We start from the raw sequence: 131346 nt of genomic DNA on the forward strand, positions 1-131346 counted from the left end.
AATTTGCATGGCAAAGAGGGACATTGCAATTAATTGCAATTCATCTGATCACTCTTCATAACATTCTGGAGTATATGCAAATTGACATCATACAAACTGAGGCAGCAGACTTTGTGAAAATTAATATTTGTGAAATTCTCAAAACTTTTGGCCACAACTGTACATTAAATTTACTTCATTAGTCCTGTTCCTCTAAGAATGTGAAATAGAACCTCAGACACCACTTCCCAACCCCCACTACACCACCCAAACCCCAACCCTGTCTTGAACCCTTTCACACAATCAAATCAATATCAAATCAAACTTTATTTGTCACATGCTCCAAATACAGCAAGGGTAGACTTTAACGTGAAAGGCTTACTTACAAGCCCTTAACCAACAGTGCAGTTCAAGAAGAGTTAAGAAAATATTTACCAAGTAGACTAAAATAAAAAGTAATAATAAAAAGTAACACAATAAGAATAACGAGGCTATATACAGGGGGCACCGGTAATTTGTACATATAGGTGGGGGTGAAGTGACTATGCATAGATAATTAACAGCGAGTAGCAGCAGTGTACAAAAGGGAGGGTTAAATGTAAATTGTCGGGTGGGGATTTTATTCATTGTTCAGCAGTATTATGGCTTGGGGGTAGAAGCTGTTGAGGAACCTTTTGGTCCTAGACTTGGCGCTCCGGTACCGCTTGCCGTGCGGTAGCAGAGAAAACAGTCTATAACTTGGGTGACTGGAATCTCTGACAATTCTATGGGCTTTCCTCTGACACGCCTATTGTATAGGTCCTGGATGGCAGGGAGCTTGGCCCCAGTGATGTACTGGGCCGTTCACACTACCCTCTGTATCGCCTTACGGTCAGATGCCATACCAGGCTGTGATGCAACCGGTCAGGATGCTCTCGATGGTGCAGCTGTAGAACCTTTTGAGGATCTGGGGACCCATGCCAAATCTTTTCAGTCTCCTGAGGGGGAAAAGGTTTTGTCGTGCCCTCTTCACAACTGTCTTGGTATGTTTGGACCATGAGAGTTCGTTGGTGATGTGGACACCAAGGAACTTGAAACTCTTGACCCACTCCACTACAGCCCCGTCAATGTTAATGGGGGCCTCTTTGGCCCGCCTTTTACTGTAGTCCACGATCAGCTCCTTTGTCTTGCTCACATTGAGGGAGAGGTTGTTGTCCTGGCACCACACGGCCAGTTCTCTGACCTCCTCCCTATAGGTCGTCTCATCGTCAATCTCTTCCTATCTACGTCATACAGTTCACAAAATATCAAAACACATGCTCTACCGTTTCCTCCACTAAACGCTCATCACACAGACCTGTTTCATGTCTCCCTATCATCCACCACTTTGCATTCAAACCTGTGTGTCCAAATTGTAGTCTACTCCACACAACTTCTTCTCTCCTACATCCCATACTCCCCACTTCTTCCTTTACTGACCGGTGCACGTATTAAAATTGCCTCCCCTTACTACTAGCATCCCACTCCCTTTGCCAAAGATCAAGCCCTTTTCTCCGGATCAAGGACTTGACTTCCATATGGCCCAGCGGTATCTGAATATCTACCCCCTCTCTCCTCACAGCATTCTTAGCCACCACATCGGCCTTCTTATTACCCTCTACACCCATATGGGCGGGAATCCTGTAAAATCTTAACACCACTCCCATCCTCTCCAATCCCATTAACAACGCCATCATCTCCACAAACAAGTGTCCCCTATCCAACCTGCCCATCTTCACACTACTTAACACTGCAGCTCAATCATAGCAGATCACCACTCTGAGTGGTTTCACCTCCTCCACCCAGCTCAAACCTATCATCATGGCCATCAACTCGGCCGCATACACTGACACAATCAGTTAACTGCTTACATACTCAAACATTGAAATCTGGGATATACACCCCTGCCACTACCCTACCACTGACTGGATCCTTTGAACCATCTGCATATATTCTTAAAAATGAATAAATAGATTATATATCTCTCCACACACCGTCTCAGGTCCACAACCCATTCTCTCAAATCAAATTTTATCGGTCACACACATGGTTAGCAGATGTTAATGTGAGTGTACCGAAATGCTTGTGCTTCTAGTTTTGACCGTGCAGTAATATCTAACAAGTAATCTAACAATTTCACAACAACTACCTTATACACACAAGTGTAAAGGAATGAATATGTACATATAAATATATGGATGAGCGATGGCCGTGCGGCATAGGCAAGATGCAGTAGATGGTATAGAATACCGTTTATACATATGAGATGAGTAATGTAGGGTATGTAAACATTATATTAAAATGGCTAGAGATTTGAGTCAGTATGTTGGCAGCAGCCACTCAATGTTAGAGATGGCTGTTTAACAGTCTGATGGCCTTGAGATAGAAGCTGTCTCTCGGTCCCAGCTTTGATGCACCTGTACTGACCTCGCCTTCTGGATGATAGAGGGGTGAACAGGCAGTGGCTCGGGTGGTTGTTGTCCTTGATGATCTTTTTGGCCTTCCTGTGACATCGGGTGCTGTAGGTGTCCTGGAGGGCAGGTAGTTTGCCCCCGGTGATGCGTTGTGCAGACCTCACTACCCTCTGGAGAGCCTTATGGTTATGGGCGCAGCAGTTGCCATACCAGGCGGTGATACAGCCCGACAGCTCTCGATTGGGCATCTGTAAAAGTTTGTGAGTGTTTTCGGTGACAAGCCAAATTTCTTCAGCCTCCTGCCCTCAATCATGTCCACATCTACACTTGGTTTCAGAAACAGCCGGCCCTATCTCTCTCTCTCCCAGTCCATATTCTACTACCTTCTGCCTGATTGTCCACCCGTACGCCTTCTGCTTACCCCCTCTTCACCGTGACTGCAGGATGTCCTTCTGAACTCCCTTTCAACCTCACCCAGTACACAAGTTTGTCCCGCCTTATCCTCAGTGACAGTTCCCCACTATCCACCTGCAATGCCTCAACAGGCATTGTCTTGAAGGCACCCACAAACAGGGGCCGCCATCTTTATGCACCTCCCATATTAGACTGGTTTGGATTTCTATGGGTGCAATTTTCACCCCATTCTGGACCTTTGAGGGTTTATGACATAGCCCATCTAGTAATTTAATAGGATCTCTATGGAGGACATGTATTTCGGTCACTTGACTATCTTGTCAATACAATAGACAATATTTGATGTGAGTCTTAAAATGATGCAGAGAAAATAAAATAAATAAGCAGTGAACAACTACGTTACCCAGAGAGACCCTTGGTTTTAGTGTGACATCATAGGGTTTGTTTTCATCTGCAGTCAGCTGATGGACCATCTGTACATTGCCAAGTAAAGAGGGTGATGACATCTTCTTCGTGCTCTAAATTATTCAACTATTGTTGAAGTGTAAACAATATTTGAAATGCATCAACTGAGGTCAACTTGTCAAACCAGGTCTGATTGGGACGTGAATGAATGAAACTCTCAAGAGCTAACGTTAATGATTAACTAGCCAGTGAGGAAGCGATCTAGCTAATGTTAGCTACCGGTAACGTTAGTTGACAGAACTTGATGTTGTAGCTATAAAGGACTAAACTCAATCGTGTAATCCAAGGATATGATTTGGCATCAGTGAAATAACCATGGAAACGCCTGAGTTACCTCTTGAGGTAAGACTAATAGGCTAGTAGCCTACTTCATTGCTAAAATTGCTATTTTATAACTCAGTTAATGTCAGTCCTTCTTTGGACACTGTGACAACAACCCTCCAGACGAGCTTCAATACCATACAACTCTCCTTCCGTGGCCTCCAACTGCTCTTAAATACAAGTAAAACTAAATACATGCTCTTCAACCGATCGCTGCCCGCACCTGCCCGCCCGACTAGCATCACTACTCTGGACGGTTCTGACTTGATATGTGGTGAACTACAAATACCTGGGTGTCTGGTTAGACTGTAAACTCTCCTTCCAGACTCACATTAAGTATCTCCAATCCAAAATTAAATCTAGAATCGGCTTCCTCTTCACTCATGCTGCCAAACATACCCTCATAAAACTGACTATCCTATCGATCCTTGACTTCGGTGATGTCATTTACAAAATACCCTCCAACACTCTACTCAGCAAACTGGATGCAGTCTATCACAGTGCCATCCGTTTTGTCACCAAAGCCCCATATACTACCCACCACTGCGACCTGTATGCTCTCGTTGGCTGGCCCTCGCTTCATATTCGTCGCCAAACCCACTGGATCCAGGTCATCTATAAGTCTATGCTAGGTAAAGCCCTGCCTTATCTCAGCTCACTGGTCACCATAGCAGCACCCACCCGTAGCATGCGCTCCAGCAGGTATATCTCACTGGTCACCCCCAAAGCCAACTCTTACTTTGGCCGCCTTTCCTTCCAGTTCTCTGCTGCCAATGACTGAAATGAATAGCAAAAATCACTGAAGCTGGAGTCTTATATCTCCCTCACTAACTTTAAGTATCAGCTGTCAGAGCAGCTTACCGATCACTGCACCTGTACATAGCTCATCTGTAAATAGCCTACCCAACTACCCCATCCCCATATTGTCATTTATTTTTTTGCGCCTTTGCACCCCAGTATCTCTACTTGCACATTCATCTTCTGCACATCTATCACTCCAGTGGTTAATTGCTAAATTGTAATCATTTTGCCACTATGGCCTATTTATTGCCTTACCTCCCTAATCTTACTACAATCTTACTAGATTTTCTATTGTGTTATTGACTGTACGTTTGTTTATCCCATGTGTAACTCTGTTGTTTGTGTCGCACTGCTTTGCTTTATCTTGGCCAGGTCGCAGTTGTAAATGAGAACTTGTTCTCAAACTGGCTTACCTGGTGAAATAAAGGTGAAATAAAAATAAAAAGTCAGTGTCAATGATGTGGTTGTCAATGCTTTGGTTGTCTTGACAACTCTATGTGTTATATGTTGATAAAACATGTTTAACTTTCCATACATGTTTGCCCATGGAAGAAGTGGTCAGAAAGTGACTTTTTGACCTGAATGCCTAAACATTCAGTAGGTAAAGTAGCCCTTAAACATGACTCTGTTCCATTACATTACACGAGTCGTTGGACAAAGGCATATTCTGTATGGGGGAGTTTCGTTAAGAACCCTACGCTCGGGTTGAACATTATAATGTATAGCTTGTGGTATGGTTTTGAAAGCATATGAACCTTATCTTTCACATCAGTGAGAAATAATAATAAAAAACTAAAATGTTTAATTAATACACACCTTTTTATAAGTTTAGGTTTAGGATTCACCACACTGCCATATTTCCATGTTACAGCATTTGTTTAGGGAAAACAGAGTTACCTGTGCTAAAATAGTTAGCTACCTGTTTCGCTGAACACCCGTGTATTAACAGAAGATGGAGGCCACAAACATGTTGTCCATGAAAAATACTGTTGGCTGCAACTGTTAAAACTGGTTATAACAGCCACTCCAATACCTTGACTTTGTTGTCCTTAAGCCATTTTGCCACAACTTTGGAAGCATGCTTGGGGTCATTGTCTATTTGGAAGACCCATTTGCAACCAAGCTTTAACTTCCTGACTGATGTCTTGAGATGTTGCTTCAATATATCCATATAATTTTCCATCTTCATGAAGTGCACCAGTCCCTCCTGCAGCAAAGCACCCCCACAACATGATGCTGTCACCCCCGTGCTTCACGGTTGGGATGGTGTTCTTCAGCTTGCAAGCGTCCCCCTTTTTCCTCCAAACATAACGATGGTCATTATGGCCAAACATTTCTATTTTTGTTTCAGCAGACCAGAGGACATTTCTCCAAAAGTACGATCTTTGTCCCCATGTGCAGTTGCAAACCGTAGTCTGGCTTTTTTATGGTGGTTTTGGAGCAGTGGCTTCTTCCTTGCTGAGCGGCCTTTCAGGTTATGTCGATATAGGACTCATTTTACTGTGGATATAGATACTTTTGTACCTGTTTCCTCCAGCATCTTCACAAGGTCCTTTGCAGAACTTACCCTGTTCTGTAAGTTTGCAATTTGTTACTCAGACACGGAGTAGGAGGGGAGGAACGAGCCGGCTGGGAGAAAAGGGGACAGTGCGATTCATAGGATGCGTAAAGGGAGGACAGTACGAAAAAAAAATGTATGAAATGTATGCATTCACTACTGTAAGTCACTCTGGATAAGAGCGTCTGCTATATGACTAAAATGTAAAATGAGAGTAGGGTCGAAGAGGTAGAATCAGGAGACCGGAGGGGGAAGGATTTAGCAGAAGGGAGAGATGATAGAATAGAAGAGGATAGAGTACTGGGAGAGAGAGCGAAGATTGTGACGGTGCATGACAATCTGGGTAGGGGCTGACATGCTAGGGTTGGAGGAGAGGGCGACAGAAAAGGAAACAAAGTAGTGATCAGAGACCTGGAGGGGCAAGAGGACTGTAGATTAGTAGGCAAAGAGCCTGTAGTAAAGTTTAGGACAAGCGTATTGCCTGCCTTGTGAGAGGGAGGGGACTTGGAAAAGGTGAGGTAAGGAGGGGAAAGAAAGATTTGGAAAGAAATCAATTGAAGGCAGACGTCGGTAGGTTGAAGTTGCCATGTACGAACAGCAGTGAGCCATGTGAGAGAGGGTGAAAAGAGAATCTCTACTTAGGAGAAATGAGTAGCCCTGTACCACCACAGCGATGACCAACTGCTCTCGGACTATGAGAGAAAAACATAAATGAAGAGAGAGCAGCTGGAGTAGCAGAGTGCTCTGGGGTGATCCAAAAAGTAAAGGAACTGAAGGGCAGCATAGGCTGAGATGAACTCTGTGTTCTTGACTGCAGATCGTCAGTTCCAAATGCTGCCAGAGATCAGGAATTCCACATGGGTTGTGCGTACAGGGTTCACTAAATGAGAAATGTTGTAGCCAAGGGGTGGGGAGCGTCTGTAAAGCGAACAGGTATAGAAAACACAGTTACGAAAGCTACAAAAGAGCAAAATGAGATCATCTGAAAATAACTTGGTAAGATACTCAAGTGAGAGAGTGGTGTGGAGCCTTCCTCAAACAACTTGGCAGAACCGTCTATTTCAGTGACGGCCTTAGTTTTGCGACGAGGCTGCTGATAAAAAAGGGGAGACTGAAGTACTAATTATTAATTGCCTTGCAAAGGTGAAGAGCATGTCTCCCGGTACTAATTGCTGATTGCGAAGGAGAGGAGCAACCACTCCCCCTCTAACAGTCACTAATTACCAAAACAACAACAGTCACAAATTGCCCTGCCCCTTTATCCTGGTTGATGTGTCAACAATCATCTACAGGTCATGAGCAGTCAGCAGTGCACACACCAAATCGGCTACCAGGAAGACAGGCAGCCCTTAAAGGTTCAATATGCAGAAATCGCTTCTCTATTTCCTGGTTTCAAAAATTCTAATTGTTCGCCTAATTTCAGCTCATGTGACAAAACAAGCAATGCATAGTGTAGAGAATCATTGTACAATCTAAACTACTATGAAATATATTTTCAATAAGCAAAAATATTGGATTTTCAGCTGTTTGAAGCTGGTGTACAAAACCGAAAGTAAAAGATGCAAATACTAAATGTAAGAATGGGAAGCATGGAAAGAGCGCACATTGAACAGATCTACCGCTTCTTAGACTTGCTTTCAATGAGAATGACAGATCTATTACTCACATTTCTATGTGAATTTGGTTGGGTTGCCCAAAAAGTTACATATTGCAGCTATAAAATAGATGGCCCTAGCTAGCAAAAAGACAGTACTAGACAACAGCAGATAAAGACAAAAGATATCAGCAGTCCTCTACTGTCTCAACCGATGGCGGGCACAAAACAAAAACCTCACATGATGTGAAATAGGGTCTAAGCTACAACATATGTTTACACGTTTTAGATATTTGCTAAAAAAATCAATATTTTACTAAACATTTGTTTCCAGAAATTATAATATATAGTTTGACAATCCTGTTTGTAAGCTTTTAAATGATATCAATCTCAACTGTTTATCTTTTATAGTGATGAAGACATGGATGTCTCATGGTATGGTATGCGAAATGGGTCAACTTTGAGCACTTTTATCTCTTGAATGTTTTGCACTTCTGCAATGGGTAAATATGTATGGAAGGTTTCATTCAAATAAAAAGGGGTGCTGTCAAAAAGTGATTAAATTCAAATGGATTTATCCTATGATTAAACTGTTGTAAAATACCTGATTGTCCTACCCTGATTAACTTCCTGTCCAGATCAGCACATACATTCTGAGTTTCCTCAAAGCTTCGGACAGAAAGGAAGCCTCTCTGGTCTGCAGGAGCTGGTATGATGCCAGCCAAGACATCCAATTTCAGCTACTACTCTATTCCACAATTCCCCTTAGTGAGATTAACTTCATCAATCTCACAAGTAGGCTAAACCTAACTCTGACTCCACTTTCCAGAGGAATCTCACCTTCAAGTTCCTCTATCTCCTCCCTGGATCTGATCGGGGGCCTCAGTAGGCGTTCCAGCTGCAGCCTGGCCATCAGCCACCTGGATGGCTCCAGTATGTCCCGGGCTGTGCTGCAGGAGATCGGGCTTCACCTGGGCCCTCGGCTGGAGAGCCTAGCCCTGTCTGGGAGCAGCGTGACCGAGTCTTCCCTCCTGGCCCTGCTGCCCCAGCTGACAGCCCTGCGCAGGCTGGACCTCAGTGGCCTAGACAGCCTCTTCATGTCTGGAGCCTTCCTGTCAAGAGAGGAACACCGCCAGCTGGTCAGACCCTGGAGGTTGGACACGATGATTATTTTTCAATTTTTGTAAAAAATTTTTTTACACATGCCAGTTTTTAAATTAGTTTGTCCTTTTCCTTGGTTCAGGTAGCTTTAGCAGGTCTTAAGGAACTGGATCTCTCTGACCTGCGCTACCTATCAGACCTCTTCTTTAACCGGCTAACAGGCTGCACTCCCAGATTACGCCGTATCGCCCTGGCTGGATGCCACATCACCTTTGAGTTTAACCCGTCTGTGGCTGCCCTGTGGAGCCTGACTCCTCTGCCCTACTCTCCCTACGGAGCCTCCACAGGCTGCTGCAGGAGCAGGCCTCCACAGTGCACTGGCTGGACCTGAGCAGAACCAGCATCACACAAGAGTCGCTGCGCTCTGTGGCCCAGGTGGAGGGCCTGTCTCTGGAAGAGCTGCGTCTGCGGGGCTGTAAAGAGCTGACGCACTACTCTGTGGAGGTGCTCTGTAAGCACCAGCCTGGCCTTCAGATCCTGGACCTCAGCGCCTGCACAGAGCTCACCAGCCGGGCTGTACAAGCTGTGGCCCTGGGCCTGAAGGGCCTCTGGCTCCTCTCTCTGTCCCGGGACTAGAAGGTGACGGATAAAGGCTGACTTGATGGTGCTGCCGGAGCTGAGGACCCTGGATCTCTCCGAGTGCGTACGTCAGTTGGGCCGAGATAGTGAAAGGGCTCTCTGCCCCGGAGCCCAGGGCACGGCTGGAGACCCTCAGCCTCAAGAGCTGCAGCTATATCAGGGTCAGTGTGTGTGCTGTTCTATCTCTTTCAGGATTTCTCGTTTATAGAATGAAATGTTTATCAGGACATTATTCCTCATGCTCCTTTGTCTCCCCTCTCTCTCAGGACCTGGCTGTGTTCTCTCTGGCTCAGCTGCTGGGCTCCAGTTTGAGGGAGCTGGACCTCACCTTCTGCGTCTACCTCATAGACCTGAGTGTGGGTGCTATCGCCACCTACCTTCCTGGGCTTGTGGTTCTGCGACTGGGCTGGTGGAAGGAGATCACAGACTGGGGGCTGCTGGGCATGGTGGAGCCCACCAAGGAGAGTGAGCCTAACAAAGAAATGGTGAGAGAGGGCTGGGTTGGGAAAAGTGTAGAAGTCTTGGGAATAGGATATAAGACTACCCGGTCTTTTCTGTGCTTATATTCAGGTTACCATTCAGGTTACCACCAATGTAGCTTAGTACGACCATGCTCCCCTGACCGTTATCTGACCTTCAACCTCTCATCTTGACTCCTTGCAGGAGTCCAAGGGGTCCAGCTTCACCCGTACCTTTGGGAACATGGGTTTCTTCCGGCCTCCCAGCGTGCCCTACCAAGAGAAGCCTCGGATGGTGACGGACGAGGACCTAGGGGTGTTCAGGGAACAGGAGGGGGCCTCACTGCTGGCCCTCAGGAGCCTCCAGGACCTCGACTTGTCTGCCTGCTCCAAACTCACTGACAGCAGCATCACACAGGTGGGATTCCCATGAGAATATATATAAATACAGGCTATGGTTAAGGCTAGGAGTTTTTCCTGATGAGGCGGGATTAACTATTGGCCCTAGTTTTAGGTTATTATCAATGCCAATAGTTTTTCCTGGTCAGGTTAGGAAAAACTCCATAAAGTGATTGAGTGGTTGATGTCCTGTGTCCATTGAATGGGGAACCCTAGTTAACCGGGCCTTTGTTGTTGTGAGCAGGTGCTGCGTTATCCAGACCTCCAGCGCCTCTCTCTCTCCATGCTGCCTGAGATCAGTGATGACAGCCTGGCGTCAGTGGCCTACCACTGCCACAGCCTCACCAGCCTGGAACTCAGCCACTGCCCCCACATTAGTGACCAGGGTATCGCCCGTGCCGCCCCTTATCTCGCCAGGCTGCAGCACCTCTACCTGTCCTGCTGCAATGCACTCACAGATAGGTGAGACACACACACCAACATACACACAGACAGAATGTGAAACTATGCCAATATTAAGAAACAGTGAAGCATTGTTAAAGTTGAGTAACTAGAACTAGACTGTGATAAATAAATAATGTTATCTGTATATCAGTGTGTGACAGCAGTAAACTTATGCTCCCACAGGTCTCTATCCATGCTCGTCCAACACTGTAAGAGACTGCGGACACTGGACATCTCCATGTGTAAACACATCTCGCTAACAACGGTTGAGCTCCTTCAATCACAGCTTCCATTCATAGAGAACGTCCACTGCCGCTTTGTGGCTGGAGCTGACCTGACCCTCCTACTCTGATTTCTTCTCTCTCCAGCTGCTTGAATCACATTTCAGTAATTGCATTACGCACCTACCTACTCCTATTATCCAGAGTTTATTTGTAATAGATTCCGTAGTTTATCTTAGTTTCAAACCCATGTGAACCCTAAAACTGGCAGGTTCCAGCAGTTAGACACTTAGTAGGACTCATAGAGCCAATTTCTTAGACTCAAATTGTCAAGTGCTGGATTAAAAATCCTTCTCATTGGAGAATCTCCCATGTAAGTGCATTTTAGGCCAGGATTCATTCTGATAGAGCTTTGTTGGCTATGTGCAATTTCCAGGTAATTCACGGTTGAGCCGACATATGGAGCATTTACCGTGAATGCGATCTCGCGAATGCGGGAAGATTGCCTTCAAAAGGTGCTTAGCAGACAAAGCACGATCAGATTACATTCTGGCCTTAGTCTGCTCCAGCCCCTCCAACCTAATGTGTATATGTGTGAGAGAGGTTGGGGGGGGGGGAAAGCAGAAGACAAATTTCCATCCTGTATGGACTAATAAAGTATTTTATCTAGTCTAGGACCAGAATTAATCTGTGTCTGAGAACCCTGGCCCTTAATCATCACGTTTTTAGTTGAGCAGGCTTAAGTAATTTTGTATTCAACTTAATTTAACACTGCCACTGAAGGAAGCAAAATAGTTAAAATAGTTCTTTGTGTAAAAGTATATATGTATTTATTGAATATTTAATTCCATCAATAAATGTACATTTATCTCGTTTATCTGTTGCTTGGAATCATCAATGAGTTGGAGTTTGTTTATTCTACAATTCCACCAGACCATGAACCAAGCTAGACAAAGACAATCTGTATAAATCATATTTATTCATGTCAACCCTAATCTTAGTAAAGCATAAATTAGGGGTTACCATGGAGATTATTGTGTGTTTAACATGAACACACATGCAATGAACAGCAAAATCACCCCAAATTTCAGAGAAGCCCAGATCACTGGCTACAAAAATCCATTATTATGAGTTTACCTTTTCACCTGTCTCACTGGCCATTGAGATTTTGAATATGAAAAGTTGAAGGTCCACCATACTGATAGGACATTTGTTTACTGTTTTACAATATATTACAGTAAAATTTGATGAGGTCAGATTTATTTATCAGAATCATTCATATTGTCATGAAAATAAAGCCCAAGTACCCTACAACAATATCAATGTTGAACTAATATCCATTTAATATGGACTGAAATTCATAATGGACCTGTAAGAGCCTTTGCCCTCAGCTCCAGAGCAAAAAAGGTTACCAGGCAAAATGTATTAATAGCAGAGATAAATATATGGTGCTTGAAGCTAAATCATTTGTCAGTGATACAAAATACTTATCTGTACCTTAGCTACATTATCGGTATCTTAAGCTACCTTATCTGTAGCTTGAATAGTACCTACAATAAAGAGCATATGGAAGGTGATTGTATCATTGATCAAGCTCTCAACACCAATAAAAGCACAAAAGCCCATTGCCTAAGACAGAGCCGTTTGAATGTTAGCCATCAAACCTTATGGCAACCTTAAATAAAACGTACAGAAGATCAATCATGATCATCAGCCCATGTGAGTATCTCTGAGGTATTCTCATCAAAGGGCTCATGAGCAAATGGAACTAATTAAAATGCTATCTGCACATACAGTGCCTTCGGAAAGTGTTCAGACCCCTTGACTTTTTTCACATTTTGTTACGTTACAGCCTTATTCTAAAATTGAATAAATCATTTTTTTCATCAATCTACACACAATACCACATAATGACAAATAAAAAACATTTAAAATTGAAATATTACATTTACATAAGTATTCAGACCCTTTACTCAGTACTTTGTTGAAGCACCTTTGGCAATGATTACAGAATCAAGTCTTCTTGGGTAGGACACTACAAGCTTGGCACACCTGTATTTGGGGAGGTTCTACCATTCTTCTCTGCAGATTCTCTCAAGCTCTGTAAGGTTGGATGGGGAGTGTTGCTGCACAGCTATTTTCAGGTCTCCAGAGATGTTAGATCGGGTTCTAGCTGGGCCACTCAAGGACATTCAGAGACTTGTCCCGAAGCCACTCCTCCGTTGTCTTGGCTGTATGCTTAGGGTCGTTGTCCCCAGTCTGAGGTCTGGAGCAGGTCTTCATCAAGGATCTCTCTGTACTTTGCTCCGTTCATCTTTGCCTCGATCCTGACTAGTCTCCCAGTCCCTGCCGCTGAAAAACATCCCCACAGCATGATGCTGCCACCACCATGCTTCACCGTAGGGATGGTGCCAGGTTTCCTCCAGATGTGACGCTTGGCATTCAGGCCAAAGAGTTCAACCTTGGTTTCATCAGACCAGATAATCTTGTTTCTCATGGTCTGAGTGTCTTTAGGTGCCTTTTGGCAAACACCCAGCAGGCTGTCATATTCCTTTTACTGAGGAGTGGCTTCCGTCTGGCCACTCTACCATAAAGGCCTGACTGGTGGAGTGCTGCAGAGATGGTTGTCCTTCTGGAAGGTTCTCCCATCTCCACAGAGTGACCATCGGGTTCTTGGTCACCTCCCTTACCAAGGCCCTTCTGCCCCGATTGCTCAGTTTGGCCGGGCGGCCAGCTCTAAGAAGAGTCTTGGTGGTTCCAAACTTCCATTTAAGAATGATGGAGGCCACTGTGTACTTGGGCACCTTCAATGCTACATAATTTTTTTGGGTACCCTTCCCCAGATCAGTGTCTCGACACAATCCTGTCTTGGAGCTTTACCGCTAATTCCTTCGACCTCATGGTTTGGTTTTTGCTCTGACATGCACTGTCAACTGTGGGACCTTATATAGACAGGTGTGTGCCTTTCCAAATCATGTCCAATCAATTGAATTTATCACAGGTGTACTCCAATCAAGTTGTAGAAACATCAAGGATGATCAATGGAAACAGAATGCACCGGAGCTCAATTTCGAGTCTCATAGCAAAGGGTCTGAATACTTATGCATATAAGGTATTTCTGTTTTTTATTTTTAATACATTTGCCAAAATGTCTAAAAACCTGTTTTCGTATTGTCATTATGGGGTATTGTGTGTAGATTGATGCGAAGAAAAAAAACATTTAATTCATTTTAGAATAAGTCTGTAACAACAAATTGCGGAAAAAGTCACTGGGTCTGAATACTTTCCGAAGGCACTGTACATATAAAGGATATCTCATATTTTATAAATAGGGATTCTACCAGGCTTGGAGCCTGATTATCTCGGTTATCTCTATTTTCTTGTTTCTGTCTTCAAATTATTAAAGTACCACTTTAGAACAGGAAGTAAGGATTCTGTTAGCTAGCAGATTGTAACAGGCTAATGTGATGCTCCATTAGCCATTACAGAATAAGTACTGTTTGGCATAGCACAGAGAATTTTCGAACCAACCTTAACTCGGCGATACTATCCACGCCATTTTCCCCCTTGTGGGCCAGTCCCCTAGCAATTCGAGTTCCAGCTAATGAGATTGACCCCTTCACCATTTGAGTGACCACTAGCAAGAATCATACACAGCAGAGTGAGAGCAATGACGTGGTACACATATCTGCACTTGATGTATTATGCAATTTTCGGGGACCACTTTTGGCTCATGGGTGCTACTGTCAGAACTACTGTCTAAAAAGTATACAAAAGTACCAGAGAATCCCTTTAAGGTTGGTGCTACGCCAAACTATCCTGTAAAGACTAATAAAGCCCGTTACAATCTGCTAGACAGGATTCTGTTGGTGTAGGTGGTCAAGTTGTTAAGTACCATGTCAACTAGGTGCTCAAGGGTCCATGTGCCCTTGAGCAAGGCACTTAACTGTAATTACTCCTGTAAGTCGCTCTGGATAAGAGCGTCTGCTAAATTACTGAAATGTAAAAATGTTAAATGTAAACGTCAAAACAAGTGATTCTGTCTCAGAGGCATATATATATATACAAATATATATATATATGTATTGTTTTGTTCTGTTTCAATCCTTTGGTTCAGTACGTTCAGAAGAGCTGTCATGCCGCCTGTTTCACAAAGGTATCAGTTTATGGAAAACCCCCAAAAAGTTGAAAAACTAGAAAAACTTAAAACACAGATATGACCAAAACGAACCATGAACTCTGCCCAAACACAATACACAGAGGACTGGAGCCATGGAGAGGTGAAGACCGAAGTAAGAATGGGAGAAACACTGAAGACAAGTAATGCTAAAGTATCATGCATTCAACTATAGAAAACATAACTCCCTTCAGAAGCTTCTCATTTTGTGGGTAATTTCTTGAAAACCGTTTATATAGTTTCAAAATGTCCAAATTATATATATATTTTTTTATCCTAATTGAATATTGTGTGTGTGTATATATATATATATATATGTATATGTATATATATATATATATATATATATATATATATATTGATCACATTGTGTATGATCATATATTTTGATACACCGAATGTTAATATTGTCAACCTATGTTATATATTTTTTACCTCCTGTTTCAGGATGTGATGTCACTGAGAACTGCCCCTATATATAGGACCTTCCACCCCCACCTGGGATATGGATGCCTGATGAAGACCTAAGGGTTGAAACGTTGTTATAAATAAATATCACCTGGGAGCAGCAGTGTGCAGCGTTTTCATTTCTGTTTTTCATTTCTACAGTTACAATACACTTGTGTGCCCAGACCACACCCCAAAAGATGACCACTCTAATAGTAGCTAAGGAATCATCTTCAGCCTCTCGTCTTCCACATTACTCCGCCCATATAAGAAGACACATTTGCCTCTGCTTTAGATCATCTTTATGTCCATCCAGGCCTCCATGTTGCCACTGTTCCTCCTGTGTATCTAGCTATGTCCACATGCTTGGTCGTTATTGGGGTACATTCAGTGACATGAAACATTCTGAACATTGCAGATAGAAATAGAATGAATAGAACTGACATGTGCCCCTATTCCATAGGACAGATGATCATGTATGTTCTATTTCATGCATTTCTATCCGAAAATTCTGTAACGTTACATCCTCCCGAACAGGCCCCAGGTCTCCTCCTCTACCATGCCTTGACCTCTCTCCAGGCCTACTGCTCAGCCTGGCTTAAGTCGTAGCAGAAGTTGAAGTTGCTGGGGGGTTTGGGCACTGGGGGGGCGCAGTCTGGGATGGGAACGTTCTCCAGGTCCAGGAGGCGGAGCTTGATCTCCATGGAAAGCAGGATATCCAGCTCACTCCTCATGCATTCACTACTCATGTCCCGCCCCAGGAGCACGCTCAGTCCATCTGTCCACAGGCAGAACTGAAGGAGGGAGACAGAGAGATCATCTTGTTATTTGACCATCTTTGTTATACTTTGTTTACTTTGGCAATGTACTGTACATGCTTTAAATTTCCACAACAATTAAGTTATTGAATTGAGAGAGAAAGAGAAACAGAGAGAGAGAGAGAGAGAGAGAGAGAAAGAGAGATGTGTGATTTAACTCTGGGAAAAGAGTGGGAGAAGGATCTATGTGGACAATACAGACACTAGCTCCTGTGACATGACTACTTACGTCTGTTCTGGATGAGGCGATAAAGTTGAGGCTGTACTCCTCCACGTCATAAGTGATGCTGAAAGCCAGGTCCAACCCTTCCTGCAGGAGGACACAGCACAGCATAGTTTATGGAGGGCCAGGTACATAGTGTGAAAGAGGAAATTAGCTGTAGGGCCAAAGGAGTGTTCAGGGGACGTTGTCAGTAGGGGCAGTGGTAGCCAATGCTGATGGGGGGGGAATCTAGCGGGCAGTGAGCCGGCAACTGGAGGGTTGCTGGCATCAATATCTCAGGTTCCACCTTCTGCTGATGTTCAATTGAGCAAGGAATTTAACCCCCTCTGCTCCAGCCTCTCCAACCATGTGTATGTAGGTGTATATACCGGGGGAGGGGGTTGGATAAAAGCAGAAGACACATATCCATTCCTTATTTCTTATCGTACAAACCTTGGTCTGTTTGCCCTTATTCTCCTTCATGTGAGGGCAGTCTTTCCCTGTCAGCAGTGCTTTGATATCTGCAACAGGAACTGAGAGAGGAAAATCAGAAGAGCATGTTTAGCGGCACACTTCAGCTTTGAACACAGAGCCAATGACAAGAGAGTGATGTCAAAGGAGTGTCAAGGCTACAATGGAAGGTTACAGAGTCACTCATAGTGTTGCTGTTGTTAATAACTCACTCTTCTCCTGGAGACTCTCGATGGGGGGTGTTTCTGTGTCCTCCTCCACATCGCCAAAGTGCAGGACTTTGTGATTGGGTGACAAACGACAGTACCACAACTTATCTGAAATGACCAATAATAACAAATCATCAGCATGATTAAAGAAAGGGCATCTGTCTCTTCTCGCTTCATCTACCATCCTTCATTCGTCTCCCTATTTTTCACTGGGGGTTGGGCTCTCCTGGTAGCTTCCCCTTTTACTTTTCTCTCTCTTTCTAATGTAAATGCCTGTCCACCCCTCACAGAGGTGCGCGGAGTCTCACCCTGTCTGCGTCGACTGCTGATCTTGCGGAAGAGTGTTCCCTGACACAGGCGGTTCAGTCTCTGCTGGCGAATCAGCTCCAACAGCTCAGGCTTCAGACGCTCCTTCAGCTCTCTGCAGGAGCAGAGACAAAGAAAGAGTCACACACACTGCAAGTAGGGGAGAGCCAGGATGAAAGTACTATGGGTCTAAAGTAATGCACTCATTTTCTCAGATAAGACAGAAGCTAGAATGACGTAGTGAAGTCAGTATGTTCCTAATACATAGGACGAGCTCCCTGCAAAAAAAACAGCCAAGTCCTACAATGTCTCGCCGAGCTATGGCTAAGCATGAATAGTCAATGAAAATGGTGAGAAACATCTCCTACTACATTCCCATTCAAGTGAGACAAGAAAATGATGGTTAATATAGCTATGATGTCATCCATTTTAGTCTGATTAATATTGTAAGGCAAAATATTGTGGTTGCACAACATTGTGATATTGATGCATGGTTAATTAATTACTCAAATCGACACAAACATGAAATTATGGCTGGTAGTACATTTGTTGAACATAACGAGCATTACAAACCAGAAACATGGAGATAAGACAGATATTGTGCGTTTCTCACAAACTCTTACTTCCGTCCCAAGGCTGTGTTACTCCTGCCCCGCCGGCAGGTACAAAAGTAACATTGCGGTAGTTCTGTTCTCTGTCTATTTAATTTCAACTCATTTACCCTAGAAATTAAATTACAGTTGCTAATGGCAGAGGAGATATATACGTGTTTGTCATAAAATATGGTCTCTCTAGCTCTATCGATCTCTGAGTATTTAGGAAGAAAACTAAAAGTGTTACTTTTGTCCCAGTTCTCCCATACCCATAACACACTCAACATCATTCTATTCAATTCAATGAGCTTTACTTGACCTGATACTGATAAGTGAGTATCTTGCATTGCTAAAGCAAGGACAGAGTATAGCAACACCCCTGATTTCATAGGGGTCGAAAGCATTCTGGACCAGAGAAGAATGGTGGTCATTCATTCACACTTGCATACTGGTCAGATGAAGCAAATGCTAAGCTACAGAACTATTTTGCTAGCACAAACTGGAATATGTTCCGGGATTCTTCCGATGGCATTGAGGACTATACCACATCAGTCACAGGCTTCATCAACAAGTGCATCGATGACGTCGTCCGAACAGTGACCGTAGGTACATACCCCAACCAGAAACCATGGATTACAGGCAACATCCACACTGAGCTAAAGGGTAGAGCTGCCGCTTTCAAGGAGCGGGACCCGGACGCTTATAAGAAATCTCGCTATGCCCTCCAACGAACCATCAAACAAGCAAAGCTTCAATACAGGACTAAGATCGAATCGTACTACACCGGCTTCAACGCTCGTCTGATGTGGCAGGGCTTGCAAACTATTACAGACTACAAAGGGAAGCACAGCCATGAGCTGCCCAGTGACACAAGACTTCTATGCCCGCTTCGAGGCAAGTAACACTGAAACATGCATGAGAGCATCAGCTGTTCCGGACAACTGTGTGATCACGCTCCCCGTAGCCGATGTGAGTAAGCCCTTTAAACAGGTCAACATTCACAAGGCCGCAGGGCCAGACGGATTACCAGGACGTGTACTCCGAGCATGCGCGGACCAACTGGCAAGTGTCTTCACTGACATTTTCAACCTGTCCCTGACTGAGTCTGTAATACCAACATGTTTCAAGCAGACCACCATAGTCCCTGTGCCCAAGAACACTAAGGTAACCTGCCTAAATAACTACTGACCCGTAACACTCACGTCTGTAACCATGAAGTGCTTAAAAAGGCTGGTCATGGCTCACATCAACACCATTATCCCAGAAACTCTAGACCCACTCCAATTTGCATTCCGCCCCAACAGATCCACAAATGATGCAATCTTTATTGCACTCAACACTGCCCTTTCCCACCTGGACAACAGGAACACCTATGTGAGAATGCTATTCATTGACTACAGCTCAGCGTTCAACACCATAGTGCTCTCAAAGCTCATCACTAAGCTAAGGGCCCTGAGACTAAACACCTCCCTCTGCAACTGGATCCTGGATTCCTGACGGGCCGCCCCCAGGTGGTAAGGGTAGGCAACAACACATCTGCCACGCTGATCCTCAACCAGGTGGCCCCTGAGGGGTGCATGCTCAGTCCCCTCCTGTGCTCCCTGTTCACTCATGACTGCATGGCCAGGCACGACTACAACACCATTAAGTTTGCCAATGACACAACAGTGGTAGGCCTGATCACCGACAACGATGAGACAGCTTATAGCAGAGGTGCACAATTGGCGGACCTTGGTCCGGGTCCGGACCGAGTGAAGGTTCTATCTGGACCTTGACACATTTCTTATAAATAATTGTTAAATGAAATACTGATGAAGCAACCCTTTTTTTCAATGTTAACATACTGCGCTGGAAAAGCGCAGCTGGGAAGGTCCCAGACAGCGCCCCATACTACTGTGTGTTGTCCAATCACGTGTGTTATTTAAATCACGTCACGAAACTCAGCCAATCAAAGTGAATGTTTACAATGCATGTTAGGAGACTGATGTTGTCAGAGAGGGAGACAGCGAGAGAAGCGGAAGCGAGGGGAGAAATTATAGAATGGCTTGCACAAAAGTCAGGAAAGTCGATACAGAAAATGTAGCTTTCAAAGAGAAGTGGACAGACAAATATGCATTTATCCTTCCCGCAGCGAGTGTCAAATCACTCTGCCTGATATGTTCAGAGACCGTGTTCAGAGATCGTGTTCAGAGATCGTGTTCAGAGACCGTGTTCAGAGACCGTGTTCAGAGACGTGTTCAGAGACGTGTCAAAGTGAAGCGCCACTACGAGACAAAGCACAGATCTTTTGAGCAAATATATCCACATCAGTCTGAGGTGAGGGCACGCAAAATAAATGAACTCAAAGCCCAGTATGATCGGTCCACCAGAATCCTCTCCCATCCATTCACTGCCCAACAACGTGCAAACGAATGTTCACAAAACATTGCTTGGATTTTGGGTCAACACCAAAAGCCATTTACTGACGGGGGAGTGGTGATGGAGTGCATGAATGTTGTTGCTGAAACTTGATGGTAAACAAAAAGACGAGCTGTGTGAAAAGATCAAGCAAATCCCAATGCCACGTACAACAACAGCAAGAAAGAGTGAAATACTAACAGAGGATGTATTAACACAGCTTGGTGAAGCTATTCGGAGTGCACCCTGCAGAGCATTAGCTGTTGATGAATCTACTGATGTGAGTGATAATGCCCAGCTTCTGGTGTATGTTAGATTTTACCACACAGAGAAGAAGGAATTCTGTGAAGACTTGTTAGGTGTAACACCACTCGAGACACATACAAGAGGAAAGGACATACAGTGGGGGGAAAAAGTATTTGATCCCCTGCTGATTTTGTACATTTGCCCACTTACAAAGAAATGATCAGTCTATAATTTTAATAGTAGATTTATTTGAACAGTGAGATAATAACAACACAAAAATCCAGAAAAACGCATGTCAAAAATGTTATAAAATGATTTGCATTTTAATGAGGGAAATAAGTATTTGACCCCTCTGCAAAACATGACTTAGTACTTGGTGTCAAAACCCTTGTTGGCAATCACAAAGGTCAGACGTTTCTTGTAGTTGGCCACCAGGTTTGCACACATCTCAGGAGGGATTTTGTCCCACTCCTCTTTGCAGATCTCCTCCAAGTAATTAAGGTTTCGAGGCTGATGTTTGGGAACTCGAACCTTCAGCTTCCTCCACAGATTTTCTATGGGATTAAGGTCTGGAGACTGGCTAGGCCACTCCAGGACCTTAATGTGCTTCTTCTTGAGCCAGTCCTTTGTTGCCTTGGCCGTGTGTTTGGGGTCATTGTCATGCTGGAATACCCATCCACGACCCATTTTCAATGCCCTGGCTGAGGGAAGGAGGTTCTCACCCAAGATGTGACGGTACATGGCCCCGTCCATCGTCCCTTTGATGCTGTGAAGTTGTCCTGTCCCCTTAGCAGAAAAACACCCCCAAAGTATAATGTTTCCACCTCCATGTTTGACTGTGGAGATGGTGTTCTTGGGGTCATAGGCAGCATTCCTCCTCCTCCAAACACGGCGAGTTGAGTTGATGTCAAAGAGCTCCATTTTGGTCTCATCTGACCACAACACTTTCATCAGTTGTCCTCTGAGTCATTCAGATATTCATTGGCAAACTTCAGACGGACATGTATATGTATTCTTGAGCAGGGGGACCTTGCGGGCGCTGCAGGATTTCAGTCCTTTACGGCGTAGTGTGTTACCAATTGTTTTCTTGGTGACTATGGTCCCAGCTGCCTTGAGATCATTGATAAGATCCTCCCGTGTAGTTCTGGGCTGATTCCTCACCGTTCTCATGATCATTGCAACTCCATGAGGTGAGATCTTGCATGGAGCCCCAGGCCGAGGGATATTGACAGTTCTTTTGTGTTTCTTCCATTTGCGAATAATCGCACCAACTGTTGTCACCTTCTCACCAAGCTGCTTGGCGATGGTCTTGTAGCCCATTCCAGCCTTGTGTAGGTCTACAATCCTGTCCCTGACATCCTTGGAGAGCTCTTTGGTCTTTGCTATGGTGGAGAGTTTGGAATCTGATTGATTGCTTCTGTGGACAGGTGTCTTTTTTACAGGTAACAAGCTACGGTTAGGAGCACTCCTTTTAAGAGTGTGCTCCTAATCTCAGCTCGTTACCTGTATAAAAGACACCTGGGAGCCAGAAATATTTCTGATTGAGAGGGGGTCAAATACTTATTTCCCTCATTAAAATGCAAATCAATTTATAACATTTCTGACATGCGGTTTTCTGGATATTTTTGTTGTTATTCTGTCTCTCACTGTTCAAATAAACCTACCATTAAAATTATAGACTGATTCTTTCTTTGTCAGTGGGCAAACGTACAAAATCAGCAGGGGATCAAATACTTTTCCCCCCCACTGTATACATGGCCATAAAGGAGATGCTGAGAAAGAGGGGGTTAGATCTAAAACAAGTGGTCTCTACCACATCAGATGGGGCCCCTGCCATGACAGGAAGAGGAGCTGTGGTACAGCTGAAAGAGGACAACCCTGATCTCACAGCTTACCACTGCATTCATCAGTCTGTCCTGTGCACCAATCTATCAGAAGAGTATGCTGAAGTGATGAATACAATGATGAAACTCATCAACTTCCTCAGGGCATCCTCATCTCATCAACATCGCCTGCTGAGAGAATTCCTGAATGAAGTTGTGGCAAATGCAAATGACCTACTGCTGCACGACAATGTAAGATGGCTCAGTAAAGGCAGGGTGTTGGAACGCTTTTGGTCCATTCGAAAATAAATAACAGCTTTCCTAGTACAGCTCAAGAGAAGGCAACATAGTTTTCACTATTTTTGCAAGACGAGAGCAAAATGGATATTGTTGCTTTTTTGGTAGACTTCACATCACACCTTAATGAGCTCAACGTGAAACTACAGGGCAAGAACAATTCTGTTTGTGATTTGATGACATCTGTCTGTGTAAGGGCTGTCTTCAGGAATGGACCAAAATGCAGCGGAGTTAGTATTCATCTTTCAATTTAATTAGAAAGAACACTATAACAAACAAAACAAGGAAACTGACAGCCAACAGTCCTGTCAGGTGCAAACACACTAAACAAGAAACAATTACCCACAAAACCCAAAGGAAAAACATGCTCCTTATGTGTGACTCCCAATCAACCACAACCCTCTACAGCTGTGCTTGATTGGAAGTCACACGGCCAAAATCAATGAAACAATAAAAAACACACACTCCCTTCTGCCACGTCCTGACCCAGCTACACCCTCTACTGGTCAGGACGTGGCAGTCTGGTCCTTCCAGGGGAAACTGGAAGTGTCCAAGGAAGATCTTCAAGGAGACTGTGCACACTTCCCAAAAGTGCAGGAACAGATTCAAGGTGAGAGAGATGTTTCTCATCATGTTGAATTCATAGATAAGCTGATTGGAAACTTCAGAAATTGCTTTGACAGCTTCAGCCTTGGACAGCAGCTGCTTCTTCTAATTGAGAATCAATTCCTCATCATAGATGTCAGGGGATTTTTATGCTGGATCTCTACAGATGGAACTTATTGATCTGCAAGCAAATGTTGCACTAAGAGAGCACTTTCAACTAACTGATCATGACCCTTTCTGGCTGCAGGCTGTGTCTGAGACTGTTTTCCCTGGTCTAACCAACTAACTGATCATGACCCTTTCTGGCTGCAGGCTGTGTCTGAGACTGTTTTCCCTGGTCTAACCAACTAACTGATCATGACCCTTTCTGGCTGCAGACTGTGTCTGAGACTGTTTTCCCTGGTCTAACCAACTAACTGATCATGACCCTTTCTGGCTGCAGGCTGTGTCTGAGACTGTTTTCCCTGGTCTAACCAACTAACTGATCATGACCCTTTCTGGCTGCAGACTGTGTCTGAGACTGTTTTCCCTGGTCTAACCAACTAACTGATCATGACCCTTTCTGGCTGCAGACTGTGTCTGAGACTGTTTTCCCTGGTCTAACCAACTAACTGATCATGACCCTTTCTGGCTGCAGACTGTCTGAGACTGTTTTCCCTGGTCTAACCAACTAACTGATCATGACCCTTTCTGGCTGCAGGCTGTGTCTGAGACTGTTTTCCCTGGTCTAACCAACTAACTGATCATGACCCTTTCTGGCTGCAGGCTGTGTCTGAGACTGTTTTCCCTGGTCTAACCAACTAACTGATCATGACCCTTTCTGGCTGCAGACTGTGTCTGAGACTGTTTTCCCTGGTCTAACCAACTAACTGATCATGACCCTTTCTGGCTGCAGACTGTGTCTGAGACTGTTTTCCCTGGTCTAACCAACTAACTGATCATGACCCTTTCTGGCTGCAGACTGTGTCTGAGACTGTTTTCCCTGGTCTAACCAACTAACTGATCATGACCCTTTCTGGCTGCAGACTGTGTCTGAGACTGTTTTCCCTGGTCTAACCAACTAACTGATCATGACCCTTTCTGGCTGCAGACTGTGTCTGAGACTGTTTTCCCTGGTCTAACCAACTAACTGATCATGACCCTTTCTGGCTGCAGGCTGTGTCTGAGACTGTTTTCCCTGGTCTAACCAACTAACTGATCATGACCCTTTCTGGCTGCAGACTGTGTCTGAGACTGTTTTCCCTGGTCTAACCAAAGTATCACTACACCTTGACCATGTGTGGCTCCACATACAGTTGTGAGTCTTCTTTCTCTACTATGAACATCATTCAAAATAATTACCATTCTAGACTCACCAATGAGCACCTACATATGTGCATGAGAATGGCACTGACTCCATTCCAGCCAAGGTTCAAATTACTGGCAGGGAAAGCAAAAGCCCATTTCTCTCACTAAAGAAGGGATATGGAGAAGTGAAGTGGGAGAGAGTAGGAAAGATGAATATTAAACCTGTGGTTTCTTATTTGTTCAAAAATCAAAGCACTTTCTTCAGAAACAGGCACTTTTTTTTTTTTTTTTTGTGAAGATGCCATCTTGTTTTACTTGAAATGAGAACATTTGTGATAGGTTTACTTTTATTTATGATTAGGCTGCATATTTATTTTACCTCATGTTTAATGTGTCTGCATTGAAAATGTGGAATAAATATTGTTGAAATGTTATTGAAATGTAGTACTTTGTTTATTAGCTATACATATACAAGAACTACATTTGCCCCCAAATCATAGCGCACGTTAGACATTTTAATGGTTTGGACCTTTGGGGGGAGAAAATGTTAGTCACTGGGCCTCTTTGAATTCTAATTGTGCACCCCTGGCCTTTATGGTGGAAGTCAGAGAGCTGGTTGTGTGGTGCCAGGACAACAACCTCTCCCTCAATGTGATTAAGACTAAGGAGATGATTGTGGACTACAGGAAAAGGAGGACCGAGCACGCCCCCATTCTCATCGACGGGGCTGTAGTGGAGCAGGTTGAGAGTTCCTTGGTGTCCACATCACCAACAAACTATCATGGTCCAAACACACTAAGACAGTCGTGAAGAGGGCACAACAAAGCCTATTGCCCCTCTGGAGACTGAAAAGATTTGGCATGGGTCCTCAGATCCTCAAAAGGTTCTATAGCTGCATCATCGAGAGCATCCTGGCTGGTTGCATCACTGCCTGGTATGGCAACTGCTCGGCCTCTGACCGCAAGGCACTACAGAGGGTAGTACGTACGGCACAGTACATCACTGGGGCCAAGCTTCCTGCCATCCAGGACCTCTATACCAAGCGGTGAAAGGAAGGCCCTAAAAATTGTCAAAGACAACCCTAGTCATAGAATGTTCTCTCTGCTACCACACGGCAAGCAGTACCGGAGCGCCAAGTCTAGGTCCGAAAGGCTTCTTAACAGCTTCTACCTCCTAGCCATAAGACTCCTGAACATCTAATCATTGCCCCCCCCCCTTTACGCTGCTGCTACTCTCTGTTTATTATCTATGCATAGTCACTTTAATAACTCTACCTACATGTACATATTACCTCATTTATCTCAACTAACCGGTGCCCCCGCACATTGACTCTGTACCGGTACCCCCTGTATATAGCCTCGCTATTGTTATTTTATTGCTGCTGTTTAATTATTTGATACTTTTTTACTTATCTATTTTTTACTTATCACTTATTTTTCTTTAAACTTCCTAAAGCATTGTTGGTTAAGGGCTTGTAATTATGGTTTTCACTGTAAGGTCTACACCTGTTGTATTCGACGCATGTGACAAATACAACTTGATTTGATTTGATTTTGATACACGCTGAAGTATACACACATACACACCCTACGGGAGCTGATCGCTGCCTTCTAGAGGCCTTTGGGGGAAGTACAGGCTGAAAAGGGGTTGTGTGTGTGTCATAGAGAAAGTGAGAGAGAGCGAGATAGAGAGAAAAAAATTCTGCTCAAACAGTTAAAGGACTCACAATACTGGCGGGGCGAGGGTCTCCTCTTGGTGCAGCCGCTCTGTCTGGCGTAGTTTGAGGATCTCACTGTAGTTCAGAGCATTCACCTTGTTCTTAAACAGCTCCAGAGACGTGGGCTTACTGGACAGAGTCCTAGTGATCTGCTCACGCACAACCTGCATTACCTATAGATGTACAGAGACAGTCAACATTGATTATTTAAATGGAAAACATACCAGCTATGTTATAGCTGTAGAAATGGTTTCTCTGGTGGGTTACACTATTCAAAAGTATGCAGTACTGTATATCATAGTTTATGTATTGTTCAATATTTTTCAGTAGCTAGCAATTTGAGTGAATGTGGGTACGAGTTGAGAGAGAGCTGGACACAGTGATGCTTATACAAGGCTTTACACACCTTTTTAGATAAAACTATGCTAAATCAATTCACGTCACCAAATAATTGATTAAAACACAGTGTTTTGCAGCGAAGGTCAACAGTAACCTTAACAGCACTCTGTATGGTAGCACCATGGGGTAGCTGGAGGACAGCTAGTTTCCGTCCTCCTCTGCGTACATTGACTTCAATACAAAATCTAGGAGGCTCATGGTTCTCACCCCCTTCCATAGACTTACACAGTAATTATGACAGCTTCTGGAGGACTGACATGTTGTCCAACCAATCAAATGATCAGAGAATGAATCTAGTACTGAAAGCATAAGCTACAGCTAGCTAGCCTAGTTTTGAACAAATACTTCTATTCAAAAAAGAAAGAGAAGCGAGAGAGAGAGAGAGCTAGCTATATTTCGTTGTATTATATTTTTTCACTTTCACTTACTTATCTAGTGAATGCAGCTAGCCAGTTTAGCCTATTCAAACACCCAGCTCAAACAGAGAGGAATGCTATGTTACCTAGCTGGCTATGGTTATCCAACATTGGAACTTTTCCAAGTCAAGGTAAGCTTTTGATTGTATTAATGTATTGCCACCGGGGCCTCCCGGTGTAACTGCTAAACTGCTTGCCGACCGTACACTGTACTGCATGATTGTAGCGAGTTTACTAAGGCATTAGTTCTAGTAGCTGTGTTGACTATGACATTAGCTCATTTTGTGACACCGATGTAGGTTGTGTGTAGCGGTTAGCGGTTGTGATATGAAGGTTTGGCTTGGAAAGTTTTTTTTAGCCTGGTCACAGACAGCTGATTGTGTTGTACACTGAAGTCCACAAGTGAATGGAAAAGGTGAGAGGAGGAGAGCACGTAGGTGCGAGAAGGAATATACAATGAGCAAAGTGTACATGCTGTTTGTATGTGGCTGCTATGAAAGTGAACTGTGTTTGCGTGTGATCATGATTCCCCGATTCTGTTGAAAAACAGTTTCTTAAACGGAACGAAAACAGGGATAAACATACCTGAATTTGTCCAATAGAAACTGGAGTTTACCACTGTTGGACTAATGCTTACACTCTAGGGCCTAGATCAACTAGATGCAGGCAAGAGTGTGCAATGCAGTATTGAATGTGTCACTGTCTGTCACCTATGTTGTGACAGACGTTCATTCATAGGCTAGGTTGTAGCAACATCATGATGGGTATAGGGAACATGTTGAGTATCATGTAGTAGCCTAAACCTATCAATGTCACATTGATCTGGGTGAATGGAATATGAATGACAGTCATCCAATATGCTTTAATAGAAATAAGGCCATGCTCAAAAAAAAAATTATCGTCCTCCATCATCTTAAATGGTACCGACTGCCGCTGGTGTGTGTCTGTATGTGAGAGAGGAAAATCTATGTTTCTCTCTACCATTGCGGCCACAGTTTAAAAATTCATTGCAGAAATCTATGAGAACACACCAAACCCACCACAATTAAATTCAATCTCCCTCTTTCCTCCCCTCATCTGTCTCTCTCCCTTTATCTTCATCTCTCTTCCTCTCAGCGTGTCCCTACTTGGAATGTGTCTCAACACTGCTCTTGACCCCAAGCAGCCGTCGCCATGGGAATGTCATTTTTCTGTGCGTCATGGTAACCTGCCCTCTCAAAAGCTCCACAGCACCACAGTATGGAGCCCTTTTATGAAATAATGTGTACAGATATGTGGAGGGCACAATAACCATGACCCATGAAGGATGACAGGCTCTAAATTACAGAGTATCCATAGAGACCCCAGTATCTATGGAGTAAGAAGCAAGGAGCAAACAGTGTTTAGCAATGGGGCACTCATCATCTATCTGCTGTGCATACAGTACTCATGAGGCACATAGTTGTATTTGTCAGCAGCAAGTCTATTAGACCAATTCATCCCAATGCCTGTCGTGCTGATGTTAAATCCAAAATAATCAAGCCTCAATAACGGAAATTAAAGGAAATAGAATGCAACACCTATAACAAAATACATATTACTAAAAACAATATAACTTTACATCCAGTGACCGTTAAACAAATATCCTGTATTAAACACAGAATTGGACAAGGCTACACTACAACACAACTACTGTACATGACATACACAGCACTTTATGGTATAGTAATCACACAATTCTAAAACAAAAGCCCAAAATTGTACTAATATGTAATAGCCATGTAATATAATATGTATTATAAACTGGGTGGTTCAAGCCCTGAATGCTGATTGACTGACAGCTGTGGTATATGAGACCATATACCACGGGTATGACAAAACATTTATTTTTACTGCTCTAATTACTTGGAAACCAGTTTATAATAGCAATAAGGCACCTCGGGGGTTCTAAGGGCTGTGTCCAGGCACTCCACATTGCGTCGTGGATATGAACAGTCCTTAGCCGTGGTATATTGGCCATATATCACACCTCCTCAGGCCTTATTACTTAATTAATCCATGTAGGCACAAAAATATCTTTATAACAGCACATCCAAGGACAATGGCACTAAAACTGTAACCAAAATTCAGACAGTAATTTTATATTCTGATAAATACTTGAACAAAACAAAGCTATAATTGACACTTTGCTTAAATGCCCCCAAGCTTCACCCTGTGTAGTAACATTATTCACATTCTGTGTACAGACGACCTACAAATGATAAATGAACAAAAATACAGTATCTCACCTCCATAGTGTGTCCTTCAAGTACAACCCAGAGGCCAACAATGTTAGTTCCACAGTCAAGAGAGAGAGAGAAAGGGAGATATGAGAGGAGAGAAATGGAGGAGAGGACAGCCGAGGGGGGAATAAGAGAGAGTAGCACCTTTATGGCATCATAGTCCAGAGCTAAGGTTATTTTGTAAACACATAGTCACAAACACTCCCGTCCGCTGCCTCTCTCCCCTGCCGTCACTCCTCTGGTTTAGCCAATAGAAAGAGAACCCCAGTACAGGAGACTGTTACCTCAGCCATAGTGAGGAGCAGCTGTCTCTGTTCCCTTACAACACAGCAGTGTGTGTGTGTGTGTGTGTGTGTGTGTGTGTGTGTGTGTGGTGGAGGGGTTGTCACACATACACACAGCGCTAGTTGGAGGCCCCCAGCTGGCAGCAGCGTGTTGCCTGGAGCGATTAACGGCTGAAATCGACAGCACAGTTAGGGGTTTATTGGAGGGAAGGGGGAGAGAGAGAAAGAGATGGAGAGACAGGGTTTGTGATTGAATGAGAAGAGAAACAGCGAGACTGCAACAGAGCGGTAGAGGATGAGAAGAGAGTCTGAGGGACATGGTAGTAAAAGCCAAATATAGACTCTCAGTATGGCTTGTTGACAGTCTAACTGAGGTGTTGAATTTGCTCCTGTGAGACAAGCATGGACGGGACAGATACCAGTCACTCTTCAAGCAGTAAACAACACATTCGCTCAGCACCAGTAGTCTGCATTCATTCCCTTAATATTTCTCATCAGACCTAACAAGTATCTGACTAAAGGGTGAACTAATCTAAAGCGGAGAGAAGAATAACACAAGCAACATAGGAAGATGCCTTAGTTTTGTATCCCCCCTCTCTCTGTCTCTCTTTCTAACATGGCTGACCACTGTCCATCTCTCCATTGTTGGCGTCCAGAGGTTTTTCTCTTGTGTAATTACTGCTGATGGAACCAAGCGATTGTGTGGGGCCTTTCTCCCTTGCTCTGATTCTGCTATGGAGCGGGATTCTCTTTGTGCTTCTAATGCCCCATTGTCCCTGCCCCACGGGACTGTGGGGGGGAGTTGTGGGCACAAGCTGTGCAACACAATGACACAAGGTTAGGGACTTATGACCAAAATATAGTACCCAACATCCAATTTGGACCAAAGTTCTTTGTACGAATGAGTAAGACATGAGCAATCCCCCAAAATTGTCAAATGCCACCCATGTACCCCCCACACCAAGTAGTATGAAGCTGTGGCTTGGAGTATTGCTTCTCCATACTACAGTGGCAAGAAAAAGTATGTGAACCCTTTGGAATTACCTGGATTTCTGCATAAACGGGTCATAGAATTTGATCTGATCTGATCTTCATCTAAGTCACAACAATAGACAAACACAGTGTGCTTAAACTAATAGCACACAAACTATTGTATTTTTCTTGTTTATATTAAATACATACTTTAAACATTCACAGTGTAGGTTGGAAAAGCATGTAAACCCCTAGGCTAATGACTTCTCCAAAAGCTAATTGAAGTCAGGAGTCAGCTAACCTGGAGTCCAGTCAATGAGACGAGATTGGAGATGTTGGTTAGAGCTGCCCTGCCCTATAAAAAACGCTCACAAAATTTGAGTTTGCTACTCACAAGAAGTATTGCCTGATGTGAACCATGCCTCAAACAAAGGAGATCTCAGAAGACCTAAGATTAAGAATTCTTGACTTGCAAAAGCTGGAAAGGGTTACAAAAGTATCTTTAAAAGCGTTGATGTTGATCAGTCCACAGTAAGACAAATTGTCTATAAATGGAGAAAGTTCAGCACTGTTACTACTCTCCCTAGGAGTGACCGTCCTACAAAGATGACTGCAAGGGGGGTGATGATGTGGCAGGTGGCAGCATGGTAGGCACAGTTTGTCCCATGAATTAATCACAAAAAATAGCTGCTAACTACGAAACAAACATTCTGGACAATATAGTGAATCTGGAACTATTTATTGATCAGCATTTTGATATGCTCGAAAAAGAAACGGATACATCGAAGCGAACAAGAGAAGATCTTTCCTCGAGTTCTGCGAGCGAAACGGGAGGAAAGCCGCCTTCAAAAATTCCAAACTTAACATCGCTCATGCATGAAGTAATATTATCTATTATTGTTACTATTTCTTTTTTTTCCTGACTGTTTTCCATGTTATTGGTTAATTCTCTTAGGCATCCTCATAGATAATTATGTTATCATTGGATTGCCCATATTTTGCTCTGGCCAACACCAATTGGCGGCCAAGGATTTGCCTTAGGACGCAAAGGTGTGTCATGAGTCAGGGAGACGGTCTGATGGTCTTAGTGACAACAGACCTAGATATGCGGGGAGGTTTTAGTGGGTGGAATATTAGGATAATTGGAGGTTTACAATGTTGCGGCTACAGTATGCTTAACAGTGCAAATTATTATGGTACAGCTATAGACACTTAATCATCATGGTGCTTTATAATGGTAAGTTTACAAACATTGGTTGTGGTAAGTATAATTGAAACTTGGGTATCATTATGGTGGGAAAATAAGTGGGAAAATAAGTATAGCAAGATATAATTGTAATGGTTTAGCAGATCATAAAAAAATAATCTCAATTTTTACATGGTTAAAAGATAAATAATATAATATATATTGTTTACAGGAAACTCATTCTACAAATATAGATGAGGTTGGGTGGGAAAAGTACTGGGAGGGAGAAATATATTTTGGCCATGGTCAAAGAAACAAAAGGGGTGATTATACTAATTAATACACATTTTGAGCCGATTGTGCAAACAGTGCAAACAGATCCGCAAGGAAGATGGATTATTTTAAATATGCTATTGGACCAAAAACAGATCTGGCTAATTAATCTATATGGGCCAAATAATGATGATCCACACTTTTTCGAAAATATATATAATAATATATTGAGCTCACAAGCAACGAAATAATCTATTATTATGGTGGGTGATTATAATATGGTTTTAAGAACCTCAATGGATCGTAAAATAAATCATTCTACAAACTATCACCCTCAAGCACTTAAGGAGATTAGAAAGATCATGGATACATTAGAACTAGTGGATATATGGAGGTTGAAAAACCCTGACCTAGTGAGATATACATAACGGAGGTTTAATCAAGCTAGCCGTCTTGACTCCTTCCTAGTCTTATTCTTGCTGGCATCAAAAGTTTAAAAAAAGAATAGGAGACCGAATGCGATAGGACCACCATCTAATTGGCCTCCATATAACTCTTACAGAATATCCATGTGGACGGGGATATTGGAGATTTAATCAAAGCCTATTGGATGATAATTTGTTCTTAACTAAGACAAAATAATTAATAATTGACTTATTTTTGTACAACATAGGTACAGCAGATCCCCTTATTGTATGGGACACTTTCAAATGTGCTTTTAGAGGCCATTCAATACAATACTTATCATTAAAACAAAAGCAGTCTAGCTCAAAAGAGATTAAACTAATAAAGGAAATAGAGGAAGTAACAGTGCAGGTAGATGGTAATGGAAACTGTACTATAGAGGCACAAAATAGGTTAGAGGAAAAACAAAAATAAATGGAGGTACTTATTCAATAACGATCAAATGTAATGTATTACTAAAATAAAGCGAATTGGATGGAAAATGGGGAAAAATGCACCAATTTCTTTCTTGAATCTTCAACACAGAAATTCTACCAAAAATAATTTACAGAAACTAGTTACAAATGATGGACTTATCCATGATTCACGAAATTACATTTTGAAAGAGGAAGCCAAATATTTGAAGCATATGTTTTCTTTTCAGTCTCCTCCATTTCCACTGAATGATGTTAACTGTAAGGATTTCCTTCCTGTAATAATAATAATAATAATAATAATAATAATGTAAAATTAACAAATTTACAGAAAGACCGGTGTGAAGGCCAACTTACAGAAGAGGAACTTTTTGAGGCAATAAAATATTTTCAGTCTGGAAAAACACCAGGGCTTAACGGTATATCAATAGAGGTATATCAGACCATTACTAGCATTTTTTAATTACTCAACAATTTCCAAGATGGCGTAGCAGTCGGATGTCTGTTTTGTTTGTCTTGACCCGTCCCGTGTATATATCGTTTTCTTCGTATATATATTTAATATATTTAATCTCAATTTCCATCTATGGACGGAACATATTCTCCAGCAAACCCACCTCACCCAATGTGGTATGGATCTGCTATTTTTTATACTTTAGAACTGGAACTCCCATCAGAAGTTAGCAAGCTAACTAGCTACTAGCTAGTAGTCAGTTAGCCACTGCTAGCGGTCATCACCATTAATTTCTGCCAGTCTGCACAGAGCATATCGGACTGCTTTTTCTCTACCACATCTCCGGATTCCTACCGCAAGCTCTGAATCTTTACACTGGATCATCGCAGCTAGCTAGCTGCTATACGAGTGGCTACTCCTGGCTAACATCTCTGTCCTGAAGCAAGCACCAGTTAGCCAGGAGCTAGCCTCGAGCTAGGCCCATCAAGCTGAAGAGATCCATCAGACAATTCCTGGGCTTCAATACCTCTTTTGCCAATTGGCCTGGACCCTTTGCTGCCGACATGAAGCCCCGCCGATCCATCACGACTATTGTAAAGTGGTTGTTCCACTGGATATCATAAGGTGAATGCACCAATTTGTAAGTCGCTCTGGATAAGAGCGTCTGCTAAATGACTTAAATGTAAATGTAATGGGCACCCTCTTAGATATCATCCTGACCAACTTGCCCTCTAAATACACCTCTGCTGTCTTCAAACAGGATCTCAGCGATCACTGCCTCATTGCCTACGTCCGTTATGGGTCCGCGGTCAAACGACCACCCCTCATCACTGTCAAACGCTCCCTAAAACACTTCAGCGAGCAGGCCTTTCTATTCGACCTGCCCGCGTATCCTGGAAGGATATGACCTCATCCCGTCAGTAGAGGATGCCTGGTTGCTCTTCAAAAGTGCTTTCCTTACCATCTTAAATAAGCATGCCACATTCAAAAAATGTAGAACTAAGAACAGATATAGCCCTTGGTTCACCCCAGACCTGACTGCCCTTGACCAGCACAAAAACATCCTGTGGTGTTCTGTATTAGCATTGAATATCCCCCACGATATGCAACTTCTCAGGGAAGTCAGGAACCAATATACTCAGTCAGTTAGGAAAGCTAAGGATAGCTTTTTCAAACATAAATTTGCTTCCTGAAGCACTAATCCCAAAAGGTTTTGGGACAATGTAAGGTCCATGGAGAATACGAGCACCTCCTCCCAGCTGTCCACTGCACTGAGGATAGGAACTGTCACCACCGATAAATCTACGATAATCGATCATTTCAATAAGCATTTTTCTACGGCTGGCCATGCTTTCCACCTGGCTACCCCTACCCCGGCCAACATCTTAGCCCCCCCTGCAGCAACTTTTCAACGCCATACAACACTCCTTCCGTGGCCTCCAACTGCTTTTAAATGCTAGTAAAACTAAGTGCATGCTCTTGAACCAATTGCTGCCCGCACCCTCCCGTCCGACTAGCATCACTACTCTGGACGGTTTTGACTTAGAATATGTGGACAACTACAAATACCTAGGTGTCTGGTTAGACTGTAAACTCTCCTTCCAGACTCACATTAAGCATCTCCAATCCAAAATTACATCTAGAATTGGCTTCCTATTTCGCAACAAAGCCTCCTTCACTCATGCTGTCAAACATACCCTCGTAAAACGGACCATCCTACCGATCCTCGACTTCGGCGATGTCATTTACAAAATAGCCCCCAACACTCTACTCAGCAAACTGGGTGTAGTCTATCACAGTGCCATCATTTTTGTCACCAAAGCCCCATATAACACCCATCACTGCGACCTGTATGCTCTCGTTGGCTGGCCCTTACAACATATTCGTCGCCAAACCCACTGGCTCCAGGTCATCTATAAGTCTTTGCTAGGTAAAGCCCCGCCTTATCTCAGCTCACTGGTCACCATAGCAACACCCACCCGTAGCAAGCGCTCCAGAAGGTATATTTCACTGGTCATCCCCAAAGTCAACTCCTACTTTGGCCGCCTTTCCTTCCAGTCCTTTGCGGCCAATGACTGGAATGAATTGCAAAAATCACTGAAGCTGGAGTCTTATTTCTCCCTCTCTAACTTTAAGCATCAGTTGTCAGAGCAGCTTATCGATCACTGTACCTGTACACAGCCAATCTGTAAATAGCACACCCATCTACCTCATCCCCATATTATTACTTACCCTCTTGCTCTTTTGCACCCCAGTATCTCTACTTGCTCATCATCATCTGCACATCTATCACTCCAGTGTTAATGCTAAATTGTAATTTTTTCGCCTCTATGGCCTATTTATTTCTGTACAGCACTTTGTGACATCAGCTGATGTAAGAAGGGCTTTATAAATACATTTGATTGAAATTTGATTGATTATTGCCTACCTCCCTACACTTCTACATTTGCACACACTGTACATAGATTTTTCTATTTATTTCTCTATCATGTAATTGACTGTACGTTTGTTTATGTGTAACTCTGTGTTGTTGTTTTTTGTCGTACTGCTTTGCTTTATCTTGGCCAGGTCGCAGTTGTAAATGAGAACTTGTTCTCAACTGGCCTGGTTTAAATAAAGGTAAAACAAAAAAAAGGTCTGATTTCATTACTACTAAAACAGGACCCAGGTGGTAAGTATAAAGATCCAGTCCATTTAAAAAAACTGGAGGCCTCTAACACTTCAATGTTGTAATGCGAAAGTCCTGGCGAAATGCATAGCATATAGAATAAAAAAGATAATACCAGATATTGTTCATCCTGATCAGACAGGTTTTTTAACTGGATGATATATTGGAGATATTATACGACAATTACTTGAAGCAATTTAACATTATGAAAGATTGAAGATACCAGGTCTGGTCTTCATAGCAAATTTTGAAAAGGCGTTTGATAAAGTATGACTGGAATTATATATAAATGCCTGGAATACTTTAATTTTGGAGAATCTCTTATACAATGGGTTATAGTTATGTACAGCAACCCCAGATGTAAAATAGTAAACAATGGTTACTGCTCAGAAAGTATTGAGCTTTTAAGAGGAGTAAAACAAGGCTGTCCGTTGTCTCCATATCTATTTATTATGGCCATTGAAATGCTAGCTATTAAAATTAGATCCAACAAGAACATCAAGGGGTTAGATATCCAGGGGATAAAAACAAATGTGTCAATGTATGCTGATGACTCTAGTTTTTTCTTATGTCTGCAATCTGAATCCCTGCACAGTCTCATTGAAGATCTTGATCACTTTTCTAGCCTCTCTGGATTAAAACCTAATTATGACAAGTGTACCATATTACGTATTGGATCGTTAAAAAATACAGTGTTAACACTACCTTGTAGTTTACCAATAAAATGGGAAAAAAATATAAAGTTTTATTTGGAATGCTAAAGCAGACAAAATTAAACGTGCCTATTTATATAATGAATATGAGTTTTGGGGGCTAAAATTATTAAATATTAAAGCTTTAAACCTCTTACTAAAAGTTTCACTCATACATACGTTATACGTAAACCCAAAATGGTTCTCCAGTAGATTATTAAGAAAAGCTCATCCTTCGTTAAAAAATTGCTTTTTTGCCTTCATACAGATTACTACTTCTAATTTCCGATGAATTGAAAATGAAATTTTGTTTAAAGTATCACCCTTTCTTAAACAAGCCATACAAAGCTGGTTACAATTCCAGTTTTATCATCCAGAAAAGATAATACTTCAACAAATGTTATGGTTGAACTCAAAGATATTGATTAATAAAAAAGCATACTTTATGCATTTTTTTTTTATTGTGTTATATTTATTCATGATATTATGAATAGAAATGGAGGCGTTATGTCACATATGCAGTTATCAAAAATATATGGGAATATCTGCTCAATCCAAATTTACAACCAACTGATTGCAGCACTACCACAAAAATGCATGAGGCATGTGGAAAAGGGAGAAGGTAGGGAACTTGTTTGTCTGCCATATATTAAAGATACAAATTGGCTGAAATGAACTGGCATAAATAGAAAAATATACCAGTTTCATCTGAGGACAAAGATGTTGACAGCTGCACCAATCAGGATGCAAAATAAATGCGAGATTTTCGATGTACCAATTTCATGGCACATGGTTTATGAACCGATACAAAAAACTACACCTGACTCAACACTTATATACAGTAGTGGCCAAAAATTTTGAGAATGACACAAATATTAATTTCCACAAAGTTTGCTGCTTTAGTGTATTTAGATATTTTTGTCAGATGTTACTATGGAATACTGAAGTATAATTACAAGCATTTCATAAGTGTCAAAGGCTTTTCTTGACAATTACATGAAGTTGATGCAAAGAGTCAATATTTGCAGTGTTGACCCTTCTTTTTCAAGACCTCTGCAATCTGCCCTGGCCTGCTGTCAAATGAACTTCTGGGCCACATCCTGACTGATGACAGCCCATTCTTGCATAATCAATGCTTGGAGTTGGTCAGAATTTGTGGGTTTTGTTTGTCCACCCGCCTCTTGAGGATTGACCACAAGTTTACAATGGGATTAAGGTCTGGGGAGTTTCCTGGCCATGGACCTAAAATATCGATGTTTTGTTCCCCGAGCCACTTAGTTATCACTTTTGCCTTATGGCAAGGTGCTCCATCATGCTGGAAAAGGCATTGTTCATCACCAAACTGTTCCTGGATGGTTGGGAGAAGTTGCTCTTGGAGGATGTGTTGGTACCATTCTTTATTCATGGCTGTGTTCTTAAGCAAAATTGTGGTGAGCCCACTCCCTTGGTTGAGAGGCAAACCCACACATGAATGGTCTCAGGATGCTTTACTGTTGGGATGACACAGGACTGATGGTAGCACTCACCTTGTCTTCTCCGGACAAGCTTTATTCCGGATGTCCCAAACAATCGAAAAGGGGATTCATCAGAGAAAATTACTTTACCCCAGTCCTCAGCAGTTCAATCCCTGTACCTTTTGCAGAATATCAGTCTGTCCCTGATGTTTTTCCTAGAGAGAAGTGGCTTTTTTGCTGCCCTTCTTGACACCAGGCCATCCTCCAAAAGTCTTCACCTCACTGTGCGTGCAGATGCACTCACACCTGCCTGTTGCCATTCCTGAGCAAGCTCTGTACTGGTGGTGCCCCGATCCCGCAGCTGAATCATCTTTAGGAGACGGTCCTGGCGCTTGCTGAACTTTCTTGGGCGCCCTGAAGCCTTCTGCAGAAATGCAGTAGAAATGTTTTTTGGGGGATTCAGTTCATTTGCATGGCAAAGAGGGACTTTGCAATTAATTGCAATTCATCTGATCAATCTTCATAACATTCTGGAGTATATGCAAATTGCCATCATACAAACTGAGGCAGCAGACTTTGTGAAAATGTTTATTTGTGTCATTCTCAAAACTTTTGGCCACGACTGTATATATGGGGCATACAACAATCTCAGCTCTGTAGATTTTGTTTACGAAGAGACAGAATCAATAGATCCCTTATTCTGGTATTGTCCCTATGTAGCTTGTTTCTGGTCACAGGTTCAGGAATGGTTAAAAAAATCACAACATACACTTACAATTAACCTTACGAAAAGCAGTGTTGGGCGATCTGGAAAGCCATAGCCAATCAATAAATAATATAATAATACTCGTAGGAAAGGTTTTCATCTTTAGCTCACAATCTGTGGATATTATACGATTAGAAAGATTCAAACATTTTGTAAAACATCAGAGCACAATTGAAAAATATATGGCACATGGAAACCAAACAAGGGTGGTCTATGGTGATAGGTGGGATGGACTGAGAGTGGCTGAGGGTTGGGATTAAAGAGTTTGTTTGGTAATGTATTGTTGTTATATATAAAAGTATCATGTATGTAAAATGTATATGTAAAATGTGCATGTAAAATGTAAAGGTAAAATGTATGTATATGTAGCAAAAAAGCAGTAAAAAAAACTACAATATTTGTCCTCTGAAGAGGGGGAGTGGTGGAGGGGTAAATTATATATATATATTTTTACAAATTTAAAAATCCAAAATAATAAAAAATAAATAAAAATTATATTAATTTTCACAAAAAATGATTACTGCAATAGCTCAGCGCAGAATTCTCACTGTGGTTAAGAAGAATCCTAGAGAGTCAGCTAAAGTCATACAGAAATCTCTAGAACATGCTAACATCTCTGTTGACGAGTCTACGCTACATAAAACACTAAACAAGAATGGTGTTCAGGAAGGACACCACAGAAGAAGCCACTGTTGTCCAAAAAAAACACTGCACGTCTGAAGTTTGCAAAAGAGCACCTGGATGTTCCATAGCGCTACTGGCTAAATATTCTGTGGACAGATTAAACTAAAGTTGAGTTGTTTGGATGGAAGGAACACACAACACTATGTGTGGAGAAAAAAATGCAGAGCACAACATCAAAGCCTCATCCCAACTGTAATGTATGGTGGAGGGAGCATCATGGTTTGGGGCTGTTTTGCTGCCTCAGGGCCTGGACAGCTTACTATCATCAATAGAAAAATTAATTCCCAAGTTTATGAAGACATTTTGCAGGAGAATGTAGTAAGGCTATCTGTCCGCCAATTGAAGCTCAACAGAAGTTGGGTAATGCAACAGGACAATGACCCAAAACAGAGAAGTAAATCAATAACAGAATGGCTTCAACAGAAGAAAACACACCTTCTGGAGTTGCCCAGTCAGAGTCCTGACCTCAACCCGATTGAGATACTGTAGAATGACCTCAAGAGAGCGGTTCACACCAGACATCCCAAGAATATTGCTGAACTGAAACAGTTTTGTAAAGAGGAATAGTCCAAAACTCCTCCTGACTGTTGTGCAGGTCTGATCCGCAACTACAGAAAACATTTGTTTGATGTTATTGCTGCCAAAGGAGGATCAAGCAGTTATTAAATCCAAGGGTTCACATTCTTTTCCCACTCTGCACTGTGAATGTTTACATGGTGTGTTCAATAAAAACATGAAAACGCATAATTGTTTGTGTGTCAAATTTCATGACCAATTTATGCAGAAATCCAGGTAATACATTTTTTTAAATTGAACTGTTCAGAGAAATTAGTCATTAAAGTCGCTTGCATTATTTACCATAAAGTAGTGTGAAAGTATCAGGTTTTGACCACTAGATGCCACAGTTCATGCTATACTAGGGTAGAAAACCAATAGATTTGGCTCATTATGAAAATAAATTGTGTGGTCATCCTCTTAATTCAAGCTAGTCCTCTATGAAAGCAAATTAGTTTGGCCTTCTTTTACGCTTAATCTTTGGCTAGGAAATGTCAGATGTTGGGTACTATATTTATTGAATATGATCTGAATCCTATAAATTAAAATGGCCCATTTGGGTGCAATCAATTAGCTTAATTTCTCATATATAACATTTCAACAAAATAATGTTTCAGGGATGACAATCTTACCTGTTTCGAACTACAGAAACAATTTAAGAACAATCTGAGATGGTGGGTGTCATGGCTTGCTCAAATTACATGGAATGACTCCATTGTTAAACATGGCCCTGTTGTGAGGTTGTTTTGTTGTTGTTGAGTGTTCTTGAATAGCTCTGTCTGAGGGAGCCCAGTGCAGTTAGTATTAGAAAGGAGATGGCCATCACCTAGGAATGGTTATTGGGAAATAAAAATGCTTCAAAGGCTATAGCTCTACATCAGTGTCTACCATCTAGACTTTGACTAATCAATGTCCCGTTCTAACAATTCCGTCTGACTAATATACCCCAGCGGGTTGCCAGTCACTGTCCTGTATACTGTTCTTGGATACTGTAGTGGCTTATGGTGGCTCACAGGACACAGAGCGCTTGTTATTGTTTTCAGTGTAGCGTATGCAGTCAAATAGACTGCGTCCACTCAGGATGCCATGGACTGCTTTGAAGTTAGATTTTCTAAATTAGATTGCTGCTTTGCCACACAAATGAACCATCTATCAGACGTTACAGTGTAACTTGCTAGGACATGATTGCTGCTTGCTTGCCTAAAACTGCCTGCTTGCCTATAACAAGAAGCGGTTGCTTGTACTCATAGATGAAAGTTAGATATGGGGAGAGTGAGAAAAAAAGTTACTGTGAGACACAGACAGGTGTATGATGGGTAACACAGGCTGTGTTACCTTGTCAAAGTCCTCCTGCGTGGCTCTCATCTCCTTCCAGGTCTTGTTGATCAGCTGGATGCAGACGCAGAAAAGCTCCTCTAGCAGCCGGTCCTGAGAGAAGAAGATGGGGTGGTAGTTTGAACCAGTCTCTGAGGCTAGGGGAGAGAGAGCGAGAGGAACAATATGAGACCTGTAAGAAACGTTAATTTTAGTTTTTTGTTGCAAAATGTTTTTAAATGTTTTCCGTTGCAAACCCTAATGAACACAACCCTGTATCAGCGTACATGTATAGGGCTACACATAGCTTCAGTATATTCTTATACAGTAGTATACATATACATAAGGGTTTTTCTTTATTTTTACTATTTTCTACATTGTAGAATAATAGTGAAGACATCAAAACTATGAAATAACACATATGGAATCATGAAGTAACCCAAAAAGTGTTAAACAAATTTTAAAAAAATTATATTTCATATTCTTCAAAGTACATTTTACATTTGAGTCATTTAGCAGACGCTCTTATCCAGAGCGACTTACAGTAGTGAATACATACATATCATACATTTCATTTTCATTTCATTTTCATTTCATGCATTTTTTTTTTTGTACTGGCCCCCCGTGGGAATCGAACCCACAAATCTGGCATTGCACACACCATGCTCTACCAACTGAGCCACAGGGAAGGCTGTAGCCACCCTTTGCCTTGATGAAAGCTTTGCACACTCTTGGCATTCTCTCAACCAGCTTCATGAGGTAGTCACCTGGAATGCATTTCAATTAACAGGTGTGCCTTGTTAAAAGTTAAAAAGTGGAATTTATTTCCTTCTTAATGCGTTTGAGCCAGTCAGTTGTGACAAGCTAGGGGTGGTATACAGAAGATACCCCTATTTGGTAAAAGACCAAGTACATATTATGGCAAGAACAGCTCAAATAATCAAAGAAAGTGCAGTTGCAAAAACCATCAAGCGCTATGATGAAACTGGCTCTCATGAGGACCGCCACAGGACAGGAAGACCCAGAGTTACCTCTGCTGCAGAGGATTAGTTCATTACAGTTACCAGCCTCAGAAATTGCAGCCCAAATAAGTGCTTCACAGAGTTCAAGTAACAGACACATCTCCACATCAACTGTTCAGAGGAGACTGTGTGAATCAGGCCTTCATGGTCGAATTGCTGCAAAAAAACCCACTACTAATGGACAACAATAATAAGAAGAGACTTGCTTGGGCCAAGAAACACGAGCAATGGAATTTTTGTTAACCTTTATTTAACTAGGCAAGTCAGTTAAGAACAAATTCTTAATTACAATGAGGGCCTACCCCAGCCAAACCCGGATGGCGCTGGGCCAATTGTGCGCCGCCCAATTGGACTCCCAATCACGACCGGATGTGATGCAGCCTGGATTTGAATCAGGTACTGCAGTGACGCCTCTTACACTGAGATGCAGTGTCTTAGACCACTGCACCCCTCGGGAACCCACATTAGACCGCTGGAAATCTGTCCTTTGGTCTGATGAGTCCGAATTTGAGATTTTTGATTCGAACCGCCGTGTCTTTGTGAGTCGCAGAGTAGGTGGTTCCCACCAATAAGCATTGAAGGAGTAGGTGTGATGGTGCTTTGCTGGTGACACTGTCAGTGATTTTTGGGGATTCAAGGCAAACTTAACAAACAGTGACCCAACCCACCTCCAGACTGTGTAAGGGCTAGTTGACCAAGAAGGAGAGTGATGGAGTGCCGCATCAGATGACCTGGCTCCACAATGACCCGACCTCAACCCAATTGAGATGTTTTGGGATGAGTTGGACCGCAGAGTGAAGGAAAAGCAGCCAACAAGTGCTCAGCATATGTGGGAACTCCTTCAAGACTGTTGGAAAAGCATTCCAGGTGAAGCTGGTTGAGAGAATGCCAAGAGTGTGCAAAGCTGTCATCAAGGCAAATGGTGGCTACTTTGAAGAATATAAAATACAAAATATATTTTGATTTGTTTAACACTTTTTTGGTTACTACATCATTCCATATGTGTTGTTTCATAGTTTTGATGTCTTCACTATTATTCTACAATGTAGAAAATAGTACAAATAAAGAAAAACCCTTGAATGAGTAGGTGTGTCCAAATTCATGACTGGTACTGTATGTTTCCAGTACAGACCCAATGCACCCATACACAGATGTATCCATACTATGTGAACTCACACCAGCATGTAGACACTAACAGCTGAAAGTCAAAAGTAGAGGAAACATGCCTGACATCAGTGGAAAAAAAAGCAAGACCTGGCTTAACCTGTCTTAAATACATGTAGGCCTACATGTACAAGCTCAGGTTGACTTACGGGGCTCTCCGATGCGTAGGATCTCACACAAGATGAGAGTCAGCTGGATGCTGCTGCGGGCGAATGGACACTCATGCTTATCCTCCCTACTGCTGTTTTCCAGAACAAACTGAGAGAAAGAGACAGAGACAGAGAGAGAAATAAATAGTCAGAGGATGACAAATACTTAACCCTCTCCCTAACAAAGAGCCATGATTGTCCCTTTAACTCCCTCCCTCCCGCCCTCTGTTCCTCCCCTTTCTTCCCTTTCCATCCCTCTGCTCACCCTGCTGTAGGCATCGGGGTAGCGGGAGGCGAAGTAGGCCATGGTGTCCAGAGCCAGCAGGCCAGGAGGGGCCCGCAGCAGGTCCTGACCTGGGTTACTGTTGTTCTTTAGAGAGAGAAGACAGAACAGGAATAAAACAAACTCTGTATGGAGGGAGACAACGGTTTGGATAGACAAGAGTAAGACTCAGAGAAGTTTATTAATATGTATATGTAGGACACACAGAGGCCGAATGAGAGTGACTGATTGAGGTGGCAGTAAGTAGAATCCCATGGGGTAGACTCACAGAGAAGCCCAGCTTCTTGAACTCCTTGGCACAGAGAGAGCGCCGTCGCTCATGACTCAAGCTGTTCTCACTCTCCGTCTCGAAGGCTGCCTGCCGCAGGCCGTGTAGAATTTCCCTCTGGTCCTGTGGGAGGAGAGGGAGGAAGGGGAAGGATGGAAAGATAACAGTAGAGAGACACAAAGGTCCAATGAGAGGGAGTATGGTACTGTATGACTAAGTGGATTTCAAGGATACTTAGTAAGCACTAGTCAGCACTCTCTCCTGGGGTGCGAAGAGGCAGTGGTTTCCTGGTGTGGGAGGGGTCAGAGGTCAGGGAGGTCAACCTATCTCACCTGGTTGTAGGAGTCCAGGGGCATCCTCATGCGAGGCTCCAGGTGGTTCAGAGTGACAGACTGGAGGACATACAGGTAGTGGGCCATCTCATCCCCCACAGAGGCAGAACTATGGATAATGTTCTGTGGGTCACAACAAACCATGAGCCATAGGTTCAAGACAGTAGAGTATTTACTATGGATACAATGACTGGAAGAAGACCAAAAAATTGCTACATAGAAGATTTAATGAAAGACAATTGCATTTCCCCAATTTGACATTCTACTGGATGCAATGACAGTAAGGTGCCCTTGTACCTCAATCTCAAACATTCAAGATGGCTTTACCTTATAGATGTACTGTCGAAGATTCTTCATTCCCAAGAAGGCAAACAGCTCCTGAAAACCAATATCATGTGTGTCATCACCAGATAACTACCACTGGCTATATCAGTTATTACTGAAATGCAGTTACACTACTTCCCCATAAGTAGGCGGTAAAAGCGCTACAGTCACAAATCAGGTCAGGACTCTGACATAATGGTCACATAAATCTGAACAAAACCCTTTGTTTTGAACAGAATCACTCAGGCTGGTTAAACTGATTAACTTGTACCTCCCTCTGGAAAACAGAGCAGGCGAGGGAGAGAAGAAAGAAAGAGACAGACAGAGAGAGAGAGAGAGTGGGAGACAGCGAGACAGACAGAGAGAGCGAGAGAGAGAGAGAGAGAGAGAGAGAGAGAGAGAGAGAGAGAGAGAGAGAGAGAGAGAGAGAGAGAGAGAGAGAGAGAGAGAGAGAGAGACAGAATCAGAGAGACAGAGCAGGGCATTCTACGACATTAAAAAACATATTCAAATTGAAATACCTAATGGAATGTGCCATTGAACAAATTGCACTTTATGGCAGCGAGGAGTGCGGTCCACAAGATTTCACCCAATGGGAAAACCCCCCATTGAAACCCTGCTGAGTTCTGTAAGATTATCCTACATGTCCAGAGGAAAACTACAAACAATGCATGTAGGGCAAAATTAAGCCAATATCCACTAATAATAAAAACTTTTAAAAAAGCAATTAAGTTTTGGAAACATCCAAAATACATTGACCCCCTCTCATATCATTACCAAGCCTTGCAATACCAAGAGCTGAGCAAAGAAACGAGTCCCCTCATCCAGCTGGTCCTGGGGAGTTCACAAACCTGTTCTACTAACACACTGAAGCCTCAGGACCCTCATCCAGCTGGTCCTGGGGAGTTCACAAACCTGTTCTACTAACACACTGAAGCCTCAGGACCCTCATCCAGCTGGTCCTGGGGAGTTCACAAACCTGTTCTACTAACACACTGAAGCCTCAGGACCCTCATCCAGCTGGTCCTGGGGAGTTCACAAACCTGTTCTACTAACACACTGAAGCCTCAGGACCCTCATCCAGCTGGTCCTGGGGAGTTCACAAACCTGTTCTACTAACACACTGAAGCCTCAGGACCAGAACATCCAATCAATCAGATCAAACCAAATTACAACACAGTCAAAACAAAACAACATTACTTATTGGGAAATGCAAACACAAGCACAAAGCAAAATGCAGTGCTATCTGGCCCTAAATCGACAGTACACCGTGGCAAACTATGCGACCATGGTTACTGATCAAAACCTTAGAAAAACCTTGAGAAAGTACAGGCTCAGTGAGCACAGCCTTGCCATTGAGAAGGGTAGACACAGGAAAACATGGCTCCCTGTAGAGGAAAGGCTGTGCAACCACTGCACCACAGCAGAACCCAAGACAGAGCGGCATTTCCTGACAAAAACCCTTGTTCAAGGTTTCAAAGACCTCTATGATGAGGATAGGCTATCTGTCCTGTTGGGGGAGGACGCAGAGAGCTGTGGGTTGGCAGCACACTACATTGCTGCCTGCCATAAGATGAGGGACAGTGTCTGACAGACCAACCAACCTGCACATGTCCTCTATGTTTATTGTTATTGTTCAATGTATGGTTATTTTGACCCTTGGTTATTGTTATTACTGTTGTCCCATTGAGAATATTGATTATTATTATTAATTATGTTAATATTGTAAATCTCCAAAGTAAGCAATATGTACATTGTTACGTCATGCCAATAAAGCAAATTGAATTAGAGAGAGAGGGAGAGAGAGAGAGAGAGAGAAAATAGAGACCATTCTTACCTGTCTGTCTGCATCTCCAGCAGTCTGTAGCAGAGCCATGAGGAGGGCCATGGCTTTGGTTTGAATCTGTTGGTTTGTCCTGGAATAAAAGAGAGCGTATGGGTGGGCATAATGAGAGATGGGAGAGAGTAGTATGTGTGTGTATTTCTTAGATGAACTGTAGACTTCAGACCCTGGACAAGCATATCATTACATTTTCCTGAGGTACATTTAACCGTAAAATGATTTAGAGATGAGGGTCTATGTGTGTAAGCAGGTATAAGCACACTCATTCATTGGAAGTAATGCAGGTTTTTCCCACAATTCTATCCATGGATGACACACACTTACACCTGCAGATGTGAGAGGAGTCTCTCCAGAGTGACCTCCTGCTTGACCTGCTGGAAGAGGCTGCTGCTGCTCAGCACCATGCTCTCCAGGATGGCCAGGGACACCTGCTGGATGGACGCGTCCAGCACCTTGGCATTGACGAAGCTAGCAATCTGACAGGTACCAGGAAACAGACACAGGATACAGTTAGTATAGTAGAGCACAGATAGCAGAGTAGGATAGTAGTGGGATGGAATGCGATAGGGATATATTAGGTTGAAACTGAGTGGGGAGAGTCAGTCCCATGACTAGTGGTCACCAGAGCTCCTATCAGACATTTCTTCATGGTCAAAGATTACACACATTAACATTATGGGCTGGTTTCCCAGACAAAGATTAAGCCTGGTCCTGGTTTACAAATAACTCACAGTAGATCATCTCTATTGAAAGCCCCTTTTAGTTCAGGACTAGGCCTGGGAACCAACCCTAAATGTCTAATTCCTTACTTTCTTTCTCCTGACATATCTTTATTTCTCCTCCTCCACTTAGGTTAAAGAAGCCAATAGTTGAGGAACCTACCTTCTTGATGAAGACAGCAGAGAGATTCTCCCATGATACAATCCCATGGTCCATCAACTCCATGAAGCCTGTCAGTGTGTGGGTCATGATCAGAGGGGCCCTAACAGACAATACACACAACTCAGAACAGAATATTACAACTTCAGGAAATACAACATTGACAAAGAAAACCACAGACGCCACTGAGTATTTCCACTGATTTGGTTCTAGGTGGCGAGATTAGGAGAGACTAGACCATACCAGGCTGAAATGTTTTCTCAGGTTTGGTAGGAATGTGTTTCATGCCTTCCCTGGGATTCAAGTGGGATTCAAGTGGTATAATAGAGGTATAATTGATTTGTGAGATGTTACATCTTCAAAAGCATGAGGTCAGACTCATATCCTTGGATCTCTCCATCCCATGTTGATTTTGATCAAACTAACCCCATCACTAACTACGCAACACAGAGCTGCATATTCTTACTAGCCAATTCTCCATGCCAACTCAATGTTATTCTAGAATTCAACAGACGAACCCAACTACAGCTTCCTTGAATTCCTCAACAGTAACTATGCTAACAGTATGAGGGGAAGGCCAGACTCAGCCCATACTTCACCCAGGGACGTGTTCCCACGTGAGGTAATCGTCTCATATCTCTGCAGCAGCATCTATCAAAGCACAGCATTCAACTGCAGCCAGCAAAAATATTCACTACTGCACTGCCTTTCCCCCATCCCCCAAAATAACCACACACAGTCTGCTAGGAGAACAGGACAGACAGAGAAGCGCTCACTTATGTGAGTCTGCTGTCTCTGCTATATAAGGTTAGTTGAAGAGAGAGTAGAGAGAGACAAAGACACACAAAGACACAGTGACATATATAGAGACACAGAGACCTAAGATAGACACAGAGACATATAGAGACACAGAGACATATAGAGAGACACAGAGACATATAGAGACACAGAGACATATAGAGACACAGAGACATATAGAGACACAGAGACATATAGAGACACAGAGACATATAGAGGGACAGAGACATATAGAGACACAGAGACATATAGAGACACAGAGACATATAGAGAGACACAGAGACATATAGAGACACAGAGACATATAGAGACACAGAGACATATAGAGGGACAGAGACATATAGAGACACAGAGACATATAGAGACACAGAGACATATAGAGAGACACAGAGAAGGGAACTGACTCGTCAGCGTCCTCTACGATCTTCACCAGCAGAGAGTGGCCATCACGACTGATAAACTCCTGGGCAAAAGTGACATCAGTGGACACGCAGGCCAGCTGCTTCAGCGAATCACAGCGCACACCTGAGTCTGAGCTCTGGATGCCCTTGTAGAGGTCCTCGGCACAACGGCCCTACAACACACACAGCATAAAAACACACACACACACACACACACACACACACACACACACACACACACACACACACACACACACACACACACACACACACACACACACACACACACACACACACACACACACACAGGCTCTTCTTTGCAGACTCACCGGTGCCTTGGTCAGACGGAGAATGCAGCCATTCTTTATGTCCAGACGGTTCTAGAACATGAAGACCACAGAGCAGACACAATAACAAACATAGTCACACATGCAATGATTACTATTTTCACACTCCACTGAGGAACATGTAAGTGAACAAACATATAAATGCAACATGCAACAATTTCAAAGATTTTACTGAGTTACAGTTCATATAAGGAAATAAGTCAATTGACATAAATTCATTAGCCCCTAATCTATGGATATATATCTGTTGGTCACAGATAACTCATAACTATATACAGTAGATCTGCTATAAATATATACAGTAGATCTACTATAAGTATATACAGCAGGTCTAACATAACTATATACAGTAGATCTGCTATAAATATATACAGTAGATCTACTATAAGTATATACAGCAGGTCTACCATAACTATATACAGTAGATCTGCTATAAATATATACAGTAGGCCTATAATAACAATATATAGCAGGTCTATTATAACTATAAAAGGTATGTCTGCTATAACTATATACATTAGGTCTACCATAACTATATACAGTAGATCTAATATAACTATATACATTAGGTCTACCATAACTATATACAGTAGATCTAATATAACTATATACAGTAGGTCTACCATAACTATATACAGTAGATCTAATATAACTATATACAGTAGGTCTATAATAACAATATATAGCAGGTCTATTATAACTATAAAAAGTATGTCTGCTATAACTATATACATTAGGTCTACCATAACTATATACAGTAGATCTAATATAACTATATACAGTAGATCTAATATAACTATATACAGTAGGTCTATAATAACAATATATAGCAGGTCTATTATAACTATATAGAGTAGGTCTACTATAACTATATACAGTAAGTCTGCTATAACTATATACAGTAGGTCTACTATAACTTTTTACAGTAGGTCTGCCATAACTACATACTACTCTATAACTACATCTACTCTATAATTAAATAGAGTAGATTTACTATAACTATATACAGTAGGTCTACTATGACAATATACAGTAGGTCTGCTATAACTATATACAGTAGATCTACTATGACAATATACAGTAGGTCTGCGAAAACTATATAAAGTAGGTGTACTATAACTATATACAGTAGGTCTGCTATAACTGTATACAGTAGGTCTATTATAACTATATACAGTAGGACTAATACAACTATATAGAGTAGGTATATTATAACTATATACAGTAGGTCTACAATAACTATATACATTATGTCTACTATAACTATACACATTAGGTATGCTTTAACTATATACAGTAGATCTACTATAAATATATACAGCAGGTCTGCTATAACTATACACAGTAGGTCTATTATAACTATATAAAGTAGGTCTATTATAACAATATACAGTAAGAATACTATAACTATATACAGAAGGTATACTATAACTATACACAGTAGGTCTGCTATAAATATATACAGAAGGTCTATTATAACTATATAAAGTAGGTCTATTATAACAATATACAGTAAGAATACTATAACTATATACAGAAGGTATACTATAACTATATCCAGTAGATGTATTATAACTACATACAGTAGGACTAATACAACTATATACAGGAGGTCTATTATAACTATATACAGTAGGGCCACTATAACTATATACAGTAGATCTGCTATAACTATATACAGTAGGTCTGCTATAACTATATACAGTAGGTCTACTATAACAATATATAGTAGGTCTGCTAAAATGATATACAGCAGGTCCATTATAACTATATTCAGTAGGTATATTATAACAATAACAATAATAACAATTAGGTCTGCTATAATTATATACAGTAGGATTTATATATACAGTTGGTCTGCTATAACTATATACAGCAGGTCTGCTATAACTATCCACAGTAGGTCTGCTAAAACGATATACAGCAGGTCCATTATAACTATATTCAGTAGGTATATTATAACAATATACAGTAGGTCTACTATAACTACATACAGAAGGTGTACTATAACTATATACAGTAGGTCTACTATAACTCCATACAGAGATCTATTATAACTATATACAGTAGGTCTATTATAACTATATACAGTAGGACTAATACAACTATATAAAGGTCTACTATAACTATATACAGTAGGTGTACTATGACTATATAAAGTAGTTCTACTATAACTATACAGTGTAGGTCTACTATAACTATATACAGTAGGTCTATTATAACTATATACAGTAGGTCTATTATAACTATATACAGTAGGTCTACTATAACTCCATACAGTAGATCTACTATAACTGTATACAGTAGGTCTATTATAACTATATACAGTAGGTCTATTATAACTACCGTAATTTCCGGACTATTAAGCGCACCTGAATATAAGCTGCACCCACTGAATTTTACAAAAAATATTATTTTGAACATAAATAAGCCGCACATGTCTATAAGCCGCAGGTGTCTACCGGTACATTGAAACAAATTAACTTTAAACAGGCTTTAACGAAACACGGCTTGTAACAAAAATAAATAGGCTTTAACGAAACACGGCTTGTAACAAAAATAAATAGGCTTTAACGAAACACGGCTTGTAACAAAAATAAATAGGCTTTAACGAAACACGGCTTGTAACAAAAATAAATAGGCTTTAACGAAACACTGCTTGTAACAAAAATAAATAGGCTTTAACGAAACACGGCTTGTAACAAAAAATAAAAAATCTGCAGTAAGCTTTAGTTGTCTTTTTGCACTGAGTCAATTCTTCACGCTGCTGTTTCCAACGTCTTATCATCGAATCATTAAGACCAAGCTCCCGTGCAGCAGCTCTATTTCCTTTTCCAACAGCCAGATCAATCGCCCTCAACTTGAAAGCTGCATCATATGCATTTCTCCGTGTCTTTGCCATGATGAGGGTGACAAAATGACTACCGTAATCAGAATGATGGGAAGTTTGAGAGCACTTGATTTAATCTAAACAGTAAACAAAAAAGTTGTTTGACCTTAACCCGTTCGGCAATTTCATTGGTCTAATGAAAGCTTCATGACACCAAAAAACTGAGCACGTCACAGAATGTTTTTTTGGAGAAAAAAAAAATTGAAAGCGGGAAAAATCCATATATTAGCCGCGTCATTGTTTAAGCCGCGAGGTTTAAAGCTGGGAAAAAAGTTGCGGCTTATAGTCCGGAATTTACGGTATATACAGTCTACAGTCTGCTATGACTATATGCAGTAGGCATTATATAAAAGGTAGATCTGCGATAATTATATACAGTAGGTCTGCTATAACCATATACAGTAAGTCTACTATAACAATATACAGTAGGTCTGCTATAACTTATGCAGTAGGCATTCCATATACAGCAGGTCTGCTATAACTATATACAGTAGGTCTACTATAACTATATACATTATGTCTACTATAACTATACACATTAGGTATGCTTTAACTATATACAGTAGATCTACTATAAATATATACAGTAGGTCTGCTATAACCATATACAGTAGGTCTGCTATAACTATATACAGTAGGTCTGCTATAACAATATACAGTAGGTATACTATAACTATATACCGTATATCTACTATAACTATATACAGTAGGTCTATATTAACTATATACAGTAGGTATACTATAACTATATACAGTAGATCTACTATAAATATATACAGTAGATCTACTATAACCATATACAGTAGGTCTGCTATAACTATATACAGTAGATCTACTATAACTATATACAGTAGGTCTATATTAACTATATACAGTAGGTATACTATAACTATATACCGTAGATCTACTATAACTATATACAGTAGGTATGCTATGACTATATGTGGCAGTAATTATATAAACAGTAGGTCTACTACATACAGTAGGCCTGCTATAACTATATACAGTAGGTCTACTATAACTACATACAGTAGGTCTATTATAACTATATGCAGTAGGAATACTATAACCATATACAGTAGATCTAATATAACTATATACAGTAGATCTGCTATGACTACATGCGGTAGGCATTCTATAAACAGTAGTCTACTACATACAGTAGACCTACTATAACAATATACAGTAGGTCTACTATACAATATACAGCAGGTCTACAAAAACAAGACACAGAAGGTCTGCTATAACTATAAACAGTATGTCTGCTATAACTATATACAGTAGGTCTACCAGAAGACAGGGTGAAGCCCAATTTGAACAACATGGCTCCACAATACCATTGTCCAACATATACTGCACCTCTGTTTCCAATTGCAGTCTCTTCTCCTGAGATACACGATAAAATCTCTGTTTGATAGGCTTAGCATCTCCGATGTCTATGTCATGCTCAATTAAATGGGTTTTCAATAGAGTGTCAGAAAACAAAACAGGATAGCTTCTAATAAGAGCTACAAATTCATCACGTTTCTCAGAGTCTAAATGATCTACCAAAACCCCAAGGTTTTGCAACGTCTGGGAGTTTTTCAACCGACCTTGTAAGACCTCATCCGAAACCCTAACTACCTCCTCTTCTCCCCCCTCCACAAAGTTAAAGCCACAAGATGCAGTGACTGGAGCAGCAGTCAATGCTGACCTCACCGCTGGAGTGCCTTCCACTTTGCTTAGATCACGGGAGTGATAACATTTTAACAGGTTCACATGGCATCATTTAGAGGACTTTCTATGACCAGGGGTTTCAATAAGATAGTTCAAATCTGACACTTTGAGCAACACAGTGAAAGGACCACAGTATTTTGCCTGAAAAGGTGAACTTACAAGAGGCAGAAGAGCAAGTACACGATCACCGGGACTAAACTCACGCAGCTCAGCCTGTCCGTCATATTTCAGTTTCATTTTCTGTTGAGAACATTTGAGTTTTTCTTTCGCCAGTTCACCAGCCCTATACAACTTCAGCCTAAAACCATTTACATAGTCAATAAGGTTCCGAGGTGGTTCCTCAGGCAAACAACCATCCTGCAGCACTGCTAAAGGCCCACGCACCTTATGACCAAACACTAAGTAATTTGGGCTAAACCCTGTGCTTTCCTGCACTACTTCACGAGCAGCTAGTAACAGCCAAGGTAACCCCTCCTCCCAATCTGCAGACAGTTCTGTACAGTATGCACGAAGCAAGGATTTTAAAGTTTGATGAAAACGTTCCAAAGCTCCCTGACTCTGGGCATGGAACGCAGTAGACTTATTGTGTTTAACTTTAAGCTGTTCGAGAACCTGAGCAAATAAATGGAAGGTAAAGTTAGACCCCTGATCTGACTGGATGATTTTTGGAATCCCAAATGAAGTTATGGTACACAAGGAAAAAGCTGCCGGATATCTAGTTGCTTGACACATAACAGTTAATAAGTAGCTATGACCTGACTTGGACCGTGGTAAAGGCCCAACACAATCGATAATAAGATGCTCGACAGGTTGCCCTACGGCTGGTATTGGATACAAAGGTGCTGGCTTTACAACCTGGTTTGGCTTGCTTGTGCACTGACACGTATGACAAGTTTTAATAAACTGAGCTACATCCCGCTTTAAACGTGGCCAGAAAAAATAACAGAGTATGCGATCATAAGTTTTACGAACACCCATATGACCTGCCACATCACCATGTGAAGTTTGCAACACTTTATTTCGCAAAGTAGTAGGTACAACTATTTGAAAGACTGGTTCTCCTAGACCCTGATCATAGTGTGGAACCCATTTCCTGACCAACAGCCCATCAAGAAGAAAATAACACTGGGCACTATTCCTCAAAACTGAATCAGGAACAACTTTATCAAACAGATCAGTCAAGATAGTATTGGCCTTTTGCTCAGCCATCAATGAATCTCTAGAACTAGTCAACTGTTCTGTCTGGAGTTTGACTGGCAACTCAAGATTTTCTGGCTTACTCTCAACCTTATTACGAGAGGCAGCGCGGGTAACAGCACAAACTGGAAATACCTCAGGAGACACACAGTTGCGATCTGGAGATACCCTTGCTGGGGACACTGAAGGTTGCTTCGTAAAGATGTTTAGTTTGCCATCTGCCCACACCTTACTACCCGCCAAGTCATTCCACAAAATCATGTGGACTCCCTCTACTGGCAACTGGGGTCTAACCCCAACATCTACATCACCCTCTACCAGACCACATTTTAGGGTAACTTCATGTAAAGGAGAAGAGAATGGAACTAAACCCATACCACGTACCATTACACAACTGCCAGTATCAGACTCCTTAGAGAAAATAATCTAAAGCTCCAGTGTCTCTTAAGATCTTGATTGAAACATTTTGGTTGCCATCTTTCAGGGACACTACACCATCTGAAATAAAGGCTGAAAAATCACAGTGGGAAGACTGAGAATCAAACTCAACTAGTGGCTGAAAAAACTCACCCTGGTGGTCAGAGGCTGAAACAGGAGCTGCCATCATAGCAGGTTTAACTTGACCTGACTTTTTTGATTTTAAGTAGAGGACAATCTTTCTTCCAATGTCCTTCAACTAAACAGTAGTGACAGGTATTAGCATTAACCGGTGCTTTAAGTCCTCCAAACCCAAATTTCTGCTGAGGCCTTTGGAAAGAAGCTCCAAAAAAAGTTGACCTACTATTCCTAGAAGTAAAGTTATTTTTATGGTACATGTCACTGTTTGACTCAAAATGGCTTTTATGTGTTAGCCTGTACTCATCTGCAAGGACTGCTGCATCACTTGGAGACTTAACTTTACGTTCATTCATGTATGTCGCAACCTGGTCACACACAGAATTTTTGAACTGTTCGAACACAATCAAATTAGACAGATCCTCAAAAGTACTAACTTCAGAAGCTGTACACCAACGATTAAATGCAGAAGTCAAATCACGAACAAACTCAGAATAGGTTTGTGAATCTAACTTTTTCCTGTAACGAAAACGTTGACGATATGCCTCTGGCACAAGTTCGTAAACCTTCAGAACTGCTGATTTAACTTTAGCATACACTTTACTGTCAGCTACACTCAGTGCTGCAAAAGCCTCATGTGCTTTACCTGTAAGTACACATTGCAACAACATAGTCATGTCCAAATCTGACCAAGCTCTAGCTTCCGCAATACGCTCAAATAAAGCAAAGTATGTGTCTGGATCTGACTCATCAAATTTAGACATCAAATGAAGATTCTGTGAAACATCAAACTGTGGTAGTCCTTCTGGTCTATTAGCGTTTCTCAATCGCGCTATCTCCAACTGCATTTGCAACAGCTCCCTCTGCTGCTCAAAAGTTAATGAAGGACTAGACTGAAAACTTGTATCCTCACTACTAGCAGACTGACCCCGAAAAACACCTATTTCCTTAAGACCCTGCTTTAATTTAGCTTTAACAGTCTCTTTAATTTTTTTTATCAACAATCTCAATCTGATAATGTTCAGTAATTTCAATTAACTGCTCCTTAGTACACAACTCTAAGGCTACCTCTGAAGGAGCTTGAACAAAACTGCTCAGAATGGAAGACATTTTCCTCAACCAATACAACTATTACAAATGCTCAAAAAAAAATACACAACTCACCTGCTGTCAGTCTGGGTTCAAGGACAGGAGCCACACCCCACTATCCTCCAAAAACAACGAACTAACTGGCCCTGGTCTTCGTGCAGTCACATATGGTGGGGTTTTATGCACACAAAACCAGTGGAGTGGAAAAGACAACCAGAACTGGCGGCCCCCCCATAACCACGGAGGTGCTCCCGAGCCGATGTAGGGGAGAAGGAAAAGGGAAGCTCTACCCACGTTCACTGCCACCTAAAACAAAAACACCACGAGCCTCCTATTGACACTCGCTGATAAGCCTGAACAGGAGAGGACTCCCACTTGAACAAAACCCAGAAAAACCCAGAGTGAATTGCTAACCAAATTTAGCTACCAAGTTAACTGAACCAAAAGAACACATGGCTGTCAACGCTCTCTCCAACAATATTGGCCGAACCAAAACATCCCCTCTAACAAAAACATTTGGCAATCTGAACTAAACTAACCCAACTATAAAACAATAGTCAAATTACAAATAAACAAACGTATCAATAATAAAGCAAAGACAATCTAGACAAAACCTTAACCAACTATGACAAAATGTTAAAGTAAACTAAAATACTATAGTAAGACTAAAGTACAATTAACTTTAACTTACGGACGAGTTCCCACTTGTCACAGGCCGGCTCATAGCCTGTGGCAAAAATTAGGGGACATGAACAACAGGTATAGGCCAATCAAAAGGTTCTTTATTGTAAACCAAAAAACGATTAACTTTAAACAAAGACAAAGTAATGAGGTGTGGAAATGTCATAATGTAGGGTGTAGGTAAGGTGCATGGATGCATGAATCTGTGTGTGTGAACATGACTGAGTGGAAACTAAGTAAACCTACAAAGGAACAAACAAAACAGGATCATACCTGGAGGAGCAGGGAGAGAGAGAGAGAGTTGTTAGTGAAGCAGTTTTACGATATACAGTAGTTCTATTATAACTATATACATTATGTCGACATCAACTATATACAGTAGGTCTACTATAACTATATACATTAGGTATGCTCTAACTATATACAGTAGGTCTGCTATAACTATATACAGTAGGTCTATTATAACTAAATACAGTAGGTCTGCTAAAACTACATACAGTAGGTTATCTATAACTATATACAGTAGGCATTCTATAAACGGTAGGTCTGCTATAACTATATACAGTAGTTCTGCTATAACTATATACAGTAGTTCTACTATAACTATATACAGTAGGTCTACTATAACTATATACAGTTGTGTACTATAACTATATACAGTAGGTCTACCATATACAGTAGGTCTACTATACCTATATACAGTAGATCTACTATACCTATATACATATGTATATTACAACAATATACATTAGGAATGCTCTAACTATATACAGTAGGTCTGCTATAACTATATACAGCAGGTCAACAAAAACTAAATAAAGTAGGTCTGCTATAACTATATACAGTAGATCTAATATACCTATATACAGTAGATCTGCTATAACTATATACAGTAGTTCTACTATAACTATATACAGTAGGTCTACTATAACTATATACAGTTGTGTACTATAACTATATACAGTAGGTCTACCATATACAGTAGGTCTACTATAACTATATACATATGTATATTACAACAATATACATTAGGAATGCTCTAACTATATACAGTAGGTCTGCTATAACTATATACAGCAGGTCAACTAAAACTAAATAAAGTAGGTCTGCTATAACTATATACAGTAGGTCTAATATACCTACATACAGTAGATCTGCTATAACTATATACAGTAGTTCTGCTATAAATATATACAGTAGGTATACTATAACTATATACAGTAGGCTTCTAAATACAGTAGGTCTGCAATAACTATATACATTAGGTATACTATAAACATGTACAGTAGGTTTACTATAACTATATACATTAGGCATTCTAAATACAGTAGGTCTGCTATAACTATATACAGTAGGTCTACTATAACTATACACAGTAGGTCTACTATAACAATATACAGTAGGTATACTATAACTATATACAGTAGGTTTACTATAACTATATACATTAGGCATTCTAAATAAAGTAGGTCTGCTATAACTATATACAGTAGGTCTACTATAACTATACACAGTGGGTCTACTATAACAATATACAGTAGGTATACTATAACTATATACAGTAGGTCTACTATAACTATATACAGTTGTGTACTATAACTATATACAGTAGGTCTACTATAACTATATACAGTAGGTCTACTATAACAATATACAGTAGGTATACTATAACTATATACAGTAGGCATTCTAAATAAAGTAGGTCTGCTATAACTATATACAGTAGGTCTACTATAACTATATACAGTAGGTATACTTTTAACTATATACATTAGGCATTCTATACACAGTAGGTCTACTATAACTATACACAGTAGGTCTACTATAACAATATACAGTAGGTCTACTACAATTATATACAGTAGGTCTGCTATAACTATATACAGTAGTTCTGCTATAACTATATACAGTAGTTCTACTATAACTATATACAGTAGGTCTACTATAACTATATACAGTTGTGTACTATAACTATATACAGTAGGTCTACTATACCTATATACATATGTATATTACAACAATATACATTAGGAATGCTCTAACTATATACAGTAGGTCTGCTATAACTATATACAGTAGGTCTACTATACCTATATACATATGTATATTACAACAATATACATTAGGAATGCTCTAACTATATACAGTAGGTCTGCTATAACTATATACAGCAGGTCAACTAAAACTAAATAAAGTAGGTCTGCTATAACTATATACAGTAGATCTAATATACCTATATACAGTAGATCTGCTATAACTATATACAGTAGTTCTGCTATAAATATATACAGTAGGTCTACTATAACTATATACAGTAGTTCTGCTATAAATATATACAGTAGGTATACTATAACTATATACAGTAGGCATTCTAAATACAGTAGGTCTGCAATAACTATATACATTAGGTATACTATAAACATATACAGTAGGTTTACTATAACTATATACATTAGGCATTCTAAATACAGTAGGTCTGCTATAACTATATACAGTAGGTCTACTATAACTATACACAGTATGTCTACTATAACAATATACAGTAGGTCTACTATAACAATATACAGTAGGTATACTATAACTATATACAGTAGTTCTGCTATAAATATATACAGTAGGTCTACTATAACTATATACAGTAGTTCTGCTATAAATATATACAGTAGATATACTATAACTATATACAGTAGGCATTCTAAATACAGTAGGTCTGCAATAACTAAATACATTAGGTATACTATAAACATATACAGTAGGTTTACTATAACTATATACATTAGGTATTCTAAATACAGTAGGTCTGCTATAACTATATACAGTAGGTCTACTATAACTATACACAGTAGGTCTACTATAACAATATACAGTAGGTATACTATAACTATATACAGTAGGTCTGCTATAACTATATACAGTAGGTCTACTATAACTATATACAGTAGGTCTACTATAACAATATACAGTAGGTATACTTATAACTATATACATTAGGCATTCTATACACAGTAGGTCTACTATAACTATACACAGTAGGTCTACTATAACAATATACAGTAGGTCTACTACAATTATATACAGTAGATCTGCTATAACTATATAAAGGTCTGCTATAACTAAATACAGTAGGTCGTTATAAATAAATACAGTAGGTCTGCTATAACTATCTATATACAGTAGTTCTGCTATTACTATATACATTAGGTCTATTATAACAACATAAAGTAAATCTATTATAACTATATACAGAAGGTCTACTATAACTATACACAGTAGGTCTACTATAACAATATACAGTAGGTATACTATAACTATATACAGTAGGTCTGCTATAACTATATACAGTAGGTCTACTATTACTATATACATTAGGTCTATTATAACAACATAAAGTAAATCTATTATAACTATATACAGAAGGTCTACTATAACTATGTACGGTAGGTATTCTATTACTATATATAGTAGGTATACGATAACTAAATACAGTAGGTATACTATAACTATATACAGTAGGTCTGCTATAACTATATACAGTAGGTCTACTATTACTATATACATTAGGTCTATTATAACAACATAAAGTAAATCTATTATAACTATATACAGAAGGTCTACTATAACTATGTACGGTAGGTATTCTATTACTATATATAGTAGGTATACGATAACTAAATACAGTAGGTCTACTATAACTATAAACAGAAGGTCTGCTATAACTATATGCAGTAGGCATTATATATACAGTAGGTCTGCTATAACTATATACAGTAGGTCTACCATACACAGTATGTCTACTATAACTATATACATTATGTCTATTATAACTATATACAGAAGGTCTACTATAACTATATACCGTATATCTACTATAACTATATACAGTAGGTATGCTGTGACTATATGTGGCCGGAATTATACAAGCAGTAGGTCTACTACATACAGTAGGCCTGCTATAACTATATACAGTAGGTCTACTATACTATATAGAGCAGGTCTACAAAAACAATAAACAGTAGGTATGCTATAACTATATACAGTATGTCTGCTATAACTTTACACAGCAGGCCTACCATAACTATATACAGTAGGTCTACAATAACTATATACAGTAGGTCTACAATAACTATATAAAGTAGGTCTACTATAAGTATATACAGTAGGTCTGCTATAACTATATGCAGTAGACATTATATATACAGTAGGTCTGCTATAACTATAGACAGTAGGTCTACCATACACAGTATGTCTACTATAACTATATACATTATGTCTATTATAACTATATACAGAAGGTCTACTATAACTATATACAGTAGGTATTCTATTACTATATATAGTAGGTCTACTATAAATAAATACAGTGGGTCTGCTTAAACTATATACAGTTGATCTGCTATAACTATATACAGTAGGCCAACCACAACAATATACAGTAGGTAAACTATAACTATATACAGTTGGCATTATATATACAGTAGGTCTACTATAACAATATACAGTAGGTCGATTATAACTATATACAGCAGGTCTGCTATAACCATATACAGTAGGTCTACTATAACTATATACAGTAGGTCTGCTATAACTTATGCAGTAGGCATTCCAAATACAGCAGGTCTCCTATAACTATATACAGTACGTCTACTATAACTATATACATTATGTCTACTATAATTATACACATTAGGTATGCTTTAACTATATACAGTAGATCTACTATAACTATATACAGTAGGTCTGCTATAACCATATACAGTAGGTCTGCTATAACTATATACAGCAGGTCTGCTATAACCATATACAGTAGGTCTACTATAACTATATACAGTAGGTCTGCTATAACTTATGCAGTAGGCATTCCAAATACAGCAGGTCTCCTATAACTATATACAGTACGTCTACTATAACTATATACATTATGTCTACTATAATTATACACATTAGGTATGCTTTAACTATATACAGTAGATCTACTATAACTATATACAGTAGGTCTGCTATAACTGTATAAAGTAGTTCTATATTAACTATATACAGTAGGTATACTATAACTATATACCGTATATCTACTATAACTATATACAGTAGGTATGCTATGACTATATGTGGCCGGAATTATACAAGCAGTAGGTCTACTACATACAGTAGGCCTGCTATAACTATATACAGTAGGTCTACTATACTATATAGAGCAGGTCTACAAAAACAATAAACAGTAGGTATGCTATAACTATATACAGTATGTCTGCTATAACTTTACACAGCAGGCCTACCATAACTATATACAGTAGGTCTACAATAACTATATACAGTAGGTCTACAATAACTATATACAGTAGGTCTACTATAAGTATATACAGTAGGTCTGCTATTAACTATATGCAGAAGCCATTCTATATACAGTAGGTCTACTATAACTATATAAAGTAGGTCTATTATAACTATATACTGTGGGTCTATTATAACTAAATACAGTAAGTCTGCTAAAACTACATACAGTAGGTCAGCTATAACTATATACAGTAAGTCTACTATATAAAGTAGGTCTACTATAACTATATTCATTATGTCTACAATAACGATATACAGTAGTTCTACTATAACTATATACATTATGTCGACATCAACTATATACAGTAGATCTGCTATAACTATATACATTAGGTATGCTCTAACTATATACAGTAGGTCTGCTATAACTATATACAGTAGGTCTATTATAACTAAATACAGTAGGTCTGCTAAAACTACATACAGTAGGTTATCCATAACTATATACAGTAGGCATTCTATAAACGGTAGGTCTGCTAAAACTACATACAGTAGGTTATCCATAACTATATACAGTATGCATTCTATAAACGGTAGGTCTGCTATAACTATATACAGTAGTTCTGCTATAACTATATACAGTAGGTACGCTATAACTATATACAGTAGATCTGCTATATATTGCATTTATATTTTTGTTCAGTAGAATTAGAGAGGGGGAAAGAGAGAGAAGGGGGCAAGGAGAGAGGGGGATGAGAGAGAGAGCGAGAGCGAGCAAGAAATTAAGTTGGTTTAGTTTCATTTGTCATTCATGCCTGCACTGGCCCAGGAAATAGCTGGAATCTCTCCTCAGACACAGACACACAACTGTAACAGTGCCAACCAGACCTCCTATTACCCCATGCTCATCACACACCCAGTGGAATAACAATGAACACAGCCACAGCATACCCCCTGCTAGAGGTTTGTGTCTGGCCTTTTCAAAAGTCACAAGCTTAGTTTAGCTCCAACAACTACCCAGACCAAGGCCACTGGCGTTGATGACATTTTAGACATCACTGGCATGACAGGGACACCACACCCTCTACTGTCAACTTAAAGTATTGAAGCCACACACTGGACAGACAGAAAGACCTATGTTTGTTTACAGACAGCCTCCATGTTCACTGAAAAGAAAGAGAATCAACTCACAGATTCAGTGATGTAGGTCTGAACACCGTCGGCATACTGGAGGGCGTAGTTATCAGGGCCTGGAAGATTCCACCTAAAACCCAGTCATCATAGGCACTGTAACTACTGCAAGTGGACAAAGTAGTTGCTTGAACTCAACAAGGATAACATGAACACACACTCAATCACACAAACACACACACACACACAGACACCTACCCATCACAAACCTCCTTTATTACAGCAGAAAGGGGCTTTTTCTGTCAGGAGAAAAACATAGTTTTCAATAAGCAGCAGAAGGTAAGAACTGATTTAGATATCATGCTTTCATTTTGTAAACCATGGTGGATTAACTATAGTACACTGGTCCTATGACCCTGAGCCTGCTGATGCAAGATAAACTCAAAGCTTTTACTTCCTCCATGCTGTTGACTTATGAGGCAACAGGGACATTCGGTAGAGTGAATAAATAAGACAAACTGAGACAAACTACTTCAATGTCTACACTTCAATTGCCCTGTAATTTGTGGTATACATGGTGGTCAACCAATCAAAAGTGATTGTGTACTGTGGTAGACCTATCACTGCCCTGTAATTTGTGGTCTGTAGGGGGTCAACCAATCAGAGGTTTTTGGTAAGGTCTGGTAGTCCAATAGGAGTGCTTCTGAGGGACTTGCCGTTATTTTCTTTCTCCCATGAAATTTCTACAGAACCAGCTTGTTCAAACTTCACAGGCACCCATATCGAACTAAAACCTTTTATTTAATTATGGCCTTCGTCTATTAACAGTTTGACATCCTAAACACCCAGCACATTAGCTCCCGAGTGGCGCAGCGGTCTAAGGTACTGCATCTCAGTGCTAGAGGCGTCACTACAGACCCTGGATCGATTGCAGGCTGTATCACAACCGGATGTGATTGGGAGTCCCATAGGGCAGCACACAATTGGCCTAGCATCGTTAGTGTTTGGCCGGGGTATGCCGTCATTGTAATGCCGAGGTGCATCAGCCCTTCATAAAAAACATTATTATCCCGCCCATCGCCGCTCAGTACTGCTACATATACCACAGCTCTAATACAACCCACAGGCTGCAATACGGATTCCTATTGTAACTTTCCACTTAGGCATTGATAGTACAGTAGATTTTCTAAACTATCTGACTCAGGCTCCACTCCTGTGTTCTGATGCTTACCTGGTCCAGTTGAATGAGCTGAGGGTATGCCCCTGGCATCTGGATGGCAATCTTCACAATATCCTGTTGGGGCATCTTGAAGTGTGTGTGTGTCCTCCTAAAACTCTGAGAGATAAGGTCAAATGAAGTTAATATTACTATCAAATCATTCACACAGTAAATTAGGATTTTTCTGTACGTTTCTGGCCTGACCAGATCAGCCCTGCCCTCGAGTCATTGGAGCTTTCATTTTCCAAATGAATTTGCTGAACTTATATCTTCCTCTTTTAAGGTACTATGTCTACATTTGCTTCAGTGTGTACAGAAACATAGCCCTTTCTGTGTATAGGACTACATACAATTGAATACAAGGCCAGACACAGACAGACATACATACACAACCCCCATGGCACACATAGACATCCATTTCCTCCTCAGCTCACAGATGGGAGTCCCAGAGGAGAGGACAGTCAAACTCTTTTCATACTCTCTCCAGCACATATGGAAAGACTAAAGTTTTTTTTAAACAATTCTGCACATGCTTCACTTGATGAAAATGGAAATATGTGTGTGTGTGTGTGTGTGTGTGTGTGTGTGTGTGTGTCTGTCTCCCATTCATAGGTCAATGGAACTAACCTACAGAAAATATGTTATGTTTTATTATTGGTGTTTAAGTGCCATTTCTGTCAAAACTTGGACACTTCCTCTTTCACCTGACAAACTGCACATAGTTTTCCCAAGTAGGTCAATAGATGTTAACTTGTAGCCTACTTTGCTAGCTAATCGCATAACACTGTAATTACAGGAATGTCATAAGCTCTTCAGCCTTGATTTTGTTAAGACACATTGAAAGCAGGGCAGATTATGAATGACCATGATCACCACCAGTGTTTTGGCTTTGATGGAAACTCGAACCTGAAAATGTTCTCACTCACTTCATATACTAATACTCTTGAAGCCTAGCGAAAGACAATGCTCCTTCGACCCAAAATATTACTATACCAGCCTACTATTAATACAAGGCAATTATAATAATAAGCTTTTGTGAACTAACACTCGCACTTGACTTTTTTCCCTCTTACTAGCAGTGACTTTGCTGATAGCTACTTTATTGAGGAAAATGTTACTTATTATAACTGAGATATTTGGTTTGTACCACCTAGCTATCTTAAGATGAATGCACTAACTGTAAGTCACACCGGATAAGAGTGTCTGCTAAATTACTAAAATGCAAAATGTAGGCTACATGACAGGCTGGAAGGGAGAGCAGTGTTTGGGTTTCCTAGGCTCTCTCCCCTGCCTGTCCCAGCATGCATTGGGCTGCACCCTCCCTCCGCTACTACTGCAAGAGGAAGAGGTGCGAGAGAGAGAAACAGAAAAGACAGAAAGAGACTGTGTTGTATGAGTGTAGAGGTAACGTGTGAATCAGTGTCTCTGCATTCGTAAATCCTGTATATGAATGGTATAACTACTGTTCACTCCTCTTATGTTTGTTGTGTAGTAAATATTTCACTTTTTACTTTCATAATTTTTTGTTTTTTCCTGTGAAGCACATTGCGTTGCATTCCATGTTGGAAATGTGCTGTATAAATAAAGCTTCATTTGATTACAGTGAACCATATAGTAATAGTGCCCATGACCATATAGGGCTATGCATAAATGTGTATCCTCCTGTATCCTTTCTGTTACATTTACATTTTACATTTTAGTCATTTAAAATGTCATTTAGCAGATGCTCTTATCCAGAGCGACTTACAGTAGTGAATACATACATTTCATTTTCATTTCATGCATTTTTTTAAATTACTGTTTAATTACTGTTAGCCTGCAGAACTAACACTGTGCCATGCCCCTTGACTCTGTAATAATCATCCCACCGCCTGTCCCCTTAGGGGGTGGGGAGGAGCTGGCCTTCAGCTCCCTGGAATTCCAATCCTGACAGACCACCTACAACTGCCACCACAAACACACACACACACACACACACACACACAAACACACACACACACTTTGAAGTCTGTTGTCATCGGCACCACCACTTGAGAGGGGCTATTAGTGCCTGAGGCTTTACATTCTGTGTGCTGAGTAGAACTTTGTCAATGGCAGTTGTCGACACACTAGTGAAATTGATCCATGGCTCGAGAGCCAGCCCTTTTCTGTCGTGATTAATAGCAAATGTATGTCGAAACATTGAAGATTGCTTGTTACCTGACACTTTACAAAAATGGAATGGAAACTATTTTCTTTGCAGTAAGCCATTTCACAGCACATGCTAGCATACACTGAAAATGACTTAAAATATACCCACCAATGAATTAAACTATTCATTATGTAGGTTGATTCGAGTTGTTGTTTCACTCATATATAAAAGTTAGGGTGACTGACTATTGATGATGTCAACGCTCGTCAGCCCGTTTATCCTACTAGTTCGCCATAGACACAAAAAAGGACGAAACAGGTAACGTTAAAAAGAGACAGGTAATGCTGAACTGGGACCCAGGGGCCATTTGTATCCGGCTTACGAAAGAGATTTGTTCATTCTCGTTCGCAAAGTTTAGCGAACAATCAAAGAAAATATCTGGTTGAGTTGCACTTTTATTTGGCTCCTACCTGTTTGAAAAGAAAAGTTACTGTCCTCGCGAAAGCGCCGAGATCGGGACTGGAAGCATTTAAAATCTCTCCCTAGAGAGGACGACAATAATCCGAGAGTGAATTATATTTTCAACTATCTTGGAGAACCTATCTGCCTAGGTGGAGAGGTTTCCAAAAATTATTGACCATGCAAAGTTCCGGGTTGAGTTTAGTCACCCGCCCCCTGTAGGAAGCACTGTGTGTAGACCATAGACAGTAAAAAGAAGGTATAGAGTACCACAGTATGAATCATAACACCCATTAAACCTAGTGGTCAAACAGGGAAATGGTTCCAATCGTTTTTACACCATTCATTTTTCCCATAGGGGATTTTAGAAACACTTAAAATAAGGGCTGTGTAAGCTTACTGTGGTGTGACGTTTTGATAACCATGTAAATCCCTCTTGGACAAGGTAACTTTTATCAATATATTCGCCTGTATTTACCCCCCAAAATGTAAATGCTAATTAGCCGCTAATGTGGCTATCATAAAGAAATGCAAATGCCATGATGATCTGGAAGAGACTGCCGAATCGAGGCAAAAGTAAAAAAAATCTCTGTATTAACTATGTTATCTAAATGTAGTTATGAATACATTTGCAACATTTCTTTAAATTGACAATTCTGTGAACTGTCTTGTGCAAGTTTTAAATTGACACAATTCCTGTTAGCAAAGATGTCAGCTAGAGATGGCATGCAGGAGCTTGCAGGGATTTATAGTTTTGCATGATGTCTACTTTGATGAAAATTAGCATTTTCGAATCTGAGAGTAAATACAGTTGAATATATTGATAAAAGTCACCTTGTCAGAGAGAGATTTACATGGTTATAAAAACGTCACGCCAGGGTAAGCCTATTTTAAGTGTTTCTAAAATGAATGGTGGAAAATGATTGGAACCATTTCCCTGTTTGACCACTTGGTTTTATGTAAAAAAATAAAATAAAAAAAAAAATTAAGTATTTAACCTTTATTTAACTAGGCAAGTCAGTTAAGAACAAATTCTTATTTACAATGACGGCCTACACTGGCCAACGCTGGGCCAATTGTGCGCCGCCCTATAGGACTCCCGATCACGGCCGGTTGTGATAGAGCCTGGATTCAAACCAGGGTGTCTGTAGTGACGCCTCCAGCACTGAGATGCAGTGCCTTAGGCCGCTGCACCCCTCGGGAGCCTCAGGTATTATGACACCTCCACTGTGGAGCTGTATATAAACCCTGGAATGCTGAGTTATGTATTTGCCAGTGAGAGGCTTATACCTCAGTGCTATGGAGACACCGGTCGGCCATATTGGCACTCCCAGAAGGAACAGTCCTCCATAGTCTACCACAGTATGAGCAGTGGTGGAAAAAGTACCCAATTGTCATACTTGAATAAAAGTTAAGATACCTTCATAGAAAATGACTCAAGTAAAAGTGAAAGTCACCCAGTAAAATTCTACTTGAGTAAAAGTCTAAAAGTTTTTGGCTTTAAATATACTTAAGTATCATTGGTAAATGTAATTACTAAAATATACTTAAGTAGCAAAAGCAAAAGCAAAAGTATAAATCATTTACAATACCTTATAAAACGTCACCGTTTTCTTGTTTTTTACATTTTCAGATAGCCAGGGACATGCTCCAATACTCAGACATAATTTACAAACGAATCATGTGTTTAGTGAATCCGCCAGATCAGAGGCAGAAGGGATGACAAGGGATGTTCTCTTCATAAGTGTGTGAATTAGACCATTTTCATGTCCTACTAAGCAATAAAAATGTAACAAGTACTTTTGGGTGTCAGGGAAAATGTATGGAGTAAAAAGTACATCATTTTCTTTAGGAATGTAGTGAAGTAAAAGTAGTCAAAAATATAAATAGTAAAGTAAAGTACAGACACCCCAAAAAATGACTTAAGTAGAACTTTCAAGTATTTTTTATTAAGTACTTTACACCACTGAGTATGAGTCATAATGCTCATAAAACCCAGGTCTATCTTGGGATAGTTATAAAAATCTTTGACCTCGAGGTCAAGCATGGAAATGGTTCCAATCATTTTCCCACTATTAATTTGCTCCATTGTGGATTTTAGAAACACTTAAAGTAAGGGCTGTGATTCGTGTAGGCATGCCATTTTGATAATGGTATAAATCTCTCAATATATTCGCCTGTATTCACCCCCCACCCCAAAAAAAATGAAATGCTAATTAGCTGCTAATGTGAATTAAAAATGTATACAGAAATGCCTGTCTCAAGCTTCACGTCACTCAACAGGGCCATGATGATCTGGACGAGACTGCCAAATCAAGGCAAAGGTAATGCTGCGTTCACGTGCTAGTAGGAACAAGGAAACTCTGAAATTTCCAACTTGCTAATTGGTTGTAGTTATACACGTACACATTCAACGAATCAGCAGGTTGGAAAATGTCCTAGTTCCCACTAGTATGTGAACGCAGCTTAATAATCTCTGGATTAACTATCTAATGTTAGCTACATTTTGTAATTAATAAATTAGCTAAAGTTGTTTAAATGGACAATTGTGAACTATTTTAAGTTTTAAATTGAAAATGCCTGTCACCTAGCTAGCTAGCTCATGGTTAGCAAGATTAGCTTGGCTAGATGGCTACATTAGTGGTCTTCGTCTATCCATTTAAATGCATGTGAAATTCATAAAAACTAGTTTAGCTTTCTTTGGCTTTTATAAACCAACAGTCTAGCTTGCTAGTTAACTAGCTAGCTAACTTAGATAGTGAAGCTGGGGCTAGGCATTCTTGATTATGTGTGTTTGTGGGTGAGGGGTTGTTAGCCTACATCAAGTACTACTTAACTTGTAGCTACCCTAGTTAGCTGTATTATTTTAGTCTGGCTTTTTGAGGTTTCAGAGATGGAGTGATTAACAACCTCTCTTGAATCAACAGTGTGCCAATGGATGCCAAGGGAAGCCAGGCTTCCCCCCAAAATTGACCAATAAAAAGACAAAAACATAAAATATTTATCTTTCATAACTTTCCTTTAATTCGCAAGAAGCTAAATGTGTCTCACCGGAGAAAGCATCTGTGCGAGCAAAACAGCGCCTCTCTGTCTTTGTATATGTAGCCCATTTATCTGATGCTGTCTGGTCAAAAAGAGTATGACATTGTTACCGCCCGTAGCATTGAATGCAAGGGAAGCCAGCGAGCATTTGGCCTCCCTTGATTAAAAAAAAAAGTATAAAATACAAGCCAATCTGCGTTGAGCTCAGCTGGCGCACCAAAATAAAGTGTCAAGGAAAGCCAGTTTGGACTTGGCTTTACACCAATTACATCACATCATGAGCAAAATATAATTGACAGAAAAAAAACTTTAAAAATGTTTTATTTAACCTTTATTTAACAAGGCAAGTCGTTGCATCTCATTTTGTTGTTGTCCTCCAGTGGTTTAAAGTGTCCTTTTCCTAAATTAGCCATGGATGGAGATAAGGATTTGGACTTGTGATTTTACTTTATTCTCTGTACTGGCCAATAGAGCCCCACAGTGGAGGTGTCATAATACCCATAAAACCTAGTGGTCAAACAGGGAAATGGTTCCAATCGTTTTTCCATCATTTTAGAAACTTAAAATAAGGCCTGTATTTCGTGTAGGCTTACACTGGCGTGGCGTTTTGATAACCATTTAAATCTCTCTTGGACAATGTGACTTTTATCAATATATTTGTCTCTATTTATTCTCGGATTCGAAAATGAACTGATCCCCACCCTTTCTATATGTTGTATTGTCTGTCTTTCCCCCTCCATATTTTGTCCCATAGCGGGTTGGCAGAGTAGAGCAGGGCCAAGGGTGGGTCCCATATTGTGTGCAGCAATAGAGCGAGATTGTAGTGCCTTTCACCATATTGTTTGCAGTGCCTTCCCTTAGAATAACTATCTTGTTGCAGTGCCATATCAGAATAATTCACAGTGTGCAGTAGAGTGAGATTTGTAGTGCCTTTCACCACATTGTTGCAGTGCCATATCAGAATAATTCAGTGTGCAGTGTCACTTTTGCATGCCCGATATTTACCTGAGGTAGTCAGGGGGACAGTAACCTACCGGAGGGGAGGCTCTATTGTGTCGCCACAGTCCAAGAAATCGTGCAGTCTGCTGTGGGAGGTGGGGAAACGGGGTCCGATCCATGTTAACCCATGAATGTAAAATAAAACTTACCTTGAGCATACTTACCTGTCCTGGTCTTCTTTGTTGGGGTTGTGTGCTGGATAATATTAAATCCTGTGTTGAGTGGAGTAAAAAGGGTTCACACTAAACTGTGATACACACATATTTATTCTACTTTGTTCGTGTTTCACCTAACCTCATGACCAAAAACACACATTGCTATAGATGTCATAATATGGGCTATTTTCAGCCCTTTTCCTGGGTAGCTTGATCTGAGTTGAATCTTTGTCAGGTCATTAATCACCCTCCTCCCACCCCAACAACCTGCTCCTTAACAGAAAGAGCCTTTGAAGACTGAAAGCAAAAAAAAATCTAGAAAACAAAAACAAGCCGTGGATTTTTGTCCATCCTTCCCCAATTCAGAATATATCATTTTCATACTCATGACATGCTTTGTGTAACAGCTATTGAAGATTGAAATAAAAAAATAAATACTTTAAAGTAAAACTGTGGATTTTTGGCCATCCTCCCCTGAGTCTGAATATGTAATTGAAAAGCTTCATAGGCATCAATACTCTCATGGGAATCCACCGCCTACCCTCTCTCATCGAGTACTGGTCCACTGACGCCGCCCTCAGGGTACACATACATAGCTAGTAAAATGGCATGCAAACGCGTTGAGCAGCTATGTAGGTACATGCACTTTTTGGATCCAAATTCAACAAATGAGACAGACAAATTGTAGAAAGTTAGGCCTTTCATCCACATTTTGCAACACAACTTCCCCAAACTATTTCATCCCTGGCAAGCCCTCTCTGTGGATGATCAATGATCAAAGTTGACAGTATACTTTTATGGAAACAGGTCATGCTGAAGAACCTAGTGAAGTGGGGGATTAAAATATGGTGTCTGTGTGACTCATTGACTGGTTACTGCCTTGTTTTCAATGTGTACACAGGTCGGGAGGGTGGGGGGGTGAAGCAACTGAGCTAGTAATGGAGCTCATGAGAGGCTACCTATTGTCACACCATCTTTACGCAGACAACTTTTTGAAATCCATTCCTCTGGTGAGAGACTTGCTTGACACCAACACATATTATTGTGGCACAGTAAGGCCCAATCGTAAGAACTTCCCCAAGGCCATTATGGAGGGCAAGCTCCAGAGAGGTCAGTGTGAAATGGTCAGTAGATCATGTAACGGCGTGTCGCTGGAGGGACAAAAGAGACGTGTATTTTCTGTCCACAAACAGCTCAGGGAAGGACATCCTCAAATCATTGTCTTATGTTCAGGCAGAACAAATGTACAAATCTGTTGCAGAGTTTGTAATGAATTACAACAAGAAAATGGGCGGGGTTGACGATCTTGACCAGCTCAGGAGCAACTATAATGTTGGACGCACTGGCAGAAAATGGTGGAAGTACAGCACTTACACATATTATTGTGGCACAGTAAGGCCCAATCGTAACACTTTTAGCATGTATAGCATATTAGTACGTAGGGCGCACCGATTTGTGTCATCTCATTAGTCAATATGTGTTACACCTGTGCTGGCTTGTCTATATCGTTATTCAGAAGGAGTTTCACCAGTGCTGGCCCAGGTGATATTTAAGAGTGGCTGGCCCAGTGCTCTAGTTGTCTTGAGAGATGCGAAGGGTCAACACCTTTAGTTGACCCTTAGATTTCTAGAAAAACATTCCTTTGTCTGATCTTCCCTGTTTTTGTTTTGTTCAACTTTTTGGTTTGCATTCTGTCTAAGTTTGGTATGGGTTTTTCTTTTGTTTGTATCTCAGTGGGCAAATTTAGGGGGCGCTCATGGTGGATGTCTTTTAGGTCCCAGTTGTTGCTAGTTAACATTGAGAACCCATCTGTTTTTGTTTTGGTTGTAGTCAGTGAATCTTTGTTAGTTCCCCCTTGTTTGATGCTGGCCTTCTAGGCAGAGTTGCAAAGAAAAAGCCATATCTCAGACTGGCCAATAAAAAGAAAAGATTTCTGAAACTTTTGAACGGTAGTGTATGTAAAATATTTGGACACACCTACTCATATAAGGTTTTTATTTTATTTTTACTATTTTCTACATTGTAGAATAATAGGGAAGACATCAAAACTATGAAATAACACATTTGGAAGCATGTAGTAACCAAAAAAAGTGTTAAATAAAAATAAATATATATATTTTAGATTCTTCGAAGTAGCCACCCTTTGGCTTGATGACAGCTTTGCACACTCTTGGCATTCTCTCAACCAGCTTCATGAAGTAGTCACATGGAATGCATTTAAATTAACAGGTGTGCCTTGTTAAAAGTTAATTTGTGGAATTTCTTTACCTCTTAATGCATTTGAGCCAATCAGTTGTGTTGTGACAAGTTAGGGGTGGTATAGAAGATAGCCCTATTTGGTAAAATACTAAGTCCACATTATTGTAAGAACAGCTCAAATAAGCAAAGAGAAACGGCACTCCATCCTTACTTTAAGACATGAAGGTCATTTAGTCAGGAAAATGTCAAGGACTTTGAAAGTTTCTTTAAGTGCAGTCGCAAGAAACATCAAGCCCTATGATGAAACTGGCTCTCATGAGGACCGCCACAGGAAAGGAAAACCCAGAGTTACCTCTGCCGCAGAGGATAAGTTCATTAGAGTTAGCAGCCTTAAATTGCAGCCCAAATAAATGCTTCACAGAGTTCAAGTAACAGACACATCTCAACATCAACAGTGTGAATCATGGTCGAATTGCTGCAAAGAAACCATTGCTAAAGGACACCAATAAGAAGAAGAGACTTGCTTGGGCCAAGAAACACGAGCAATGGACATTAGACCGGTGGAAATCTGTCCTTTGGTCTGATGAGTCCAAATTTGAGATTTTTGTTTCCAACCACCGTGTCTCTTGTGAGACGCAGAGTAGATGAACGGATGATCTCCACATGTGTAGTTCCCAACATGAAGCATGGAGGTGTGATGGTGCTTTACTGGTGACACTCAGTCAGGAACCAATACACGCAGTCAGTTAGGAAAGCAAAGGATAGCTTTTTCAAACAGAAATTTGCATCCTGTAGATCTAACTCCAAAAAGTTTTGGGACACTGTAAAGTCCATGGAGAATAAGAGCACCTCCTCCCAGCTGCCCACTGCACTGAGGCTAGGAAACACTGTCACCTCCGATAAATCCACGATAATCGAGAATTTCAATAAGCATTTCTCTACGGTTGGCCATGCTTTCCTCCTGGCTACCCCAATCCCGGCCAACAGCTCCGCACCCCCCGCAGCTACTTGCCCAAGCCTCCCCAGCTTCTCCTTCATCCAAATCCAGATACCAGATGTTCTGAAAGAGCTGCAAAACCTGGACCCATACAAATCAGCTGGGCTAGACAATCTGGACCCTCTCTTTATAAAATTATCCACTGCCATTGTTGCAACCCCTATTACCAGTCTGTTCAACCTCTCTTTCGTATTGTCCGAGATTCCTAAAGATTGGAAAGCTGCCGTGGTCATCCCCCTCTTCAAAAGGGGTGACACTCTAGACCCAAACTGTTAAGAGAGCTATATCCATCCTGCCCTGCCTTTCTAAAGTCTTCGATAGCCAAGTTAACAAACAGATCACTGATCATTTCGAATCCCACCGTACCTTCTCCGCTGTGCAATCCGGTTTCCGAGCTGGTCACGGGTGCACCTCAGCCACGCTCAAGGTATCAAATCAAAATCAAATCAAATTTATTTTTATGTAGCCCTTCGTACATCAGCTGATATTCTCAAAGTGCTGTACAGAAACCCAGCCTAAAACCCCAAACAGCAAGCAAAGCATGTGAAAGAAGCACGGTGGCTAGGAAAAACTCCCTAGGAAAAACTCCCTAGAAAGGCCAAAAACCTAGGAAGAAACCTAGAGAGGAACCAGGCTATGAGGGGTGGCCAGTCCTCTTCTGGCTGTGCAGGGTGGATATTATAACAGAACATAGTCAAGATGTTAAAATGTTAAAATGTTCATAAATGACCAGCATGGTCAAATAATAATAATCATAGTAGTTGTCGAGCGTGCAACAAGCACGTCCGGTGAACAGGTCAGGGTTCCATAGCCGCAGGCAGAACAGTTGAAACTGGAGCAGCAGCACGGCCAGGTGGACTGGGGACAGCAAGGAGTCATCATACCAGGTAGTCCTGAGGCATGGTCCTAGGGCTCAGGTCCTCCGAGAGAAAGACAGAAAGAGAGAAAGAGAGAATTAGAGAGAGCATATTTAAATTCACACAGGACACCGGATAAGACAAGAGAAATACTCCAGATTTAACAGACTGACCCTAGCCCCCGACACATAAACTACTGCAGCATAAATACTGGAGGCTGAGACAGGAGGGATCAGAAGACACTGTGGCCCCATCCGATGATACCCCGGACAGGGCCAAACAGGCAGGATATAACCCCACCCACTTTGCCAAAGCACAGCCCCCACACCACTAGAGGGATGTCTCCAACCACCAACTTACCGTCCTAAGACAAGGCCGAGTATAGCCCACAACGATCTCCGCCATGGCACAACCCAAGGGGGGGCGCCAACCCAGACAGGAAGACCACGTCAGTGACTCAACCCACTCAAGTGACGCACCCCTCCCATGGACGGCATGGAAGAACACCAGTAGGCCAGTGACTCAGCCCCTGTAAAAGGGTTAGAGGCAGAGAATCCCAGTGGAAAGAGGGGAACCGGCAAGGCAGAGACAGCAAGGGCGGTTCGTTGCTCCAGCCTTTCCGTTCACCTTCACACTCCTGGGCCAGACTATACTTAATCATAGGACCTACTGAAGAGATAAGTCTTCAGTAAAGACTTAAAGGTTGAGACTGAGTCTGCGTCTCTCACATTGGTAGGCAGACCATTCCATAAAAATGGAGCTCTATAGGAGAAAGCCCTACCTCCAGCCGTTTGCTTAGAAATTCTAGGGACAATTAGGAGGCCTGCGTCTTGTGACCGTAGCGTACGTGTAGGTATGTACGGCAGGACCAAATCGGAAAGATAGGTAGGAGCAAGCCCATGTAATGCTTTGTAGGTTAGCAGTAAAACCTTGAAATCAGCCCTTGCCTTAACAGGAAGCCAGTGTAGGGAGGCTAGCACTGGAGTAATATGATCAAATTTTTTGGTTCTAGTCAGGATTCTAGCAGCCGTATTTAGCACTAACTGAAGTTTATTTAGTGCTTTATCCGGGTAGCCGGAAAGTAGAGCATTGCAGTAGTCCAGCCTAGAAGCAACAAAAGCATGGATTAATTTTTCTGCGTCATTTTTGGACAGAAAATTTCTGATTTTTGCAATGTTACGTAGATGGAAAAAAGCTGTCCTTGAAACAGTCTTGATATGTTCTTCAAAAGAGAGATCAGGGTCCAGAGTAACGCCGAGGTCCTTCACAGTTTTATTTGAGACGACTGTACAACCATCCAGATTAATTGTCAGATTCAACAGAAGATCTCTTTGTTTCTTGGGACCTAGAACAAGCATCTCTGTTTTGTCCGAGTTTAAAAGTAGAAAGTTTGCAGCCATCCACTTCTTTATGTCTGAAACACAGGCTTCTAGCGAGGGCAATTTTGGGGCTTCACCATGTTTCATTGAAATGTACAGCTGTGTGTCGTCCGCATAGCAGTGAAATTTAACATTATGTTTTCGAATGACATCCCCAAGAGGTAAAATATATAGTGAAAACAATAGTGGTCCTAAAACGGAACCTTGAGGAACACCGAAATTTACAATTGATTTGTCAGAAGACAAACCATTCACAGAGACAAACTGATATCTTTCCAAAGGTACTAAACGATATCATAACCACCATCGATAAAAGACAGTACTGTGCAGCCGTCTTCATCAATCTGGCCAAGGGTTCCGACTCTGTCAATCACGTATTCTTATCGGCAGACTCAATAGCCTTGGTTTCTCAAATGACTGCTTGCCTGGTTCACCAACTACTTCTCAGATAGAGTTCAGTGCATCAAATCGGAGGGCCTGTTGTCCGGACCTCTGGCAGTCTCTATGGGGGTACCACAGGGTTAAATTCTCGGGCTGACTCTTTTCTCTGTATATATCAATGATGTCGCTCTTGCTGCGGGTGATTCCTTGATCCACCTCTACGCAGACAACACCATTCTGTATACATCTGGCCCTTCTTTGGACACTCTGTTAACAAACCTCCAAACGAGCTCCAATGCCATACAACACTCCTTCAGTGGCCTCCAACTGCTCTTAAACGCTAGTAAAACTAAATGCATGCTTTTCAACCGATCACTGCCTGCACCCGCCTGCCCGACTAGCATCACTTCTCTGGACGGTTCTAAATTAGAATATGTGGACAACTACAAATTCCTAGGTGTCTGGCTAGACTGTAAACCCTCCTTCCAGACTCATATTAAACATCTCCAATCCAAAATTACATCTAGAATTGGCTTCCTATTTCGCAACAAAGCATCCTTCACTCACTCTGCCAAACAAACCCTCGTAAAACTGACTATCCTATCGATCCTTGACTTCGGCGATGTCATTTACAAAATAGCCTCCAACACTACTCAGCAAACTGGATGCAGTCTATCACAGTGCCATCCGTTTTGTCACCAAAGCCCCATATACCACCCACCACTGCGACCTGTATGCTCTTGTCGGCTGGCCCTCGCTACATATTCATCGCCAAACCCACCCAGGTCATCTATAAGTCTTTGCTAGGTAAAGCTCCGCCTTATCTCAGCTCACTGGTCACCATAACAACACCCACCTATAGCACGCGCTCCAGCAGGTATATCTCACTGGTCATCCCCAAAGCCAACACCCTCTTTGGATGCCTTTCCTTCCAGTTCTCTGCTGCCAATGACTGGAACAAATTGCAAAATCTCCCTCACTAACTTTAAGCATCAGCTATCTGAGCAGCTTACCGATCGCTGCAGCTGTACACAGCCCATCTGTAAATAGCCCATCCAACGACCTACCTAATCCCCATATTGTTTTTATTAACTTTTTTGCTCTTTTGCACACCAGTATTTCTACTTGCACATCATCAACTGCACATCTATCACTCCAGTGTTAATTTGATAAATTGTAATTACTTTGCTACTATGGCCTATTTATTGCCTTACCTCCTTACCTGTATATAGACTTTTTCTATTGTGTTATTGACAGTGCGTTTGTTTATTCCATGTGTAACTCTGTGTTGTTGTTTGTGTCGCACTGCTTTGCTTTATCTTGGCCAGGTCGCAGTTGTAAATGAGAACTTGTTCTCAACTGGCCTACCTGGTTAAATAAAGATGAAATAAAAATAAATGTAAAAAACACTGTCAGTGATTTATTTAGAATTCAAGGCACACTTAACCACCATGGCTACCACAGCATTCTGCAGCGATACGTCACCCCATCTGGTTTGCGCTTAGTGGGACTATCATTTTTGTTTTTCAACAGGACAAAGACCCAACACACCTCCAGGCTGTGTAAGGGCTAGTTGACCAAGAAGGAGAGCGATGGACTGCTGCATCAGATGACCTGGCTTCCACAATCACCCGACCTCAACCCAATTGAGATGGTTTGGGATAAGTTGAACTGTAGAGTGAAGGAAAATCAGCCAACAAGTGCGCAGCATATGTGGGAACTCCTTCAAGACTGTATTCCAGTTGAAGCTGGTTGAGAGAATGCCAAGCGTGTACAAAGCTGTAATCAAGGCAGAAGGTGGCTACTTCGAAGAATATTAAATATTTTTTTATTTGTTTAACACTTTTTTGTTTACTACATGATTCCATGTGTTATTTCATAGTTTTGATGTCTTCACTATTAGTCTACAATGTAGAAAATAGTAATAAAAAATTATAAAAAACTTGAATGAGTAGGTGTGTCCAAACTTTTGACTGGTTGACTGGTTAGAGACACCATCACACCTCCTCCTCCATGCTTCACGGTGGGAACCACACATGCAGAGATCATCCGTTCACCTACTCTGCGTTTCACAAAGATACGACGGTTGGAACAAAAATCTCAAATTTGGACTCATCAGACCAAATGACAGATTTCCACCGGTCTAATGCTCGTGTTTCTTGGGCCAAGCAAGTCTCTTATTATTATTGGTGTCCTTTAGTAGTGGTTTCTTTGCAGCAATTCGACCATGAAGGCCTGATTCACGCACTCTCCTCTGAACAGTTGCGATGTGTCTGTTACTTGAACTCTGTGAAGCATTTATTTGGGCTGCAATTTCTGAGGCTGGCAACTCTAATTAACTTATCCTCTGCAGCAGAGGTAACTCTGGGTCTTCCATTCCTGTGGCGGTCCTCATGAGAGCCAGTTTCATCATAGCACTTGATGGTGTTTGCGACTGCACTTGAAGAAACGTTCAAAATTCTTGAAATCATCCGTATTGACTGACCTTCATGTCTTAAAGTAATGTTTCCTCGTGTCATATTTTATTTTTATTCGTTTCTCTTTGCTTATTTTAGCTGTTCTTGCCATAATATGGACTTGGTCTTTGACCAAATAGTGCTATCTTCTGTATACCACCCCTACAAATTCCACAAATTAACTTTTAACAAGGCACACCTGTTAATTGCAATGCATTCCTCATGAAGCTGGTTGAGAGAATGCCAAGACTGTACAAAGCTGTCATCTAGGCAGAAGGTGGCTACTTTGAAGAATCTCAAATATAAAATATTTTTTGATTTGTTTAACACTTTTTTTGGTTACTACATGATTTCATATTTGTTATTTCATCGTTTTTGACGTCTTCACTATTATTCTACAATGTAGAAAATAGTAAAAATAAAGAAAAACCCTTGAATGAGTAGGTGTCCAAACTTTTGACTGGTACTGAATAAAGTTGGTACATTTTGAGTGAGTAATTTAGTCAAATATACTACAATTTAAATACTCTAGGGTTCTTTGTTGTGTTGAGATAATATTTTTTGAGAGTGATTGTCTACATAAAATTAGTGTTATTCCTATTTACATGAATGTAGTGTCATATTAAAGAAAAGGTTGTGCTATTTACAACTAAGTTAACTTGTAATTGTCTTTTTTTTTTAGCTTTGTCTTTGTTTGAAATGTGTGAAAATTCTCAGTAATCTACAGCATCATTCTATAATTCTATTGGGGTCTAAAGAGTTAATGTGTGATATATATATATATAAATCATTGTTGTAGACCTAGGATGGTGTCACACTTTTCCCCCATCCTTAGCAATTACAGATGATTAAACTAATTGCAGTCTAAACTGAAGATCATAATTACTTGATTATTGGAGTCAGGTGTGTTAGCTGGGGCAAAAGTGTGACAATCGTCCCGAAGGACTGGAGTTGCCCATCCATGTTACATTTTAGGTATTTTGCAGACACTCTTATCCAGAGCTATTTACATGAGCAATTAGGGTTAAGTGCCTTGCTCAAGGGCACAGAGTTATTTTTGTCTAATCAGCTCAGGGATTCTAACCAGTGAACTTTCAGTTACTGGCCAAATGATCTTAACCGCTAGGCCACCTGCCGCCCTGTTGTAGACCATAGACCTGTCCCAACTTTTCCAACATTACAGTAGGTCTACTGTAAATGCATTTTAATTTCAAGGGGAAATTCAGTGAAACGCCTATAGAGCGCTCAAAATTAGCATAGGTGGGTTTAGAATACACTAAAATATGGCGCATATTATTTCCCACATTCAGTATTTAAAAAATGTAATACATTTTTTGGGGGAATGTGATCGTTGTCCGCATTCAAATATATATGGTATTTAATTATTATTTTATATATTATTATTTTTCATTATATATTTTATAGGCCACTACTAATCCATAAATATGAATCTGGTCTGATAAATATTGTCTGTCAGATTATATTATCTTGGTTTTGGATAACCTACCTACACAGAGCTGTGCAGCAGCCAGTGCAGCAGCCAATACTACATGTTTTGCAATCCAATTCATGCAGTCATCATAGTTGTATATGGGGTTCTTTAGCCATAGTAAGTTCTAACATTGCATTACCTGCAATTTGGCCTTCTCTGCCAAGAACAATAAAATGAGACAAAAACAGAAAAAAACTTTATGCAAAGTTTACAAATACACATTTAAAAAATATATATATATATTCCTTTCATGTGTGACGTAACTTAACAGTTTAGTCATCATGAACCTATTATTACGAATGGAACCTCTGAGCCTCTTAACACATCCAATGTTACATGTAAGCAGACTCAGCTTCAATTCCCTGGGCAATGAAGGCTTCAGTGAACTGGCAACACCACCCAACCCAGACGGATGGTGCAATCCTAACGGGTTGGAGTGGTGTAAAGTGCAATGACGTGAGAGCAGTTTGATACAGATGCTAGTTTTGTCAATATATTTCATACACCATGACCCCAAATGAGTAATATATCTGACAGATATACACTGAGTATAGAAACATTAAGAACACCTGCTCTTTCCATGACATAGACTGACCAGGTGAATGCTATGATCCCTTATTGATGTAACTTGTTAAATCAACTTCGATCAGTGTAGGGCAGGGATCATCAACTAGATTCAGCCGTGGGCCGATTTCTATTCTTGAGCGGATGGTCGGGGGCCGGAACATAATAACAAATCATTTGTAGCCTGCAAATTGACCGCAAGAAGCCCAGATATATTTTATTAAAACATCAATTCAAACCTTGCTTACGTTTGTATATGATCACGTCTCTCTATTATGTTTGGAAATACTTAGGTACAGATTTCCCAAATTAAAATAAATTGGAGCTGATTTCCTGGTGTTTTTTTTAATGAAAAACAATGGAAATTCAACTTTTCTTTTTCAGAAAACTTGTGGTGGGGGCAATAAAACACTGGTGTAGGGGTATGGTAGTAGGTGCCAGGCGCAGCGGTTTGTGTCAAGAACTGCAACGCTGCTTGGTTTTTCCACGCTCAACAGTTTCCCACATGTATCAAGAATGGTCCACCACCCACAGGACATCCAGCCAACTTGACACAACTGTGGGAAGCTTTGGAGTCAACATGGACCATCATCACTGTGGAACGCTTTCAACACCTTGTAGAGTGTCAAAAGCAGGGGGTGCAACTCAATATTAGGAAGGTGTCCCTAATGTTTGGGTATATATATATATATATATATATATATATATATATATATAGTGGCTAGTGAAAGTATTCAACCCCTTGGCATTTTTCCTATTTTGTTGCCTAACAACCTGGAATTAAAATAGATTTTTGGGGGGTTTGTATCATTTGATTTACATAACATGCCTACCACTTTGAAGATACAAATATATTTTTTTAAATTGTGAAACAAACAAGAAATAAGACAAAAAAACAGAACTTGAGCGTGCATAACTATTCACCCCCCCAAAGTCAGTACTTTGTAGAGCCACCTTTTGCAGCAATGACAGCTGCAAGTCTCTTGGGGTATGTCTCTATAAGCTTGGCACATCTAGCCACTGGGATTTTTTCCCATTCTTCAAGGCAAAACTGCTCCAGCTCCTTCAAGTTGGATGGGTTACGCTGGTGTACAGCAATCTTTAAGTCATACCACAGATTCTCAATTGGATTGAGGTCTGGGCTTTGACTAGGCCATTCCAAGACATTTAAATGTTTCCCCTTAAACCACTCAAGTGTTGCTTTAGCAGTATGCTTAGGGTAATTGTCCTGCTGCAAGGTGAACCTCCGTCAAAGTCTCAAATCTCTGGAAGACTGAAACAGGTTTCCCTGAAGAATTTCCCTGTATTTAGCGTCATCCATCATGCCTTCAGTTCTGACCAGTTTCTCAGTCCCTGCCGATGAAAAACATGGGATGGTGTTCTCGGGGTGTTGAGAGGTGTTGGGTTTCATCTGAGTCTCATCTGACCAGAGTACCTTCTTCCATATGTTTGGGGAGTCTCCCACATGCCTTTTGGCGAACGCCAAACAAGTTCGCTTATTTTTTTCTGGCCACTCTTCCGTAAACCCCAGCTCTGTGGAGTGTACGGCTTAAAGTGGTCCTATGGACAGATACTCCAATCTCTGCTGTGGAGCTTTGCAGCTCTTTCAGGGTCATCTTTGGCAGCTTCATTAAATAGTACCCGCAAAACACCAGTCTCAACGTCAAAAGTGAAGAGGCGACTCCGGGATGCTGGCCTTTTAGGCAGAGTTCCTCTGTCCAGTGTCTGTGTTCTTTTGCCCATCTTAATCTTTTGGTTTTATTGGCCAGTCTGAGGCGTCTGTTTCTCAAACTAGACACCCTAATGTACTTGTCCTCTTGCTCAGGTGTGCACCGGGGCCTCCCACTCTTTCTCTTCTGGTCAAAGCAAGTTTTCTCCGTTCTGTGAAGGGAGTAGTACAGAGCGTTGTACGAGATCTTCAGTTTCTTGGCAATTTCTCGCATGGAATAGCTTTCATTTCTCAGAACAAGAACAGACTGACGAGTTTCAGAAGAAAGTATTTGTTTCTGGCCATCTTGAGTCTGTAATTGAACCAACAAATGCTGATGCGCCAGATACTCAACTAGTCTAAAGACCAGTTTTATTGCTTCTTTAAATCAGGACAACAGTTTTTAGCTGTGCTAACATAATTGCAAAAGGGTTTTCTAATGATCAATTAACCTTTTAAAATGATAAACTTGGAACACAGGAGTGATGGTTGCTGATAACGGGCCTCTGTGCGCCTATGTAGATAATCCATAAAAAAATAAATTCTGCCATTTCCAGCGACAATAGTCATTTACAACATTAACAATGTCTACGCTGTATTTCGGATCAACTTAATGTTATTTTAATGGACAGAAAATGTGCTTTTCTTTCAAAAACAAGGACATTTCTAAGTGACCCCAAACTTTTGAACGGTAGTGTATATAGTGGTGTATATATAAAAAAATGCTCTTCTATAATACAAGGGAAACAATGTATTCTGGGAACGAATGAAAACAAGAATGAACACAGAAGGAAAATTTAAATAAATATTCTCTCACAAAAAGAATAAAGTCAACATTTGTGTTTCCATAGTCATGGTGAAAGCATGTTGGGGAACGTTTTTGTATTGAACACAGTTCTGAGCGACATATATAGACCAGCTCTCAAAGCACTAACCTACTTCATAGTAACTAATTACTGTATATGTAAAAAAAAAAAATACATTTCCTTTTACATACAGACTGAATAAAATAATATTCATATACATAATAATTGCATGACAAAACAAGAGAGACACAGACAATGTTGAAAAGTGAATGAAATGAGTAAGAAATAAAACATACTGACAAAACAAGGCAAGGGGACCAAAGTGAATGATAAACGTGTAGCAGTTGATCCAATGCGCGCTACATCTGAAACACTTCAACTTTCTCTGTCTTTGTTTGGCACCCTAGTTCACTACTGCTGTCTCAATGTATTTCACATGTAGTTCATTATACACAACTCCACAAAGGCTCTTAATACAAAATATAAATATTCTCTATATACAGAACAAAAGCGCATAACTTTGATCAGCTGGGCATCTGTACACATTCGTGCGTACTGTCCGAGTGTATGCAGCTGCCTGGGTGTCTTTGAATCTGTTGACACCGAGTTGATGAGGATCAGAGTGTGATGATGACTGCCGTTGCCAGTTTGTTACATACATATTTCAAACATAGATGGATGGAGGGAATAGAGTTAATCACAGGTCAGCATGAATGCGAGCCATTTCACCTGAGAGATCATCAGTTCAGTTTGTAGAGGACTATATTTCTTTATACCCTTTTTATCTAACCTAAAGCCACTACGACCTCAAACATTTGTTGCCAATGTTTAGTGGAAATATTTGGGTACGACATCAAAACACTTAATTGTTTACACAGAAAAATCTTATAATACACCAGGATCCAAAAATAGAATCACATATTTGTTTTTTTCCATAGAAAATGGTAAAAATGATTCTTAGATTTCCTTACATAATACATTTTTGGGAACTCAGCTCAGAGGTCAAAGGTTAAGAATCGGAACATCAAAGAGGTCACACAGGCCTTCGGTTTCGTCCAGGTTATATATGTAGTCCTGGTCACCCGGAGGGGGAGACAGACGGAGGAGTGGAGAGAACACTAGGAAAGAGAGAGGGACATAAGAGATTAAAAGTAGTGAAGACCAATATGCCATTTTTGGCCGATACTCGATATTTTCCTTGCCAAAAAAACGTTACCGATAACCGTTATAATTTTTTTTTTGCAGCCTTAAGCATTCTAGTACAGTTACAGTTAACACACACACGAACGCAGCGGTCTAAGGCACTGCATCTCAGTGCAAGAGGCGTCACAACAGCTGTATCACATCCGGCTGTGATTGGGAGTCCTATAGGGCGGTGCACAATTGGCCCAGCGTCATCCGGGATAGGCCGTCATTGTAAATAATTATTTGTTCTTAACTGACTTGCCTAGTTAAATAAAGGTTACACACACACACCACACTGACCAAAAAGTTATTTTGTTGGCATTTACGCATGTCCCCATTACCAGTAAAACAATCAAAACCTATTTATTTCACTTACTTGCTGGGCTGTTTTGTTGTTCATTTGTTCAGTCGTTTCGTTCCCAACCAGGGAACCGTTTGGGTCTTTGCGTGTCAAAAAAGATATTTGATGTGTCAAATAAGCTTGTTGAACAATCAGGACCTGCACGTCACATAATAATTTAACGCATTCATAATTTTTTTTACGTAGTTATTACACAATCACTCGTATTTCATATATCACAACGATTCATCGATACGTATGCTATGATGCTGGTAAAGTTGTCTCGAGCATCTTCAGTGCTGGTCATAAAAAAAAGCTAGCTAGCTCGCTCATGGACGCAAACAATGTTCTTCCCCAAAAACATAGCAAAATGACAATCTGTTTCAGTAGCTATAGTTAGCTAGCTAACTACATAGCTGGGTGTCATCCTCTAAAATAACCCTACTTTATAAGACAGTTCTTATTTGATTAATGGTGGTCGGACCCATCTATGTGAAGCTAGCCACAATAAGGATTAGCCACAATTGTTGACTTTGCGGTTAGCCTTCAAAATAAAACTTTGTAATTGACAGTGATGCAAATGAATGCAAATAGTAGAATTCTGCCACTATTGAAGAGATCATGCTAAATGGGGTTGGAATGTTATATAAAATCAACTAAAGACAATTTGTTAATGTGACACAAATCTGTTGAAATCACACTGGATGTATTATACTTTAGAATTGCATTGGGGGCATACTTATTTCACTGTACAGCCTTACCTATGGATTGTGGATCAATGGCATGGGGTATCAGTCTACTCAGTGACACCCAGAGAACATTAGCATCGTAGCTCTTATTGCGGGACTCTGAAACAACTGAATTGAGCCACATTTATTGTCAACCTATGTGTATTGAACACTATTCCTGAGGAAAAAACAATACTACTTGGATGTTTTGGAGTCTGATAAAAAAATATCTTGGGTATTGAGTAGACTGATACCCCGCTGCCAATGACTGGAACGAACTGCAAAAATCTCTGAAGCTGGAGACTCATATCTCCCTCACTAGCTTTAAACACCAGCTGTCAGAGCAGCTCACAGATCACTGCACCTGTACATAGCCCATCTGTAAACAGCCCATTTATCTACCTACCTCATCTCCATACTGTATTTATTTATCTTGCTCCTTTGCACCCCAGTATCTCTACTTGCACATCTACCATTCCAGTGTTTAATTGCTATATTGAAATTACTTCGCCACCATGGCCTATTTATTGCCTTAACTTACCTCATTTGCACTCACCGTATATAGACTTTTTGTTTTCTTTTGTTCTACTGTATTATTGACTGTATGTTTTGTTTATTCCATGTGTAACTTGGTGTTGTTGTATGTGTCGAATCGCTATGCTTTATCTTGGCCAGGTCGCAGTTGCAAATGAGAACTTGTTCTCAACTAGCCTACCTGGTTAAATGAAGGTGAAAAAAACAAAACAATTCATTGATCCCCAATCCTTAGGTAAAGCTGTACAGTGCAATATGAATGTCAATACACACAATAGGCTAACTGGGAAGGTACTTTCACACAGGTGATTTCACACAGTCACAGTCCCGCGATAAGAGCTACAACATTAATATTTGCGTAAACTCTTCACAGTTGTGTTCTGTAGGTGTCACCGAGTAGACGGATACCCAATTTCATTGCTTCACATTCCAACTTTGTTTAACATTATCTAGTCTAAATATGGCAAGATTCCACCAATGAACCTTTTGCATCACTTTCAAATAGGTACTTTTATTTTGAAGGCAAACCGCAAATTCCACTATTGTGCCTAATCCTTATTGTGGCTTGTTTCACAACACATAACCCGGTCCGGTCGAGCGTCACTAGCCAGCTGCTTAGAACGTTAGCTTTGGGCAACAGGGTTAAGTAGCTGGCTAGATATTTATTTTCATGAACTGAAGTTCAATTTCAATAGGCGAACAATAAGTGGCTACCTAGCTAATACTTACTCACAAGGATTCCTAAATCATTGCTAAGAATAATGAAAATGACTGCAGTTGTAGGCTGGTTATATTGGTGCTAGCAAGGTACCAAGCTAAAGCTAGGTAGCTAAGCTACCCCAGAAGTTGCAGTCGAACAAATAATGCTTTATTACCAATGCGGTATTGTAAACACATCATTTGTGGCCGGTGTTTCCTTGTTTGCAGACCTTTTTTGTACAGACCTTTTTTGTACAGCTTTGACAGTGCTACTGATAGTAGTGGTGGCACTTGGCTTGCACGTGCAAATTCAGAACACACAACATTCTATAATAGAACTGTGTAATTTGACATGTCAAATTAAAAGCTTATTTAACGTGTCAAATAGTGTTATTTGACATGTATCTTTTTTTACACGCAAAGACCCAAACGGCGTTCCATAGTATGTCGTGAAGATAATAGCAGTGACGCTATTACTGTATAACTCCGGTAGGGCAACAGCTGAAAAATAGCGCACTTGGTAGTGTGTACCGGTGCTTGACCAGTTGGCGAAAGCCAACATCACCCATGACAGAGAATGTTTGATTGTCAAGGGCAATGAATTCCATTATCTTGCCGTTAATGGATTTCGCCTTTGAGTTGTCTCGCTGAAATGTTCTTACTCTTTCAAATGACTGCTCGATCCACACAGCAGACATTGTGGGCTAAGTTAGGAATGCTGTGTTGCACGTGTAGCGCAACATTTTATGTGGCGTCATAAGTCATGTACCTACGTTATATAGGTATGCACATCAGCTTTAACATCGGTTGACATTTTTAGCTAATATCGGCCGATTCCTATATGTTCACCGATATATTGTGCATTCCTAATTAAAAGGCAATCCTCTTTTAGTTGTGATAGGTTAAGTAAATCTTTGCTGATCCACGTCAGCAGAACTGTATACTTAAGCAAGAAGGCCTGAGGTGGTGTGGTATATGGCCAATATACCACAGCTAAGGGCTGTTCTTATGCACGTCGCAACACAGAGTGCCAGGATACAGCCCTTAGCCATGGTATATTAGCCATATACCACAAACCCCAGAGGTGCCTTCTTGCTATTATAAACTGGTTAGCAATGTAATTAGAGCAGTAAAAATAAATGTTTTGTCATACCTGTGGCAATCAGCATTCAGGGCTCGAACCACCCAGTTTATAAATGTCAACTTACCCTCAGAAGACATCAACTCCTCCAACAGGTCTGCACTCATGATCTCTACTCAGAGAGACGGTGTGAAAGAGAGAGGGAGAGATATGGGAAATGAGGATGAGGGGTTAGAATAAAGATATACAACATCTATTCTAGTATCTAAAATCTCAAATTATTGTCTATACATTGATACCATCTGCAATAGCATGTTCATACACATGTCAACTCCTTCAATAGACTTCATAATATTTTGAGGTGACCTTTACCTTTAGTCGGGTCAAACATGTCAGAAAGTTCTTTGGGGAAATACAGCACTACAAACAGAAGACAGAAAACATTAGTCACTCACTCAACAACTCCCAAAAACGATTGATACAAAGAGTGCACACACACTAAATAAACCTTGACTCTGATGTATATTTAGTAGTTATGCGATATCCCCCTTGTATGAATTTGTAGCAGGATAGAGAAGCATCATGATCTTAGGGAAACGGTAGATGACACTTACATTCTGAGGGGTCAGCCTTGATTGGTTCAAAGACTGCTGAAGAAGAAGAGCAGCCATCCAATGAGGCAGAGGACTGGAGAGGCTGGGTGTCCAACAGGGGAGTCGGTTGGGCATTTGTGTTTGTAGTGGGTGTGGAAACAGTCAGTGTGCTGGACACTGTAAAAGAAGGATGGCGATATGAGTGACATATTTTTCTGCAATTTCACTTCTACACTACATACACGTAATAACTACATTGCTCAGATAAAGACCAAATCGTACCTGCAGTGGTGACTGCCTGATTGGAAGTAGCTGTGCAGGCAGGTAAGAGTGTGGCAGGACTGGGGTTGGAGGAGTGGGCCAGAGGCTGGCTTGGCTGGGAGGGGGCAGTAGGTGCAGGTTTTGTGTTGGCAGCAGCAGCAGGCACTGGAAGGCTCTGGAGCATGTCCTCGGGTGGGGGGACGGACAGTACCACTGGAGATGGGTTGGATGGGTCCTTGTTCACAAGGAGAACCTCAATGGGTCCTGCTGAGCTCTTGAGACGGATCTGATACTTCTTCTGTCCAATCAGTACCTGCCAACAATCACTCAGTCAGACGGTCGTGGCACAGGGAAGTCCAACTCAGATTCTGTAGAGCTGCTGCGTGTAGGCCTTTGTTTCAACCCAGCACTGACACACTTGATTCATATAATTGTATAAATCGTTGTCCAGACTCCGATTCGTTTATTTTTAAAAGTAGAATTAGTGCTAGGCTGGAACAGAAGCCTGCACAACCTTGGCTGGCTACCATCCACATTGCTCCAGCCAAACTGAAGTTTCTTCTTCATAGTGAGTCTAGATTTGCCTTCCTCCCGCTATGATTTCTAGAATGCGAACACATTCGGACCGTTCTGATTGGTCCCCGATACCGAAGGGTTGGGCAAGAGCCAGCCTACATAATGACCTTATCAACTTTGATATTCTGATTGGTTAAATTTGTTGGAGACGATCCAATCGCTGATTGATTTATTTTGTACAACGGCCATTTTGAAGTCACACAAATGATTTCTAGGATTGCTGATTCAGACTGAATGTACGTAGCAATCGATAGAGAAGAGGAATTAAATTCAGGGTGTGTCGTCAGGCAATGCACAACCAGCAGCTCGCCAGAATCCAAGTTGGAAACCCCTGGTCTGAGGATGGTGAGACAGAAAGGGGAGAGTAGTTGGGTCTAACTTACCGACTCAGGTATGGGCACCTCCAGTTGTGTGCCTGTGGGAGCGCGGATCGCTAGGAGAGTGTCACCTGTGCAGGCCAGAGATGGGGTGAGCGGGATGTAAAAATTTTTAGAGGTCGACCGATTATGATTTTTCAAAGCCGATACCGATTATTGGAGGGCCAGAAAATGTCGATACCGATTAATCGGACGATTTTTTTATCTTTCTTTGTAATAATGGCAATTACAACAATACTGAATTAACACTTATTTTAACTTAATATAATACATCAATAAAATCAATTTAGCCTCAAATAAATAATGAAACATGTTCAATTTGGTTTAAATAATGCAAAAACAAAGTGTTAGAGAAGAAAGTAAAAGTGCAATATGTGCCATGTAAGAAAGCTAACGTTTAAGTTCCTTGCTCAGAACATGAGAACATATGAAAGCTGGTGGTTCCTTTTAACATGAGTCTTCAATATTCCCAGGTAAGAAGTTTTAGGTTGTAGTTATAGGAATTATAGGACTATTTCTCTCTATACGATTTGTATTTCATATACTTTTGAATATTGGATGTTCTTATAGGCACTTTAGTATTGCCAGTGTAACAGTATAGGTTCCGTCCCTCTCCTCGCTCCTACCTGGGCTCGAACCAGGAACACATCGACAACAGCCACCCTCAAAGCAGCGTTACCCATACAGAGCAAGGGGAACAACCACTCCAAGTCTCAGAGCGAGTGACGTTTGAAACGCTATTAGCGCGCACACCGCTAACTAGCTAGCCGTTTCACATCGGTTACACCAGCCTAATCTTGGGAGTTGATAGGCTTGAAGTCATAAACAGCGCAATGCTTGAAGCACAGCGAAGAGCTGCTGGCAAAACGCACGAAAGTGCTGTTTGAATGAATGCTTACGAGCCTGCTGGTACCTACCACCGCTCAGTCAGACTGCTCTATCAAATCATAGACTTAATTATAATAAACACACAGAAATACGAGCCTTCGGTCATTAATATGGTTGAATCCGGAAACTATCATCTCGAAAACAAAACGTTTTTCCTTTCAGTGAAATACGGAACCGTTCCGTAATTTATCTAATGGGTGGCATCCATAAGTCTAAATATTCCTGTTACATTGCACAACCTTCAATGTTATGTCATAGTTACGTAAAATTCTGTCAAATTAGTTCGCAACGAGCCAGGCGGCCCAAACTGTTGTATATACCCTGACTCTGCGTGCAATGAACGCAAGAGAAGTGACACAATTTCACCTGGTTAATATTGCCTGCTAACCTGGATTTATTTTAGCTAAATATGCAGGTTTAAAAATATATACTTCTGTGTATTGATTTTAAGAAAGGCATTGATGTTTATGGTTAGGTACAGTCGTGCAACGATTGTGCTTTTTTCGCAAATGTGCTTTTGTTAAATCATCCCCCGTTTGGTGAAGTCGGCTGTCTTTGTTAGGAAGAAATAGTCTTCACAGTTCGCAACGAGCCAGGCGGCCCAAACTGCTGCATATACCCTGACTCTGTTGCAAGAGAAGTGACACATTTTCCCTAGTTAAAAGAAATTTATGTTAGCAGGCAATGTTAACTAAATATGCAAGTTTAAAAATATATACTTGTGTATTGATTTTAAGAAAGGAATTGATGTTTATGGTTGGAGCAACGTGTACCTAAGCGATTATATGCAACGCAGGACAGGCTAGATAAACTAGTAATATCATCAACCATGTGTAGTTAACTAGTGATTATGATTGATTGATTGATTTATAAGATTAGTTTAATGCTAGCCAGCAACTTACCATGGCTTCTTACTGCATTCGCGTAACAGGCAGGCTCCTCGTGGAGTGCAATGTAAAGCAGGTGGTTAGAGCGTTGGACTAGTTAACCTTAAGGTTGCAAGATTGAATCCCTGAGCTGACAAGGTAAAAATCTGTCGTTCTGCCCCTGAACAAGGCAGTTAACCCACCGTTCCTAGGCCGTCATTGAAAATAAGAGTGTGTTCTTAACTGACTTGCCTAGTTAAATAAAGGTGTAAAAAAAAAAAAATATATATATTTTTATGTTTATCGGCCAAATCGGCGTCCAAAAATACTGATTTCCGATTGTTATGAAAACTTGAAATCGGCCATTCCGATTAATCGGTCGACCTCTAATTTTTCTATTAGGTAGAACAATAAAAAGGGAATGGAAGAACACAGAAAAATATAAGAGAGAAACATACCTTTGAAAGCACTACAGAGGTCTTCGTGTTTTACATAAGCCATAGTGTGCTTGTGTTAAGGGCCAAGAGTTTATTTACTACTGCAACATGAATTTAAGAGCTAAGCATTGAGCTAAAAATCTGATCACTACCATCTAAACCATCTTGGGGTGCACCTTAACCCATTTTGGCTCCTGAGTGGCGCAGCGGTCTATGGCACTGCATCTCAGTGCAAGAGGAGTCACTACAGTCACTGGTTCGAATCCAGGCTGTATCACATCTGGCCGTGATTAGGAGTCCCATAGGGCGGCACACAATTGGCCAAGCATCATCCGGGTTTGGCCAGGGTAGGCCGGCATTGTAAATAAGAATTTGTTCTTAACTGACGTGCCTAGTTAAATAGAGGTGAAATAAATAAATACAAATATCTAGTAACTAACACGCTAGATCTGCTAAGCTTAGTGACTACTAGACAGAGGGATTGTAGTAAAGGATATGGGCTGTTCTGTGAGTCGTCTGTGACGTTCATGATGCTCTGCTGGACCCAGACCCTCTGCTGATCCAACTCGTGCTCCCGCTTGTCCAGATCATCCAGCTCTGCCTTAAGATCAATGAGTTTATCGGCTATCTCCTGTGTGTTACAGCCAGGACCAACACCCCTGGGGACAGGAAACAGGTATCACAAAGAAATGTACCGTGTTGTGGTATCAACAATTTGTATATCTACTTTCACTGGAAATGTTTATAGATTTTGAAAACTATTTCAGAAATAGAGAGCACAACACGGAAGTGTTATCACTTAGCAACGAATATGGAGGAAAAAGTGGCGCTCTCGGAATGTTCAGACAGAAACCCCATTGGCACAACTCTCTAAATATGACTCTGGATAACACACACAACAGTCAACGGCAAGGCATTGGTAGGAACTAGAGGTCGACCGATTAATCGTAATGGCCGATTAATTAGGGCCGATTTCAAGTTTTTCATAAGAATCGGTATTTTTGGACACCGGTTTGCCGATATATATATATATTTTTACACACCTTTATTTAACTAGGCAAGTCAGTTAAGAACACATTCTTATTTTCAATGACGGCCTAGGAACGGTGGGTTAACTGCCTTGTTCAGGGGCAGAACGACAGATTTTTACCTTGTCAGCTTGGGGATTCAATCTTGCAACCTTAAGGTTAACTAGTCCAACGCTCTAACCACCTGCTTTACATTGCACTCCATGAGGAGCCTGCCTGTTACGCGAATGCAGTAAAAAGCCAAGGTAAGTTGCTGGCTAGCATTAAACTTATCTCATAAAAAACAATCAATCAATCATAATCACTAGTTAATTAACTACACATGGTTGATGATATTACTAGTTTATCTAGCCTGTCCTGCATTGCATATAATCGATGCGGTGCGCATTTGCGAAAAAGGACTGTCATTGCTCCAACGTGTACCTAACCATAAACATCAATGTCTTTCTTAAAATCAATACACAAGTATATATTTTTAAACCTGCATATTTAGCTAAAAGAAATCCAGGTGAGCAGGCAATATTAACCAGGTGAAATTGTGTCACTTCTCTTGCGTTCATTGCACGCAGAGTCAGGGTATATGCAACAGTTTGGGCCGCCTGGCTCGTTGCGAACTAATTTGCCAGTATTTTACATAATTATGACATAACATTGAAGGCTGTGCAATGTAACAGGAATATTTAGACTTAGGGATGCCACCCGTTAGATAAAATACGGAACGGTTCCGTATTTCACTGAAAGGAAAAACGTTTTGTTTTCAAGATGATAGTTTCCGGATTCGACCATATTAATGACCGAAGGCTCGTATTTCTGTCTGTTTATTATATTATAATTAAGTCTATGATTTGATAGAGCAGTCTGACTGAGCGGTGGTAGGTACCAGCAGGCTCGTAAGCATTCATTCAAACAGCACTTTCGTGCGTTTTGCCAGCAGCTCTTTGCAATGCTTCAAGCATTGCGCTGTTTATGACATCAAGCCTATCAACTCCCGAGATTAGGCTGGTGTAACCGATGTGAAATGGTTAGCTAGTTAGCGGTGTGCGCGCTAATAGCGTTTCAAACGTCACTTGCTCTGAGACTTGGAGTAGTTGTTCCCCTTGCTCTGTATGGGTAACGCTGCTTCGAGGGTGGCTGTTGTCGATGTGTTCCTGGTTCGAGCCCAGGTAGGAGCAAAGAGAGGGACGGAAGCTATACTGTTACACTGGCAATACTAAAGTGCCTATAAGAACATCCAATAGTCAAAGGTATATGAAATACAAATCGTATAGAGAGAAATAGTCCTATAATAACTACAACCTAAAACTTCTTACCTGGGAATATTGAAGACTCATGTTAAAAGGAACCACCAGCTTTCATATGTTCTCATGTTCTGAGCAAGGAACTTAAACGTTAGCTTTCTTACATGGCACATAATGCACTTTTACTTTCTTCTCCAACACTTTGTTTTTGCATTATTTAAACCAAATTGAACATGTTTCATTATTTATTTGAGGCTAAATTGATTTTATTGATGTATTATATTAAGTTAAAATAAGTGTTCATTCAGTATTGTTTTAATTGTCATTATTACAAATAAAAAAATAAAAATAAAAATCACCCGAATAATCGGCATCGCCTTTTTTGGTTCTCCAATAATCGGTATCGGAGTTGAAAAATCATAATCGGTCGACCTCTAGTAGGAACACAGTTAAGACACCTCTCCTTATCTGACTTCTCTTACATAAACAGACAGCTAGCACACTTGTAGTTTCTGAATGGCGAGAGGGTGCCACCCAAGATTTACTAACGGAGCCCATAACGCCATGTCCTTGACTTACTTCCACTGAATACTGTTCTTAGACTTCTTCTCAATCAGTCCGATGCCCTCAAGCACATTGGTGATGTCGTAGATGCGCCGCTTCTGTCTTACAGCTAGGGTGTCTGCTGCCTGTGGGAGAGAAAGAGTGGTCAATGTTATTTATACATCAGTGTAGAGCAGTTTGAGGGTCCATTGAACAAATCCACAGTTAAAAACAAATAGCTTGGTAGATTCTATAACGTCGAGGAAGCTTAGCTATTCATGGACTTCAAAGTTACACAAAACTGAGTGTTCTTTCACGCTTGTGTTCAACATGCACTTACAGCAATAAACATATGGCTAGTACTGATAACTACGATGGGTTAATCCTCATTACTGCTATGGGATGACATATATTCTATTGTGGTCAGTCACGCCCAGACTAAACAAAACCTAACATATTGTCAGCATAATTTAACCAATGATAATGGTGACTTGCGGATAGATTGATTTTCTAGCTACATAAAATGGTGTGTGACTCTGAACCGGGTTCGGGTTTTAACTGTTTTGCCAGATCCAGTTCATAACAACAACGTGCAGCCTTGCGTGCTTGTCTTCATTGCGGCTGCAGGGGGCAGAATATATAAAGTTAGCTGGCTAGCTTGCTGCTTAGTACCTCAACCAATGACCTCAACAGAGGAGGAGTTGAAGTAACGTTACTTGGCAACTGGCTAGCCAACTTTTCCTACATTCAGTGGACGGGCAAAGTGTAACAAACTAGGTGGTTAATTGAACTATTCAAACACATAAACAGAAAAAAAACACGACGCAACGTATCACGCTGATGGCTAACGGTAGCTTGCGAAAACCTTGAATTAGATTTACTACTAACGGTAGCTAGCCACAAGCTACATTTACATCCGCGTGCCAACAACAAAGAGTAAGGCATGCTTACTGCTTTCAGGTCTAGAACTCCATCCTTGGCCTCTTGTAGCAAAGATACAAATTTGGTTGTAAGCAATCCTAGACTCTTCTCGTGTCGACTTGGGGTTTGAGGTTGAAGCGAGTCTCCCATAGCTCCAAATTCGGTTCTTTCCGACTCCAGCTCCATCTGATTAGGAATTCTTGTTCGAATCCGTACAACAGTAACGTTAGCTAGCCGGCCCCAAACTCACTTGCTAGCTAGAAACCCCTTTTCATTCGCCGTGCTAAAGTGAGATTTATCTATATAAAATGCTTTGCATGGTACTAATTGTAGGATAATCCAATATGGTCCGGTCCAGATTATTTACCTGATAATTAAAAAAAACAGGCCTGCAAAATATTTAAACGAGCATACGGTCCGAAGCAGTTGGACACACGAGGTATGCTGGGATGGTTTGGTTTGTGAAGCCAAGGGGCCACCTGCAAAACATGAGATACTATGAAAAGCGTACACCATAAATTGTAATCGTTTTACTTGACAAGAAAGCCAACTGTTGCTAGTAAAGCATTTCGCAATATTAGATACTACCTCATCACATATGCTAAATCACAAGATCATTAAATGTTAGTTTATTATGGATTAGACTGCAAATGTGGCCCTATTTAGGGACAGTTCTATTTTCTACATACCCTAACTACTTTGATTTTACAGTCAAATAATATAATACATTTTTAGAGGATATGCTTACGCTAAATCTTTAGGATTTTACAGTTTGAGAAATGCTCAATCAATTGCAATTCATGTACCAGGAAATTAAAAATGAGAATATGTGGTGCCTATTTTGTCTGATATTACTACTTTTTTTATTGCATACTCATTGCTTTATAGACATTAAATCGCATACATGAAGAAAATCCCAGTGGTAATGACAAAAAAGTTATGGTCACGCTAGTGACAATGACTGTGTAATAAATAGAGAATTATAGATGGCAAATTCTATTTACAAGAACACTGGTTTTGTGCCAATGTGCGCATGCGTGTACGCCCATGTCTGTCACTTTGGAGAAGAGGAGCGCAGTGCGCCGTCACTGTGGTTGGATCTGAACAAGTATGTTGTGTTCGTTTGTTCTGCGCGGATATGCCTCCTCATCTTCTTCGGAAAGGTTAATAGACCCAAAAACTTTCCTCCTGGTCCACAACCCATTCTAATATTTGGGAATCTTATGAAAGACCTGGAAAAGCTAGGTCTTGTATACAACTCTATTATTATGCTATTCTTCTAACTTTCATTAATAATCAATAAGTACTTGATGTGTCAATAAGTACTTGATGTAACATGTCTCTTGGACATGAAAGGTTTATGTCGCATGTAATCTCTAGGCCAGGGCTATTAAACTATATTCTTAAATGGGCCAGATGTAAAAAAATATATATAATAATTTAATTGCAGGGATGGCGGACATTTTCCACATTCTTCGAAAGAACTGTAAAAAAGATAGGTACAACCACTAATCAAGCACTTTTCTTAAGATTAAATGTTGCTAAAAGTAATTAGGAAAGAAGTGGAGTGTGCTCAACCAATTTGAGTTGAAGTGCAACTAAAAAATGTGATCATCATTGAAAGGTCCAATATGCAGAAATCGCTCCGCCATTTCCTGGCAGCTAAATTTCTATTAGTTGGTCCAATTTCCACTGTTGAAAAGTACATAAGTAAAAATTATTTCAAATACTACTTAATTATTATTGGAGGGTATCTGTACTTTACTATTTATATTTTTGACTACTTTTACTTCACTACATTCCTAAAGATAATCATGTACTTTCTAATCCATACATTTTCCCTGAAACCCAAATGTACTCGTTACATTTTGAATGCTTAGTCTTAGCAGGTCAGGAAAATGGTCAAATTCATGCACTTATCAAGAGAACATCCTTGGTCATTCGTACTGCTTCTGATCTGGTGGAATCACTGAACACAAATGCTTCGTTTGTAAATGATTTGTGTTGGAGTTTGCCCCTTGTTATCCGTAAATACGATTTTAAAAAAAGTGCCTTCTGGTTTGCTTAATATAAGCAATTTGAAATTATTTATACTTTTACTTTTGATACTTAAGTATATTTAAAACCAAATACTTTTAATCAAGTAGTATTTTACTGAGTTACTTTCACTTTTACTCAAATATGACAATTGGGTATTTTTTCCACTGAAAACTAAGCATCTCAATAAATATCACTAAATATGTCAAATCAGGTAATGCCACTTTTAATTAATTTCCTTCGGTCATTAGATGCATTTTTTGTCACACTGCCTTCTAAGGTCAAGTCAATGGCCGTGTCCGAGAGGATCAAAATCGCAATGTATCATGCGTAAATTCTGACTGACTGACTGACTGATCTACAAATAATAATGGGTTGTTATTTGTGATGCAAGGTGATTTGTAGATCAGTCAGTCGGCAGTCGCCTGTAGTCGTTTTGATGATCTCGAGCTGGCCCTTCAGGCTCCCGAGTGGCGCAGCGGTCTAAGGTACTGCATCTCAGTGCAAGAGGCGTCACTACAGTCCCTGGTTTGAATCCAGGCTGTATCACATCTGGCCGTGATTGGGAGTCCCATAGGGTGGCGCACAATTGGCCCAGCGTCGTCCGGGTTTGGCAGTCATTGTAAATAAGAACTTGTTCTTGCCTAGTTAAATAAAATAAAAAAATGTGAGTATCAGAGCAACAACAGCTCAGCCACACAAGCTCACAGAACAGGACCGCCGAGTGCTGAAGCGCGTAACGTGTAAAAGACGTCTGTCCTCGGTTGTGTTGGTTCCACTTTTTCTGGGCTCCGTTATTTACTTAACAAATAAGGAATACTCAAAATGTGCACTTATAAATCATAACAATTTGAATCAAAATACAGCTGTAGACAGAAGTCAAAGATCAAAGATCAAACACAACTGATGTCTCTCCTGAGTTCTGTAAAATAAGAAAAGTCCAAGTTGCTTTTAATATGCTTGCAGTCAACCCCTAGTGATGTAACTGCCTACGTCAATACCTTCTACTCATGAGACCAAGCCCATGCATATACAGTTTTAAAAACTTGCAGGAGATAAAATAGTTCCAGTGTTTTCTAAGGGCTCAGCAGTAATTTTCCACTCCCCAAGTTGCTTTATAGTCTCTTATCTCTTTCACTCCCCTGCATGGTTCTGTGTCTATGAATCTCTTTTAGTCTTGAGGTGCTTTCTCACAGACACCCTGTTTTGACTGCAATAACTCACACATCTCTCAGACCGTTTCTTTATAAGAGGCAGAGACTAGAAAACAATTTTAAACCTTATAATGCATATATATATCACCAATGGACTCTGGAGCAGTGGAAACGTGTTCTCTGGAGTGATGAATCACGCTTCACCATCTGGCAGTCCAACGGACTAATCTGGGTTTGGTGGATGCCCGGAGAACGCTACCTGCTTGAATGCATATTGCCACCTGTAAAGTTTGGTGGAGGAGGAATACTGGTCTGTGACTGTTTTTCATGGTTCGGGCTAGGCCCCTTAGTTCCAGTAAAGGGAAATCTTAACACTACAGCGACATTCTAGACGATTCTGTGCTTCCAACTTTGTGGCAACAGTCTGGGGAAGACACTTTCCTTTGTTAGCATGACAATGCTCCCGTGCACAAAGCGAGGTCCATACAGAAATGGTTTGTCAAGATCGGTGTGGAAGAACTTGACTGGCCTACACAGAGCCCTGACCTCAACCCAATCGAACAACTTTGGGATGAATTAGAACGCCGACTGTGAGCCAGGGCTAATCTCCCAACATCATTGCCCGAGTTCACTAATGCTCTTGTGGCTGAATGGAAGCAATCCCCGCAGCAATGTTCCAACATCTAGTGGAAAACCTTTCCAGAAGAGTCTGTTATAGGCTGTTATAGGAGCAGAGGGGGGACCAACTCCATATTAATGCCCATGATTTTGGAATGAGATGTTCAATGAGCAGGTGTCCACATACTTTTGGTCATGTAATGTATCTTTTCTTTCTATAACAGTTTTTTTCCCCTTAAAAACATAACAATAATTTGATATGTCAATAAATACTCACCGACTCTAATAAAGTCTCCTAGGTGTCATTCTTATGGACTACGGCTCCTGCTGGAAAGAGCATCGTCGCTTCGCCCTGATGACCCTGAGAAACATTGGACTGGGAAAGCAGTCCATGGAGGAGAGGATTCTTGGGGAGATATCACACATCATTGAACCCTTGGAGAAAAGCATTGGTACGAAAGTGGAACACAGCAAAAAAATATATGTTTTGTAAGAACGTAACATATTAGACTTTTAACTGATGTCCTTATACAGATTTACCGCTTTTCTCAAAGAGAACTAACATATTTGTTATAAAAAAGTGTAATATTGTTATTTTTCCACAGAAAAATCCATGAAACAGATATGAGTGTTAGATCACTGATTGGTGAAATAATAGTTCTGACTCTTCACTTGGGAGTTTCTCCACAGCTTTACGACACAGTGCCCCAGCATGCTGCGACACATTCCCTTGCCATTCCAGAAGGCCTTTAAAAATGCAGTTAGTTGCAAACAGATGTCTCTTGGCCTTATCACTCAGCATAAAGAAACCAGGATTCCTGGGGAGGCAAGAGACTTAATTGACTGCTACCCGGATGAACTAGAAAAAGTGTGTCTGTTTTGCTTATGGGAGTTTAAGAGCTTAGATGAGAGGGATAGACCACATCATCTATTGTTATGATAAGTTAGTACTGTGCCTTCAAAATCACTGTCACAGCTGTACTCTCCCCAGCAGAGAGGAGATGATGGATCTTTTTCAGAGGCCCAACTCATATTTTACCTCCTGAACTTTCACTTTGCTGGAACAGACACCACCTCCAAGACACTGCTCACTGCATTCCTCTACCTCATGACCCATCCAGAGATTCAGGGTCTGTTTGCTTTCTTTTCTAATGTTTACATTCAAATTGTGTTTTTCTACTTCTACAGTTGTTGTAGATTATTTTGCAAGAACAATGGTGTCAGGCAATGTTGATAATCCCTTTTGACTTTAGCCCTTTTTGTGTTGTTGCCAACATCAATCAAATGTATTTATAGAGCCCTTCTTACATCAGCTGATGTCACAAAGCGCTGTACAGAAACCCAGCCTAAAACCCCAAACAGCAAGCAATGCAGGTGTAGAAGCACAGGGGCTAGGAAAAACTCCCTAAAAAAGCCAGAACCTAGGAAGAAACCTAGAGAGGAACCAGGCTATGAGGGGTGGCTAGTCCTCTTCTGGCAGTGCCGAGTGGAGATTATAACAGAACATGGCCAAGATGTTCAAATGTTCATAGATGACCAGCAGGGTCAAATAATAAAAATCACAGTGGTTGTCGAGGGTGCAACAGGTCAGCACCTCAGGAGTAAATGTCAGTTGGCTTTTCATAGCCAATCATTCAGAGTATCTCTACCACTCCAGCTGTCTCTAGAGAGTTGAAAACAGCAGGTCTGGGATAGGTAGCACGTCCGGTGAACAGGTCAGGGTTCCATAGCCGCCGTCAGAACAGTTGAAACTGGAGCAGCAGCAGGGCCAGGTGGACTGGGGACAGCAAGGAGTCATCAGGCCAGGTAGTCGTGAGGCATGGTCCTAGGGCTCAGGTCCTCCGAGAGAGAGAAAGAAAGGAAAAAAGAATGAGAGAAAAAGAGAGAAAGAGAATTAGAGAGAGCATACTTAAATTCTCACAGGACACCAGATAAGGCAGGAGAAATACTCCAGATATAACAGACTGACCCTAGACCCCCAAAATAAACTATTGCAGCATAAATACTGGAGGCTGAGACAGGAGGGGTTGGGAGACACTGTGGCCCTGTCCGACGATACCCCCGGACAGGGCCAAACAGGCAGGATATAACCCCACCCACTTTGCCAAGCACATCCCCTCCCTTTGCTCTTCTCAGAGAGGTTTCAGCAGGAAATCTCTTACCTAATGTTCTTTCTTCTTCACCTTATCTGTCTCATCTCTCTCCATGTTTAACTTGCAGGGCACTATGATCATTCCAAACCTCACCTCTGTACTGTCTGAGAAGGGTCAGTGGAAGTTTCCCCATGAGTTCAACCCCTTAAACTTCCTGAACGAGCAGGGAGTGTTTGAGAAGCCTGAAGCTTTCATGCTGTTCTCTGCAGGTGAGGGATAGAACAACACAAGGTGCATCACTGACGTTGTTGACAGCATAGGAAGTAAAGAGGTAATGCAGTTTGTTGTTGTTGCAGGGCCACAAATGTGTCTAGGAGAAGGACTCGCTCGCATGGAGCTCTTCCTCATCATGGTTACTCTGCTGCGATGCTTCAAGTTGGTCTGGCCTGAGGACGCAGGGGAACCTGACTACACCCCTGTGTTCAGTGCAACCATGTCCCCCAAACCATACAGACTGGGTGTAAGACAGAGTAAACTAGTTAAGGGGATATTCTAGACAGAGGTTAAATCGGATTGATGTTATCTAATATGTAAATTTGGGTTTACATATTTATTTATTTTTTGATTTGCGTATATGTAACAGGAAGGGGAGGACCATCCTCCTCAGTAAATTTCAGAAAAATAGTGAAAGTTATCCCTTTGAGATAAAACTATACTAAATGTATTCACGTCTCCAAATAATTGATTAAAACACACTGTTTTGCTATGAAGGTCTACAGTAGCCTCAACAGCACCTGGTAGGGTAGCGCCAAGGTGTAGCCGGAGGACAGCTAGTTTCCATCCTCCTCTGGGTATATTGACTTTAATACAAAACCTATGGGGCTCATTTTATTTATTGTATTTTTTATTTCACCTTTATTTAACCAGGTAGGCAAGTTGAGAACAAGTTCTCATTTACAATTGCGACCTGGCCAAGATAAAGCAAAGCAGTTCGACAACATACAACAACACAGAGTTACACAAGGAGTAAAACAAACATACAGTCAATAATACAGTAGAAAAATAAGTCTATATACAATGTGAGCAAATGAGGTGAGATAAGGGAGGTAAAGGCAAAAAGGCCATGGTGGCAAAGTAAATACAATATTGCAAGTAAAACACTGGAATGGTAGATTTGTAGTAGAAGAAAGTGCAAAGTAGAAATAATGGGGTGCAAAGCTAAATAAATAAATACAGTAGGGGAAGGGGTAGTTGTTTGGGCTAAATTATAGATGGGCTATGTACAGGTGCAGTGATCTGTGAGCTGCTCTGACAGCTGGTGCTTAAAGTTAGTGAGGGAGATAAGTGTTTCCAGTTTCAGAGATTTTTGTAGTTCGTTCCAGTCATTGGCAGCAGAGAACTGGAAGGAGAGGCGGCCAAAGGAGGAATTGGCTTTGGGGGTGACCAGAGAGATATACCTGCTGCAGCGCGTGCTACAGGTGGGTGCTGCTATGGTGACCAGTGAGCGGAGATAAGGGGGGACTTTACCTAGCAGGGTCTTGTAGATGACCTGGAGCCAGTTTGTTTGGCGACGAGTATGAAGCGAGGGCCAATGAGAGCGAACAGGTCGCAGTGGTGGGTAGTATATGGGGCTTTGGTTACAAAACGGATGGCACTGTGATAGACTGCATCCAGTTTGTTGAGTAGGGTATTGGAGGCTATTTTGTAAACAACATCGCCGAAGTCGAGGATCGGTAGGATGGTCAGTTTTACGAGGGTATGTTTGGCAGCATGAGTGAAGGATGCTTTGTTGCGAAATAGGAAGCCAATTCTAGATTTAACTTTGGATTGGAGATGTTTGATGTGAGTCTGGAAGGAGAGTTTACAGTCTAACCAGACACCTAGGTATTTGTAGTTGTCCACATATTCTAAGTCAGAACCGTCCAGAGTAGTGATGCTGGACAGGCGGGCAGGTGCAGGCAGCGATCGGTTGAAGAGCATGCATTTAGTTTTACTTGTATTTATGAGCAGTTGGAGGCCACGGAAGGAAAGTTGTATGGCATTGAAGCTCGTCTGGAGGGTTGTTAACACAGTGTCCAAAGAAGGGCCAGAAGTATACAGAATGGTGTTGTCTGCGTAGAGGTGGATCAGAGACTCTCCAGCAGCAAGAGCGACATCATTGATGTATACAGAGAAGAGTTGGCCCAAGAATTGAACCCTGTGGCACCCCCATAGAGACTGCCAGAGGCCCGGACAACAGGCCCTCCGATTTGACACACTGAACTCTATCAGAGAAGTAGTTGGTGAACCAGGCGAGGCAATCATTTGAGAAACCAAGGCTATTGAGTCTGCCGATGAGGATGTGGTGATTGACAGAGTCGAAAGCTTTGGCCAGGTCAATGAATACGGCAGCACAGTATTGTTTCTTATCGATGGCGGTTACGATATCATTTAGGACCTTGAGCGTGGCTGAAGTGCACCCATGACCAGCTCTGAAACCAGATTGCATAGCGGAGAAGGTGCGGTGGGATTCGAAATGGTCGGTAATCTGTTTGTTGACTTGGCTTTCGAAGACCTTAGAAAGGCAGGGTAGGATAGATATAGGTCTGTAGCAGTTTGGGTCAAGAGTGTCCCCTCCTTTGAAGAGGGGGATGACAGCAGTAATTATGACAACTTCAGGAGGACGTCCTCCAACCTATCAGAGCTCTTGCAGCATGAACTGACATGCTGTCCACTCATTCAAAGGATCAAATAATGAATATAGTACTGAAAGCATGAGCTTCAGTACTAGCTACCACTGCAGTGCATAATATTTGGTGAGTAGTTGACTCAAAGTGAGAAAGACAATTGTGAACAGTTTTGAACAAATTCATTTCTTTAAAAATTAAGGAGGCAAGAGAGAGCTAGCTGTATTTCGTTGTATTTTTTTCTCTTAGCTAGCAAATGCAGCTAGGTAGTTTAGCCTTCTCAAACACAGTGGGATGCTATTTTAGCTATCTGGCTATGGCTATCCAACACTGGAACTCTTCCAAGTCAAGGTAAGCTTTTGGTTTTATTAATTTATTGCCACCGGGGCACGCCAGTGTAACTGCTAAACTACTTGCTGATGCATTAGTTCTAGTAGCTACGACGATGTAGGTAGGCTGTGTGTAGCGGTTATGATATGAAGGTTTGGCTTGGAAAGTATTTTTTTGCCTGGTCTCAGACAGCTGATGTGTTGTGCACTGAAGTCCACAAGCGAAGGGAAAAGGTTAGAGGAGGAGAGCAAGTAGATGTGAGAAGAAATTCTACAATGAGCAAAATTATCATGCTGTTTGTATGTGGCTGCTATGAAATTGAACTGTGTTTGCGTGTGATCAGGGGTGGATTCATTCAGCCGATTCTGTTGAAAAACTTTTATTTTGGACTAATGATTACACCCTAGAGGTCGACCGATTAATCGTCATGGCCGTTTAATTAGGGCCACCCCAGTCATAGACTGTTCTCTCTACTACCGCATGGCAAGCGGTACCGGAGTGCCAAGTCTAGGACAAAAAGGCTTCTCAACAGTTTTTACCCCCAAGCCATAAGAATCCTGAACAGGTAACCAAATGGTTACCCGGACTACTTGCATTGTGTGCAGATGTATGAAATTGTATGAAATGTATGCATTCACTACTGTAAGTCGCTCTGGATAAGAGCGTCTGCTAAATGACTAAAATGTAAATGTAAAATGTAATGACCAAAGCCTCATATTTCTGTGTTTATTATATTATAAGTCTTATGATTTGATATTTGATAGAGCAGTCTCACTGAGCAGCAGGCTCGTAAGCATTCATTCAAACTTTACTGCGTTTGCCAGCAGCTCTTAGCAATACTTGAAGCACAGCGCTGTGCATGACTTCAAGCCTATCAACTCCTGAGATTAGGCTGGCAATACTAAAGTGCCTATTAGAACATCCAATAATCAAAGGTATATGAAATACAAATGGTATAGAGAGAAATAGTCGACGTGTCATAATTACTATAATAACTACAACCTAAAACTTCTTAACTGGGAATATTGAAGAACTGGAAATATTGAACCACCAGCTTTCATATGTTCTGAGCAAGGAACTTAAATGTTAGCTTTTTTACATGGCACATATTACACTTTTACTTTCTTCTCCAACACTGTGTTTTTGCATTATTTAAACCAAATTGAGCATGTTTCATTATTTATTTGAGACTAAATAGATTTTATTTATGTATTTTATTAAGTTAAAATAAAAGTGTTCATTGTTCATTCAGTATTGTTGTAATTGTCATTATTACAAATATATATATAAAAATCGTCCAATTAAATCGGTATCGGCTTTTTTGGCCCTCCAATAATCGGTATCGGCGTTAAAAAAAATCAGAATTGGTCAACCTGTATTACACCCTAGATCAGCTAGATGCATTCAAGAGTGTGCTAGGCGGTATTGAATGTGTCACGGTCTGACACCTGGATTAATAAAACAATTCTCTCAACCTGTGCACTTATGTTGTAAACTGTCATTCATAGGCTAGGTTGTAGCAAACTTATGATGGGTATAGGGAAAATTACAGTATCATGTAGTAGCCTAAACCTATCGATGTTACATTGAGCTGGGTGAACGGAATATAAATGACAGTCATCCAATATGCTGCAATAGAAATAAGGCCGTTCTAATAAAAAAAGAGAATCATCCTTCCTCATCTTAAACGTCACCGACCGCCACGGATTTCTAACATATGACTCATTACACACACCCTTGATGGGGAAAACTCACTAGTGAACACTAAAGGGCTCTCTCATGTTCTAGGCATTCAGTACCAGTTTTACTGTATAGTACTTTCAAAACTTCTTATAGGAATCTGACTTGATGAATTAAAAAAAAATGTACATGAGATATTGTACTGCAATATACTTTATCTACAGCACATTCCACACAGTTCATGGTCAGTTTATAATAGGACAACATAACTTCATATAAGCCTGATAGGTTTTTATCAGACCGGTAAATATTGACATAATGATGACACTGTTGAAAGTAAAGTTAAAGTAGGAAGTTTACATACACTTAGGTTGGAGTCATTAAAACTCGTTTTTCAACCACTCCACAAATGTCTTGTTAACAAACTATAGTTTTGGCAAGTCAGTTAGGACATCTACTTTGTGCATGACTGTCACGACTTCCGCCGAAGTCGGCTCCTCTCCTTGTTCGGGCGGCGTTCGGCGTCACCGGCTTTCTAACCATCGCCGCTCCATTTCCTATATGTCCATTTGTTCCATACACACCTGGTTTTCATTCCATAATCACACTGCATGTATTTAGTCCTCTGTTCCCCTCCATGTCTTTGTGTGTAATTGTTTATTGTTATGTGGGTATCGTCAGGCGCTATACTTTTGTTAAGTTCCGTGTTTTTGGCACGCTTATGTTGTTATGTGCTGTCATTTTTTGACCGGAATTAAAGTGCGCCTATTTACTACCTTCTGATCTCCTGCACCTGACTTCGCCTCCGTACACACCCTTGACAATGACACAAGTCATTTTCCAACAATTGTTTACAGACAGATTATTTCACTTATAATTCATTGTATCACAATTCCAGTGGGTCAGAAGTTTACATACACTAAGTTGACTGTGCCTTTAAACAGCTTGGAAAATTCCAGAAAATGATGTCATGGCTTTAGAAGCTTCTGTTAGGCTAATTTACATAATTTGAGTCAATTGGAAGTGTACCTGTGAATGTATTTCAAGGCGTACCTTCAAACATTGCTTGACATCATGGGAAAATCAAAATAAATCAGCCAAGACCTCAGAAAAAAAATTGTAGACCTCCACAAGTCTGGTTCATGCTTGGGAGCAATTTCCAAACGCCTGAAGTTACCACGTTCATCTGTACAAACAATAGTACACAAGTATAAACACCATGGAACCACGCAGCCATCATACCGCTCAGGAAGGAGATGCGTTCTGTCTCATAGAGATGAACATACTTTGGTGCGAAAAGTGCAAATCAATCACAGAACAACAGCAAAGGACCTTGATAACATGCTGGAGGAAACAGGTACAAAAGTATCTAAATCCACAGTAAAACGAGTCCTATATCGACATAACCTAAAAGGCCACTCAGCAAGGAAGAAGCCACTGCTCTAAAACCGCCATAAAAAAGCCAGACTACGGTTTGCAACTGCACATGGGGACAAAGATCGTACTTTTTGGAGAAATGTCCTCTGGTCTGATGAAACAAAAATAGAACTGTTTGGCCATAATGATCATCGTTATGTTTGGAGGAAAAACAGGGAGGCTTTCAAGCCGAAGAACACCATCCCAACCGTGAAGCACGGGGGTGGCAGCATCATGTTGTGGGGGTGCTTTGCTGCAGGAAGGATTGGTGCACTTCACAAAATTGATGGCATCATGAGGTAGGAAAATGATGTGGATATATTGAAGCAACATCTCAAGACATCAGTCAGGAAGTTAAAGATTGGTCGCAAATGGGTCTTCCAAATGGACAATGACCCCAAGCATGCTTCCGAAGTTGTGGCAAAATGGCTTAAGGACAACAAAGTCAAGGTATTGGAGTGGCCATCACAAAGCCCTGACCTCAATCCTGTAGAAAATGTGTGGGCAGAACTGAAAATGTGTGTGCGAGCAAGGATGCCTACAAACCTGACTCAGTTACACCAGCTCTGTCAGGAGGAATGGGCCACAATTCACCCAACATATTGTGGGAAGCTTGTGGAAGGCTACCCGAAACGTTTGACCCAAGTTAAACAATTTAAAGGCAATGCTACCAAATACTAAGAGCGTATGTAAACTTCTGACCCACTGGGAATGCGATGAAAGAAATAAAAGCTGAAATATATCTCTCTCTCTACTATTATTCTGACATTTCACATTCTTAAAATAAAGTGGTGATCCTAACTGACAGGGAATTTTCCCTAGGATTAAATGTCAGGAATTGTGAAACTGAGTTGAAATGTATTTGGCTAAGGTGTATGTAAACTTCCGACTTCAACTGTAAGTAAAACATTGCATGATTTCAATATTCAGACATTGTTCTTCTGTGCAGAACAATAGGTGTTGAAGCCCTAATAGAGTTGGAAATGTGGAAATGGCCAGGGTTGCGTACCAAGGACCATGTTAGACCTCTAATTCATAACTGGCTCAAAATGGCTGTTATTTAATCAGGATCATTGTTAGATGATAATACATTAAGTGGTCATACATGCTCATGACAAGTCTTAAAGCGCATATACCTAATAAAGCCTTTACCAAAAGGTTTTATTAGTACATAGATGGCAGTCATACACACTTAAAGTCATGGGTAGTTAGAGAATAACAAGAATGATCCAAACTTATATTGTCACAACTTCAATTCAGCAGCCTGTTTTGTTTTCTTATTTTTGATTACAAATGTTTATCATACCGAGAAGCATAGGCCTACCTCCCGCAATGGCAATGACTTAAGTACACAATAGCCAGTGTGTAAACATTTGTACACCCGTGTGTGAATGTCCTGTGTGTGTATGAAGAGCAGTGTGCAGTGTGGAACAGAACATCATCTTTAATTACTTGTTACTTTTATCTATTATTCTGATCCATATTTTTTGAAACTGCACTGCCGGTAAGGGGCTGTAAGGTCTACACCTGTTGTATTCGGCGCATGTGACTAATAAAATTTGATTTGGCTCATTCGTTCTGCTGTGGATAGGCATCTGCCTCTTCTTCATCCTGAAGATTAATAGACCCAAAAACTTTCCTCCTGGTCCACAACCCATTCCAATATTTGGGAATCTGCTGCATCTGAGTTTGGGGAATGCTTTGATAGCTCTTGAGATGGTACAGTTTTTATGCATCAAATAGCGTCAAGAATCAATGGCGTCAGTGTTCAAATCAGTTACATTATTTGTTGCAAACATTGTCATTACTTCACCAAGGGTGTGGACTTTGCAGGACGACCCCAAGACCTTATAGTCAACCATGCCTTACAAGGAAGAAGAAATAGCGTCAAAAACTATACTATTGTTGGAATCAAGAAAACACATTTCAGTAATTTAGCAATTATGAATCTTTGATTTACTGTGAAGACCAACTGAAACTATGATTCTAGTTAATTTTATTTTATGTAAAAATCGTTAAAATACAGTACCAGTCAAAAGTATGATCACACCTACTCATTCAAGGGTGTTTATTTATTTTCACTATTTTCTACAATCTACAATAATAGTGAAGACATCAAAACTATGAAATAACACATATGGAATCATGTAGTAAACAAAAAAAGTGTTAAACAAATCAAAATATATTTTGTATTTTATATTCTTCAAAGTAGCCACCCTTTGCCTTGATGACAGCTTTGCACAATCTTGGCATTCTGTCAACCAGCTTCACCTGGAATGCTTTTCCAACAGCCTTGAAGGAGTTCCCACATATACTGAGCACTTGTTTTTTATTTTTTTTTTACATTTTTTAAATTTTTTATACTGAGCACTTGTTGGCTGCTTTCCTTCACTCTGCAGTCCAACTCATCCCAAACCATCTCAATAGTGTTGAGGTCAGGTGATTGTGTAGGCCAGGTCATCTGATGCAGCACTCCATCACTCTCCTTATTGGTCAAATAGACATTACACAGCCTGGAGGTGTGTTGGGTCATAGTCATGTTGAAAAACAAATGATAGTCCCACAAGCGCAAACCAGATGGATGGCTTATCGTTACAGAATGCTGTGGTAGCCATGCTGGTTAAGTGTGCCTTGAATTCTAAATAAATCATAGTGTCCCCAGCAAAGCACCCCCACACCATCACACCTCCTCCACGCTTCACTGTGGGAACCACACATGCAGCGATCATCCGTTCACCTACTCTGCGTCTCACAAAAACACGGCGGTAGGAACAAAAAATCTCAAATTTGGACTCATCAGACCAAAGGACAGATTTCCACCGGTCTAATGTCCATTGCTTGTGCTTCTTGGCCCAAGCATGTCTCTTTTTATTATTGGTGTCCTTTAGTGGTGGGTTCTTTGCAGCAATTCGACCATGAAGGCCTGATTCACGCAGTCTCCTTTGAACAGTAGATTTTGAGACGTGTCTGTTACTTGAACACTGTAAAGCATTCATTTGGGCTGCAATTTCTGAGGCTGCTAACTCTATTGTACTTATCCTCTGCAGCAGAGGTAACTCTGGGTCTTCCTTTTCTGTGGCGGTCCTCATGAGAGCCAGTTTCATCATAGCGCTTCATGGTTTTTGCGACTGCGCATTAAGAAGGAAATAAATGCCACTTTTTAACGAATTCATTGAAATGCATTCCAGGTGACTACCTCATGAAGCTGGTTGAGAGAATGCCAAGAGTGTGCAAAAAAACTGTCATCAAGGCAAAGGCTAGCTACTTTGAAAAATCTTAAATATAAAATATATTTTGGTTTGTTTAACACTTTTTTGGTTACCATGTGATTCCCTATGTGTTATTTAATAGTTTTGATGTCTTCACTATTATTCTACAATGTAGAAAATAGTAAAAATAAAGAAACACCCTTGAATGAGTAGGTGTGTCCAAACTTTTGACTGGTACTGTATATAATGCAGGCTGCTTGTCTGATTTCATTAACCCCACCCTCAAGGTTTCATTCTTTCGCATTACGGCTCACGCTGGAGAGAGCAACGTCGCTTCGCCCTGATGACCCTGAGAAACATTGGACTGGGAAAGCAGTCCATGGAGGAGAGGATTCTCGGGGAGATATCACACATCATTGAACCTTTGGAAAACAGTATTGGTACAAAAGTGAAACATTTAAAATGGACATTAATTTGTCATTGTTGTACAGAAACTTAACATACTGGTAATTTAACTTATGTTATCATAAATGGATAAATACTACTGTATATTTTTAATTTGCACAGGGAAAACTATGGACCCTCAGACTATCTTCCATAAATCTTAATTCAATATAATTTTCCTAGTACTATTTGGGTGCCGCTATGAATATAACAGCGACTTTCTGAATCGCTTCATCAATCTCTTCACTGAGAACGCAAAGATCGCCAATGGACCCTGGGCTATGGTATTATACCAATTTAATAGGTTTATTACTTCATGTTAGTCAAACCTTGACTTAAAGGGTGAAAGCAGATTTGGTGGGAGATCATTGGTTAATGAAAATTTCATTAACCAATGATATGTGTTTTGACTTTTTCCACAGCTTTACGACACGCTGCCCATGCTGCGACACTTTCCCTTGCCCTTCCAGAAGGCCTTTAAAAATGTAGAATCCGGTAAACAGATTGGCACTGACTTAGTCACTGAGCATCCCAGAGTTCCTGGTAAACCAAGGGACTTCATTGACTGCTACCTGGATGAACTAGACAAAGTTTGTGAGTGTGTTTATTGGGAGTTATGCTCAAAGTAGCGGTCCAGTGTTTACAGATTTGTATGAAATATGACCTAATTAATTACATGAGTAAAATTACATAGTTTTCCTTTAAAAAAAAATAGTAATTATGTTAAAAATCAGCTTTTCTGTGTTTGAATGGTGTGGGTTTAGCCCAACCACAGAATGGTGTGGTCATATACCGGTCATTATACATTTTCATGACAAGTGAACAGCTGATTGGCCAGCTTAGACAAAGTACACTACATGACCAAAAGTATGAGGACACCTGCTCGTCAAACATCTCATTCCAAAACCATTGGTCCCCCCTTTGCTGCTATAATAGCCTCCAATCATCTGAGAAAGCTTTCCACTACACGTTGGAACATTGCTGCGGGGACTTGCTTCCATTCCGCCTCAAGAGCATCATTTTTTTGTTTTGTTTGTTATCACCTTTTTCTCCCCAATGGGCTCGGGAGGCGAAGGTCGAGTCATGCGTCCTCCGAAACACAACCCGCCAAACCACACTCCTTTAACACCCGCTCACTTAACCCAGAAGCCAGCCACAGAGGAAACACCATTCAACTGACGACCAATGTCAGCCTGCAGGCGCTCGGCCCACCACAAGGAGTCGTTAGAGCACAATGAGCCAAGTGAAGCCCACCCGGCCAAACCATCCCCTAACCCAGACAATGCTGGGACAATTGTGTGCCGCCCTATGGGCCAGGTGTGATACAGCTGGGATCGAACCCGGGTCTGTAGTGACGCCTTTAGCACTGCGATACAGTGCCTTAGACCGCTGCGCCACTTGGGAAGCCCCACAAGAGCATTAGTGAGGTGGGGTGCTAATGTTGGGTGATTAGGCCTGGCTCGCAGTCGTCGTTCCAAATAATCCCAACGGTGTTCCCAAAGTTCCGATCTCAAAAAACATTTCTGTATGGACCTCGCTTTGTGCACGGGAGCATTGTCATGCTAACAAAGGAAAGGGTCTTCCCCAGACTGCTGCCACAAAGTTGGAAGCACAGAATCTTCTAGAATGTTATTGTATGCTGTAGCATTGGTCCCTTCACTGGAACCAAGGGGCCTAGCCCGAATCATGAAAAACAGCCCCAGACCATTATTCCTCCTCCACCAAACTTTCCAGTTGGCACTATGCATTGGGGCAGGTGGTGTTTCCATGGCATCTGCCAAATCCAGATTTGTCCACCGGATCCCAGATGGTGAAGCGTGATTCATCACTCTGGAGAACGCGGTTCCACTGCTCCAGAGTTCAATGGAGGCGAGCTTTACACCACTCCAGCCAACGCTTCTGTGCGGCTGCTCGTGCATTGGAAACCCATTTCATGAAGCTCCTGACGAACAGTTCTTGTGCTGACCAGTTCTTGTGCTGACGTTGTTTCCAGAGGCTGTTTGGAACTTGGTAGTGAGTGTTGCAACCGACGACAGACTATTTTTACTCGCCACGTGCTTCAGCACTCGGCCGCCCTGTTCTGTGTGGCCTACCACTTTGCGGCTGAACCGTTGTTGCTCCTAGATGTTTCCACTTCACATTAACAGCACTTACACTTGACTGGGGCAGCTCCAGCAGGGCAGAAATTTGACGAACTAACTTGTTGGAAAGGTGGCATACTATGATGGTGCCACGTTGAATGTCACTGAGGTCTTCAGTAAGGCCATTCTACTGCCAATGTTTGTCTGTGGAGATTGAATGGCTGTGTGCTCGATTTTATACCCCTGTCAGCAACGGGTGTGGCTGAAATAGCCCGAATCCACTAATTTGAGGGGTGTCCATATACTTTTGTATATATAGTGTATGTGAGGTAACCCCATATGAGGAAATCGGAAGCATTTTAAAGCGGTCTGTTTCAGATACAAGTTTGAGGTGAGGTTTTAGATGGGGTTTTTTCTCACAAATTCATGCTTTGGCCACAAATACAAGTAAAGTATTAATATGAGTTAACAGAATAACAGTTTTGAAAAAGAAAATATAATCTGTCAATATGACTTGTCTTTACTCTCCCCACCAGAGAGGAGATAATGGATCTTCTTTCGAAGATGCCCAACTCATCTTTTACGTCATGGACCTACAGTACAGTTTGCTGGAACAGACATCACCTCCAACACAATGCCTTCCTCTACCTCATGACCCACCTAGAGGTTTAGGGTCTGTATACTGTATACTTTTCCTCAGGACATTCAGTTTCAGACAGGGTTATTGAGCCCTTTGAATTTGCCAACATCTCCTCCCTTTGGAGGAGGGAAAGGAACACGCCTCTTTGAGGACAGACACGGGATGCCTTACCCTCAGGGAGTGACCCACGAGGCTCAGCGCATCGCCAGTACTGTCCCCCTCAGTGTGTTTCATAGCACCACCACAGACACTGAGGTGATGGGCTACAGTATCCCAAAGGTGAGAAGCAGCAATACATCTAAAATGCTTGCTCTTATATGCCATTCTACCCCTAATGTTAATTCTTTCTTCTCTTCTTTGATAACTGGTTTCTCTTATTTCACGGCACTATTATCATTCCAAACCTCACGTCTGTGCTGCACGAAAAGGGTCAGTGAAAGTTCCCCCATGAGTTCAAGCCCTTAAACTTCCTGAATGAGTAGGGAGAGTTTGAGAAGCCTGAGGCCTTCATGCCGTTCTCTGCAGGTGGGGGATAGAGCAACACAAGTTGCATCACTGAAGTTGTTGACAGCATAGGAAGTAAATAGGTAATGCAGTTTGTTGTTGTTGCAGGGCCACGAATCTGTCTTGGAGAAGGACTCGCTCACATGGAGCTCTTCCTCATCATGGTTACTCTCTTGAGATGCTTCAAGTGTGTCTAGACTGAGAACGCAGGGGTATCTGACTACACCCCTGTGTTTGGTATTACCCTGTCCCCCAAACCCTACAGACTTGATATAAGGAACTAGTTAGGAGCAGTGGCATGTATTCATGGATGCCAATGGAAGCCAGGCATCCCCAAATATTTGACCAATATAAAAATGATAAAATAATGTATATTTCATCTCTATGTGTTTTCATAATTTTCCTTAAATTCGCAAGTAGCTAAATCTCACCGGAGAAATCATCAGATCGAGGGTAACAGCACCCCTCTGTCTCAGTATGTGTAGCCCATGTATCTGATTCTGTCTGGAACAAAAGAGTATGACATGTTGGCGCCGTAATATTTGATTGATGCCAGCAAGCATTTGGCCCCCCTTGACAAAGAAATTATAAAATAATTAGCCAATCAGGATTGAACTGAGCTCAACTGTGGGTTATCCTGGCGCAACAAAACGCCCCCCAAGGGAGGCCAGTTTGGATTTGGATTCACATCAAATATCACAACATAGATTGTAATAGTTTTTTTTTTTTTGGCTTGGCTTCCCCAGTGATTTTACATTCGCAGTGATAATGGTTAAGAGTAAGATGAATATTCTAGACAGAGGTGAAATAGGATTGATGCAATATGTGTAATAAATTACTGTTCTTCACTCAATTATTTATTTGTGAATTTGTATTTGACACATATCTTTAGAGACTGCACTACATTTAAAGTTTGATTTACATTTTCTTGTTTCATTTTCGTGAGTTTCACCCCAGACAAGACATGAATCTGAGATGGCGCGGATTGAGAAGGGCGACATCTTACGAGTTCCTTTGCCATTTAGTGCCTTTTTTCATGTTTATCTTTACTTTCTTTATAAAGAAAGTTCCTACTATTACCACATATGTCCACCAACCACTTCTGGACATCAGATCGACAGTTACTAACCTTGATTTCGACTTCAAATCTGACTTCAAATCCGACCCCATTCCTTTGTTTCATGGGCTACCAAAACGCAGCAGGCATAGACGCGGTAGACGATTCTGGTGACAATGAGACAAACAGAAAAAAGACTGGTACTCCCCTCCGTTCTATTAGCAAATCTCTAGTCACTCGAGAATAAGATGGATGAGCTTCGTTCTCAGTGGTTTCTCCATGCAGCGACACAGACGCAGGTGGCCGCAGGCAAGTCCAAATGGGGAGGGGTGGGCCAGTTGATGAACAACAACTGGTGCGTTGCGATGTGAAGGAAATCTCAAGCTTTTTCTCACCTGATATAGAATACCTCATGGTAAGCTGCAGACCCTTTTATCTACCAAGAGAGTTCTCATCCGTAATTATTTCTACATCCTTCCACAAGCCAACACCACTTTGGCACTCAACGAACTCTATGGGGCCATAAACAAACAAGAAAACCGCTCACCCAGAGGCAGTGTTTTTGGTGGGCGGAGACTTTAACACGGGGTGGCTTAACCTGTTGGGGCTAGGGGGCAGTATTTGCACGGCCGGATAAAAAACGTACCCGATTTAAATTGGTTACTACTCTTGCCCAGAAATGAGAATATGCATATAATTAGTAGATTTGGATAGAAAACACTCTAAAGTTTCTAAAACTGTTTGAATGGTGTCTGTGAGTATAACAGAACTCATATGGCAGGCCAAAACCTGAGAAGATTCCATACAGGAAGTGCCCTGTCTGACAATTTGTTGTCCTTCTGTTGCATCTCTATCGAAAATACAGCATCTGTGCTGTAACATGACACTTTCTAAGGCTCCCATTGGCTCTCTAAAGCCGCCAGAAAGTGGAATGGGGTGTCTGCTGTCTCTGGGCAAAGTACAACAGCTCTGTTTGTGAGTGGTCAGCCTGGGGACAGTGAGACTGAGATGCGCGGTCACGAGAATTCTCCATTTCTTTCTTTCAGCCTTTGAATGAATACAATGTTTCCCGGTTGGAATATTATCGCTATTTTACGAGAAAAATAGCATAAAAATTGATTTTAAACAGCTTCTGACATGCTTCTAAGTACGGTAATGGAATATTTTAAATTTTTTGGTAACGAAATGCGCATCACCCTTCGGATAGTGACCTGAACGCACGAGCAAAACGGAGCTATTTGAATATAACTATGGATTATTTGGAACCAAAACAACATTTGTTGTTGAAGTAGAAGTCCTGGGAGTGCATTCTGACGAAGAACAGCAAAAGTAATCCAATTTTTCTAATAGTAATTCTGAGTTTAGTGAGTCCCAAACTTGGTGGGTGTCAAAATAGCTAGCCGTGATGGCCGAGCTATGTACTCAGAATATTGCAAAATGTGCTTTCGCCGAAAAGCTATTTTAAAATCTGACACCGCGATTGCATAAAGGAGTTCTGTATCTATAATTCTTAAAATAATTGTTATGTATTTGTGAACGTTTATCATGAGTAATTTAGTAAATTCATCTGAAGTTTTTGGTGGGAAAGCTAGTTCTGAACATCACATGCTAATGTAAAAAGCAGGTTTTTGATATAAATATAAACTTGATTGAACAAAACATGCATGTATTGTATAACATAATGTCCTAGGAGTGTCATCTGATGAACATCAAAGGTTAGTGCTGCATTTAGCTGTGGTTTGGGTTTTTGTGACATATATGCTTGCTTTGAAAATGGCTGTGTGATTATTTTTGGCAGGGTACTCTCCTGACATAATCTAATGTTTTGCTTTCGCTGTAAAGCCTTTTTGAAATCGGTCAATGTGGTTAGATTAATGAGAGTCTGTTTTCAATAAAGAGGCTAAAAGAAGGCCAAGAAATGGTCAGAGAGGGCACTTCCTGTTTGGAATCTTCTCAGGTTTTGGCCTGCCATATGAGTTCTGTTATACTCACAGACACCATTCAAACAGTTTTAGAAACTTTGGGGTGTTTTCTATCCAAATCAAACAATTTTATGCATATTCTCGTTTCTGGACAGGAGTAATAAACAGATTTAAATCGGGTACGTTTTTTATCCGTCCGTGAAAATACTGCCCCCTATCCATAACAGGTTAATAAACAAAAGCTCAAAACAGGAAGTACCAGTGACGTGCTCAATATGGAAGTGGTCCGATGAAGCAGACATGAGGCGACAAGACTGTTTTGCTAGTACAGACTGGGATATGTTCTGGAATTCATCCGATAGCATTGGGGAGTTTAACACATCAGTTATGGGCTTCGTCAATAGGCGCATAGATGTTGTCATCCCCACAGTTTCTATATGAATGTATCCAAACCAAAAACCGGACATGGATGCATACAAAAAGCCCGCTAGGACCTCTGACGAGACATCAACCATGCAAAAGGACAATATAGGAGGAAGGTGTAATCCTATTACACCGGCTCTGACGCTTGTTGGATGTGGCAGGGATTGCATACGATAACGGATTACAAAGGGGAAACCAGCCGTGAGATGCCCAGTGATGCAGAACTCCCAAATTAGTTAAATGCCTTTTATGCTTGCTTCGAAGAATACAACACTGAGTCTTGCGTGAAAACCCCTGTGGTTCCGGATGATTGTGTGATCTCGAGCTTGGTGACCGATGTGAGTAAAACTTTTAAAAAGGTTAACACTCGCAAGGATGCCGGGCCAGACAGAATACTAGTGCGTGTTCTCAAAGCATGCGCAAACCAGCTGGCAGGTGTGTTCATGGACATTTTCAGTCTCTCCTTGTCCCAGTCTGTAATCCCAACATGTTTCAAACTGACCACCATTGGCCCTGTTCCCAATAACTCCAAGCTAACCTGACTAAATGACTAGCGCCCTATAGCATTCACATCTGTAATTATGAAGTGCTTTGAAAGGCTGGTCATGACATACATCAACACCATCATCCCAGACACCCTGGACCCACTCCAATTCGCATACCGCCTCAACAGATCCACAGTTGACACGATCTCAAATGCATTTCACACTGCCCTCTCCCACCTGGATAAGAGGGGAAATAACTGTGGGAGAATTCTGTTCATAGACTACATGCTCAGTGCTTAATACCCTAGTCCCCTCTAAGCTCATCACTAAGCTGGGGACACTGGGACTGAACACATCCCTCTGCAACTGAATCCTGGAGTTCCTGACGGGCCGGCCCCAGGTGGTGAGGGAAGGCAACAACACCTCCGCCACGCTGACCCTCACGGGGCTCCCTCAGGGGTGTGTGCTTAGTCTCCTTCTGTACTCCCTTTTCACCCACGACTGCGTGGCCGCGCACGACTCCAACACCATCATCAAGTTTGCTGACAACACAACGGTGGTAGGCCTGATCACCAACTTTGCTGAGACAGCCTACAGGAAGGAGGTCAGACACTTAGTAGTGTGGTGCCAGGACAACAACCACTCCCTCAACGTCAGTAAGTCCAAGGAACTGATCGTGGACTACAGGAGAAAGAGGGGAGAGCATGCCCCCATCCACATTGACGGGGCTGTAGTGGAGCAGGTCGAGAGCTTCAAGTTCCTTGGCGTCCACATCACTAAGGAATTAACATGGTCCACACACATCCCGCCCATTTGTGAAGAGAAAAAAAGGTAACTTTCTCTGAGCAATTGTATTAGTATAGAATAGTATACTTTTTTGGAGCATACAATATAGCTCAGTAGTGTAAACTCTGAACAGTGCTGTATACAGAAAATGTATTGCAGTACAACAACTCACATTAAACATTTTATTTTGAATTCAGCTAGCCACACATTTTTTTAATCCAATATTACATACGATATTACATACGATATACGATATCTGACACCAGGGTAGTGTCCATAAAACTCTCGTTGGCCCCTGAGTCAATGAGTACCCGGAGAGATTTTGACCGGTCACCCCACAGCAGGATGGCATGGAGAGGGGTACGAGAAATGGGAGATTGAAAATTCTCTGTATGGCCCACCAGCATACTCGTACATACTGATGAGCCTGGTCTTTTAACAGACAGGTAGAAATGTAATGACCTGTAGTTGCACAATGAAGACAGCTCTTGGTGCTCAGTCTGCGTAAACGTTCGTCAGGAAACAATCTAGCTCTGCCAAGTTGCATATGCTCTGGAGGAGGCGAGTCGGCAGACCTGATTCCAGGGGGAACTCGGGTAACCTTGGATTCTCTCGGTAATGCCGAGAGACTTCCGGGATGTCTCGGAGGTGGGATCCTTGGATGAGCGAGTGTGACTGGGAACAGACCTCCTCTCCCTTCTACGTTCCCGTAGCAGGCAGAGGTCAGTAATCCAAGGTAGCGTCAAGAAGGGACAGAACGGCAGGCAGGCTCAGGGTCAGGTAAGGCAGAATGGTCAGAACCGGGAAAACTGGAAACATAAACTAGCGATACTGGAAAACGGGAAAACACGCTGGTAAGACTTGACAAGACAAACTGGCAACAGACCAACAGAAAACGCAGGTATAAGTACACAGGATAATGTGGGAAATGGGAGACACCTGGTGGGGGGTGGAGACAAGCACAAGACAAGGTGAAACAGATCAGGGTGTAACAACACCATGCCACTGCTGAGGAATCTGCCATTGTCCTTCCAGAGACCTCTAAAGGACAACTGCACAATTCTACTCCATGTCTTTGAGATCTTAGAGCGGCACAGAACCACCCTCATCCCCAATGAGCCACGAGATGTCATCGACAGCTACCTGGACCACATGGATAAGAGGGTGTGTACTCTCAATTATACAGTTATTTGGGCCAAATAGACTAGATATGTTATGGCTGGCAAAGACTAAAGCACAGAGTTTCTAAACCCAGAGGCACAACATCGCAAGACTTCTGCGAACGTTTGTGAAGCAGACCAAACAGACCAGGCTGGGGTTTGAGAAGTCAATGAGAGAAAAAAATATTCCTTAGTTGTTAATTTTCTTGAAATCGAAAGGCACAACCTAGATTCGAGCCAATGTCTTAAGCAGTTGAACATGTTATTACTCCAACCTCGTGAAAGGGACAAACTGACATCTTGCACATGCGCAGTTTGATGCGAGATGACCGTTAGACCCAATTACATGTTTCTACACATGAGCTTAGCTCGCTAACGTCACCAAAACGTCGCCAACAAGTGTGATCACTTGGAGATTTCTATTGGAGATGCAGTTTTATCCTATCTTTATACTGTACTGTCTTGGACTAGTCTAATCAGGTGCCAGTAAACAACTGTCAGCACGTAGATACTGTATGTACATATAGATAAGGGTCAGAGCAGTGTTGTGTTTGAGACCACCCAAAGAGAAACCGATTCAAGACCAAGACCGGAGCAAATCGAGTCTAAGTCAAGACTAAGACCGGAGGGGGGGGTGAGACCGAGTCAAGACCGAGACTGGGAGGGGGACAAGGGATCCGAGACCGAGTCAAGAACGAGACCAAAAAAAAGGTGAGTCCAATTCAAGATTTTGTCAAATCACCACCACAATAAGAGTTCAAAATGTCCAGTATTTCAGAACAACATATGGATTCTTTAGACATTCAGAATAGTGAAAAAATGCATGCTGAGGGAAAATAGAGCCACTCTACAAGTGATTATTAACACAACACAGTGGGGAACAATGGGCCTTCTACGCCAACATTTTTGAGTGACAGTGGAATCAACCAATCACATTTTGACTTAATGGCTCGAACCATTTGGACAAAAACTTATAGAAACTTTTGTCTTCTTGAATGCGAACAGGTCACTGCGCAATAACGAGTAGTAGGTTTCCCACGGTCTAGCTAGCTAGCTTTTGTTGTCTGCTAGTTTGCAGCAGCTGCCACAGGTGTTATCGAAGAGGGTGTCGTTGCTAATTTGTTTGCTTCTCAAGAGTAACGTTCAACAAGAAGGGATCATCATCTGGTGAGTGGAACTGTGTTTTGTATTGCAGCGCATTTGCGGTTGTTAGCCATCTCTTTGAAAATAACTTGTGTGTGAAACATTGTTGCATTTAAAGAGGAACTGACAGCATTTTAGCAACATTAAATCTAATTCAAATCTGTTCATATACACCCCCAGGAAGAATATGACACTTTTCAAGCGACCACTTAGATATGGTAATTTTCACGTTTTCATAAATTCTTAGAATGTTTGGGAATTACAGGCATTTGTGAATATTCTATAGCAATATAGAGTGGGAAAGCTGCTGTGCGTTAGGACAATTAATAGACACTGCAGTAAATAAAACCAAATAAAAACATCTGTCTTCTCCAGGATCAGAGTCTACAAAGACCGGTGCGCTATAGCCAATCAGAGCTACAGTAGGCCTTTATACAAACAAGCCATTTGCCACATGGGCCTGCCATCATTCACTTTGAACCTTAATGTGTGTTTACAGATTCGGCAAATCCACAAAATACACCTGAATGTATTTCTGCAAATATGTCAACATCACAGGCAACTTTATAGTCCTATTGATCAAACAACCATGAAAAGGTAGGCTCTTACTCCCCCAGTTATGCACATCAACAACAAGATCAGCAACTAATGCTAGCCAGAGCAAGATGCGCTAAAATCTAACGACGAAACATTAGATAAACCCTCTGACTTTTTCAGCTAGTTGGCTGTGAAAATTGCAGTGATAAACAATGGGGAATTGTAGCCTCCTCGTCCTTCTGCAGCTTGCCTGCCAATGCATGCTTGTCCCAACCAAGCACGCAAGCTAACTGGCTAAAGTTGGCTAGCTTGCTAGCTAACTACTTCCAGACACAAATAAGAGAACACCTCACTCTGACCATTTTACTCGCTGTAGAAGAGCTGGTTAGGCTGTTTTACATGTTAACTAGAGCATTCTTGACAAACTATTACTTTTTTTGCCTACGTTAACTGACACCGGTCATATTCAGTGGTTGTTGTGCGTTCATAAATTCATCAGTAGTTCTGCGCTCTGGCATACTTAGACGACAGTGTTTTGGAATCAAAATAGAGGGAATTTGAGAATGCAAGAGATATGCTAACTGGATAAGTTGTTCAAGTTCTTGCTAGGTAACCAAATGACATCTGCATCTCTAGCTGGGTATAGCCACCGAAAAATGATATGAGGGGAAAAAGTCACTCACTCACCCACTCCTCCAATGGCATGATATGACATCCTCCTAGCAGCTAGCTAGCTAGATATCTAGCTAGCGTTAGGCTCTGTGTTTTTAGGTTGCTACATAAGTAGATACGCTAGCCTATTAGCCACATTGTGACTGACTTGTGATCATTGCCCTTGCTCGTTTGACTGTATTGACATTCCCAGCGTTAGTTAAATTTGTCTGTTTTGGTGCAGAATATCGAGTCATTAAAACTGAAACAATACATTCCGAATGGAGGCAGCAAACAATGCATCAGGCCAGATGTGATTTACAACCTGATCGGAATAATTTTTGGACTACCAAGAAATGTATTGGTGAATTATATGAATCATGCCTGTCCACAACAATGCTTAAACCACATCAATCATCCATGTCTACGCCCATGATGCAAACAACATATGATATGACAATTGGGCATCACAAATAGTCTACTAACCAACACTTCAGACTAAACTTTTTCAATACCTGGTTTGCATACCCATTGTTGCCTTAGTTAGCATTTACTGGTAGATAAGATAAGTTGAAACGTCTTTCCTACCCAGTGGCGATTTTAGAATGTAAATCTTGGTGGGACAAACAAAAAAAAGGTTTTGGGGATGCATGCCAGCAAAGCCACTACAAAACACAACACAACACTAAACAATACATTAATTGCACTATAACGGTGAGAAACGGTGCCCACAAACTGTTAGGGCCTACATAAAGCTGTCCCAACAGCAGAGTCCCAACAGCAGTCCCAACCTTACCACTGCTATAGCTGGCAATCAGCGGAGCCTTGTCTGGCAGCGGAACAGTTCATACAGATTCATTTACTGCCTTTTAAAAAAAACATATCTGATATTGGTGACTTGCTTAAACAAATGTGTTTTCTCAAAAAGAAAGGAGGACCAAGGCACTCAGTGCCTCTTTGCTTGACATCATGGGAAAATCAAAAGAAATCAGCCAAGACATCAGAAAATAAATTGTAGACCTCAATTGCTTGGACCATGTTCATTTATTGGTGATGTGGACACAAAGGAACTTGAAGCTCTCAACCTGTTCCACTGCAGCCCCGTCGATGAGAATGGGGGCGTGCTCGGTCCTCTTTTTCTTGTAGTCCACAATGATCTCCTTTGTCTTGATCACGTTGATCAGATCAAAACAATTCAGTTCAGTGCATTTCTGATTCAGGAAATCCAGACAAGCATTGACTATCTGACAAATTATTACTTCGGCCCAATATTCTTAATACAAATTTCTAAAACAAATGTCAAAAAGAATAACATCACATTCTGTTTAAAGAATTTTTCCAAATTGGTTTATACTCCCCATCACACTGTCAACCTCATCGCAGAGTCATAGGATCAGGAAATTAGACCGCTAATCCTTAAGGAGTAAACTCCATCATCCAGCAGACCCAGTCTGGTGAAATTTGTATCAAAACAAAACAAACAAACAACGCAACAATACACTCCTTCATATATCATTCGATACATTTCTATATATCACTTCAATCCAAAAACCTCAAAAGACTGGTATTTCCCCCATTTTGACACATAATTCACATAGTGACTGATGTGTAAAAACAACAACACTACTGGTTAAGAAATAGAACAATTTTAAAATAACAAATTGAATTAGAATCACTACCCATAATAACTCCACAAAGAAGAAATTGTACCCATAACTTGATTCAAGAAATAAAAATAATAACAGTTAATTATCGGTATTGTAAATTAACTTCAAATAATCATCCAATGTCTCTCAGCTTTCCAGCGACGGTGATAAAACCATACTAGAAAGTCAGGACAGAGGTCAGAGATCATTCAAACCCTTCAAATAAGTGTTACTTTCTCTATTAGACCAATTATCTAAAAACAGTCAAACATTTCATACATTTCGTATCCCAGGGTTACAGTAAGTTTCTTCAGTACATTTTTTATCAAAATAATTCACGTGTTCAATTAAAACTCAGAAAATAAAAACTTCTGGAAATTCCATATGTGTGTGTGCCCCTTTAAGATACCTCGGCACTAACCAATATTCATAACCAGTAAGTTGTGTGTGCATGCTGGTGTGTGTGTGTGTGTGGTAAATCATAAGGCAAAAACAAACAAAAATGGCCAGGCCTTATTTAATTTGGTAACTCCTCTTTACCACCGAATCTGGATACTTTTATCCCTATTAAACTGCCGAATTTCACTAACCCCTCTCCCAAGACCATAGCCTCAGGAAACATTTCAAAGAGAGAGAAAATAACTACCGCCATTCTCCTGGAAGAGAAAGTGTCAATTTCTTTTACATTTACTATACTAATATCATAATCAGCAACCCAAAGGTTTTAACAACAAACAAAACATGGTAAAAACAAGTCCATTGTACTCCCTCAAATCATTAATCGTTTGTTTTAATGTACCCCAACGTTTATGTGCACTTAATTTAGCATGCTTTACCCTTAGACACGACAACATGTATCTCACCACCGAGTCTAACAATTCACTCCCATATTGTATTATATGACTGGTCTCTCTTTTCCATAACCATGTAAAATTATCCTGGTATCGTTACTAGACCAATGTCCAACAACATATGTAATAGCTGTTTCGCCTTAGATTGTTCCTGTTAACCTTAACTGTTAACCAGTTAAGAACAAATTCTTATTTACAAATGACGGCCTACCCTGGCCAAACCCGGACGACGCTGGGCCAATTGTGCGCCGCCCTATGGGACTCCCAATCACGGCCGGATGTGATTCAGCCTGGATTCGAACCAGGGAATTTAGTAAAAATATAAACCTGTTGTTTAACAAATGTAGACCCTACAAATAAGAAAACAAGCACTTGCAATTTACACGCATACATTCAGTTCATGATTCAATGATTCTATTACAACTTCATTCTCACAAGGTTATTCCAGCAGACCATTTAGGCCACACAATGTATTACATCAAAATCGCCTGGCTATTTATGTTGAATAAATTAGCCTTTCAATTTGAACTAAGCAAGATGTTAAAACGTTCAGTTTGCATCTTAAAACAAACACTGGCTGCTATATCTAAGAACAAACATGGCAATATTTTAAATTATAGTCAAAACAAACATAGTAACTTCTATTCACAGGGAGGCCACTTTAATTACTCGTGACCCCTCCTACCTTTCGTCAATTCTATAAATCTATTCTAGAATAAAACAAAATAGTGTCGCACGAGATTAAAACCCCCAGGGTTTTCCTGAGTTGCATTGTTCTCGAAACCCCCAAATATGTTATCTCTTGTTTCGCTGGTTGTACTTTACCATAAAATGCCTTGTAACCCTACTCTACCACATAGTTTACTAATGTGGCGATGTTTGGTATATGACTTTCTTCGTCTGTTTACGCCAATATGGTATATACTCCCAATTTGAATATGTTACCTAATCACAATGTCCATTGAGAACGTACAATTTAGCTAAGCTAAGAATGACGTGAATAATCAAACCAACAAGCACTGGGTAGTTGAATAGCATATAGTTAATATACGAGCTTGATGCAATGATATACTATGCAGTTCATAAGGATAGCGTAACCAACAAATGTGTCATACTTAGTTAAAACAAGACCAAAAAGCATACTACATACTCAAATTCACAAATAGTATGATTAGAGCAATTACGCTGATAGAACGCTACCATCAATACACTGGTGAATTGAGCTAATGATTCTTCTTTTATATCATTGTGCCAAGTCACAATTGCATCCCTGAATTCTCTATTAGATTGGAATTTTCCTGTCAGCAGGGAAATGCTGCCAAATTTGATCCATTATTAGATTTTTTTTCCCATATTCGAGCCGAATTGGTAGAATGCTCGTGCGCTACTATTAGTGTCTTTATGGCTTTGCTATAGTGTACCTCTTCTATGAATTTATTTACACTCCTCTCTCCTCGCGGTATATGCCAATCTTTTTCTGAGACTATCTCCCAGATCCTGTAGATAGTCATATACTGCTTTAACCTTATCTCTAACAAATGATCCATAAAGAGACCACTCTGAACCTACGTACAGTACGTCTACGTATGGATTGTTTAAGTTGCATCTCATTACTTCCTTATAAACTCCCTCACCGAATCCACATATACGTCGATATTATTCTCTGAGGCTACCAGGAACATATCCCAGTCCGCGTGATCAAAACAATCTTGAAGCGTGGATTACGATTGGTCAGACCAGCGTTGAATAGTCCTTAGGGAGGAGCAAAATGGAGTCATGGTCAGATTTGCCGAAAGCAGGGCAGGCTAGGGCCTTGTATGCATCGCAGAAGTTACAGTAACAATAGTCCTGTGTTTTTCCAGCCCAAGTGCTGCAGTCGAAATGCTAATAGAATTTAGGTAGCCTTTAACTCAAATTTGCTTTGTTTAAATCCCTAGCTACAATAAATGCAGCCTCAGGATATATGGTTACCAGTTTGCATAAAGTCCAGTGAAGTTCTTTGAGGGCCGTTGTGGTATCGGCTTGAGGGGGGGATTTACACGGCTGTGACAATAACCGAAGATAATTCTCTTGGGAGATAATATGGTCAGCATTTGATTGTGAGGAATTCTAGGTCAGGTGAAGAAAAGGACTTGAGTTCCTGTATGTTGTTACAATTATACAATGAGTCATTGATCATGAAACATACACCCCCGCCCTTCTTCTTCCCTAAGACATGTTTATTCCTGTCGGCGCTATGTACTGAGAATCCCGGTGGCTGTACTGACTATTTATCCTATGGTTCTGACTTGGTGTAAGGGGGAACACTAAGAACGGCCCATGTTCTCAATTCTGTCAATGTACATTTCGAAAGTGCTGAACAAATAGTTATATTGACTACGTCCATCCTAGCTCGCTCATTAATGTCTTAATCGAAATTACGGATTCCCTCTTATCTGCTTGTCGTCCCCTTATGCCATAGTTTGTAAATCTCAATTGTCAGTAGAAACCACATTTAGAAAGAGGAGGAAGGGAAGCGCTACTAAGGTACACAATAGTAAATGTTGGTAGACAGAAGGTGCTCTTTGGTAAAAGGGTTGAGTTGGTCTTCAAAAAGAAAGGAGGACCAAGGCACTCTTCATATAATTTATTAAAATGCCTTTATTAGTATGGCATGTTCAATAGAAACAATGTTTTTTGGCTGCATGGCCTTCATCAGGGTGTACAAAGAAATAATACAATGTTCTCTGTTTAACAGCTTTTCCAATTAACCCTAATTAGAAGGGGGAGTGGTTAAAATTGATTGGACACCAATGCCATGGTGTAAGGACTTGTAGTGCCTTGCCATGAGGTAGTCTTCATTGCCTACCCGTACGGCGTACTTGTGTTCCGCTAGGCGATCTTGAAGGCGTCTCTTTGTCCGTCCAATGTAGAACACCTTGCACTGTGGACATTCCAATCTATAGATGACATGAGTGGTTTTGCAGTTAATGAAATGCTTGACGTAATACTCAATTTTGGAAGCTGTATCAACAAAATACTTTTTCTGTGCAATATTTCTGCAATGGTTGCACTGGTTACATTTAAAAGAGCCCTTGGGTTTGTGGCCAAGCCAAGTTTTTTGAGAGTCACCCGGAAGATAGCTGTGGACTAATTTGTCCTTTAGGGTAGGACATCTCTTAAAGCTTATGACTGGTGGCTCAGGAAAGACTTGGTGTAGTAGCGTATCACTTTGGATGATTCCCCAATTATTTTTAATGATTCTTTTAATGTTCTCTGCTTCAGTGCTGTATTTTGTAACAAAATACACTCTCTCTGATGCATCACGAGGCACTCCCCTTCGCAACAAGTTCTCTCTGTCAAGTAATCCAGCCCTTATACCTGCATCTTTCAGGACCTGGACGCTGTAGCCCCGATTCAAGAAACGATTCTCCAATTCAGCAGATTTGACACTATAGTCTGTTTCCTGATCGCAAATTCTGCGGACTCTTTGGAATTGGCCATATGGAATATTCTCTTTTAGCCTTTGGGGGTGAAAGCTGTCTGCCCTCAGAATGGTATTCCCATCTGTAGGCTTCCTAAAGATTGATGTGTGCAAACAACCTTTGTCATTTTTACTGATGTCGAGGTCCAAAAAATGAATGTTATCCTTGCTATACTCCATAGTTAGTTTGATGTTAGGGTTAATGCTGTTAAGGTATTGGTGGAAGGAAATAAGTTCATCTTCTGAGCCGGACCAAAAAGGCAAACATCATCAATATAGCGTCCCCACCATATAATCCGGTCAAAGAAATGGTTATTAGAAGGATCCAAAATGAAGTCATTTTCCCATTTACCCAAGTACAAACCAGCATAGGAAGGGCTATAGCAAGCTCCCATGGCACATCCTTTGACCTGTTTAAAAATACGGTCCTGAAAGATAAAGATGTTATGATTAAGAGTCCATTCAGTCAGTGAGACAATGAATTCTGTAGGAGGCATCTCAGTTTCAGGTCGGGTACGCAAGAAATGGTGCATAGCTGCCAAACCTTGTTCATGTTCAATGGTGGTGTAAAGAGACTCCACATCCATGGTGACTAAAAAGGAAGCTGTACCTATATTATTCAATTCCTTAATTTTGTTCAACACATCTGTGGTATCTTGAAGATAGGCTGGGAGTGACGTCAGAAAAGGCTTAATAAAGTAATCAATGTACTTAGAAATGGGTTCTGTCAGACTTTCATTACCACTAATGACTGGCCTGCCTGGGGGATTTTCAAGATTTTTGTGGACTTTTGGAAGAAGGTAAAAAGAAGCCATACGTGGACTGCCATTGAAAATAAATTTGAACTCATTGTCTGAAATGTAGCCATTCTCCTTAGCTTCTGTGAGGATCCCTTTCAACTCAATTTTTAGGTTCTCTGTAGGGTTGAAGCTAAGAGATTGGTAGAATTCATCATTGTCTAATTGACGGAAGGCTTCTGTCACATATGTCTTTACTCCACACTACTGTAGCGCCACCTTTGTCTGCTTTTTTAACCACAACCCGTTCATTTTTGGACAATGATTCAACTGCATCCCTCTCTATCTTAGAAAGGTTACGTCGTGATTGGTTGGAGTCAATTTTACCCTTAACCAGATTTTCCACATCAAAATTCACCTTCTTGGCAAAAGTATTTAGTGTGGCATTCTGGACAA

The 131346-nt window shown here is 41.0% G+C and overlaps 3 protein-coding genes and 1 pseudogene across 7 annotated transcripts; 2 read left to right on the forward strand and 2 right to left on the reverse strand.

Moving 5' to 3' along the window:
• The first annotated feature begins 2617 nt into the window (after window positions 1-2617).
• Window positions 2618-12788, forward strand: fbxl9 (F-box and leucine rich repeat protein). Of its 2 annotated transcripts, none has more exons than XM_014125453.2 (6): window positions 2618-3632; window positions 8394-9465; window positions 9571-9789; window positions 9968-10180; window positions 10406-10623; window positions 10789-12788. In XM_014125453.2, exons 3-6 carry the CDS (start codon window positions 9748-9750, stop codon window positions 10955-10957), a joined length of 642 nt encoding a protein of 213 aa, XP_013980928.2. In that variant the 5' UTR covers window positions 2618-3632; window positions 8394-9465; window positions 9571-9747; the 3' UTR covers window positions 10958-12788. The 2 variants fall into 2 exon arrangements, with proteins under 2 accessions (XP_013980928.2, XP_045544313.1); XM_045688357.1 differs by lacking the exon at window positions 2618-3632 and adding an exon at window positions 7884-8273.
• A 2725-nt stretch (window positions 12789-15513) lies between these two features.
• elmo3 (engulfment and cell motility 3) lies at window positions 15514-68051 on the reverse strand. Of its 3 annotated transcripts, none has more exons than XM_014125418.2 (21): window positions 67839-68051; window positions 65250-65354; window positions 64277-64317; window positions 64079-64151; window positions 49471-49521; window positions 49145-49314; window positions 47946-48045; window positions 47388-47539; window positions 47058-47136; window positions 45224-45274; window positions 44897-45019; window positions 44565-44687; window positions 44279-44383; window positions 44014-44122; window positions 41700-41836; window positions 26432-26595; window positions 17459-17571; window positions 17154-17258; window positions 16924-17003; window positions 16498-16578; window positions 15514-16244 (listed from the first exon to the last, which is right to left on the reverse strand). In XM_014125418.2, exons 2-21 carry the CDS (start codon window positions 65322-65324, stop codon window positions 16032-16034), a joined length of 2145 nt encoding a protein of 714 aa, XP_013980893.1. In that variant the 5' UTR covers window positions 65325-65354; window positions 67839-68051; the 3' UTR covers window positions 15514-16031. The 3 variants fall into 3 exon arrangements, with proteins under 3 accessions (XP_013980893.1, XP_013980894.1, XP_013980896.1); XM_014125419.2 differs by lacking the exon at window positions 67839-68051 and adding an exon at window positions 67537-67825; XM_014125421.2 differs by lacking the exons at window positions 41700-41836; window positions 44014-44122; window positions 44279-44383; ... (10 more) ...; window positions 65250-65354; window positions 67839-68051 and adding an exon at window positions 29505-29827.
• A 16743-nt stretch (window positions 68052-84794) lies between these two features.
• Window positions 84795-97628, reverse strand: e2f4 (E2F transcription factor 4). Of its 2 annotated transcripts, none has more exons than XM_014125422.2 (10): window positions 97188-97628; window positions 96273-96382; window positions 93925-94086; window positions 93449-93492; window positions 91243-91307; window positions 90305-90596; window positions 90044-90199; window positions 89802-89849; window positions 89557-89601; window positions 84795-85980 (listed from the first exon to the last, which is right to left on the reverse strand). In XM_014125422.2, the coding sequence occupies exons 1-10, from the start codon at window positions 97341-97343 to the stop codon at window positions 85865-85867; spliced, it is 1194 nt and encodes a 397-aa protein (XP_013980897.1). In that variant the 5' UTR covers window positions 97344-97628; the 3' UTR covers window positions 84795-85864. The 2 variants fall into 2 exon arrangements, with proteins under 2 accessions (XP_013980897.1, XP_045544314.1); XM_045688358.1 differs by lacking the exon at window positions 97188-97628 and adding an exon at window positions 96577-96603.
• A 576-nt stretch (window positions 97629-98204) lies between these two features.
• Window positions 98205-103915, forward strand: LOC106561450 (vitamin D(3) 25-hydroxylase-like; annotated as a pseudogene).
• Window positions 103916-131346: the final 27431 nt, after the last annotated feature.

This window comes from Salmo salar, chromosome ssa10, assembly GCF_905237065.1.
Source record: "Salmo salar chromosome ssa10, Ssal_v3.1, whole genome shotgun sequence".
In the NCBI taxonomy this organism is placed as follows: Eukaryota; Metazoa; Chordata; class Actinopteri; order Salmoniformes; family Salmonidae; genus Salmo; species Salmo salar.

What these genes read in the sequence shown, in the direction of transcription:
- elmo3 (XM_014125418.2), bottom strand. Translation starts at nt 65,324, where the DNA reads ATGCCCCAACAGGATATTGTGAAGATTGCCATCCAGATGCCAGGGGCA. An exon ending in CCCTGGACTCCTACAACCAG is followed by an intron (nt 44,688 to 44,896) that starts GTGAGATAGGTT and finishes CTCCTCCCACAG; the next exon opens with GACCAGAGGGAAATTCTACA. An exon ending in CGAGAGTCTCCAGGAGAAGA is followed by an intron (nt 17,004 to 17,153) that starts GTGAGTTATTAA and finishes TTCCTCTCTCAG; the next exon opens with TTCCTGTTGCAGATATCAAA.
- fbxl9 (XM_014125453.2), top strand. Translation starts at nt 9,748, where the DNA reads ATGGTGGAGCCCACCAAGGAGAGTGAGCCTAACAAAGAAATG. An exon ending in GTGAGCCTAACAAAGAAATG is followed by an intron (nt 9,790 to 9,967) that starts GTGAGAGAGGGC and finishes GACTCCTTGCAG; the next exon opens with GAGTCCAAGGGGTCCAGCTT. An exon ending in TGCAATGCACTCACAGATAG is followed by an intron (nt 10,624 to 10,788) that starts GTGAGACACACA and finishes ATGCTCCCACAG; the next exon opens with GTCTCTATCCATGCTCGTCC.
- e2f4 (XM_014125422.2), bottom strand. Translation starts at nt 97,343, where the DNA reads ATGGAGCTGGAGTCGGAAAGAACCGAATTTGGAGCTATGGGAGACTCG. An exon ending in AAGAACAGTATTCAGTGGAA is followed by an intron (nt 94,087 to 96,272) that starts GTAAGTCAAGGA and finishes TCCTGTCCCCAG; the next exon opens with GGGTGTTGGTCCTGGCTGTA. An exon ending in CATGTTTGACCCGACTAAAG is followed by an intron (nt 89,602 to 89,801) that starts GTAAAGGTCACC and finishes CTCTCTGAGTAG; the next exon opens with AGATCATGAGTGCAGACCTG.